At 40.8% G+C, this 144,179-nt stretch overlaps 10 protein-coding genes across 15 annotated transcripts in view; 3 read left to right on the forward strand and 7 right to left on the reverse strand.

Moving 5' to 3' along the window:
• The window catches only part of sucla2 (succinate-CoA ligase ADP-forming subunit beta), a gene marked incomplete at its 5' end in the record, with an annotated part of 17,364 nt that extends 4,409 nt beyond the window's left edge, over nt 1-12,955 (reverse strand). Inside the window, 8 exon segments of the mRNA XM_079231106.1 lie at nt 208-369; nt 1,602-1,740; nt 5,059-5,187; nt 7,700-7,862; nt 8,816-8,915; nt 10,011-10,197; nt 12,839-12,931; nt 12,935-12,955. Coding sequence (XP_079087232.1) covers nt 208-369; nt 1,602-1,740; nt 5,059-5,187; nt 7,700-7,862; nt 8,816-8,915; nt 10,011-10,197; nt 12,839-12,931; nt 12,935-12,955 — 994 coding nt within the window.
• Nucleotides 12,956-13,920: 965 nt separating this feature from the next.
• med4 (mediator complex subunit 4) lies at nt 13,921-17,522 on the reverse strand. Its single transcript, XM_079230547.1, has 7 exons — nt 17,447-17,522; nt 17,199-17,265; nt 16,473-16,643; nt 15,900-15,957; nt 15,720-15,806; nt 15,510-15,641; nt 13,921-15,022 (listed from the first exon to the last, which is right to left on the reverse strand). The coding sequence occupies exons 1-7, from the start codon at nt 17,518-17,520 to the stop codon at nt 14,850-14,852; spliced, it is 762 nt and encodes a 253-aa protein (XP_079086673.1). The 5' UTR covers nt 17,521-17,522; the 3' UTR covers nt 13,921-14,849.
• Nucleotides 17,523-19,269: 1,747 nt separating this feature from the next.
• On the forward strand, nt 19,270-35,508 carry itm2bb (integral membrane protein 2Bb). 2 transcript variants are annotated; one of them, XM_079230494.1, is made up of 7 exons: nt 19,270-19,465; nt 29,871-30,038; nt 31,866-31,934; nt 32,721-32,867; nt 33,480-33,590; nt 33,886-34,036; nt 35,079-35,508. In XM_079230494.1, the coding sequence occupies exons 1-7, from the start codon at nt 19,382-19,384 to the stop codon at nt 35,165-35,167; spliced, it is 819 nt and encodes a 272-aa protein (XP_079086620.1). In that variant the 5' UTR covers nt 19,270-19,381; the 3' UTR covers nt 35,168-35,508. The 2 variants fall into 2 exon arrangements, with proteins under 2 accessions (XP_079086620.1, XP_079086621.1); XM_079230495.1 differs by having other exon boundaries at nt 29,871-30,002.
• Nucleotides 35,509-39,164: 3,656 nt separating this feature from the next.
• Nucleotides 39,165-56,356, forward strand: LOC306747495 (serine/threonine-protein kinase Nek5). Its single transcript, XM_079230552.1, has 24 exons — nt 39,165-39,256; nt 40,280-40,416; nt 40,737-40,833; nt 40,927-41,024; nt 41,120-41,203; nt 42,086-42,156; nt 43,087-43,173; nt 48,056-48,110; nt 48,293-48,406; nt 49,542-49,628; nt 49,925-50,012; nt 51,283-51,395; nt 51,839-51,891; nt 52,027-52,188; nt 52,654-52,732; nt 52,878-52,988; nt 53,618-53,698; nt 53,811-53,897; nt 54,095-54,175; nt 54,578-54,703; nt 54,791-54,965; nt 55,471-55,581; nt 55,763-55,880; nt 55,980-56,356. Exons 2-24 carry the CDS (start codon nt 40,294-40,296, stop codon nt 56,311-56,313), a joined length of 2,535 nt encoding a protein of 844 aa, XP_079086678.1. The 5' UTR covers nt 39,165-39,256; nt 40,280-40,293; the 3' UTR covers nt 56,314-56,356.
• Nucleotides 56,357-57,257: 901 nt separating this feature from the next.
• LOC306747705 (GDP-Man:Man(3)GlcNAc(2)-PP-Dol alpha-1,2-mannosyltransferase-like) lies at nt 57,258-62,081 on the reverse strand (the record flags this gene model as incomplete). The annotated part of the gene is made up of 5 exons (XM_079230790.1): nt 57,258-58,852; nt 59,641-60,459; nt 60,562-60,764; nt 61,668-61,889; nt 62,026-62,081. 5 exons carry the CDS (start codon nt 62,079-62,081, stop codon nt 58,569-58,571), a joined length of 1,584 nt encoding a protein of 527 aa, XP_079086916.1. The 3' UTR covers nt 57,258-58,568.
• A 2,203-nt stretch (nt 62,082-64,284) lies between these two features.
• lcp1 (lymphocyte cytosolic protein 1 (L-plastin)) lies at nt 64,285-77,204 on the forward strand. The gene is made up of 16 exons (XM_079231036.1): nt 64,285-64,368; nt 69,342-69,423; nt 69,944-70,092; nt 70,361-70,484; nt 70,637-70,769; nt 71,270-71,351; nt 71,444-71,609; nt 71,894-72,036; nt 72,431-72,526; nt 73,432-73,627; nt 74,371-74,449; nt 74,597-74,711; nt 75,253-75,386; nt 75,545-75,665; nt 76,327-76,451; nt 76,566-77,204. The coding sequence occupies exons 2-16, from the start codon at nt 69,357-69,359 to the stop codon at nt 76,696-76,698; spliced, it is 1,863 nt and encodes a 620-aa protein (XP_079087162.1). The 5' UTR covers nt 64,285-64,368; nt 69,342-69,356; the 3' UTR covers nt 76,699-77,204.
• A 736-nt stretch (nt 77,205-77,940) lies between these two features.
• cnot11 (CCR4-NOT transcription complex, subunit 11) lies at nt 77,941-83,332 on the reverse strand (the record flags this gene model as incomplete). Its single annotated transcript, XM_079231010.1, has 7 exons — nt 77,941-78,512; nt 78,875-78,971; nt 79,942-80,144; nt 80,562-80,764; nt 81,487-81,639; nt 81,743-81,907; nt 83,014-83,332. 7 exons carry the CDS (start codon nt 83,330-83,332, stop codon nt 78,315-78,317), a joined length of 1,338 nt encoding a protein of 445 aa, XP_079087136.1. The 3' UTR covers nt 77,941-78,314.
• A 6,233-nt stretch (nt 83,333-89,565) lies between these two features.
• On the reverse strand, nt 89,566-109,693 carry LOC306747671 (abl interactor 2-like; the record flags this gene model as incomplete). Of its 5 annotated transcripts, XM_079230740.1 has the most annotated exons (10): nt 89,566-89,741; nt 89,949-90,131; nt 90,341-90,421; nt 90,594-90,767; nt 92,820-92,944; nt 94,626-94,778; nt 97,231-97,334; nt 98,630-98,806; nt 102,194-102,361; nt 109,577-109,693. In XM_079230740.1, the coding sequence occupies 10 exons, from the start codon at nt 109,691-109,693 to the stop codon at nt 89,566-89,568; spliced, it is 1,458 nt and encodes a 485-aa protein (XP_079086866.1). The 5 variants fall into 5 exon arrangements, with proteins under 5 accessions (XP_079086866.1, XP_079086867.1, XP_079086868.1 ...); XM_079230741.1 differs by lacking the exon at nt 90,341-90,421 and having other exon boundaries at nt 90,603-90,767; XM_079230742.1 differs by lacking the exon at nt 94,626-94,778 and having other exon boundaries at nt 97,213-97,334.
• Nucleotides 109,694-110,805: 1,112 nt separating this feature from the next.
• LOC306748146 (transmembrane protein 237A-like) lies at nt 110,806-115,361 on the reverse strand (the record flags this gene model as incomplete). Its single annotated transcript, XM_079231276.1, has 10 exons — nt 110,806-110,873; nt 111,708-111,829; nt 111,953-112,040; nt 112,124-112,197; nt 112,888-113,079; nt 113,170-113,290; nt 113,647-113,801; nt 114,004-114,109; nt 115,085-115,213; nt 115,292-115,361. The coding sequence occupies 10 exons, from the start codon at nt 115,359-115,361 to the stop codon at nt 110,806-110,808; spliced, it is 1,125 nt and encodes a 374-aa protein (XP_079087402.1).
• A 10,236-nt stretch (nt 115,362-125,597) lies between these two features.
• LOC306747496 (MAGUK p55 subfamily member 4-like) lies at nt 125,598-137,356 on the reverse strand (the record flags this gene model as incomplete). Its single annotated transcript, XM_079230553.1, has 19 exons — nt 125,598-125,783; nt 125,896-126,030; nt 126,339-126,447; nt 126,649-126,742; nt 127,455-127,535; nt 127,650-127,817; nt 128,400-128,438; nt 128,527-128,547; nt 129,580-129,597; nt 129,715-129,773; nt 130,653-130,849; nt 131,196-131,267; nt 131,508-131,593; nt 131,711-131,792; nt 135,537-135,668; nt 135,747-135,830; nt 136,262-136,339; nt 136,430-136,551; nt 137,347-137,356. 19 exons carry the CDS (start codon nt 137,354-137,356, stop codon nt 125,598-125,600), a joined length of 1,773 nt encoding a protein of 590 aa, XP_079086679.1.
• Between the last annotated feature and the right edge of the window lie 6,823 nt (nt 137,357-144,179).

The following is a 144,179-nucleotide window of genomic DNA, read 5'->3' on the forward strand; positions in this document are numbered from 1 at the left end:
TGAGCGATCCAGTTCAGACAGTTTGGTAAATCAGATAGCAAAAAGTAAGAGATTTGGGTTATGAGGCAAAATGTTTTTCCCCAAATGTTTTCTATCAACAACATATTTTTCCCACATGGTTGACACCTGCTTTTGAAATGATAGTCCTTGAAACCCCTTATTGGCTGTGTTATTTTGTAGTTTTTGGGTCTCTGGCGGCGCACTGACCCAGGCAGCCGATGGTCCCGTCCAGGCCGATGTAGTTGAGGTCGGCCTTGGCGGCCTGCCGGTCCCGGGGGTCCTCCTGGGTCCAGTCCTGCATGTCGAACACCACCTTCTGCCGGTACTCTGCGTTGGAGTCGAAGTTGATCTTGGCGTCCATGCACATCACTGGTGACAAACAAACAAACACTCCGGCATTAGATGAAGATTCATTTCTACTGATGTCACAGACGACATCTGCAGAGATTTTCATTTCTGTCTTAAAACCAGAAAGGGCGCACACCTCAGTCACATGGCATTTGAATGATTAAACAATCAATCAATAATAATGACCAACAGATAAATACAGTGATGGAGCCATTGGTTGCAGCTTAATTTCATATTCTAAGCATAATTTCAGTACATTAACACACATTTCAGACTATAAAACGGAAGATGTGTTTTTTTTGCTCTAGAAAAACAACAAAGGATTAATTGGTTATCAAAATTGTTGATTAGTTCTCTGTCTATTACTATTATCAATTAATCAACGACTTGATTATAATTGATACATATTTCAATGACATGATGTTAAGGTAACACACGTTGTAATGTTTTATTAGCTGTCATTCAGCACAGAGGTCAGCTCTTCATAGAGTGTGTGTAAAGAGCTCTGACTCGTGCCTGAGGAGCTCATCAATGTGTGTTTACTGAGAGTCCTCAACCCTGACTCACTCACTCACTGAAGAGTCACACCACACACGCAAAGCACCTCAAACTGAAATCAATCCCTCTCTTTGTGAGAGTTTAATTCACAACAATGGGTTAGTGCAAAAAAACGAGATCGACCCGTAGATGTTTAGAGGCTAAACGCCTCCCTAACTTATTGATCCAAGAGAGCCACGGCTTAACTTTCACATTCTCAGTTTTATATAACAATCGCTCGGGGAAACTGAACGATTGTTACGATATAATCGCTCAGATTGGTTTAGATTCGGTTAAATTTGGAGCTTTGTTTTATTTGTCTTTCTTTTCCTAAAATATCACGACAAGACCAAAAACCAACAATGTGTTAGTCGATCTCTCAATACTCTCTGACTTCCTGTCTGAGGCTTTTATCTCCACGTTTGTTTTGTTTGTTTGTTTAATTTAACCCAGGAGGAAATAACGCATTTGTTTTGGACTATTTTCAGAAGCGGATTTAGTATTAACAAGTATTTGGGGCAGCAGGATATAGTACGGGGGATTGAGTCAGAATAAACTACAGTGTACGTGTTCAAGGTGATGAAAGAACATGTTACCCAGTGCAACTGGGTTTTGTTCAAACTATGGAGCTCTGTGGCTCAGAGGAAAAAGATATACCGGGCTTTGATGCACACACAATACTTGTTAGTAGATACATTCAGAGTGTGTGTGTGTACCAATTCCAGAGGCGTCCTCCACCATGGGGTTGATTTCGAGCATGGACGCGTCGTACTTGATGAACACGTTGTACAGTTTCATCATGTTCTCCGCCGCCTCGTTCACCAGCGCCGGCGGGAAGCCCATCTTCTCAGCGACCTGCAGCAGCACAAAACATTGTATTATTATTATTGCTTCTTCACGCTTTCTTAAGATGCAGCAGGTTAGCTTAGCTTAGCATGAAGACTGAAGAAACGGGACAGCGTCTGGGTTTCCAGTCGTCATCGGGGAGCTTATTAAACACGCTTTATCTTGTTTGTTTAATCCGTAAACGAACGGAAGACTAGATGCTGTATATTTAAAATACCATCACATCAAACAAATAATTAAACAGGCCAGCAGATCGTTTGTGTGGGCGTCATTTCTCAGAACATTTCTATGCAATTCAGCTTTCTCAGTTTTGAAAACAGAACAAAATAATACACTAAATGTTCCTGTTAATCTCTTTAAAAAAAAAACAATTAACATCTTAAAATAGTTTTTTAAAATTTCTTCCCATACAGATGAACAAATAAAACCAATGGCGAGAGCTGCCATTCGTTAATGTCTGCATATTTTATGTGTCGCTTTCTGATTGTTATGTGTCACTTTCTATCGATATTTAATACAAAATGAAGGTGCAAAGGTTTTGTGTCCTTTTGGGTTTTGAAAATTGAAGAGAAAGATAAAATTACTCATTTCTGATGAGTGAAAACTTCATGGTCATTTATGTATTCCGCCAGCTAGAAAAAAGTTAGCATGTTTGAGGATTAAAACATTGCGCCGATTCTCTCCAGTAAAACCAGGACTGGAGAACCAGAGTGAGGTCTACAGATGTCGTTTCTATTATTTCAGACCCGTCTGGATCTCCGGCACCAGTGAAGCCTTTCAGTCTCAACCAGTTTGCTTTTTCCTGCCCAGAGACTCTGGAGAGGCTGCTCATGTGTTCCCTGTTCCGTCATTTATAAGAGCAGGTAACGTTCATTTTCCACATATAGAGTGAATGCTGTTCATACGTTAGCGAGTCGACCTGCGGATTTGAGACATTAAGTGATGAAGAGAAAACTCAGGCGCTTTGGTATATTCTAGGAAGAGACACTGACATTACACCATCATTACTAGTATTATAACTTTATTCTTGTTCTCTGCTAAGTATGAAATGATCCAAATAAAATGAACCGTCCTAAACTTTGAACATCTAACGTGCTCATATTCATTGAGTTTTTGTGTTTTCTATATCCAACAAAGTTACATCATATGGGTACGAGCAACAGACTAATTGATTACTAATCAGACACGTACCTGATTAGTTTTTTCCTATTAAATCTCATTTCCTTCAGTACCTATGCATTGTGAGCATCCATGTGCCTTTGGAATAACGTGACAGTATATTCTTTAATGGAAGTATATCATGATTTACCTTTATGTCATTATAATAAGGGTCGTCTAATATTGCATCGATGTGTATATTACACATCTCTAATTTAACCACCGTTTACTCTAATAGTAGTACTAACATTGGAGGTAGATATGATATTCCACTTCTTCTTGCGTCACTGTAAACACAGAAAACCTGCAGATTTCTTATATGGAGATAAAAACGGTCTCAGTGGACAAAAATAAATGAAAGGAGTGAAAGAACATCAATGAACCTCCGTCTACTTGTGAGCCTTGCAATCAGCACCTCTCCCCTTCGTCAAATATATTGAGTCTCTGCTCTCACGATGACAACCAGCATTCAATATCCAGAGCGCAAATCACTAAATGATACGCAAACTGAGAGGAGACAGTGAGACGAGATGGAAACTGGGCTGAGACAAAGACAACGAAGGGAGTGGAGAAATGTGTATATTCACGATCAAATTCAGAGAAAATAGATTTTTTTTAAAGTGTAAAAATAAAACCTTTAAATCAGCTTGTGACGGTGACTTAAACATGTCTGTTCACATTAAAAACTGAGCAAAACAGTAAGATTTCCTGAGAGCTTCACTTCCATAGTTATTGATTCGTTGCCTATGTTTCTACAAATGTTGCATCCATGCATGAGCTGCATGTTTTGTTCATGTGCATTTTACATGACTTATTGTTATGTTGTGACTTTCTGGATGAAAGGAATAATGTCCAGAAGACAGAGACATGAAACAGCAGGACTGCAAAACAAGGTGTGTGATCCCAGACGATGCTGTGAAACTGAGGTTAACTAATAAAAAACTGTTACAGGAGAAAATACTTTTTAGAGAGTTCAGAAAGAATGACTGGCGAACTTTGGAAATTACCTTAAAATAGAGTTGGATGCAGTGGAAACAAGCAAGCAGCACAGCCTTTTAAAAAAGGTGTTTGGATGACATGTTAGAAAACAGTTTCCACATGTAGCCATTACAGAGCAACAAAAGCATTTATGAAGAGTGGTGTTTATGCCCTTCTGAGGAATGAAAGTCCAATATTCACTCTTTTTAGCTCAGCTTTTGGTCTCCCAAAACTTCCTGAGGGAAATATCTAAATGTCGTTTCCCTTTATTTGCTAAATGCTGCATGATGTTCAGCAGCTGGTCTCTAACCGCGTCTGTGTGCTGCTGAGCAGGTAGTGTACCGAGGCTTTTACAGCTTTTACAGCTTTTATTCAGAAAACGACGCAATGAGAGTGCTGAGTAAATGTGCCATGAAGCCACAACTCTGAGCTAAAAGAGGAGGAAACGCTCCTTATGGGTCATAATTCTCTGTGTTCATCACTACAAGCACCGTCTTTCACGTTTTAGAGTCAGTTGACGGTTTATCAATATGAAAACATGCATGAGTGAAGCTTTAAAGACGTCGTTGCTGTTCGCCGTCTTGTTATTTCCGATAGCGGTTAGTTCCACACTTGAGTTCATCCAAAAGGACATTATTTGTTTTGTTAAGAAGAAGAAAAAAAAAAGCTCAACCGTTTAGAAAATCTATAATCTTTGTTAATAAAACAGTAATCATTTTGCTTATAACATCCTTCTAATTCACGGGTATATTTATGACTAATGGATGATTTTAAACATCCGAGTGTTGCGAATAACAATCTATTAAATAATAATTATTTTAAAAGCATCTTCCACAATCATAAAATACAGGTTGTGTTCTATAAAGACCTGGAGATTGATTATATTTTTGTTATTCCGAAAATAACATCTGCGTCCGGGAGGAATGAAGTCCGCGGGGAAGAATGGAAAGATTTTCTCGAACCTGGGGTTTGTTTTGTGAGAAAAGATTGGGCCTGTAACTTGTTTAAAAAAACAAAAAGTTTCCATCTGAGAAATAACATATAGCCTCTTGTGATTTCGTCTCCCACAATGCAGCATGAACACAAACAGCATCCCTTCCTTCTCTTTTTCGATTTCTCCCGCAGCCCGAGCCACACAGTTGGAGCGTCTCCGGTGGTTTTGTGACTTGCTCCATCTCCTATTGATCGTACCTTGACAGCCTGCTCCATCTTAATGCCTTCCACAATGTCGATGGGCTCCTTCACAATGGCGTCTGGGTTTTCGGCCGCAACATCTTCGATGTTCACGCCCCCCTGCGAGCTGCCAATTAACACGGGGCCCTGTGGGAAACAAGAGGTGCTTAACACTGAGTGTCTGCACCATTTCAATTACAACATCTGTGAAGTAAAATTACATTTTGTAAGGAATCCATTTTTACTTGCACAAAGAATAAAAAAAACTATCCGAATGTTGTTTACAAACTACAAGCAGCCTCCAGATCTAACAGGATGTAACTATTGCTGTGACTTCCTGCTAATTCATTGAAGGCTGTTTAAACTGTCCGAATTGATCGCAGCTTTTATGTCGACGCCCACCACCACCGCCGCCGCCGCCTGATCCCGTCTACTATCCAGACGGGGCGCAGTTCATCTGGAACTATTTCCATCCACATACTAATAAAAGTGGTTTAATTACATAAAATGAGAGATGACGTACGTCTAACCAGCACAAAGTGGAGTCTTACATTAACTCAAACTTATTTTTAGGGCTGTAAATACCAATACATGATTGAATGGTAATCAATGATTCTTGTTGTCTTAAATTACGTAAAATCCCTATCAAATGAAACAAAGAAAATACTTATATTTAAGTCGGTGAAAAGCGACTCAAACGATTGGTCGATTATCTAAATAGTTGCCAATTCATTTCTGTCAGTTGATGTATTGATTAAGTCAGCGTTTTAGCTCTTTTTTTATTACAAGACTAGGACAAACCGTTTTTTTTTTTAGAAGTTGTTTTCTGACAATTCTCCAAAGGTTAAAATACCCCCAATCAACAATAATAATAATAATAATAATATCTGCCAACTGTTGCTTGTTGTCCCAAAGTTATGTTCTGTTTTCACAGATCTCACATCATTTCGAGACGGATGAATGCTGCATCCTATTCTGACCCTTGACACTTTTTACACTCGCATTGAGTCTTACTTGTAAAGCAGCGTCTCTCTGAAATGTAGATAAAAGTGAACTAAATGTTGTGGAGATGCTGGATGAGGTGAACACAGTTACTAGAAGTCTCCTTGTCTACAGATCTTGAGAGGAGGCACTTTACTTCAAACACTCCACTATTAAAACAAAGCTTTTGTTCCACAGACTCCCACCTGTGAAAGAGCTTCTTTTGTCTTTTCTCTGCTGTGGGAGTGAAGTTAAGAGCAAAAAGACATCTCTGATGATTATTATCATCATTATTATATATGGCATGTATAATATATGCTGTATGATAATTACGTCATTGTCTCTGTATGCAATACAGAGGTATTACCTTCTCCAAAATGAAGAAGAGAAAGGAAACTATCCCAGGTCCTACAGACATCTTGGGCCACATTTGGTATCTTATCGTACCAATCAGACTCTTCCATAACTATACTATTGATACGTTTCCATTTTTCTGCCCAAGTAATCGATCAATGGCTTTAAATGTCTTTGGACTTGACCTCCAACTTCTCACAGACATAGGAGCTACTTTCAGCACTAAAATGTTTGTGAATTACTCCTACAGTCAAGACAGATTTTCTCCTAATTCCCACACTTACTTCTAGCATTAGGAGCGGTATTCGCTAAACACCCCAAGTTTAAGCTTTTGGGAGATGGACTGTGAGCGGGGCAGCAGGCAAATCCAGTGGAATTAGGCTGAGTGGGAAGATTTTGATTTGTTTAAGAAGTAGATTTTTTTCCCCTCCATAAACGCAATATGAAATGAAATGAAGATTTCTAGAGAAAGATGATGCCGCTTTCTAATCCGTTACATCACATTTAAAGCCTTTCCCTTCAACAAGCCTATTCTGTATTCAGCTGATAGATGACGCTTCAGATTCACTGGTTGTTAAAGGGATCAAACCTCTGACGGTGACAGTCTGAAAGAAATAGCTCATTTAATGCATTAAACCGTGACCAGAGACGGTTGTAGTCTGTGCTGGAAAAAACGTCACCATTATCTCTAGTGCTGTGCTGCCATCTAGTGGTTCAATACAGCAGAACCAGCAAAAAGGGATGACCTGTTTTTTTTATTTATCACTCAGAAATCACTCTTTGTTTTTATTGATTTCCTGCCTTGTATATATTGTTGGCCACTAATAGAGCCATTTGAGCAAGAAACAGAATTTAAATCAGCAGCAACAATTAATGAATTCATCAAGCTACTGAACTATGCAGGAAATATTCATTATGATGGATTTCTAATTATTTTTTGATGCAAGTCTCTGGTTTTTATTTATAGTTGAGAATCAGATGATTCATTTCCCCACATTATCTAAGTTTACACTATTTTATGTACTTTATAATGAAGAGTATTGGTGGGTTGCACAAATACTTAAGGTGGAGTTACATCCAGGTAACATAACCATTTGGCCATTAGTGAATATCACACTATCACATGTGCAATTGCTGTGTTTCCGTTCCCTCATTAATACAGAACAAACAGAGTCAACCTCCGGACCCTTTGTCTTCACTCAACGATCTCCACCATTACCAGAAACTTCAAGCAGACCGTACAGACAGCAAAACCTCTAAACGCAGAGGTTCAAATCCACCTTAAGGCCTCATGGTATCTCAATGTTTGAGTATGTTCCCTCACCTGGAAGTTCCTCTCCATGGTGATGGCAAAGTAGTACTCTCTGCGTGGATACCTGCGCTCGCAGATGAACACCTGGTTGCAGATACGACCCGCCTCCCCGGTCTGCTTAGTGTACAGCTTTCGACCAATCATCTGGGATGAAATGTCTCGGGCCTCCTCCGGCCTGGACAGGAGGAAGAAGATGAGTGTCAGAAGAGACGTCAATGTATACGGCCTTCTTCTCACATCAAATCTAAGAATATCACTTAAAGCTGACGGTGACTTTCGGAGAACTTCTGTTAAGTCGATAATAAAACTAAAACAGTTTGGCCTGCGGTCTTCTGTTCCTTTTATGCAGCCGGAAGATCATTCTCATCTCTCATTTCATGTTCTTGCAGCTTCTCTGCAGGTTGTTCCTGCCACACTGGTGATGTTTGACAAGTGGGAGGCATTTTACAATTTCAGAACGACAGCTTTGCCACTTAAAACTAGTGCAACGCTCTAAAGACGCCTGCAGCACTTCAGCTGTAACGTCATCTCTGTGGTGTGCGTCTTGAGAAGCAGAGGTTTCAAGTTTCTCGACAGGAAGCTCAGACCAAATGTGGATTTTTGTGGATAATGGTTTCATAAAAAGTAAAAGCCTCAAGTTCCCAACGTTGCATCTTGTTTTCCTCGTAAAAAAAAAAGGTTTTGTTTTTGGAGTTGAACCGATCGAAAGACAGAAGGCGTTGTATGATGTTCAGATGAGAAAGCTTTAAAAAAAAGCCAGTAAAGACAAAACAAGAAAAAGAACAAATAGAAAATGGGTTGGGTCGCATAGAACTGTAAATTGTACGTGTTCTTCGTATATCTCAAACTGTTCATCCGATCTTCTTCACACTTGGTGGTCAGACTGTTGGTGAAATATGGACACGTTCAACAGACCGGAGTGGGCCTCGACAGGCCGTGGCTCTCAGACTGCAGTTCCCTTTTCCTGCACAATATATCAACGTTACTACTAAACTCAGCTTCTCCTCCCTGGAGCCGAGCAAGCAGCAGTACCGGGAGCCAAGCAGCTGGCCCGTTTCAAAAGGGAACGCACTCCGAACGCTTGTTGGCACCGGATTCCTGTTCGATGACAGAAGCTGGATTACTTACGAGTAGACGATCTTCACTCCTCCCTTCAGTCCGCCCTCGAATGTCCCCTTTCCTCTGCCACCTGCCAGCACCTGAGCTTTCACCACCAGGTCCTTTGAAGCTGAAACACACACAAACACACACACAGAGTCCTATTAACTATCACGATAGTGGGAAGTAGCTCATCTGTCTTAAATGTTATATCACTGTCAACTTAATGTCCTTGGGGTTTGGACTGTTGGTCGGGGAAGAAAAAAAAACACATTTAAAAGACGTCACAATAGAAAGAAATGAATTAACCTTTCGTTTTGTTTAACCAGCCAAATTAAGTAATCATGATGATTATTTCTAAGGTAGAAAATCTTAATTGTTAAAGACACTGCTTATCTGTTAGGTTGTGAAACCTGAATTATGATGAATGAATGTGTTGTTTCCACATCCAGCAGTTACAGAGTAACATCATCATTCATAGGGAAAAGCGTGTCCAACACTGAACTCTCTTTTAGCTCCGTTTTTGGTCTCCACCAACTCTTGAGGGAAATATCTGTCGCTTTAGATGCTAAACGCTGCACTATGTTCATCTTTTTCTCTGAAAACAATGCCATGACATCAGTAAGAGTGAAGGAGAACATTCAAAGTTGAGGGCCGGACAGATAAACAATGAGCTGGAACTCACTATGAAGCGCCGTAAAGCCGAGCAGAGATATTGGTGCTGCTACTATCCTGCAATTATGTGAGCCGGGTGTCAACTGATACCACTGAAGCAAGAGGTCGCTATGTTTAGACCAAGTGTGTGTCCGTCCCCATAATAGACAGCTATTTAAACCCTCTTCATAAAAAGGTCATGAAATGTCAGAAAAGGCAAACTCTGGGTTTGTTTATAAGAATGAGAGCTGAGTGTCGAACCTCGATTCTCTTGTAGTAGCTTCCAAAACGTGTTTGTACCGGAAGTTATCAAATGTCTGGTCAGATTTGTTATCTTGTTTGATTCTTCTTTGATCAGATAGTTACTGATTTCAAACAAAACGTTGAAAGATTCACCAACTATTTATTCTTGTGCGGCTGCTTGTGAAACTCCTTCCTCAATATTCAATGCATTGAGTTCAGTAAAGACGACACATTCCCAGTCAATCTTTTCTTTGATCATCTGTACAGATAAATATGTGTTTATGTTATTCGATGAGTGGCCTTTTCTTCCAGGCTCCGTGCCGCTTACCGATCTGCTTGGCCACAGAGTAGGCCTCCTCTGAGGAGCTGGCCACCATGCCGTCTGGCACAGCGATGCCGGCCTCCTTCAGCAACCCGATGCTCATGTACTCGTGTAGAGAGAGGTTCCTCTGCTGCTGCTGCTGCTGCAGCTGGGACACATGGCCCCCGAACAGACCCGAAGAACCTCCGAGAACCTGTGCAGGAACAGTGGACTCCGTAACTATCAATGAAAACTTCATGTACTGAATAACTGAATGTACAAACCATATTGTTATCAAAAATAGGAAAAGCAACAATCCAACTTTTTCAGTCCTGATACTGATATGAAGAAGAAGAAAACAAATCATGATATGATGCCTAGGCTTTAGGTATCGGGACGATTGGTTAAAAAAACAAAAAAGTCTTCAAATCAACAGATATTACAATTGTTGTAAATCTTTTTAATTTAAAACAAATTGGTCCAAACATAGTATATCATGTATAAACATATCATTTAATATGTATGCTGTATTGTCCAAGATACCCGATCGTGTTATTTGAATTATTATCAGCCCAATATCAGTATCGGTGCATTCTTATTTAAAAACATTTAATTTGACAAAAATCTAAAGCATTAAAACATGAAAAGACATTTTAACTGACCATAAAAAGACAAACTATTGTTGAAAATATATGTCTGGATTATCTTTATCAGAATTGAAATATCTGTGTGTCACAGGCAGAGAGATGCAGTACAGCATCTGTGGGTTGGGATTGTCCACATTTAAGAAAAACCCATTGACAGCAAAAACAAAAAGCATTCCGAGTTACTTTCTCATAACAGAGGAGAAGTGTTTGCGGTGGAAACCTGATTCAGGATATGAAACCAAGAGAGCATATTAAAATGCTTCTCAACTCAAACTGAGGGAAATACCCAAATCTGGGAAAACAACAGAAGTCAGTAACGCTGGTCTGTGAAGAGACGGTGGTGTTTACACTAAAAATTGCTGATCTGCTACACTGACTTGCACAATGAACGAAAGAGACAGAAAGAGACAGCAAGTATTCCAACATGGCGTCAGATGACACTTGTGGTTCTCATTTTCAGCTCCAGCACACAGCTGGTGGTCAGGACTAAACTGGGTAAAGGGCAGACGGGGGAACTAGGTGCTTCCATTTACTGTTTGGTTTTTCAGTTTCCGGTTGCAATCACCAGCTGATGTCATTCATATACACCGCACGTAACAAGGTATATATATATTTTTTAATACATTATCGAGAGCTAGACCTGAAAAGCCATGTTAACACACTAGCCACAGCTCACAAAGGGAGCTGTAAACTGGAATCACAATACAATATAGAGTACTTCAAAGTAGAATATCACAGATAGCTGACCAAAAAAAAATGTAAGTCAATATTCAAGTGGATGTGATGAAACTGTATTCAACTTGATCAAGCCAATAAGAACAGCAAAGCAGCCTTAAACACCAGAAAAAAACACCAATTTAAGCTATAAAACCTGATAATAATAATAATCAAAATCCCAAATATCTATTCATATTCACAGAACAGTGTATTAAGAAAGTATTCACCAAAAACAGCATTTAAGACATACGTCTATGTCCTGATGAGCGTGTCCTCTCGGTTCTCGTCTTCATGACATGCAAACAAATTATCTATGGCCCGATTTTAGAAACACAATATAATACTAAACCAGACCTCAAAACTTTGTATGTCTTTTGCTCCAACTCTTAAACCAAAGCACAGAATACCAATGCATGACATTTAGAGTTTAAAGGGTATGTAAAGGCATCAGTGTCACGGCCTTGACACCGTGTAAATATAGCCTCATTCTGCCCTTGCAACAAACTAAAACAATCACTACTGTAAAATATAGAGGAATAAGTAGAGTGTTAATCATATTTAACTGACTGAACTCATATTTGTAGATGCAGAATACACATTATTGTATGTATACCTTGTGTAGTAATCTACAAAAGCCTACCAGAAAAATATAGTTGGGGGTCAAAGCATAAAGTTGCATATAAAGTCATAACTAAGTACAGTACTTGACACATGTACCTCATCACACACCAACACTATCTGAAGTTGGAGTGAGGTCAGCCAGGTTACGTTGAAAATGTGTCATTGTGATCATTGAGATGCCTCTATGTTCTTTATTGAGTCCAGCTGTGGTCAATTAAATTGATTGGAGATAATTGGGAGAGTAACACATCTGTCCCACGACTGAAACACAAGCCATGAGGGTTGAAGCTGCAGGCAGAGCTCCAGACACAGAGCTGGAGAACTGGTGTGAACACTTTCTGACTGACTCAGTCAACAAGCTATCATGGCACCGCCTCTGAAAACCACCCAGCAAGGACGCCATGTTTGTTGATCATTGCTGGTGACAGCCTTTATTCTCCGCTGTTGTCGGTGCTCAACGAGGCCGACCAGATTTATCCGGCTCACTTTCCTCCAGAAGACGCAAACCCGTCAAACGCGAAGGCGCAAAGCTCTGCAGCTTCTCCTTTTGGTTGGAGGTCACCGGGCTGCGACTGCCCCGTGTCCACTGCGCACATTCACTGCGCACATCGGGTCGGGTTTAAAAACACACAGATGTGACGGAATACGTGGAGGATTAAACATAAACGTGTGTTTGTGTTAGGTGATGTTTTTACTGGGTCGCGCTAGCTCGCTAAAACAACGGGAGCCCAGTGGTGATGCGCTAGTGTCAGATTTGACCCCGGCAGTTGTTTTGGGGAAAGTGTCGTCTTTAATGACGGTGTTTCGCTTTCACTGATACCTCCTCGGGAAGCCAGGGACCGTGGCTTCAACACGGACTCACACACTCACCTTGGAAGCGGAGCTGATGGTGTTTCTGGCCCCTGAATTTCTCAGGCCAGCCGTCAAACGGCCGCAGATCAGGGACGCCGCCATGTCTCCCTCTCAAGTGGAGTAACTGACGCGCATGCGTGGTGAACTGCAAATACGCCTTCGCCGGTGTCGGCTTCGCGTACAGTCGGAAATTACACAATCGTCTAAAAAATGGATAGTAAACACAACTGGAAAAATATTTATCTTACTGAAGAGGAAGAAATTAAGACTACGAGAAAATTTAATTCACACCAAATAGTTGTTAAAAAATCTTTTTTAAAATTGGCCATTCAATCAGTTAAACTATCTGCTCATCTGGCACATAATGAGCATGTTCTCGTCTTCATTTAGCTACGATTTTAGAAACACAATATTTACTTAACCAGACTACAAAGGTTAGCGAGTCTTTGCTCTAACACTTTAACTAAAACAGAATACCTAGGCATGACATATAGAGTTTACAGAGAGTGCGGGAAGGCAGCAGGTGTCACGGCCTTGACCCCGTGTAAATATAGCCTCATTCTGGCCTTTCACCTAAATTAAATCAATCACTACTGTATAATATATAGGAATGATTAGTGTTAATCATATTTAACTGACTGAACTGATATTTGTAGATGAAGAATAGGCATTAGTTTGTTTTTCTTCAGGTCTGTTCAACATGTAGACATTGTCTTACTCTTTTAATTGTATCCCATAAATAAACATTTCATCCTTCACATTATCACAAACATTCATTGTTTTTGATATGTGATATTGAGTCTAAGGAAGGTCTATCTGGTGAAATAATCTTTCTTTTTTTTGAACAAAACAAAAACAACTCCAGATGTGAAAGCTGTGAAAACTGACAAAAGAACAGATCTCCTGAAAATGTTTTTGTCTTGCTTCTGTACATCTATAATGGATGTTACATAATCTGTACCTGCATGTATTGTATATTAATTTACCTTTTGTAATGTGTTGATGCCTCTGGGGGCTTTCTAAACAAACAGGAGCACAACCTGATAATTACAGACAAACAGTTACTATTCAAAAAGTATTTATTTACAGGGTATGTACAATCTTATTTACACAGAGGTAAATCAACAGCATTAGTCCATATTGTTGTTCAACAACCAACACTACACGTGGAACATTCATACGAAAACGGACAAAAAAATGCAAACGTCAAACACGCGTAACTGCTCACCAAAGAGCAAGAGGGGTTTGGTTTCTCTTCGAGCTCCAGTCTGTGTTTTTACAAGGATATTATAATTAAATCTTTGTGTACAAGTCTAGAATAGAAGTTCAGCTTTCTTTTTTGTGTTTGAACTATATCAAATGAAAGTACATCGGCCAACCGTATAAAAAAAAAGCACACAAACCTTCACTTGACGTCAGTAGAAACTCTGAAAGCTTTCTCTGACTGTTTAAAGCCACAGAGACGGCAAATTAGTTCTTCGAATATGTCCCAGAACATTTCCCCCAGTCATGAACAGTCCAGAGAAGAGGAGTTACAACACAAATATAACCTTCTTTGCCATGCAAGACTACAAAATAAAAAACAGTGAATGCTACTCTGACAAACATCCTACAAAATGTACATAAATGATGGCCCTTATTTACTAACATAGCAGGGAAGTGACTAAACTAAAAGATCTCAGCTGAAAAAATGATAGTGAATAGTCTAATGAGAGTGGAGCATCTACATACAGTTTTTAATCGCTTTCCTTTTTAGGAATTAGCTCCTCCATGACTCCAGAGATGTGCTATACATGCAACGTTTTTACCGTAAGACACTCAAGTAGACTCGGATTTGAAGTAAATGGAACATGTCACGGCAAAGTGACAGAATGGTCTTTTAAATTAACAAGCTTAATTTTTGTCCTTCCCACGAACCAAAAATGTAAATATTTGATCAGGTGTTGCTCAGTGGTGAACACACACACACACACACACACACACACACACACACACACACAACACACAACACACAACACACAACACACTTTCAGTCAGAATCACTGCTGCTGCTGGAGGAATCGGTGGTCATGGCTTCCACGTCGTCCTCGTTCTCCTTGTTGTGACCCGGAGGCTCCAGGCCGAAGTCGTTGCCGTGGTGAGGAGGAAGCATCCCCACTGAGACGTCGGAGGACTGCCAGGGGTAGTGAGGAGTCAAGACGTCTGAGAGGACAAGAAAAGAGACGGAGGTTAATGCGTGGATTCACAAATCTACTACCAACAGGATGTTCTGCGTGTCGGACATTGACAACCCAACATTCAATGCAACGCATCCATTCAACAAAATGATAACTAATACAAATCCAACAGCTTTAATTTTGTTGAAACTTGTTTGTTTCTTTTGAGAGTGCCTGTGTTTGAACAGTAATAATGTCCTCTAAAAGGTTCTGATGAAGAGGGAAAACAAAACAGCCTTTCGGTCAGAAAGCTGACGAAACCTACGACTTAAACCTACGCAATTGGGTTATTAACTGATGTAAAAGGCGTAAAAGCCGACATTTAAACATATTTAAATGTCGGACAGTAAAGAAGTGAAGTAACATCTGCATCATTACATTAGGTGTTCCTGAAATATCTCGTTCACAAACAACGTGCCTCCAGCCACACCCGTTACAGAGGCATACAACTCTAATCCTTTGGAAGGACTTACCTGGCAACCTCCCAGCAGCCAGAGCGTCACCTGGCAGATGGCCATTCACGCCATTGGTCGGCAGGTTGGCCATGTGACCCAGCATTCCGCTGCGCATTTCCAGGTCAGTAGGATAGGGTCTGCGTGGATCACCTGGAACCAACACGTGCGTCAGCAGTGAAGTGAAACACGAGAACAGGAGCAGGAGGAACAGGATTCTGTTGTTCCTACCTGGTACCCAGTTGAGCGGCGCACACACAGCGTTACTGGCACTGATTCTGTGAGCATACTTGATGATTTCCTCTGAAGAGATGCTCCCTGCAAAACAACAAGTCAACAAACCATCAGACACAAAACCAGTCAACAATTGCGGAACTCGTCAGAAAGTGTTGGACGGGTGTGTTAGCTCACCTTTCCTGGCTTTGTCAATGGATTTGAGTTTCTCTTTTGCCTGGTAAACAGCAGTGGCCTTTAAAAAAAGAAGGACTTGATTTAAATCAACAGAAGAAGAACCTATAATAATCTGGGTGAAATGTACTGTGAGGTTTTGGCATCAACATAAACATTTAGAATAAAGTCTATAATTTATCTCTTAAAATACAAACTGATCTGATCAATCCCGTCGGACCAACACGGCACCTGAGTGCATCTTAATAGAACAAAGCTGGATCAGAGACGATTAATTAGGAAGTAAGGTAAGAGACATGGACGGATTATAAGAAAGTATTTTGGAGGACCTCTTGACAGACAAACTGTTAAATGTTATTACTTTGGAGGAAAGAAGTCAGTTGTTTTTATGTTTTCTCGTCTTATTTACGAATGACACCGTGAGGAATGACTGATATATTTTCTGAACTGTTTTTTGGCAGAAATGTTATATATCTTACGGTAGTAAGAAAAAGTAGCATTTCTCAAATCTATCTAAAAGGTATTTGTATACAACAATCTGGATGAAAAAAAAGAAATTAGAATAGCACCACCAACCAGGGTGTGTTCAGCCTCCTTCAGCTGCTTCTGGAGCTGCTGGATGTCACTGTCTCTCTTCTCCACTTCCTTCTCCAGCAGCTGCATCTCCTGGTGAACTTTCCCCTGCTGCTGAGCGACCTCCATCAGCTCCAGATACTCCTTGTCCCTTTGCACCAGCAGCTCCAGGATCTGTTGTAAATGAATAGATTATCACAGTGTCACTGTGGCCTTGTTTAAAAATACTCCCTCCCACTCATTTTAAAGTCTCCTACAAATGCAGCTACGATGGTTGTGATAAAATAACTTAACCTGAAAACAACACTGTCATTCAATTAAATTATGTACTTTTGTGTGTTTTATTAAAAGTGTCACTTATCCCTATTGTTAATAATCAAACAATCAATTAATGGAGAAAATGATCAGCAGGCTATTCCATAATGATTAAAAAAGATAATTAGTTAATGGTTCAAAATTAGATTAATGCTTGAGTAATATTAATCTAATGACATGATTTATAAAGTAATAGGTGAAGTTGTTCTACTCAGCATACTTTAAATACATCTTCCTGATAATATTTACATACTTGTATTGAACTGACATGATTTAATAGAGCTTAATTAAATATTTTCATTGCAGAGTATCTTCACAGTGAGGTATTTGACTGAATACTCCCTCCAACACTTCGTTGTGATGAATGAGACCAATATGAAGTCGGTTTAACCCTTGATCTTTGCTTTGTGTTACCTGGCTGTCCTCTCCGGTCTGGGGCAGCTTCTGACTCCTGGACAGAGCCAGCATCTCGATCAACTCCCTGAAACACAAACACACGAAAAAGGGAAGATTCAAATAATGGCTAACGTTTTGATTAGCTAACCTAAAAGCCCCGCTGATGATTCACGGGCTCTGACGGGCTGAATAAACTCTTTACACGTGAAACAACAACCCAGTAATTAACATTAATAAGTAAAAAACTGCGAGAGGTTTAACTTTACCGGGATAAAACCTCCAAATCATCCAAAACAGACAGCAGCCGTTCTTTGGTTGATTTCTCCACCACAGTCGCCATGTTTGGCTCACGATGCTTCTGCGCAAGACAGGAAGTGACGTCTAGCAAATCTTCTTTGAGTTTTTTTTTTTTTTTTTTAATGGCAGATGGCGTGTTATACTGCCCTCTGTTGAAGGGATTAAGATAACATTAAATTTTTAGATGTACTTTACTTGAGTGGTTCCATTTTATGATGATTTATACTTATATTACTCCACTACATCTTAGGGGCAAATATTGTACTTTTTACTAAAAGGGTTCTATAATTTTCTGACAGCTTTAATATCTGTAATTACTACTTACTTTATAAATTAGATGAGATTCCATTTTATTTGGACCATTTAGTACTGTAGGCAATTTAAGTAAAATGTTGAGGTACTTTACGTGAATATTTCCACTTCATACTTTTATAATATAATATATTAATAATAAATAATAATACAAAAATAAATGATTATATAGTGAAATAAGTAATATAAAATAGTAGATAATAGATCAAATGTATGTTGAACTCTTTGCAGTCAAATGTCCCGCATGTGTTTCTATGCTTTCTATACTACAAAACACTTACTTTCACCCGTGATACTTTCAGTACATTTTATTTGATTAATAATACCGCTGTACTTCCCCTTAAGTAGAATGAATGACTCCGGGGAAATCGGCCGAGACCTGGCAACCTTTCCCGATAAAACGTTGATCTTCGTTAATGTTCTCCCCTAGAGCAGCTGTGGGAACCATGGGTGTGAACCGATCAAGTTACCGGTAGTTAGCCAGACATTTTCCGGAACATGAGTATGTTCAACTTCTAAATAAAAGCGCCAACAATACCCTGAAAATATGTCCCAAATTAGGGAAAGGGGCTTAAAAGAAAATGAAAATATACTTTATATTGTAAACTTGAGTTTGGTGTTTGTGGTCTTGAAATGAAATACAAATTTCATTTTTGGGAAATAGGTTTACTTGCTTTCTATCTGGGAGTTTGATAGATTATTAATTATTGACCCCATGTCAGACTCAGACTATCGTGCCTGTATAGTACATATTAAGTAGCAGGAGACAGCTAGCTAAGCATAACATGTGGAAACAGAAGAAACTGCTGGCCTGGGTCTGTCTAAAGGGGAAAAGCTTATTTACCAAAAATGACAAACTATTTATTTGATCGACACAATAAAAACACGACATGCCTGAAAAAAGATCATGGAGGATTCCCCCCCGCCCCCCCTCTCTAATGTATATCTTATATGCTTTATTCATTTACTCGTTTACAATAAGAAATAAAATAAAAGTCTTTCATTCAAATTCCCAAGTAATAGTTCAAAAGTATTATCAACAAAAGGTATTAGAAGTACCAGCAGCCGGCTTAAAGTACAGCATGATTAGCATTTTTAGTCAATTGTACTTAAAGCATTCATAAAAGTAAGTTGTTGTGCAATAAAACATCTCAAACATAAATACTCAAGTAAATGATAAAAAGATAGTTACTTTTTTAATCTAAAGTATAAAGTAAAGAATTCTCTGAAATACAAAGTAAAATACAAGTACCTCAAAATTGTAGTAAAATACTGTACTCACGTAAATGTACTTAGTTACTAGTATTGCGACCTTTACTAAAGTTGGAGATGAAAAATAAACTTTCACCACAGCTCAAAGAGGAAACGTTGCCAGGTTTTGGAATTATGCTTTTATTTTGAAATCAAACCGGAAGCTTCTTTGTCGGTTTGTTCCTAACGCGACGCCTCCGTTATCACAACAGATCAGACTTGGCCGGGAGAGAGAAGTGCGACTTCTTTACTTCGGAGCAAATTTTCTCCGTTTCGTTTCGTTCTCACGGCTTCTTCGAAGTACTTTCTTCTTCCCGGAGTTCGTCAGCTTTGCTTTCAGGATGGTCAAAGTGTCTTTTAGCTCCGCGTTGGCCCAGAAAGACGTGAAGAAGGACGCAGAAACTCTTATTCCCGAGGAGGACAAAGTGAGTAGAAAATGGCTGAGCTCGCGTTATGCTCGCCTCCAGCTCGGGGGAAGACGGCGCAGTTCATAAACACAATGCTTTAGACGACTTATCTTTTTATATAAATATATTTATACATATGTTTGACTGTTCTTGTAAGTTAGACATTTAAAACAAAGGCAACTGCAATAAATGCAGTACGTTCCTTATCGTGTTACGGTGACGTTATATAAGTTCGTGTTTAAGTAACTTCCTCATGTAGCAGTTAATGCGTTTTATTCTTTAAAAATACATACTCTAATATTTAATGTTGTACAGTTTGTGTTTGACAGCCTGACTTGTCTCCTGATATTTTAAATAATCATATTTATTACTGCAAAAAAAGTCTTCTACTTTTGGCAAAATATTTGAAGCGTATTTTTTTTTATTTTGTGTTCAGATTTGAGAAAACCTCGTTAGTCTGCGATTCAAAAATGTTTAAATTCATCATGGGTACATGGATATTTTTAGTTTTGAGTGGGTATTTTTTTGCAGCCAGGAAATAAAAAAATTGAAAGAGTTTTTTTTTTTCTGTAGCTGAAATCAAAAAGTGCTTTGTTTTATTATTTACTAAATGTACGAATATTACCCTTTCAAAGAGGGTCAAACACCCTTTTAAGTCAGTTTTCTTTCTGTCCTTTCTCATTATCTTTTGATCTTCACTATAAAGAAAAACCAGACCTTTTATCTTGTCTCTCCAAAGTGCGTCACTCTTACAAAATAGAAAGCAGAACAGGTTATGATACGTCCATCAAGCAGAACATGAATATTTTAGCTGCAACAGGTAAGTTTATCTGATCTCCTGCACAAGTTCGTGCATTGGATACAAAGACTTTGCTCTTTAAATTAAAACAGACAGCTTTTCTGTGTGCTGAACTTCAGAGTTTCTCCAGGAATCAGCTTGTTGCACAAAGACAAAGAGAAAGCTTCCTGTCACAAGTTGTCTTTTTCACAGGAGTCCTAAAGGGAAGTTGTGTGAAAATTGTTGTCCGGGATTGAATCGCTTGGGGGGTGGATCTGGAAACCAAACACATTTGCTGAAAACTGTGACAAGGTTTGAGTCCAAACTAGAAAATCAGCTGTGTGATGGTTTGGGTAAAGTAAAGAGTCCATGAGCACATTTTAATTCTGCAGACTAATTGGATGATTAATCCACTTGACTCCAAGTTAAAAACAGCTGACTACTAAGGCTTGTAAATATCTCTCTCTCTCTCTCTCTCTCTCTCTCTGGGTATAAAGTCCAGTTCAAACCTTTCCTGCCACTTCTTCCCTCTCCACCCTGTTGTGAAAGAAGCTGCTTCTGTTTCAGCCGCTCAGAGGAAGTTTCAGCTCTGTTTTGCAGGTCGAAAGGCAATTTATCTTCACAAACGTAGAACGAGAGCTTAACCACAAATGCAGTGGCGGTGTTCCTTCTATATAAAATAGCTGATGTCTTCCTGTGTGGTTATTGTGGTTGCAGACAGACGGTGGGCGTCTGGGTTGGTTTCAGTATGACTGACTCTTATCTTGGTAATGGGGGCTTAACGCTTTCCTTCTGGGAGATTAAAGTGGGTGCAAACGCAGCAGATTCTGTACGTTTTTGTGCTGATTTGGAGGGGTTTTCCTGCTTTTGGGTGGTAGTGGTGGTGGAGGAGGAGTCTTGACACACAGACGATGGACACTATTGTTTCTAGGTCTTTAAAAAGTCTGGAGACATTTGGAAGATATTCTTTACCTCTGATGCATCTTTTATATTGCTGCACATGCACTTGCACAATTAAAACATATGTATGATTGTGCAAAAAGCAGCAGATTTAAATCTATGCACGCTCTTTGCATCGTGACACGATGAATAATCTTTCAGTGCGATATGATCTGGTTATGTGTCATATTGCACACAATAATTCAGAAATGGCCAATATGTCTTAGTTCCAGCTTCTCAATTGATCCAACCGTCCAAAACATTAGAATTACAGTCAACTGTTTTTGTCATTTTTGGCTTGAAAGACTTCAAATTTTTTTTGGGGGGGGGGGGGATTTCATCTCAGCTAATTTTGATTAATCAAATGTAGAGTCTATAAAATATCAGAAAATGGTTTCAAAATGCAGAATCTTCAATTCAGATCTAGTTCTTGTTTATTTCTGACTTCTTTCCAGAGCCACGAGCTGGTTTTCGTCGCCTAACCTGAAATACATTTGAGTTTCTGTTTAGTTTGCCACGCTCACTCACCCTCCATCTTTCTTTATGCTTTTGTTTCTCTTTCTCTTGCTTCGTTTTAGTTTTGAACCACACCGTGTTTCAATTTAGAGCAAACACTTGTTGAATGTGCCGAGTGAGACGGGAAACCAGCTCGTATCATGCGGTGACCATCCTGACCTTTTCACGAAGTGGAAAATATTATTTGCACCACGCATCTCATTTCCATGTTAATGAACTCCATCCGAGTTGCACCAACCAGCTGAAGCTTGTCACTGAGACATTTATAGCGTTTATAGACATTTATAGACATTTATCCCTTTTGAAGATGTCGTGAAGTAGAAGTATAAAGTGGCAGAAGATGGAAACATTAAATTACCATAAAGTTGTACTTAAGTGCAGCGCCTTTTTTCCATATTTAATCACTTGGAGTTTGTCATCAAGTTTCTGAAGTCTTCAAATAATTCACGTGTCCAAAGTGTTTCTTTGGACCGAGTTAATAGTTTTTAACAGGACATGTTCGTGGCTGCTCTTAATTAATCCAGAGCATCATTCCAGTTAATCAGCATCTTATCTGCTTATCTGCAGCAAACCAGGTTGACTTTGTGCAAATTACCAATTGGTTTCCTGCCGTCTCTCTGACGTTGTGCTGATTGTGCTCGTTTATAGATCCAGTCATTACTGAGCTCGGCTCCAATAGAAACAGGATGGACTTGTCAGCTTTTGTTTCAGTTCTACACCCGAAAGCATTTTAAAAACTCTCAGAATCTTCTTTTTTGTCTTTTGCCCAAATTGTAATAACTGAGATTGAGACTACAGGGGGTGGAAAAGCAGCAAATACTCACATTTGAAAAGCTGCTGTTTTTAATTGATGGATCAATTAAGTTGTCGATTGTTACGCGTTCCATTGATGGCTCTTTTAAAGGCCTGATTGTACATTTAAAACAGACGTTTATTACATTCAGTCTGAAGTCACCAGGCCCCGGTTTCTCATGCAGACCTCACCGACAATAACCTCCACTCTGCTGAATGAGGAACACCTGAGATTATCTTCCAGCGCATTAACACGTCACACTCTGCTGTCAACTCTGTGCAGTCAAGATCACATCAGCAGCAGCGTGTGAATCCAGGTTCATCAACTTTCAATGTGCTTAATCAAATGCACGCTTTTGAAGCTGCACTTAGCATTTATTTGGTCATAGATAGATGCATGCTTTATTTATCCCCAAGGGGAAATTAGTTTGTTACAGTAGCAAGCATATTACATAGACACACAAAAAAGATCAGGAATGCAAAATACTCAATATATACAACAAAACAGTCAAGGGTATTAATTTAGGAAATTAAACAACAAAGAAAGTGCACAAATGCTACGTATGTGCAGTGTATATGAAGTGTATTTAAGTATGTACATATGTACAGTGAATAACTAAACCACAAAAGCGGTGCGAAGGCTGTTGATTGATGGAGGATCTGTCCTGAGGTGATTTATTATGAAGTCTAATAGCAGTGGGCAGGAATGTTCTCCTGTATCGGTCTTCTTCCATAACAACTAACCGACTACCACACTTTGAGTTTATTTATTTTCCGTCATGACGCCAGCTGAGTCAACAGGCGTTTTGTTGGAGCGGTCGACTGGTTGCTGATGCAGAGAAAGTCTGTTGAGACGCCTGAAGTATAAATGTGGGTTTTATAGGAGCAGAAATTCTGGAGCCGGATATAGTCAGAGACCGTGTGCTGTGAAGGCAGGAAGGAAGCTTTATTAAGATGTGTTGGCTGCTGCTGACCTCACTGTTACTGTGCTGATAATGTGTTGGAGAGAATTATTTTTATATGTGCGGGTTAAGAGCGCGCATATGCTACTTTATTTTGTGTGTGTGTGTGTGTCAGCTGGTGGAAAAGCTGACGCTAGACGAGCACATGCGTCATCACAAATTACTCTTGGATTTTGTTGTCTTTTACAACAAAAGTTGTGTTTTTTTGTGTGTGTGTTTTTGAAGTATTACATGACATTAGTGTGACAGTTTGTCGTAGCAGAGCTGCCAAACTTTCTCATGATTAGTTGCTTTTCTTTGTCTAAAATCACACAATTGGAAACATGTATTGCTGTTTTCTGATTGTTCTTTGACATTATTGATAATCAGTTAATCAAGAATACTCATTGGTTGCAGCCCTAGTTAGGAGGATTGTTCTCTGTAAATATTAATTATTCCCTCGTGACTAACTCGTATATATTTGTGATTTTCTTGCCATTACCCCCTCATATAGATGTATAAACTCACTGTCGCTTGGGTCCCTTCTTTAGTTGTTAGCTTCAGTTCATGTTGACCGGTCAGTCTGGGCCTTTTTGGACGTTTGTTGGCACGCAACACACAAGCGCACACACACGCACACGCACACTTCCTGTTTTGTGTTGACAGTCGACAGAGCCTTCATTTGGGTGACTGTGCAGATCTCAACCAGGACATACGGTGGGAGTGAATCCTCTTCAGGCCCTGAAGCAACAAATGAGAGTTCTCATGTTTTGGACCAGTCTTCTGTCCCAGAGCGTCCGCTATGAGACGCCATGTTGACTTTACAAACTGGGATGTATTTCCTGTCTTAGGGATGTTAATAATTTCCCATTTAACCAGTAATCTTGACCGATTTTAATGCTCAGTTAACCAGTAAAAAAAAAAAAAAAACTTTCTTAGAAAAAGCTGAACAAATGTCAGCAGAGCAACTTGTCTTTTAAAATGAGAATAGCTGGTCCCCGTTATAGGTCACCTTCAAGGTCACCTTCATTACTGGTTGCTAACGTTTCACTCTAATCAGTAAGTGAAGACGCAACATGGTGGCTGATAACTCACAGGCGGGTGAACCGGGCACTCGGTTGCCTGGTTTGCACAAATGATGGGTTTTCAGGAAAACATATATTTAGAGAAGAAGAAAAATCTGAATTGGCAATTATATTATGTTTAGAAAATAACAGAAATGATGCATGCAATTCCTTTTTACCTATATTTTGTTTCCCTACTACACATGGTTTTTGAGGAGCACCATCAGTACAGGGTTTGATGGTTATTGTGGAACGGTACAAACCCAAAAATTACAACCAAAGTCATCAGTGGCATTCTTAGCATTCATCTATTTGGGGGTTTTCCTCTCTGACTTGAGAAGGAGCAGACATTTGAGGATTAACTAAGGTTTTGCAGTTGCTACTTTCAGATATATTGGGACCTTTCCATTCAAAAGCTTTGAATCAGCTGTTAAATTGGCATTTTTTTTCTTCTTCTTTCGTTCTTTAAGGCTATTTTAACAGACACTGTATCAAACTTCCATTTAGTTGATTTTGTCCCCACAATGTTGCGTGATGGGAGGGTACTGTTGGATTATGAATTTGGTTTCCAGCCCAGAAACGTGTGACTCATCTTCGGTCGCCGTTGAACCGCAACAGAGCAAATAAATATAGAGTTGGTATGTTTTTCTTTGCAGTTTACTTGGTGGTTCGATTGAACAGGATTTACCATGATCCGATTCCAACAGTGCTAACGGGACTAACCTCCTTCTTTCTTTCTTGTGAATTTTGAAGAAAGGGTTTGCTTGATATATTCTGCATCTTTGTGACTCAAAACTGAAACTGGAACCTGTTCCGAAATGCATGCGCACCCATTTGAATGCTTCCAGTTTATTTAGCCAGTGACGGGTGATTTCTTATCATATCGATCTCTTTGTCTCTTTCTGTCCTTTTACAAGATGACATGTATTTGTAAAGAGGCCCTTCTCCAATCCTAAAGCAATGGTTCCAAATGTTCCAACGGTAATGTAGATACATGGCGACGTTACAGGATTACGACACAAATGTCTTCCTGAGCTACTCGCTGCCGTCTCTTGGCTTGTGTGTGTCCTTCGATTGTCGTCTGAGGCATGCAGACTGCTCAAAGGATTACGGTTTAATCAGTCAGATAGAGACTCAGCCGAGAGACTTAGCGGCCTCCTACAGGGGCGCCGACCGCTAAAACTCAAGAAGAGAGCAGATTAACCAACCCGGCAGATCTACGACAAGAGACCCTTCACCCAGTGCTTACCTGGTGCGACGCAGGGAACCAGATTTACAGCAACTACACGATGAACATGTGACGTCTGAAGCGGAGGCTACTTTTATTAATAACATTTGCTGGTTCCAGCTCCTTAAATGTGGGGATTTTCGGCCTTATTTTGTCACATGACAGTTGGGGAAATATATTTGGGTTTTAGACCATTGGCTATTTCCTCAGTTAGCTTTGTTCTGCTTTACTTGAAACTACTCTTGCAGTTTAGTTTTAGTGGTGGCTTACTGCTCTGCTCATTTTACATGTGTTGTGTAACTGGTTTAGTGCCAAAGAAAGAGGAATGGACATGAAATATTTCTAGTTTCACTTTAGTTTTAGTTTCTATTTTATGGTTTTAATGGGCTTTGATAACTGAATGTGTCTGTTTGGTGATTTGCATTGTAACCGGCTGCTGATGTGCAGGTTTTGGCTCATCATCCAGTTCACCAGAACAACCATTCTTTCATTTTTTTTCATGTGTAAAGTTGCATAAAATAATCCCAGGAATGCTTGTGGTTTCTTCATAGCAACAGTTCCATTTCTGTGAAAAAGTATTGTTCCATTTCTCTAAACTACGAAGGTTTTTTTCTGGTTGAGTCGTCGGTGTGTGTCGAGTTCCTCAGCGCCTTCAGAGCAGAGGATGGAGTTTCAGGGAAACTGAAGCCGTGTCCTGGACACTGATACTCACCTGTCGCCACAGAGACAGACACACAAGCTGCTCTCAGGTGAGACGACGCTCAGAGCACTGCAGGCTTATCGGTTTAAGATATTTACCAGAGGACTGAACCATGTATAGGATCAGGGACAGTAGTCGTGTATTTACACAACATGTGTTTTTTAAATGGCATTGGAAAAGCCAGGTGTGTGGACTCTTTCACCACAGTGTTAAAGAAATGACTCCCATAAATCTTTGATTCGATGCCCTTAAACAAAACAGTTCTGATAATCCTGATGCTGGAGAAGTTTCACAAAATATAATTAACTGGAAAATGTTTGTCTGCAGTGGCTGACTTAACGTGGTGTGTGGTTGGTTCATCAAACGCACACACAGACAAAGACGGTCATTGATTGCTGTCGTAGTTCGCCTGTGTGATGTGAATGCAGCCCAGATAAACCAGCTGCCTCCATCCTCACCACAGCACACGGGGGATTTCTGCAGTATTCAAATGGACCGACTAATTTACATAGTTATGAATTGTCAACATTTTTACGTGAGAGTTATTTTACAAGTAGGCTTGAAAAGATGTTGATGGCAAGTAGATGGAAAGAAAACTAAACAATCGTTTAAGCGATTAATGAAAAAAACCTTCTCTGGTTTCAGCTTCTCAAAGGTGAGACTTTTCTGCTTTATATGAATAAAGATTAAATATCTCGATGTGTTGGACAAAACAAGACATTTGAAAAACATTTATTTTGTTTGTTTTTTAATCGGTGATGGAAGTAATCTCTAGCGGCAACCTCATCGACTCCTTTGTGAGCGAGTTTCTAACTGGACATGTTGTCCCTGCTGTGTGAGGTTGGCATACTTCACTGTGTGTGTGTGTGTGTGTGTTGAAGTTATGAAATGGCGGACTAAAGGCCTGTTGGGTCTTGTCGGTGAAGCTTTAGGAGACTGTTGTGAAACAGGAAGTAAACGGCATCATAATCCAGGGCTCACTTGTTCTTTTGAAGTACGAACACAGGGAAACGGTTAAATATTTTAACTGTAATAACATTTATAGTAACAGTAGGAAGTAGTTTGCCTTGAGGTCCAACAGGAGACGCTCTTAAAACTCATCAGCCCGTTGACCTGTGGTGATGCAATACAAGTAGTAAGTCCAGTTTGAGCAACAGACGATTGAGTGTGAAGACTCGAGACACAAACACTGCACGTTGGGTTTATAATACCATGAGACGGGTTTCAACTGAACACGGCTATTTGTTTATCTGTTATCTCACCGGACGCCAAGTAAACGGTAGAAATAAGGGGTCACATGCATGGAATTCACCTCGGAGTTTTTGTGCATAACAATAAACCTAGTAGGAGTAAAAAATGAAACTATTACGATGAAAGTCAGTAAACAAAGTTGTTTGTGGCAACAAATTTGTCTGCAGGAAAATGCAAAATATTCACCAGGGAGCATGCACAATAGTTCATAGTATAAAGGAGGCCAATAAAGAATATATGCAAATATATTGCGTAATCATCTCAGGCTTCATCACAAGAGCAGTTGTGAGGCAGAGAGAGAATTGTTGTGTATTGCTGCTTATTTCACCAACTGCTTTGGTCTGGGTCTAATTATTCTGTGATATCTTTTGGATTGTGGCTCATATTTGAAAATTGACTCGTGTTTGGGGTTTGCAACTTTTGGGAAGCTGCTCTCTGACTTATAGTTCATGTTGTCGTTCCTTTCAGGTCCGTTCTTCTCCGCTTGTTAAATCTCTTGTCGTTCTTTCTGGATTGCCGTCTTTTGTCGGATTACAATCAATACAACTTTCTGATTTAAAAGGGCATAATGTTCAATATCATGGACATAATCAACGTTTTCTTTATTTGCACCTCTTCTACTTTGTACTGCATCTGCTGCACATCAGTTTTCCTCTGGATTAACACCGTTCCAGTTCCTAAACTATGAATAAGTCTTGTTTGCAGTTGGAGGTACACACCTGCCTGACCGTTCCCATTTCAGCGTCAAAGTCTCTAAACTCGACTGTTTGATATTCTTATCTGTCTGCTGAGGACATTCAGTAAATGGCACCACCCTCCTCTGCTTTCTCTGTTATTTTGCCTTCATTTCCTCTTTTCTTTCTCTCTGAGTCAAAGGGAGTGAGAGTGACTCCAACAAACGTTCACTCAGCAGAGATGTCCTGAGCTCCACAGCCTCAGGAAATGTTCCCTTTCAGTGTCTCTTTCTCACACACTACAGCTGACACCGCCGCGTTAGCGGCTCTGCACATCCCTCTTTAAGGGTTTACTTCCTCTCCCCAAACACACTTTCTTTGGTTCCTTCAGAGCGTTCCTCCTCGTCCTTATTTATCGCCTGCCAGAAGAAAGAAAAACGTTACACAACGTTTGGGGAGTCTTTTGCGGTCCATAAATTACGGTGAAGGTCCGACCGAGCTGTCAGTTGGGTCTTCTTAGCTGTCTGCCTGCTGTTTTTGTTGTTTTCAGTGTTTTGAAGATGCTGCCTTATGCCCCAAATGTATCAAAGTTCTAATTTGAATGTTAAATTGAAGCTGGAATGTCAGGAAATATGTTTTATGATAACTAACAGAATATCCACTGAGGGCAGACCGACTGTAGAATAATAGTAGAATAATTATGTACTTTTTATTATATAGGTTGTTTTAAATTCATGACAGTATGAAACTCATTTTTTACGGTGACTGATTTTTAAAAGAGGTAGTTCAGTTTGGAAATCTGAAATGTGCAAAGATTTTACTTTAACAATACTCTAACAACATTTTATTTTGTCTAAAAGTACATTACATTTAATTGTACAATATTTGCAAAACTGTTCCTTCAAGGTTTTTGTGGAGAATTGTCCTTGGTTTCCCACAATGCCACACTTCAAACACATGGAAACAAACATGTCAGAAAAGTTAGAAATGTATCGAGCTTTGAATTTGTTTTGTTTTTTTTAAACGTTTTATAGACTAATCGGTTAATTGAAAGAAAAAAATTGTTGACGTCTCCTAAGGGCGCTTTCACAAACCGACATTACATTAAAAGAGAACTTAAAAAGTGAAACAAGTATCAATTTCTAATTCCGACTAACCAAACAGACTAACGTGGACATGTGGGCTGCAGCTTTCGTGTAACTTGCATTTGAGGAATGAAACGTGTTCGTGAGCCGATCTGAAGTCTTTCTCTTGGGACGGACGGGGTCGTGACGGGGCGTTTGTGTTCTGTTTTGAAATGCAACGGAATGGGTGGATGTAGAAAAAACACTTTGAATCAAAGAAAATACACAAATAGTGGAAACTGAAACTTACCAGCAAGTGATAAAAGATCATAATCAGACATGTTGGTCTCTGAAAGGTGTGTTTTCTGCCCTGGAGGATTTTATACATGAATAATTTAACTTAAGGACATCCTATCTAATCCCCTGGATAAATGAATACGGGGTAAACATTCAAACGTTCTTCTTCTCTCCCGCAGGATGCCGAGGCAGCTCTGCTGGTGCGTCACCAGTCCCGGGCCTGGTGCTGGTGCATGTGCCTGGGTCTCGCCCTGATGCTGTCGGGAGTGGTGGTTGGCGGTGCCTACCTGTTCCGCTACTACTTCGTGGAGGTGAGCTACCAGCCCCAAGAAGGGTGGGAAGAAGAGGTAAATTAAACAATAATCAATTATCACAGGTTCAGTGACGGAGTTTAAAGGCAGAGTAGAACTCGCAGCTTTAAAGTGTGCTCATTATCTGGCAAAGGCCCTCAGGGTTTAGGTAGGCGGCGGCGGAGGAGGAGTTAACCACTTAAAAGTCTGGAGACACGCCGTGAGAGTCTCCACGACAAACAGCCACACAAGCAAATCATGTTTAACATAAATCACAATAAAATAAAACATGAAAGTAATAAAGAATAATCTGATAAAGTCTTTATTAGGGTTAGAGTCCACGATCCAACACAAAAACATCACGAGTGTGGCGCGTTAATCACACATCGCTGGAGAAAATGTGAACCGACAAACTCAACAGGTTGAAGCAAGTAAAGCTGCAGTGAGCTGTTTTTATGACTCCGCCTACTCCAGCTGGTTTTATAACGGTGTGAATGATAAACAGATTTCTGGAGATTAATAACTGCAGCAAAGGGGAATCAATCAAAACAGAAACTGAACAGGAAATGCAGCTGTGAGAGTCTTTATGATAAATGACTCTACACGAGTTTCCTGTCAACACCTTAACCAAAGCAGGACATACGGTAAAGTTGTTTTAGCACCAGGTTATTTTGAGCTCTTGTGGCATACAACGAGATATGCATCTACAACCACACAAGCAGACACAGGAGGCTGTAATTCAAGATATATTTATTGTCATATGCACAGATAACAGACAGATTGGTAGTTGAGACAGCAGCTGCAAGATAGTCAGTTTTATTATTATTATTTAATCATGAATCCAAGAATTTGCCCCACAGCGCTTTACAACATAATGTTTAGGAAACCCTGGATTCAGAGAAGGAAGGACCCTCTAAAATAATGAATCTAATGGGTAAAAAAGAAGAAACAGAATGCTGATAGAAGGTAGAAAAAGATGATGTAACAGGCGACGTCGGGAACTACGACCTCTTCTCTACCACGAGGACTCGAGGACCCCTTTCACTCAGAGGGAGGAGAGACGAGGGTGAGGCCGAAGATCCAGAGACCACATGAACTGCGATTGGTCAGCTTGTTTCCCCGCAACAAGTTTCTACTGCCGGTAGAGTTCATTGAGCGTAAAGACAACATTAAAGAATAAAAAGACTGTTATCTTCCTCTCAGTGAAACACATCTAGTGAAGACATTTCCTCATCCCTCTTGTTTTATGAATTAATCAACATAAACATGGTGATTTCAAGGCAGTAGTGACTCCATGTATAAACATAACTAGACGTGAATGTCTGTTTTAGGCAGATCCAGTCACACAACAAATATGTTGTAAATATAATTTGACACAATTTGAAACATAATCCGATCACTTGAATCTATAACCACAATGTCTTGTATACAACAAGAAATAATCAAGAGTTGGCCACCGTCGCATGAATGGAAAAAATATATACTTTTAATTTGGTGAACAAAAAATCAAACTCAGTTCTAATGTGTGTGATCTGTCCTCCTTTTTTATTGTTCTTTCTTTAATTTAATTGTAATCCTGAAATGTTTGATCATGCTCAAGTACTTTGTTTTAAACGGTTCTGTATAAATAAAGTTTGTATTAGTCTGTCATATTGCCCAACACTAGCAAAGCTGCTGCCTTGAATCAGAACGTCGGGGGTGGAGGTCTCACCAGTTTTTAAAAACGGCATAAGAAATACTCGTGTTGTAAAACCGGCAGTTTTACAGTTTAAAGCCTATATTCAACACATTGACATGCATTCATATCTACTGTAGGGATACACGCTCAAACTAGATGCACAATACTAATATTCTCTCTTTTTCGTCCTCCTCTCGTCCCTGCAGGATGGCCGGGTGTTCGTGTGCGGCGTGAACTATCGCGAGGAAGACTTCATGATCCAGGGGGAAGAGGAGGTACGGACCTGAACTTCCTCAGTGTCTCTTCCTGCTGCTTATCAGATGTTGATGTTCGTCTGTAATTAATCATTACAGGCTGAGTCACTGATCGATTGATGACCTGACTTCAGCCTGCAGTGGACTCACAGTGGAGTCATTTACATCTGTGTTGTACTTTTTGTTGAGATCCACGCACAAAAGACCACGATGTTGTTTTTTTATTACTTCAATAATGTTTACTTGTTTTGGTCGGCCATTTTCAAACCGTTTGCTTTACAGTTGTAGATTTTGCTTTTGTTGTTTTTCATTGTTTCTCCTTCATTTCTACACCATATAAAATTTTAACGGCATGGATTTTTGCCAATTAATCGTTTAGAAAGAGATAGATCAGCAGCTACATGGAAACTATATTAATTAAGTCAGTGACTGTTTACATGCACCAACAAAAACAGTTTGTGCCCCAATTCCAAAAATGACAATGTTCCTACTAAACTGTTTACATGGCAAATGAAAAGGAATATTCCACTAATGTTACCGTTTACATGCAGCCGTTCATACGTCGAGTCACGTAGCCGGTGGTCGATTAGTTTGTCCGTCCAGACGCCGACGCCCCGCGTTCATGCCTTCAACCGCCCTCGTGAAAATGCCGGCGTTGCGATATGCTGGAAAAAAAGAAACGCTGACCATGAATTGAGTTCAGGCACGTCTGTGAAATCTGCTCCTTTTTAGAAAGTGAACAATGGCAATAATCGCCAAATAACCGCCTGTTGGACTGGTTAATTAACTGGCCGACCTGATTCCTAGACCGAGGTGGAGCTGCCAAACCAGTTCCTGCGGCAGCTGGAGGAGAAGATCCGGGTGCTGGAGAGGGAGCAGGTGGAGCTCATCAGAGTCCCCGTCCCCGAGTTCGGCGACGGAGACCCCGCCGACATCGTCCACGACTTCCAGCGGGTGAGACGCTCGCAGCCTTTCATCACAGATCCTCTGCGGCTTCCTGTTGGGCGCAATAATGACTTAAAAGATGATTATCTGTTGGCATAATAATTGATCATCAAATGACCAGATGTTGTGTAAATGATATGGTAATCTCATTAAAAGTAGACCAGAGGCTCATGAGATTACAGTTAAATTCTTAAGGCTTATACTGTAAAGTCACATATTTATAACACAGTATTCAAATGAAGGCAGCTGCCAATGAAAGTGGGCTCTTCCTGTGAATTTTCAGATTAAAAGCACACTTATGACAAGCAGGCTGGAAGACCTTTCCTGTGAACAATCTGATGGAAGTGTCTAGTTGCTCTTCTTTGTATTAAAAATCAAAGGGAAAATACTGGAATTAACTGGTAAATGTGTTGCATGTCAACATGTTGTTATGCTGATGGAATTATTGCAGAAGATGTGTTGTTAAATTAGAAATAATGGCACCTCGCGAATATAACTCTATTCCAAATTAAACCTCATTCTTTCTGCCATTGAGGTAAATACAATCTGTTTATTTTAACGAGGAAAAAAAGAAAACTGCTTTGTAAATCTCTCTGTTTGTAAATGTTTCTCCTGCTTCAGAGGTTGACCGCCTACCTTGATCTGAGTCTGAACAAGTGCTACGTCATCCCGCTCAACACCTCCATCGTCATGCCTCCCAAAGACTTCTTGGAGCTGCTCAACAACGTCAAGGTAACTCAACTTCTCTTGAACCCTCTTTTGATGGAATCAAAGTTGAAGCTTCAAATTTCATTCGCTTTAATTATGTACTGTAGCTCCTGTTTAACACTCAACATTCAACACTTTGGGAAATGAGCTTATTTTCCTTCTTGCATAGAGTTAAATGATCAACACCTATGGACAGAGCCAGGCTTGCTGCCTGTAGCGCCATATTTATTGGGACTGTGTCGAGCAAAAGAATGTGTATTTAAGGGTTGTTAGTGGTTGTTGTGTTCTCATCATTATGATTTGTTCTCCCCCTGCCCAGGCCGGCACCTACCTGCCTCAGTCTTACCTGATCCACGAGGAGATGATTGTGACGGAGCGCCTGGAGCATGTCGAGCAGCTCGGCTACTTCATCTACAACCTCTGCCACGGAAAAGACACCTTCAAGCTGCAGCGCAGAGACAGGATTCTGGGTAAGGGATAAGAAGCCTTTCGGGCATTTTTAATTAAGTATTAAGATGACTTGAAAGATGCTGAAGATGGTTTACACACAGTTAGGAAACGGGAGTCAAATATTATCGATACATCTTTTAACTGCGTGAACTTTAAGTCCCGTTAACGACTGAGTGAACAAGCTCAAGCTGGAATTCTGCTTCTCCAGGCTGAATGTACTCTGGTGTCGTTCAGACATGTGGCCGTGTGTGTGTATGTATGTGTGTGTGTCTGCTACACGTGTACAGATGCGGGGGTCAAACGTACGTATTCACAAGGAATCGGTCCCATAGTTCCTGTAGAAAAAAAGCAGGAAACCCAAATGAGTTTCACCCTGTTGACAGTGTAAACAAATCTAAAAAGAATTTTGAACGATGACAAGATGGTGACGATATATGGAGACTTAAAGAGGAATGTGGTTCACTTTGTGTTGCTTAAAGATCATGTGGCTTCGGATGTAGCGGTACACGGACGTCAAGGTTCAGTTCATACCCCGGTTTAGGAGTCTCAGTTGGATGTGGGTTCAGCGCAGAGAAAACACACAAAGGGGAGGGTTCTCTTTCACTCGCCATTATGAGACTCACTTGTCCACCAGTGTGTTGTACTCTCCTCCGCACATGTTGCTAGCGGCGTCCTGGTATCACATGCATCAGTCTACATGCTTTGTATTTTGCGTGTGGCTGTGTTGCAGCCATCATGGAGGAAGAGTTTGCGGCTGAGTGCATGGTTTCAATTAAATTAAATGGGAATACTTGTATTCATAACATAAGACCTCGTACCCCTTTTATGATGTGTATTTTTTTCCTTATTTAAGTGCGGTAATAAAAGGTAAGATATTTACATATATTCAAATATCCAGAGCGTAACTTCTCTCGGATATATCCGGATGTTTCCCGTGCCTTTGCAACCCTAATCCGTAGCGCCCACTGAACACACCTGGATACTTTAAGCTGAGTTTTGGCTTTGCTTGACGGGGAATCTAACCGGTGACCTTTAATTAAATCCCCTCTTTTTGACCTACAGGAATGCAGAAGCGTGAAGCTTTGAACTGCCACAAGATTCGTCACTTCGAGAACAAGTTTGTGGTGGAAACTCTGATCTGTGAGGCGTAAGAGTCCTCGTCGCCTCGCAGCTGCTCTTATTAAAGTCACTGGTGTGCAGTGAGATCTGTTTTTTTTTTTTTTTTTTTTTAAACTCACCTTTCTTTCATTTTCTGTCCTTTACTTCAGGTAGTTTGACTGGTTGAAATGAGTGAAATGTGAAGTTGTTTGGTAAAGATATCCATTGATTGTGATTTAAAAACAAGGAAAAAAAAAAACAAGAAAAAAAAAAGGCAAAGAGTCATGTATTTTTCCACTTTTCTGTACTGGGATCTTCTTGGAATGTTTTTCATAAATAACTAGTTAAAAGACAGCTCATTATGAAATAGTAAATTATTTTAATCAAAAATAAATGCAATTATTAGCATGAACACAGACGAGGGTGAAATGTAGTTTGCCTTTCTTTCAGTACAAACATAAAGTTTCAAGAGAGGACGACTTTCTTGCCGCTCATCCTGATTGTAGCAGATCAGTCCAGGGAGACTTTTTTTTGTTTTTTGTATTTTGTCTGCTGTAGCTATTAATACACTGCACCTGTTCTTTCTTAACTGGAAAACGATCTTAAAATAAGAGTGTGAACAAGTGCTTCTCTTTTTAAGCTTTAATTATGAGTTTGCATTGACTAGAAATGAGAGAATAAGATTCACAGCAGGGAGTTTAAACACACTCTTATGTTAAAATCTATTTTCTAAAGGGTTGTCTGTCCTTTTTTTTTTTTTTTTATGTGTGTGTAATTTTTTTGGGATAACTCTTCTTCTTGTTGTACTAATTTGTGTATATAATCTCTTTTAAAGATACGACCAGACCAACACAATAAACAAAATAGAAAAACACACCTGGCGCTCTTGTGCGTTTTTGTTCATTTGAGTCCTCGTTAAGTTGACAGTGTCCTCTGCATAATACAAAAAATAACGTTTTGACTTATCAAACTGTTTGGAGTCTGCCACAAAGATATTTTAGTTTCAATTTTACACTGATTTTGATTTGATCAACTCGACTTTTGAATTCCAAATCACATTTTCAAGGTGCAAGTTAGTCGAGAGGTGCAGTTGCAGCATGTATTTTACTATCAGTATTTTGCTTTAATGGTAACTTGTACTTAATATTATCCCTTTTTTATACTATATTTTTCTGAATTCGACACAAAAATATAAAGAATACTTTTTTAAAGATTAAAACAGAAGTTCTTTATCTTTTTTAGTTTGTGTGTGGTTGTGTTTCAGATGTCGGAGTCGTCATCAGTTCCACCAAAGAGTGTCTCGCATGGTTTCATTCATTTCAGTTGCTTTTCAAATGATCAATATTTCACTTTCATATGAGAGAAAAGTCCATGGACTGAAACTAGATGGGGCCTGAGCCCTCGCCTGGGTACCACTGATTAAACTAGTTAACAATGTAAAGTACGTAAAAGTACCTTGAGCAGCGACAGTAAAACGCTAACAAGGAGACATTTTACAGAATTAATATTTTATTATTTCACTGATGCGTACTGAAGCATCATTTTGAATGCAGGTATTTTTACTATGTTGTATTAGTGAATGATCAGAGTACTTATTCCACTAATGCGTACACAGTGTGTTTATAGTGTTATCATAAAGGATGAATATTACTGTGTACGGTTTATTTGTACACAGTGACTGTGCTGTCATCATGTGTGTGTCTGTCGCCGTCACCTCGGAGGACTGACCTCAGATCAGCTGTCGCAGCCGGGCTCTCGGCCTGCGTGTCATTTGATCGCAGTGGAAATGTGTCCTTGATTGAAGCACTAATCAGAGGGACCTCGCCCAGGGGGATCATGGGAAATGAGCCAGGTGGTTAGCGGTGGCGTGTCACCTTGAAGGATCAAAGTGGTCATGTAACGACAGATCATCATCGGCTCTTTAATAAAAACATTTAAATATACTTTTATTGAACTAAACGAAGATGTCAGTACATTTACTCAAGTACTGTACTTAAAAACTATTTTTAGATACTTACACTACTTAAGTATAGAAATGTAATGATGCTTCTACATTTATCTGATAGCTGTATAGCTTCTGTTACCTTTGCTGATTGAAATTTTCATCCAGATGTGATCATTACACAGAATATTAAACATTGCATTTGTAATTTTTTTTACTTTGACTGGTAATTAAATTTAAATTATTTTACACTTATTAATATTCTTGCTGCTAAAATATCTCAACTATTATCCGATTGATCGTCTTTAAAATCCGTTCGGATGTTCATGGTCTCCAGAGGATAAATCCTACTGCCTGGTGATGATTTTCCTGTATCCCCACCAGCATCTTTTAGTATTTTTATGTGTTTTTTTTCAATTTCTTTATGTGGCTCAGGGGCATGATCACAAACATAACATACAAAAATACCAAACAATGGCACAGCGCATGAAGTATAACAAATATTACTTAAACCAATGAAGAACATTCTTCAAAAAGGCACCTTGTTTGCAAATTACTTTTGGCTTATCTGATTGCAATAACATTTATTTAAACATATGGGGGGTTTAAATAATATGATAACTTTGGTCATCATAGGATCCTCTGACTTTTAATTGATAGCACCATGATGTCAACATTTTAATTTGTCCAACATTTTGGTTTATGACCAAATAAGAATAATGACGTTCCCATCTGCCTCAGCTAGGTTACTTTATATTTAGAGCTAATTAAAGAAATGTGAGCGTGCTAACAACTCCAACTTCAAGTAAGAGAAGTCTCAATTCTCCAGATAAAGTGTGTATATTGCATTTTGAATAAATATAAGGTCTAAACCTGGTGTGTTTTTATTTGTTTCTCCCTTTATGTCTGTTCTGCTTTGTGGTTTTGTGTGTCTGTTTCTGCAGCGGGAAGATTAATGAAACTGATCATTGAAAAGATGAGACCTAAAGACAGACAGACTATTCAAAATGTTTGTTAATTCTCTGTCGTCCTCTATCAGGTGAGAGGAATATCAGTTTCACGTCTGTATGTGCAGATATAGGTACATAGATACATGATGTAGTTAGCCTAGCTTAGCACAACTATAAATGTGTTAAGGCAAATAGTATGTAGATGCTTACACTACATTTCCCCCACTCTTTCAGATAGAGTAACATACGGTACACCATGAATAACTTCACACACACACACACACGATGGATTCCTGGCATGTGGTTCTGGGGTGTGATGGCTAAAATGTGACAACGGCAACATGATCTGTAACTGTGAATAAAGCGCCAAACTAAGTATTTAAATCAGGATCTTGACTTTGCAGTCGCAGTGAAGCCTCTGGTTCTGATTACAGATTGGACTGGTGAGAGATGACTGCAGATAGTGACAGAAAAAATAAAAAAGGGTATTAGCGTGCAGAAGGTTTTCTACCACCAAGGCCAGCCGTTATGTCACTGAATCACATCTTCTCAAATGCAAGGGCCCCAGAGAGGGCACTTCATCGTGTGTTCTCCATTTAAGGCCAAAATGGAGAACACACTCCAACTTTATACTGATGAATGTATCTGTGTCATCTCTGCACTTGAGTAGTTGGCTTGTTTTCATCAAAACAACTCAAAGCAGATATTTCACAATGACCTGATAATGTGTCACATTGCAGGAACTGAGTGAGAACAAATGTTACAATTTAGAAAAAGTGCCATCACACTCTTATAAATCTTATTCACGGAGGAAGGGTTAGGCTAGCTTTAATTATCTGTGAATCAACTAGTCATCAATTCACCCGTAAATTCAGATTAATGGGACTACTATTAAAATGATATGTATAACAATTAAAGTGTTTTGAACTGTCAAAGTGGATGTAAACTAGCTGTTGAGTTATTTAGGGTGTCTTGCTTTCATAAACTGACTTTAAGTTCATGTTTATTTCATCAATACGCTGGATAAAAAAGCGTCTTGATGAACTGAGCAAAAACAATTCCTACGACTACAACTCCCAGCATACCCTGCGTTTGCCCCTTTGCGCTTGCCGTACTTGACAAACGGCAGTTTCTTTTTGACAGAATTCAGACCGGAGACACTTCACACTTCGTTTCATTAGTTTTACCTCGTTGCCACCACTTTTTTCATTCACTATGTGACTTCCCAGAACAAGACAACTCTGTAGAGGGTAAGAAGATCTCTTATTATCTGCCACGAAACTGGAAAACCATTTTTTTATTGCCGAAAACTGAACTTGGTATGGAAGCTAAGTTAGTAGCCCGTGTATCCGTCTCCACGGCAACGGACTATTTCCGCCGGAAGTTGTCACAATTTCACAGATAATACTAATTATAAATGTTGTGTTATTTTTTCTTCTACTCTTCTCAGAAGTACATATTGTAAACTACCTTTACTTTGTATGTAAAACGTTTCAATGTTCAAGCTTCACAATTTGAGGATCTGCATATATTTTTAACGATTTTTATTTAAATAGTTTTGATGTATCAGTAATAATGTTGAAGTTTGAACTGTTGGTTGGAAAAAAAAACATTAGAAGGCTTCACCTTTGACTTTGGGTAATTGTGAGATGGCTTTTCTAACCATTTTAACAAGTTTTACCAATCAAACAATCAATTGATTAATAATCAGCAGATTAATCCATAAAGAAAATAATCGTTATGTTTGTTATGTTTCAGTCCAATACTACGTACATATACTCTGGTACAATATTTTGGTGCAATGTTGAGGTACTTTTTATTTCTATTCCGGCGACTTCATACTTCAGCTCTACTATATTTTGAGGGAAACACTGTATCTTTTACTTCACTACATCATGTGGTCGCTGTTATATTTTACACTTTTATTTCACATACAAAATACATCATTAGCGTATTAAATAATGATACTCTACTGTTGCAGATTAAACTAATCAATATTATGCAAAGAAGTTAGCTTCACTTGGAGCTTCAGCATTTAATGCTGCACAGAAAGCACCAATGACTCATTTTTTATTGACGGTAAAAATAACAATATTTTCTCACCTCCATCAATCATGTCGCTGTAGAGCTGCAATAATAAGTACATTAACTGATTAGTCAATCAACAGGAAATTATGCAACTATTCTGCAGCCTTTGCAATTTTTTATAAAAGCAACAAATTTTCTCTTCTCACATTTTCGGTGTAGAACCTTTATGGTGTTTCTTGTTGCAGGTCTTCCAGGTGTTATGAACAACTATGAGGTCATCCGTCAGATTGGAGAGGGTGCGTTTGGTAAAGCCTTCCTGGTTCGAGACAAAGATGGAGGTGGAGACAGACAGTGTGTGGTCAAACAGATCAACCTCCGACAGGTAAAACCACAGTTGATATTTTACTGGCCTTGCTGAGTAAAACTATTTTTAGAATGTATGTTAAAATAACACCGTAGAGAAGGTTGTATGTCTGCAAGTTCACAGTCAATAAGCAGTGATCGCTTCAAACCAACTCAATATTTGTTGAAAAGAAAGTTCCATACAGGAAATTATCCGGTATCCCAAAATATCAAAGAAATCCAAAGTTCCTGAAAAGGGTTTGTTATTTAAAACAGTTGTCAGCCAGCTGTTTGGGGTTAGTGTTAATTCTCACATGTAGCGAGTTAAAGTGTTGGATTAAAAGTGTGTTCGCTGCTCAGATGTCAGCGAGGGAAAAGGAATCGTCCAAGAAGGAAGTGACGCTGCTGTCGAAGATGAAACACCCGAACATTGTGGCCTTCATCAGTTCCTTTCAAGGTGAGTGCGGCTCTATACAGAACATGTAGTCAAGTCTTAATATACGTAATAACGTAATATACTGTAGGTACTGTTTGCTCTATGTGTGCATAGAGAGGGGCAGCCTTCATATAGTGATGGAGTACTGTGACGGAGGAGATCTGATGAAGAAGATAAACATGCAGAGAGGAGTCTTCTTCACTGGGGAGCAGGTGACGAGGCCTCTGGAGGGCTGAGAATGATTCTGTCATTACATATATAATAACTGAACTTAAACACACACTCACATAGTAAAACTGATCCTCAGGTCGTGGACTGGTTTGTTCAGATCTGCCTCGGCCTCAAACACATCCACGACAGGAAGATCCTTCACAGAGACATCAAAGCTCAGGTATCTGACCCGCTCAGTCTCACCTCATTCACTTTCAAAAGCAGCACACTTGTGCTGTTGACACATTATTAACTGACATTGATATGAAACAGACAAAACCAAACCAATCCTCACATTTCAGAAGTTGGAGCCAGAGAACGTTTGTCATCAGGACTTTAAGTTCTTGTGACTTATGACGAAACGGCGATAATGCAATTGATCAAATCTCAACAGGTGACATTTATCTAATTAAAACAAGCCACTTACAAAAAGGTTTGTGCTGTTGGGAAAGTTTGGTTAATCTCACTTGAAACTCTCCCACGGATAAACCTCACAGAGAAAAGTGGGATAAGAATACTAAAATTGTCTTGCATAAGGCTCACTGTTTACTTTTTCACATCTTTTTGTCTGCAATGTCCCGTGTAAATATAGCTGCATATTTATAATAAGAGACATGGATCCACACTGATCACAGCTGCTGCTGAGCCCTGCTGAGCCTTGTATCCCACAGACTCTACATCATGCATCCCTAGTACAACTTGTACATGGTAAACAGCATTAGTGGTGAAACTTTTTAATTAATGAGTATTATCATGACAGAGTTCAGAGGATTGTGAGGCTAAACTGTCCGGAGTTTCATCTTTGTTCGGAAACAAAGGCCTCCCTGTGTGCCAACTCCCAGAATAACTGACCACAGACTATGTCTCTGTTCACAACCATCACTATCTTTCATCAATCATATCTGTTTACACACACACACACACACACACACACACACACACACACACACACACACACACACACACACACACACACACACACACACACACACACACACACGGGATACATGCAAAGTCACTGTTTCTCTGCTGGAACACAGACATGCTTTCTTTCCTGCTCCAGAATATCTTCCTAACCAACAGAGGGATGAAAGCAAAGCTGGGGGACTTTGGAATTGCAAGAATGTTGAATAAGTAAGTCAGTGTCATCTTCACACACACACACACACACACACATACACACACACACACACACACACACACACACACACACACACACACACACACACACACACACACACACACAAACACACACACACAGACAGAGTGCAGCTGTTTATCCCCGAGGGCTCTGTAACACATGGAAGACCTCCAAACGAGTCATTATCATTCCACAAACTGTCGACCGGGACATGTAAACACACATGTTGTGGAAATAATGGTCAGCCTGCGGGACTGAAAACATGGGAACATATTTATATGTATTATTTCAATACTTTTTTTTATAGAGATTATTTCAATGATTCACAACCGTTTTTTGCTTGTAACCTGTCACAAGCAAGCAGTGTCTAATTTGGGCCCCTTGCTATGTTTCAGATGTATCTGAGCTGTTGTGAGTTCCACAAAAGAGACATTTTATCCAAATAATTAATGATTCATATTTCACACAAAAATTAAAAACAAATAAGAGCGAAGTCCAGAAACTGGAAACAGATTTGTGGATCAAAACTTAGCTTCTTCTTCTTTCCTCTTCAACTAATCACCTCACGACCGCTCAGATTTATCTGGTGACCATTTGGAGGGGCCCGCCCCTAGGTTGGGAACCGCTGGCCTAAACTACAGAACAGTATATCAAGTAGTTGAAACTAGCTCCACCCAGCCAGTGAAATGTTGCTCTAACATTGATGCATCAGTGTCAGCAATCTCGGAATGTCACATTGAATCACGAACCCCAGACAACTTCTGATTACCGAACCCTAAAAATAACATGTTTTTAGCTCTGTTAGCATGTTAGGAAGGGGTCAGTTAAAATGTTGAATGAATAGAAGGAGTGATTTTACAATGTTGTGTGACTTTATGCCGTGAACGCTGACTGTGCTGTGTTTGTGACCTGTGGCTGTGCAGCACCATGGAGCTGGCCAGGACTTGTGTTGGGACACCGTACTACCTCTCCCCGGAGATCTGCGAGAACCGACCCTACAACAACAAGACGTACGGATGGAACCAGGTTTTTACTCTGCAATGAGCTATGGTGGTGGTAGTAGTTTATACAATAAAAACAAAAATCAGGGCCGGAAATAGACAGAAAAATCTGTTGATCTGAAGATCTGTACATCACTGTGAGCATAAATAATAAGAGCACTGGGTCCCTTTGTTTGTTTTGGCTTGAGACTTAAATTTGAAGCTTATGTGGCTTAAATGTATGGGTATAATAAGTATAATGATGTCAGTGTGTGTATTAATCAACACTTTGATTGGGACACTTCATACAGAGAAAACTAAATGTTTTCTTAGAAAATTAATACATCATTGTTTTGCTTCCTTGAATGCACCACAAACATAAACTGTAACCAATTCAGCATTTAGAAGCAGTATATACATATTTAATTATGAAATAACACAATATAATGCAGTTATAAGCAGATATGAGGACATTTTAAGTGTGTATTAATGTACAGTAGTCCTACTTCTTTCTCTTTATTAAGTTGACTTATTTGGAATTTGGAACTTCCCGAAGTTGCAGTTTGACTGTTATGAAAAAAAAAGTATTTTAAAGAAGCAACGAGGAGATTCATTTTGACTAATTAACATTCTGATGCTGGTAATGCTGTTGGCTGAAACAAAGCACTCAAAGTTTCACTTGCACTGTGAACGTTTTTTGTGTGTTTTCTGCTGCAGCTGAAGTTGCAGCGGAATGAAGACCTCAACCTTGTGGTTGAGACAGAAACAAATGCTTCTGCAATCACACTGTTATCATCTGGTTGCTTTGTAGCACATTAATTTTTCCATCATGCACACACACACACACACACACACACACACACACACACACACACACACACACACACACACACACACACACACACACACACACACACACACACACACACATTCTCATGAACAGGAAACTCAGAAGTGCAGAATATACACATACACACACGCAAAATGGTTATCTTTCTTTACCCTCTCTCTCTCTGTGTATTTATACACATCATGTTCTTTTCTGCACCCTTGTTTTGATGCAACTGAGGTCAGAGTTACTTCCTGTTTCCCACACACACGGACATATTTGGATTGCTACACTTGTGAGACCCACATAATACACACCTTCACCCAAACTTAATTCTAAACTCAATGGATAAAGAGATCTTAAATCCTGGTACTGGCCTCATTCTCAAGGTCTAAATCTAAAGTTGGACCTCACAAAGATACAAGTACACACACACACACACACACACACACACACACACACACACACACACACACACACACACACACACACACAGAATAAAGTAATTGAAAACATCCATCCATCCATCCATTATCAGCCGCTTATCCGGGGTCGGGTCGCGGTGGCAGCAGGTTCAGCAGGCCGACCCAGGCTTCCCTCTCACCCGCAACACTTTCCAGCTCATTCTGGGGGATCCCGAGGCGTTCCAAGGCCAGCCGGGAGATATAATCCCTCCAGCGTGTCCTCGGTCTTCCCCGGGGTCTCCTACCAGTTGGACGTGCCTGGAAAACCTCTAATGGGAGGCGTCCAGGAGGCATCCTGACTAGATGCCCGAACCACCTCAGCTGACTCCTTTCGACACGAAGGAGCAGCGACTCGACTCCAAGCTCCCTCCTGATGTCCGAGCTCCTTACCCTATCTCTAAGGGTGAGCCCGGCCACCCTGCGGAGGAAGCTCATTTCGGCCGCTTGTATTCGAGATCTCGTTCTTTCGGTCACGACCCAGAGTTCGTGACCATAGGTGAGGGTTGGAACATAGACCGACCAGTAAATAGAGAGCTTCGCCTTCCGGCTCAGCTCCCTCTTCACCAAGACGGACCGGTACAGCACCTGTTTTATTGCTGCAGCCGCACCGATCTGTCTGTCGATCTCCCGCTCCACCTTACCCTCACTCGTGAACAAGACCCCGAGATACTTGAACTCCTTCGCTTGGGGTAGGCAGTTTGTCCCCACCTGGAGGGAGCAATCCACCGGTTTCCGGCAGAGCACCATGGCCTCAGATTTGGAGGCGCTAACTCTCATCCCTGCCGCTTCACACTCGGCTGCAAAACGCCCCAGTGAATGCTGGAGGTCACAATCCGAGGAGGCAAACAGGACCACATCATCCGCGAACAGCAGAGAGGCGATCCCGAGACTCCCGAACCGGATCCTCTCCGCCCCCTGGCTGCGCCTAGATATCCTGTCCATGAAAGTCACGAACAGGACCGGTGATAAAGGGCAGCCCTGGCGGAGGCCAACACCCACCGGGAACGCGTCTGACTTACTACCGAGGATACGAACACAGCTCCTACTGCAGGCGTACAAAGACCGGATAGCCCGTGCCAACGGGTCCGGCACCCCATACTCCCGCAGCACCCCCCACAAAACCCCCCGAGGGACCCGGTCGAAAGCCTTCTCCAAGTCCACAAAGCACATGTAGACTGGTTGGGCAAACTCCCAGGACCCCTCCAGTAGTCTTGCAAGGGTAAAGAGCTGGTCCACTGTTCCACGACCGGGACGGAATCCGCACTGCTCGTCTTGAATCTGAGGTTCGACAAGCGGTCGGAGCCTCCCTTCCAGCACCCTGGCATAAGCTTTTCCCGGGAGGCTGAGCAGTGTGATGCCACGATAGTTTGAGCACACTCTCCGGTCCCCCTTCTTGAAGATGGGAACCACCACCCCGGTCTGCCAGTCCATGGGCACTGTTCCCGACCCCCATGCGACACTGAAAAGGCGTGTCAACCAAGACAGCCCAACAATGTCCAGCGCTTTCAGCATCTCAGGGCGGATCTCATCCACCCCTGGCGCCTTGCCACCAAGGAGCTTTTTGACTACCTTAGCGACCTCTGCCAGGGATATGGGAGAAACCACCCCAAAGTCTTCCGGCGCTGCCCCCTCTCCGGGGGACATGTTAGCCGGGTTTAGGAGTTCCTCAAAGTGCTCTTTCCACCGCCCGACGATGTCCCCAGTCCGGGTCAGCAGTTCCCCCCCCCCTGCTGAGAACAGCCTGGGGTAGGCCCCGCTTTCCCTTCCTGAGCCGTCGGATGGTTTGCCAGAACTTCCTTGAGGCCAACCGAAAGTCCTTCTCCATGGCCTCCCCGAACTCCTCCCATGCCCGAGTTTTAGCATCCGCGACCATCGCAGCTGCAGCCCTTCTGGCCTGCCGGTACCCATCAGCTGCTTCAGGAGACCCCTGGGCCAGCCAGGCCCGAAAGGCCTCCTTCTTCAGTTTGACGGCTTCCCTCACCCCCGGTGTCCACCACCGGGTTCTCGGGTTGCCGCCACGACAGGCACCGATGACCTTCTGGCCACAGCTCCGAGCAGCCGCGTCCACAATAGAGGCTTTGAACATGGTCCACTCGGGTTCCATGTCCCCAGCCTCCCTCGGGATTTGTGAGAAGTTCTTCCGGAGGTGGGAGTTGAAGACCTCCCGGACAGGGTCCTCCGCCAGACGTTCCCAGTTCACCCTCACTACACGTTTGGGCTTGCCAGGTCTTTCTAGCCGACTCCCCCGCCATCTGATCCAACTCACCACCAGGTGGTGATCAGTTGACAGCTCTGCTCCTCTCTTCACCCGAGTGTCCAAGACATACGGCCGCAGATCAGATGATACGACTACAAAGTCGATCATTGATCTCCGGCCTAAGGTGTTCTGGTACCAGGTACACTTATGAGCCACCTTATGCTCGAACATGGTGTTCGTTATGGACAAACTGTGGCTAGCACAGAAGTCCAACAACAAAACACCATTCGGGTTCAGATCGGGCAAGCCGTTCCTCCCAATCACGCCCCGCCAGGTTTCTCTGTCATTGCCCACGTGAGCGTTGAAGTCTCCCAGGAGAACTATGGAGTCGGCAGGCGGCGCCCTTTCCAGGACCCCTCCCACCGACTCCAAGAAGGCCGGATACTCCGAACTGCTGTTCGGTGCATAAGCACAAACAACAGTCAGAGCTCTACTCCCTGCAACCCGTAGGCGCAGGGAGGCGACCCTCTCGTTCTCCGGGGAAAACTCCAACATAGCGGCGCTCAGCCGGGGGCTCGTGAGTATCCCCACTCCCGCCCGGCGCCTCTCACCCTGGGCAACTCCAGAAAAGGACAAAGTCCAACCCTTCTTCAGGAGCTTGGTTCCAGAGCCCATGCTGTGCGTGGAGGTGAGCCCAACTAAATCTAGCTGGTACCGCTCCACCTCCCGCACCAGCTCCGGCTCTTTCCCCGCTAGCGAGGTGACGTTCCACGTCCCTAGAGCTAGTCTATGCTGCCGGCGATCGGCTCGCCCAGGTCTCCTGCCTGGCCCGCCGCCCGGTCTGCATAGCACCCGACCCCGATAATTCTCCCCGCGGGTGGTGGGTCCACGGGGTGACTGCTGCTCCATGTTGTTTCTTCGGGCTGAGCCCGACCGGGCCCCATGGGCGAAAGCCCGGCCACCAGACGCTCGCCGACGAGCTCCCCTCCTGGGTCTGGCTCCGGGAGGGTGCCCCGGTTTCCCTTGTCCGGGCGAGGTAACTTTAGTCCGTGGGCTGCAATTCATCAGGGTTAATTGAAAACATTGACACTAAAAATGTTTCTCTCGGCTTCACTGTTCTGGATTTTTACATTATGCTTTTGTGTCTGGTGTTTATGACTGTAGCTCTGGGGGACGGGTTATAATGTCAGGCCCGGCCCCAGCATCCTGTTTCAACACGAAATATGTCGAGTTACACAAGATGCTCGACTGGTGCATCATGGTTACTTCATAAATACAATCCCTGATTCTGCTGGGAAAACATCTGGGGGCGATAGAACAAAGTAGGGAGTTATGAAATTATTAAAGTTAAATTAATGTCAGACTGCGTTTGTGTGTGTGTGTGTGCGTGTGCGTGTGTGTGTGTGTGTGTCCTCTCTGCAGGGATATCTGGTCTCTGGGCTGCGTCCTGTATGAACTCTGCACCCTGAGGCATCCAGTAAGTTGCACCACACCCAGCACACACACCCACATAAACAGCTAGGCACTTACACAGAGCAAATTGAGCACACAAATATTGCTGCAACTAATTATTATTTTCATTATATATTAGTCAGCGACTAACTTTCTTGATTATTGTATTGCTTCTTCTACTCATTCAATAACTGTCTTCTCCTGCAGTTTGAGGGCAGCAGTCTGCGCCAGCTGGTCGGTAAAATTTGCAGGGGGAGCTACAACCCGGTGCCCAGCCACTACTCCTACGACCTCCGTCTGCTGGTCACCCAACTCTTCAAGGTCAGATACTCTTAATATGTCATTTATCTTTACAGTGTGTGGATACGAGGTACTTCAACCATAATTGGGTATGCATAACAACAGATTAGTACTTGGAAATAAACCTGAACTGATGACACACATTTGAGCAATTCAACTCAATTCAATTGTGACATGAACATCAGTGTCAGTGGTTCCAAATTCTGCACAGCTGTTACCTGAACACTGATGACTCAGACATGCACCCTGATGTCTTGGACTTTCACCCTGAGAACTTGGACTTTCACCCTAATGACTTGGACTTGCAGCCGTATGACTCAGACGTGCACCCTGAGAACTTGGACTTTCACCCTGATGACTCCAACTGGAACTCTGAGAACTGTGACTTGAATCCTGAGGAGGAACCTTGAACTTAAACTCCCTGCATTCCTGTCAGCGAGTGCACAGTGTGGGAGTATGAATTTGTCTACTTTTGTATGATTTGTCCATAGACTTCAGAAACCATGAAGATTGTGTATTTCCATTGAAATGAATACAATACAGAATACGAAATTGCTGCTTTACCTAAAGGGTCGTCTGACAGTTTCACAATTTGCCAGACACATTCTTCCTTCAATCACCGGCTGAGTTCAAAGTGCAAAACAAGTACATTTGAAGAGGAAAGTGCGAATGTCAGAATGTCAGGAAACTGTTTGAGCAGCTGTTCAGGATATCAGTCTGAGTGACACATAAGGATGCGTCCATTGTCTGCTGTAGAGATTCAGGCAGATGAATCATACTGCAGCATGAAGACTGTTGATCATTGCTGCTGCCAGGGGAAATATATCTTTCAGATTTACAGGAGCTTTTGAACAGATCATCTACGAAATAACCATTAGATGGAGGTCACTGCACCTATTTAATGTATAGAAAGTCAATGTCTCATAACTAAGTAAGTCATTTATAGAGTTTCATATTCTACGGAAAGTAAGTGACACTGTTGGAAATCTGTTTCGTCACTTGTGATGAGTTTTGTTATTGGACTGCACAGATAATGATCAATTCATTAAATCATTTAAAAAAAAAAGCATCTTATGCGAATGATGCTGCTCTTCAGTGTTCATCTTCACTTTCATTATTGACATTTACACATAAACACACTCACATTGTTTATCAGGTCAACCCCCGGGACCGACCCTCGGTCAGCTCCGTCCTCCGGCGTCCCTTCCTGGAGAAGCACATCAGCAAACACCTGGATCCACAGGTGAGGAATCCGATCTGCTCACCACTCAGTCCATTAAACGATCAAATCAGTCAAAAGTAAAAAAGAAATAGACACTATATCTCTGATAAACAGTGACATATTTCAGTGGATTTAGTGGTATTTCATTTTCAAATGTATGTATTCAGTCGCTGACAATATTTGAATCTTCATGGTCATTATTTGTTTCCATGAATGAGGGTCCTCTGAAGATGTATACACGTGTGTGTGTGTGTGTGTGTGTGTGTGTGTGTGTGTGTGTGTGTGTGTGTGTGTGTGTGTGTGTCTTGTGCTTGCAGGTGATGGAGGAGGAGTTCAGCCACACGGTGCTGCATCGAAACAGAGCAGCAGCGTCTCAGGCGGTTAAAACAAGAGCAAGAGCTGCAGGTACATTTCTATATGACACAAATGCAACACAGATAACAACAACCGCAACAGCACTCACAGAAACTGAATCTTTAGATCTTTAGATCTGGGGTAAGCAGTATATTTTTGGTATCCTGCTGGAACTTTTCTTTCAGCATATTTCACCTTTAAACATGTTTTGCACGTGCATCTGCATTTGTAGAACAACCAATAGGAACGCCCTCTCTCTTGATCTTAGACCAGCAAATTATAACATGCTGAAAGCAAGGGTATACTGGTAAAGTTGTTTCAGTTCTCATAAGATATGTTGAATCTGGATTCTGGCGCCACCCAGTGGTCGGTCACCGACATCGGTTCAGTCTGATCGCGCATTGTTGCTGCTGGCTCGGCTCCAGCTGCCGTCCTTCAACACGTCTGATGAACTGAAGGGAAACTCGATTCTCTCCTCGGTCGTGTCCCTGCTGAGCTCAGCGATCCTGATTGGACTGATTGTGATCGTGTCACATCTGGGCATGCTTTGTGTTTTGGTAACATCAGATATTAAAGTCTTAAATCACCAAGGGAGCGCCTGTTTATACTTGCTGGTCTGCTTCTCACTGGTTACCTAACTCAAGCGTCTTCATCTTTCATCCCTGAACTGGCAGCTCATAGTGTCTCATTACAATGTAATTACCAATTATATGTCTTGCATGTCTTTTTTGTAAACTTAAAAGTGCTCATTCAAATGTATAGCACATTTTGGGGGCATTTTTAAACACTTTCAGACAAAGGAGCAAGAGCAGGACGAGCAGTACTAAACAGGCAACTCATGCCACCTATGGGTGCACATGTGGAATATCTATGCAGCTGCCAGAGTTGTTGGGTAGTTTAATCTCCATAAATGCATCATATTCTATAAGATCGTGTTGTCCTGTGAGAACCATGATTCTCTAAAAAGTCAACTTTTCATGAGCTCAGGAAAACACCCTTGTTTTCAGCTTTGTGGCGATGTGTTTCACATCTGATCCAAGAGACTTTTTAAATTGTTCATGTAGCTCAAGAGGAAGGAGAGTTTTCTCAAGGAACACCTTCATCAGAAAAAATCTCAATCAACACATCTGGAGATACATGGTTTTCACTGGACAGGACGTAAGTAACTAAAGATAATAGATAAATGGTGCAGTAAAAAGTACAGTACTTAAGTAAATGTACGTCACTGACTGGAGACAACATTCAAAGTTACACCGTTATCTATTGATAAGCAGCTTGTTTACATGCTTTGCTTTTCTAACTTGACTTTCCTGTTCTCTAGAGAACAAACACAAGTCCAGAGCAGCAGAGAAGCCCGGAGCTGCCGTGAAGAGACAGCCTGCTAAACCAGACTGGAAAGTCCCACTCAGAGTCTACACTCCTGCCCACTACAAAGTAACAATAATAATAATAATATTAAAAGGCAAAGAACACTTATTTATATTAAAGATATCCTGGTATTGGAACCCTGTGAATGATGTTTTAGCCACATGTTTAAGTCTGTTATGCTGCTGGTGCTGTTTGCCCTCATGAAATTGACCTGATGACCAAAATGTCATAATAAAATGAGTACAAGCAGTTGACCGTGTGCGGGTGGAACTTAACTACATTAACGCAAGTATTGAACCTAAATACAATTTTGAGTTATTCCATTTGATGCTACTTTAACCTTCAACTCTGCTACATTTCAGAAGGAAAAAACATATATTGTACAAAATGATGCTGTCCAATATGGGGGATTATCGATATATGTTCATTCAACTGTCTCTTGTATTTGGACCCTTCTGTCGTTTTTCTTCTTTCTATTCTTGTAATACTTCATTTGATTATGATTGCAGCCTCTTCATCACCGAGCTGCAGACAGAGAAGCTGCAGGGCGGCAGAACCAAAGGTGAATGAGGTCGACTGTGTCTTACAATGAACCTCTTTCCTCCATTAACGGGAATCTTCCTCATCTGTCAGTCATGTTGTGACTCCTCAATGAGCTTCAGAGGTGACCTTTGACCTAAAAGTATTACTGATGCAGGTTTAATGGACAGAAGCCAGTCGGCCATTACCAGCACCACTACGCCCAGCTGGACGCCTTTCAGAGGAGGAACAGGGAAGACGTCCTTCCTCCTCCTCCTCCTCCTCCTCAGGAGAGAGAGAAGGAGCGATGTGAAGACCACACTGTGGAACCATACCAGCTGTGAGTGTTCAAACAACCAGGGCTGCAACTAACAATACTACTCATTATTTATTAATCTGTGGATTATTTTCTCGGTTGAATTTCCCGTCAATGTCCCAGAACCCAAGGAGATGTATTCAGACTGCTTATTTTGTCTAATCAACAGTCCAAAACTCAAATATATTTAATTAAATATCAAATAAGAGAAGAACAATCATTTGTGAAGCTAATTTCTTTGGGAATTTTTGCTTTAAAAATGACTACAAATAACAAAAAGGAGCACAACAGCTCGACACAATACAAACATAATAGATTATGTGCATTTAGTATGATTTTCATCTTCCCAGCAAGCTAGTGTACAAACATCTTGCTGCTTATCCACATTTATTTAAATAAATAGTTTGACATTTTGGGAAATACACTTGCTGAGTTGTAATCTTAACAATATGAACCATGTCTCTGTTTCCAACCCCTCACTGTTGTCAGTGTGGCTGCAGCTCGTAATGAATACCTGCAGAGGAGACACGAGGCCAACCAGTACAAGCTGAGAGCAGAGAAACAGCTGGTAGGATGAAGCTCGTGAAGAACTCTAGCATTGAAAAAATACATGTAAAGTCACTTTGTGGAGAATATAAAACAAAAAGGTAATATAATAAACCGATGCAAAGTTCCACTGCAGCTCTAACAGATCTTTACTTTCTGACCACCAGGGTCTGCGTCCGTGTACAGCTGAGTGCAACAGGAAGCCCGGTGGTCAGGAGCAGGAAGTGCGACCTGAACAACAACATGAACCTCAGGACAAGAGGCAGGTGGGACAGCAGGTAGGACACACAGGAGACACACAGTCATTAAGGAGAAGGGACATCAAGTAGAACACACAGGAGACACACAGTCATTAAAGTGAAGGGACAGCAGGTAGGACACACAGGAGACACAGTCTTTAAAGTGAAGGGACAGCAGGTAGGACACACAGGAGACACAGTCTTTAAAGTGAAGGGACAGCAGGTAGGACACACAGGAGACACAGTCTTTAAAGTGAAGGGACCACTTTATAGCTCTTGAGTTGGGACTTTTTAAAAATATTTTTAGATGATTTACTGAATGAAGTGTGTTGGAGGAGAGTTGTGCTTTGCAAAAAAAAATGAGCAGACTTAAATGGGCATTTCACATAAATCTGGGAAAGAAACAATATTATATGATAACATAATGTATAAATATATAATGAAAATATACCACTACTGCTGCAGAGTCTTGAACCACATGTTGGCTTTACAGAGATGGAAAGCAGCTACATTTACCTGTGTGTGTGTGTGTGTGTGTGTGTGTGTGTGTGTGTGTGTGTGTGTGTGTGTGTGTGTGTGTGTGTGTGTGTGTGTGTGTGTGTGTGTGTGTGTGCGTGTGTGTGCGTGTGTGTATGTGTGTGTGTGTGTGGGTGCGTGTGTGTGTGCAGGAGTACCTGCATCAGCTGGATCTCATCAGACAGCAGTATCACCAGGAGATGAGACAGATGAGGCTGAGAGCGGAAGTAGAGGTATATACACAAAAACTTAATTTCCACTTCAGGTTCCAGAACAGCGGTCAGAACATGTTTATGTCTGATATAATGTAGACGTAGAGGACATTAATATATTTTCATTTGTCAGCCTCAGCTACAACACAACCATGTGACCTTTGTGGTGGAGAAGCCCAGAGACCCTGAACCTGAGCAGCAGAGAGCTCCACCTGCACAGGTGAATCCTCACAGGAAATCAGTTGCGTCTCCTTCGTTACTTTGAACACTTCTTTCTCGTCTTGCAGTTACTTACTAGAGATATAACATGTTTCAGAATAAACTACACAGGTCATGTTCATGCCATAAGCTCTCAACAGAACACACATGTATTATTCTCTAATAGCATGTCCTTCCTGCGTCTCGCTCGTCCTGCAGGACATGGATGCAGCTCTGAGGCAGATCAGAGAGGAGAACAGAGATCAGAGGAGAGCGCTGGAGAGAAAACACAAAGACAAGGTGACTAAACTAAATATCAGCGCTGAAGTCTTTACGCGAGAGGTAGACCTGTTTTTGAGATTTGGCATTACAGATTCTAATCACGATTGACTACCCAAACTCAAAATATTTGAATATTTTACGTAGAATAGCATACGGTACAGCTCAGTAAAGCAGCTCAGTTTTCAGCCCGCCATCCTCCTAAAATCATCAAAGTTGTTTTTTTAAACTCTTTGTTTGACAGCACACATGACTCCATAGCTCCCTGCCAGATTTACGTGACATGCTGCTGTGGATTTATCAGCACCATGATGATGAAGATGTTATCTTTTTTTAAATTGGTGTCTGAGAGAACAGTACACATTTGCAAAAAAAGATGAGTTTCATTGTTGTTTGCTTGTTTTGTTTATAACTTTCTTGCAGAAAGGAATCATGTTTGAGATCCGGTTAGATGAGGAAGGCATGAAAGAGGACGCGGAGAAGTTGAAAGAGGAGAGAAGTGAGGAAGAAGAGGAGAAATTGGGTGATGGAGGACAAATGAAGGAGGAGGTAAGTCACAACGCTCTCTGTCTCTTCTCCACAGCTCCTCTTCTTCACTTTGACTCTTTCTCATTCTGTCCCTGATTCTTCGATCAGGAAGTGGACCCTTTGAACCAGACGCTGAGCTTCCAGGAGGGCCAGGAGTTGAAGCTCAGCGATTGGTCGGAGGGCAGGAGGGGGTGGAGCCAGAGGACTCCACAGACTTTGCTGGACGCACTCGCAAACATGGACGTGAACTCTGCCTCCAGCATCGTTGCCGAGGCGGAACAAGGTGCAGTACACCTGTTAAACATCTGAGTGAAGAGGCCCGAACAATTATTCAAATCATACATGGTAACCTTTAGTTATCAATTATTAGTTAGTGATAAAATCAGATCGTCTTCTCAAGTTTACAAAAAGTTTCACATATTTAAAGTTTATTTTCTTTAGTTACTTTATTTTATTTTCTGTGCTTTCCTTGTCTTCTTATCTTAGTTTCAAAGAATAGTTTGACATTTTTATAAATATGTTTATTCGCTTTCTCTCTGAGAGTTAAATGTTGAGATTGATAGCACACTGTACGTTAAATATTAATCCACAGCCAGGATGTGGTTAGCTTATCTTAGCATAAAGACTGGAAACCCAAATTCACCTTAGAGGAAGTACAACCAACTTAAATTGAGAACTCTGACCTTCTGTTCAGGTTATTGTGTCCAGTTATCACCTAGAGCTTTAAAATCACCATGACAATGTGGTATGTAGGACCACTTATGTCTCCCGATCCGCCACTCCTTCAGGTGAGGAGGCGGCCGGTCGCAGACAGTGGGTCAACGACCCCCCCAACACCTTGCTGAACGCTCTCGCTCAGGCCGAACTCACATCATCAACTCTGGACTCAGTGAATGCAGGTCAGACTTTATGCTCTCACATCTGACTGATCAACAGTGAACACAGCAGCAGACTGAACCCCAGTCACAAATATTAGTGAATACTATGAGAATGAAGGTGTTCAGTTAAATGATGTATCTTACAACATGGACAGAACACCTGAGGTTTTATCAGAAATCTGACAGACTGAACTGTGCTCAGATTTAGAGCCAGAGAAAGACAGAGCAGAAGAGGAGAGGAAGAAGGAGGAAGAAGAGGAGGACTCTGATGTGGAGATGGATGAAGATCGCCTGGAGCCGAGGTCAGACGATGACGACACGTAAGTAACTCTCCCTTCTGTTCACTGCTCTCTTTACCTCTTAGTTTCGTATGAACGTAATTATAGTATAATAGTATATCATTTCCTTTTTCTCATCAGCAACTTTGAGGAGTCGGAGGACGAGCTGAGGGAAGCTGTGGCAGACTCCATGAGGAACCTGTTTGTGATGGAGGACGGCAGCTCGGACGAGGCGGAGCGCACGGAGGAGAAGGTGGCGGCGGATGATGATGATGATGATGATGGGATGAACGAGACCCAGGTAAAACGAGAAGTGAGCGCTGCAGACTCCCGACAGACCCAGAGGGAAGTTGGAGATTTCTGTGCGGACGTTGTTCCGACTGAGCCCGAAGAATGTGACGGTCAGTCCGAGCCCACGACTTTAACTAAGCAGCAGCTCACAAACATTCAGTCAAAACCAGACGGCTGTCACTAAAACACTAAATTCAGCTCTGCAAATGTTTTATGGGGGAGGAGATGCATTTGTGTGTTAGACAAATAAGGTGCTTTGGTAAGCTTTCCTCTGCAGCGCACCTGTAACCAGCCACTGTCACTGTCCTATTCAGTCAGTTTTTAGGGCCTCCGTTTGCTTAAAACAAACTAGTTTGTATGTTTAACCAGGTTCTCAGTGTTTATAGGTGTTCTGACCAGCCACACCTGAAGGATGGTGAAAGGTTAGAAGTCAATGCATCCACATTTAGTGCAAATTATAACTATATTTCCAGGAAATTGGCTAAAGTAAATGAGTTAATTGGTTGAGGGAGATAAACAGCAAGTGGAGATAATTATCCATTCATTCATATCCATATATGAAAAAGAGGACATCCTGAGATGAGGCCATTAATTAAAAGAGCTTTCGTCAAAGCTGAAATTATGAAAATATGACATTTCTGTTCATGTATTAATGTGATGAAGGTTACGTTCTCCTCATCGTTCCACACAGAGCTGATGTTTTCACCTGCCACACTATTTTGTCTGAAATAACTAGTTTCATGCAGAATACAAAAAGAGAGGTTGAGGAGAAGTTCAGCCGGTCAAACAAGTCTCAATGTCCGTTGTTTTGTATTTTAAAACGGATAAGTCTGGTGTTATTCTGTATCTTTCCTACTTTCAACCAATCCCACGAAAAGACCAAAACTAACAATGTGTTAGTTTGTCTCTCAATACTTTTCTGTCCTGGCTCTCAGCTCCGGGCCAATTGGTTCCTACTGAAGATGTACATCTTTAAACAATTATTTAAATACAAAAATAAAAGCTCAGTAACTTCCCATGACATTTCGTCACTGTAGTTTTTAATCAAAGAAACAGAAGGAAATCATGTTTGATTTATTGCTGCTCTCTGTCTTTTCATAGGATTTATTGTTATTCTTCATTTTGCTGCAGAAGAAAAAAAAATAGATGGAAGTTATTCTCTATTAAAAGTAATGTTTGTACTTTTGCTTCTTGCCACAGGTTGGCAGCACAAACCAGCAGTTTCTATGAAGTGTTTGGCGATTGCGTTTATTGCAGTATTGTTTAAATAGAACTTCTGTTTCTCATCTTCTCTACATGGACATACTTAAATAGTAACAATGCCTCTTTGAAATAAAGATTTTTAATATTTCACACGGTATAATATCTTCGTGAACTCATTACAAACAGGAATGCAGGAAGTGAACATTTAAATCATAGATATTTGGCCAGCATCTTAACCCAAACACTTTTTAAGTGCTTTAAGTGTTGACATGCACAGAAACACCAATAACAAAAGTCTTCATTTCGGGAACTTCGTCAGGAAGAATAACGTCGCAAACCCCTTCATCTATGTTTAAGAATCATTCAGTAACTGGAAAACAGATGAAAACCTCTTCATGAATATATTTTAAATCAAAAGTCACACCAGAAAACATTGACAACCGTCAGTGGTGTCGCATACAAAGCTGTTTGGAATGTAACTCAATTAATCAAACGCCTTGAAGGAACATTTTTGGGAAATATGCTTCCTGGTCAGATGAGAAGACTCATAAGTTTAATGTCTATGCGTCCAGTGATACGGCCAGCATGTATTTGGCTTAGCTTAGCACAAAGACTGGAAGCGGGGGGGAACTGCTAGCTTAGCATCAAAGCTAGCAGTTCAAAAGAGGAAAACTTCAAAAGAGGAAAACCACCAGCTGGCTAGCTAACGAGATAACATGTGTTCGTAAGGCAATCTAAGAACAGATGGAAGACAAACATTTTCTTATTTGTATGCAGGCTAGCAGCTTGCCATCAGGTCCAGGACTAAATATCACCGTGATATGACATTGATGATAATTATCTCATTTAACGCCCGCTAAAGAGAATAAACACTCCCAAAATAGATTCCCTCTCGTAAATCTAACTTCTCACTTAGAGTAATGTGAATAAAAGCTTCCTGAAGCTTGAGTTTTTTTCTCAGCCCTCACATCAACATTAATCGTTTAATGGGGAACACGATGCGACTTTTAAGTTTGCACATGCAAAGTCACTGGGAAAGTGTATTTTGTGTGTTTTTTGCTTCATTGCAGCAGATAAGAAAGACAAGTTTATCTGTGGGTGTCCACCGGGAACTTAACAATGTCGGCTCCGTTTTCTATTATTTTAAATGAGGAACGAGACACTATGTCACACACAGCGTTGGAAGCTTAGCTTGTTTTAAACATGGATCTGACGCTCTGGTCCCTGGCGGCCTCTTCATAGCTCCAGCTGACGCATCAGAGACTCCATGGCAGCGAGGAAACAAGCCTCAAACTCTTGGTCAGAGAATCGCTCCACAGAGCTCCGGGCGTTATGTCGGATCTCCAGTCTGGCCGACGGAGACAACGCCAAGATGGTTTCCATGGCAGCGGCATAGCTGTCCTCGCTGTCGGCCAGGAAGCCTGTCTGTCCGCCTTCGTACGGCACCACGATGTCCAGCTTCGGACCTCCAGACTTATGAGCAAGGACGATGGTGCCTGCAGCCATACACTCCACCACACCTGGAGACAGAGAGAGAGACAGAGAGACAGAGAGAGAGACAGAGAGACAGAGAGAGACATGGTCAGAAATAGGGAATAGGTCCAGTAGATATTTTGGTGAAAGACAAACGTAAGTAAAAGAAAACAACGGTCAAGTTAGTAAACATCCGTAACCTTTCAAAAATGAACACTTGACACCAATTTGTCCTGTATTATAATATTTTATATACATATTTTATAATTATAATAACAGTAGCATGTAACATTTTTAAATGTACTATGTTAACATGCAACGATTTTTAGGGTGTACTGTTTAGTGTGCTAAACAGCATTAATGTGGATACATCATGTACAGTCATAGAGACACATTAATGACACACGTTCATATAATATATATATATATATGAAATATCTTTGAAATATACATTTTATTAAAACCATTTAATCCAATTTATAACTTCATCAAAAATAATTTTTTCTAAAGTCTGTTTTTACTTCACGACACCATTTTCCCAGTTTTCATAATTCCAATTTTTCTAAACATCAATGGATTATTTCATGACACACGTGTGATGTGGAAACCTGAAGCCGTCTTGTGTCCAACTGTTAAACGTATGCATCGTCATACATTCTGGACTTTTCAATGACGGAGACGAAGGAGATCATCATGTAAATCTTAATTTTTGTATCTCTTAAAAACATGTCTGGGGAGATGTCTAATGAGTAATAAAGTACAATAAAGAGTAGTTTTCGTAAATACTATGTTTGGTGAAATTGTGTGTGGGTTGTGAGTGTGGCATTGTCCTCACCGATACCGAAGTGTTCGTTCCACATGGTGTGCAGACCGATGGTGGCGTCCACCAGCTCTCTCTTCAGCTCCTCGAAGGGCACGTTGAGCTTGAAGTCGACGCGGTCGGTCACATCCAGCTCCTGGCAGAGGCCCCGCAGCATCAGCACCCGCTCCTCGTCCTCCTGGTTCCTGCATCCGCCAATCAGCACGAGCCGCAGAGATTCTCGCCCCCCAGGCCCTTCCCTTTTCCCATCCAGCAGTTTGTGAAACGCCCGAATCTGCAGCCGGTGGTCCTTTTCTGGTCGGAACTGACCCACCGACACGATGGTGTGGCACTTCCTCTCCCGACCTCCTTCCTCTTCACTTACCAGCTCCGGTCCGAGCTCCTCCCAGCCCTCCTCCCCTTCATCTTTATCCTCCTTCGCTGCCTCCTCCTCCTCCAGCGGGTGGTCCAGGAAGCCCCTGACATCGCAGGGAGGGTAGACGATGCTGGTGCGGTTCGGGCAGCGCCACAGAGACAGTATGTGTCCCAGCGTCCAGGTGGAGTTCACCATGATGACGTCGCTGCAGGAGCCAACCAGGCCGTACAGCAGGGCAAAGTAGCAGTAGTAAACCACCTTGACTGCGCTCAGCACGGGGTTTCCGGAGATGAAGTCAGCGTTGTTGAACCTGGGGTTCCTCTCCCTGATCACAGACAGCATGTCGGTGCTGACGGTGGGATAGTGAACGTAGCTCGCCACCTTGCAGCCTCCCAGGTAACGAAAGAAAGGCAGGGTGAAGGCGTAGCCCATCGAGTCTACGTACAGGTCGGGGACGAAGGCCGCCAGCGCCTCCCAGCCTGCAACCATCACACAGTGTTAGTGTACTTACACTCACAATCCCCGTCTACCTCCATTTAAAACTAATGCACTACAAGTCACGTGTTGTGGCGCGGCCTTACCGAGTAACATGGAGCCGACGCTCTGACCCAGCAGGGTGAAGTGTGGGTAAAAACTGGCCTCCACCAGGGAGCGGTTTTGCAGGAAAATGAAGGTGGGCGGTCGAGGCAGCGTGATGTTGAAACGCTGTCGGGCTCCTTCCAGAATCTGCGGGCCGGTCACTCCCTGGTCTCCAGTGTAGACCACGAAGGAGATGCTGGGGTACCTGGGGAGGTGAGGGGAAAACATGAAATCAGTTCCTGGTTTTAGTCTTTCCACCACATGTTGAACCTGCTGCCGTGGTTTGATCCTCTTAAGACACAAGAGCATTAGTGAGATCCAACAGTGGTGTTGGTCGATCAGGTCTGGCTCATGTTGGGTTCTTCGACACCAAACCGGGAAAAACATATCTTTATGGAGCTCGAACTGAAACTATTAGTGAATTAAGTATAAGCGACACCAAATTACAGATTTTAGCCTCATTTGATTGTCATATTTAATAGTAAAAAATTCAATTAAAAAATCTCAGCATTTTTCACTATCTTTAAACTATTTTCTGGCAAAAGAAAAACGTTGTGAAGCTGCTGCCACAATAACACTAGATATGGATAACAAGTTAACAACTATTGTATGCTGCAGAATTAAGATCTCATTTAATTGGAATTGAGGTTTCTCGACCAAACAACAATAAACACACACAGATTTAGTACACTGTGAACAAGGCACTGCTGGAAGAAGTACTCAGTACTTTCAGACAAGGAACCCCTAACCAGCACAAAGCATTTTTGGTTGTGCCATTAATGTCTGATTTTATATAGAATATATACAATTTAGTTTAAAAACTTAAACTTATGTTTGTTGAATATTTTTTAAATAACAATTTTTAAAGGATTTTTGAATTTATGCTCATTTTAAATATATATTTTTAAATCTCAAGTACCCCCTGGGGTGCCTTCACGTACCCCATTTGAGAACAACTGATCTGTATAATGTGAGATCATAATTTGTGTGTGGACTATATTTGATGTTAATCTGAATCGGTTCAGTAACTAAAGCTGGAGAGTAAAGTAGCAGAAACCACATGCTATCGTCCCCTCGGCGTAAACAGGTAGACGGATGAAGCCTGTACCGGGTCATGAGGGTCCTCAGGGCGCACCACAGGACCCGCTCCCCGCCGCCTCCGGCGTTGCAGTACGGGTGGAAGAAAGCCACCGCGGGGCCGCCGTTCTGAGCCCGACGGGCCTCACGGCGGCCCGCGAGCCACATCCGGGCCCCCAGCAGGAGCAGCAGCAGGACGAGGGTCAGGACCAGGCTGAGGTAGACGCAGGGCACGACCAGGGTCCACAACAACCTGAGGAGGGAGGAGGGGAAGGGGGTAGACGCGACACCACCGAAAACCGTCAACCACCGAACTTTACCGGAAACACGTATTACTTTGAGACGAGCCCCTTATGAGTGAAGCGGGAAGCGCGTGAGAAGAAGCTTACCTCATTAAATCGCAGAAACACAGAGAGAAGTGATGGTGGTGTTCGTGTCCTTCCATTTTGACAATACAAAACACTTGACGTTACAATCCCGGAAGCGTCGGTCAGCTGACCGCGCTGCCTCTCTCCGATTGGCTCAGCGTTTATTGTTTACTTACGCGTCATCGACACGTGACATTTATCTATTTATTTATTCATTTACAACACGCGTTTAAAATAAAAGTAACGCCAAACAAATACACGTACAAAATGAGAAAATAACATCATATAAACATTTTAACATCGTCACCCAGGACATCCGGGTTTAAAGACAATTACCTCTGTTTGCCATTTGGAGGCGCAATGTTCAATGCTTCTGGTGTAGTGTTCAGTGGAACAACACGCGTCACAAAGCACAGTTACTCCACTCCTGGACTTCAATTGTAGGCTTGTGACACAAAGTTAGCCAACTTTAACATCTGAAAAACCACAATCTTTGGGAAATCTTCATTCAACTCTCTAAAATCAACTGAATTTGTAGTAGACTCAGTTTCCAAACACAAATCACAGGTCACAACATCTCCTGAAATAGTTTTTAATAAGCCAAACTCTATAACCAGAGGAAGAGCAGCAGCTCTCAGCTGTGTGAGAAAGGAGATGTAGTCGGCCCGGTTTGATTTGCACCAATGTCCTTCATTTTGGCTTCGTCAAGCCATTTCAAACCTTTTTCTTAGAACTCATGCAAAAGCTTAATTTGAATAAAGTTGTTACAGCACAAGTTATTCTTGTCGATATTCAGAATGTCCAGCTCCTCTAAATGTCATGTCATGGCCGCAGACCCTCAGCCAGTTGACTGGTTGGTGTCAGACTGGTCAGAGACTAAGAGGGCAGCAAGTCACTGAGGGGGGTGCTGGGGCGACGACCCTCGAATCTGCCAAAATACAAGTTAGAGTTATTATTAACGTATTACATTCAGTTTGACCTGACTTAAGGAGTGTCATTAGGGTTCTCGGGGCGGGGGCGTGGTTGTCTACACGGGAACCCATTAGTGATTGTGTCCATCAGAGGGATGGAGGTGTCAGGAAGCAGAGGGGTGGGTCGGGCTGCTCTGAGGAGTTTGCTTCCTGTCTGCCACATCTCCTCACACCTGCCTCACCCTGATCCAGGAGCAGCAAATGCATCGCTGCACCTGCTGAGGTAAAGAGTGGAGGTAATATACTTCACTTTAAAGCTCCTATCGGTACAATCTGAGAATGCAGACTGTGATAGAAGAGGAGCGGGTTCATCCCACTAAGTCCTGAAGAGTTGGAACAACGGCTGTAACTCCTCTTCATCTGTTCCACACTGCCAACAGACATTTTATTAAAAGGATCACTTTTCATCATTTTTGATACAAAAGCCTGCTGCTGATGTGACATCCTCATGTGAGCGTATTGCAGTGGACAGATTTTTAGTTCCTTGTTTGACCGAATGGAAACATCCACACATACTGGGTTCTGCATATTTTACATAGATTTACCTGAAGTTCTGAAAGCAGGATTGTTTTTGACGATAGGCAGGAACTGCTTTGAAGTCAGAGAGACATGAAGACGTGATATGAAGATGATATCAACTACATTTGGGTCATTTTGTGTTTCTGAGCAGCGTACTGCCTCCTGCCTCTCTTAATAGCCGTCTGACTGTCTTGCTTACTTATCTTTTTACCATATTTCCTCACTACCGCCTGTCTGACTCTTATTTACCTCCTTGTCTAATTACCTCCCTTACCTTTGACTGTTATTTTAAACTACATGCATGTGTCTTTGCCTGCTCTCTCTCTGTATCTACCCGTCTACCTTTCCATTGACATTTAAAACCACCCGTCTGTCGTCCTGGCTACAGCCTCTTTGTCCAACTGTCGTCTCTCTAAACACCTGTCTGTCTGGCTGCTTAATTTAAAGGCCACATGAATGACCGGTTTCCTCACTGACAGCTTGTCTTCAGATTTATAGTAAAGAAACTGCGTCTATTAAAATAATTGACACATCCAGTTGATTAGAATTAGGGATGTGGGCTCTATTGCCACCTTAATCTGCATTTTAAACTGTAAAACACGTCTCTATCATCCATTCAAACCCGGCAGAGAGGTCACTAGCAGCCGGCGTGCATTGCCATATAAAGACAAAACCGCTTTCATTCCTGTTTCTGAAGGTTTGCATGTCACTTCCTTCCTCGTAGGTTTGAATAGATGCGTCGTCGCCCTCCTCTCGGTGGCGACTGCCTGTCAAGCAGTGAGCCGCACAGCAGCCAGACGAACCAACTGAGGAAGAGAGAGATTTACAACCATCCACGCCCAGAGATCACCAGCCTCCTCGCCTCACCTCTCAGGTAACTAAACATGAGAGTAACAGGCTTCTGGTCCACACAGGTGTTTCCTGAAGGCATCACTGTGAGATGAGACGCCTGAGAGTTTTTTTTTCTTATTAGAACAAGAGGGGTTGTAATCTTGTTTTGTTTGTATTTTATCTACATTTTCATAATCCAAGCCCCTGACTGTTCTTTCACTGCAGAACAGGTTTGTGCTCACAAGTTGTCCCACTTCATAAACGAACACAAAACAACAACTAAAAACTTAAAACCTGGATAGTTTTACAACTTAAACTCATGTCAAACTTCAGCACAGCTGAAATGATTAGAGCAGCAGAGTGGGGCCTTCGGGAGGAGGAAGGAGAAGTTAAACCACAGCAGCGAGCTGAAAGGAAGTTTGCGGTTAGCTTCACTTCAACTGCTACAAAATCCTTCCAGAGGCAACGACATCAGCTCAAGACTGTGTTTCTTTCATCTTTTATACTTTGATGTTGTGAATAAAGTTTGTGTATTGCGCGTGTTGATGAGGATAGGCTCACAGATAGAAGACCCGCTGCTCAGAGACTGGTTTATTGTCTGGAAATTGGTTCTTCAAGTCTGAAGTTCCTCACTTCTGTGATCCGTCCGTCATATTCAGTGCTTTGTCAGGTTCAGTGTTCGTACATTTAATAGAGTACCGCAGTGGAGATGTTTAAACTGTGGTATTGCAGAGTCACATTAATTAAATTAAAGCATTGTATTGCTCCGATTGACACATTACTGCAATCCCAGTTGAATAACCACGCTACCTGTATATCTGTTCCCCAGTAATTCAATGTGGGAAAGAGTTAGTTGATTCCCAGTAAAACCGAGGTGGCTCTCTCTAACAGTAGTTTTCCTTTTTTCAATCAATTGCCATGGAACTAATCGGCCATTGAGCACAGCCGTGTTCAGCACGCTGCAGCTGGCAGCAACCAGAGTGGCACCTGAATGGACGCTGGGGCGGGAAAGAGATACAGAGCACAGAGAAAAACACATAACAATCAATCACTAAGTGTTAAAAATGCCCGACAATTTCAAAAAACATGTTCATCAAAATGTCCCAGAGCCCAAGTCAACCTCTTCAAATGTTGCGTTGTGTCTTAAACCCAAATATATTCAGATAAAAAACTAAACAAGAAAAAACAACGAATCCTCACATTTGAGAAGCTGGATTTTTGCTTAATTTATGAAACAATTATCAAAACTGTTGGTGGGTAATGAAGTCAGTTGACTAATCGGTTCTAACGGTTCAGTTGTTTTAGGACTAGGCGGCTCCACTGGGATTCAAAACTAAACTAAAGTAGTCAATTAAAACAATAGAAACAATGATGATAGTAAAGATAATGAAATGGCTGCAAAGAAGGTGAAGCCAGACGTGCAGATTATATCTCTAATTTTGCACCTTTTTTAAATGTCATTTCACTTCAACCGGCACAAACAAAGCTGATGAGAAGTGACCGTTTTAACTGCTGAGTTTCATTTCTGCTTCTTCAGGGCAGTATGGAGCTGCCGTCTCCACACTTATACTTCAGAAAAGGAACAAATGTTCCAGAAAACAACATTTTAAAAATAGACTTAATGTCCTCTCTTACTTTAAGGCTTAAACAGAGCTTTTAAATGTCCTAATAATGAATGCAAGACCAGAAGTATAACATTCAGGGTGAAAATAAACTTGTTTTACCACTAAACAATTCTCAATTCATGTTAATCAACATTATTATATGAAAGGTTGCAGGGTGTTTTTACTTTACTTGGACTTTATGACTTGAAATGAGTTTATTTGAAATGAGATGATTAAAGATGTTATGTCACAAAGTTTGCAGGTAATCAATCTTGTTATTTAATATTTTTTCTTACAGCAAAGATACTTTCAATCAATCTGACAGAAACCAATCAGGATGAAGCAGCAGGAGGGAAGCTGCATTTTGATATCCATGTTTATTTCACATTAATATAACATGATAAATAGTAGATGCTTTATTCAGACTGATTTCAGTGAGATTTTGAAGGAAGTAGTTTCAAAACAGAACAGTTCTCAACTGTCATTTGACATTTTTTAATGTAAAAAGTCTGAAATCGAGTATATTTTATTAAGAGCTGAAAAAAACAACAGGAAACGAGTGACTTCCGATGAAACAACTCCGCCAGAACTCTGATGAAAGAGTTCACACTTTCCTGCCTCACGAGATGCAACATGAACGTGTTAGATTTACATCTGGAGGCAGCAGGCAACCAAACCTGTTGAGGTCGGCTCACCTCGGCAACTCTGCTCCAGTTGTTGAATTAAATTCAGTTACATTTAGGGCTGCAACGATTTGGCATCTACTTTGATAATATATTGATTGTTTAAGTCATTTTTCAAGCAAAAATACCCCCAAATGATCTGTTTTTAGATTCTCAGTTGTGATGATTTGTCGTCTATCCTTTGTGATAATAAACTGAACATCTCTGGGTTTTGGAACAAAAATCTTTATACAATTGTAATGTGCATTTCAGTATCATCTCACATTTAATAGACTAAACAAATAATCAATTAATTGATAAAATAACCTAAGTTTAACTGATAATACAAATAATCTTTAGTTGCAGCCTTAATTCAAGTCAATTCAGTTTAATTTAAAATTAATTCAATCAACTTGTATGATCCCCAACAGTGGGGCAATTAAAAAGTATGTAGCAGAGCATCTCAATGAATCAGCTCTGACAAAACAACCCAAAGAATCTATTAAAAATGTAAGGATAACAGTACCAGCAATGATCCCTTTTTCTTTTCTGCTTTTTAAATTCTTTACTTATTCTGAATAAAATGTTAGATTTTTTTCTTGGATTATTTTTTTAATTAGTTCATGTCCCCTCCCCTTTGATACAGTCCTACAGTTTACTGATCCGATATATGATCTTACCGTAGCTGTAGCTGCATATATGTTGGCCAGCAAAAAGACTCCAGCATGGAAACGTCAAAGATATGTTTGATTGTTTTCCACAAATTGTTAATGTTAAAGTGTTAGATAGCAAGCGTCTTTATAACAGACTGAAGATGAAGTTTTATGTTGGCATCGGCACCTGGACATTTCTCTCTTTGTGTGTCTTTATTAGTTTTTTTTTATTTCAGTCACAAGTGATTTAAGATTCTGGGACAAAAGGAGTTTAAAAACCAGTAAAAGCCGCAGCCTGTCTGCTTTTATACTTTTGTGGCCGAAAAGGAAGTGAGACATGGGGACTCCGCTCGCTTCTCATTGGCTCACAGACCTTGAGGTCTCAGGTCATGAGGTCCGGACCCTCTTTAAACTGTGAAATGCAGGAAAAATGATGTGGACTGCTGTTATTTTCCACTTTGGCTGCTTGATGCGGTTTGAGTCTGATCGGGTCGATTACGTTTTGATCCGGGTTTGATTATCTTTAAGTCTACTTTGGAAGGCGATAGATCAGGTAAAGACTCTTTATATGACATCTCTTAGAAATTATGAATATATAATGATAATTTGTTTTACAAATACATTTTGCAAGAAATAGTTTTTGTAGGATTATGCAACAAAAGCACTTGAGTTAAGGTCAACCTTAGGGAAAGATTGTAGTTTTGTTTAAATATTTATATTTTATTGATTAAAAAAGAGACGGGGTTTCCTCACATGGAATATTTTGCTCTCATTTCAACCATCTACACAGATCTCTGTGTACCATGATCTATGATCACTATACTTTATTTGGCCTCAGTCTTCACACAGGTCGGATTCATACCGTCCTCTTTCCTCTTGTCATATGTCACCATCAGGTTTTTTTCTTTTCTTTTCTCGAGCAGAGCAGGAAATTGAATCACTCGCTTCAAAGGTTGAAGTCAGTCTTCTTTGTGGTTTAAAGCGTTCTCTATATGACACTCTTTTAACGTCCTCCTTAGTCACATTTATCTTCGCCAAAAAAGGATCTATAGAGACACACACACACACACACACACACACACACACACTGAAATGAATCACCACAGGCTAAAATAAAATGCCCCGTATGCCATGTGATTACCTACTTCTCAGAATTGCTTCATTCTTCCTCATACGCAGTTTTTTCCTTTCTTGAGACACACAAAGTTGATGTTAACAGTAACAGAACTATTGCTGCAGTTAATTTAAAACACATAATCCTGTGGAGAGCTTGTTTTACGAAAGAGACAGAGACACACACAGTGTTCCTCTTTGGTTTCCCCTTCAGTAGCTTTAAAGGAAGAGATGCTTTGCTTTCTCGTGGAGATGAAAAGATTGATACCATACAGATGACCCTACAGCCGGTTAGCTTAGCTTAGCATAAAGACTGTAAACGGAGGGAAACAGCTAGCATGGCTCTGTCTAAAGGTAACTAAATTCACCAACCAGCACCTCCAAAGCCCAATGATTAGCATTTTACATATATTGTTTGTTTGAGGGATAGTTGCATTGTGGGTAAGGAAGAAGAAGACCATATAAACCAATGCCAAAAAGTACGCAAGCTTTTCTGGCTATTTTGACCCACAATCCAGCGGATATGTGAGCAAGAGTGTCAAGGTGCAGAGTTATGAGGAAATAGTAGTATGTCCCAATTAATGCATAAAGTACGTACTAAAAGTAAAACAAAAAAGTATGCGATTTGGAAAGCAGTGGATTTTTCTGGTTCTCATGGCATCACTTTTCATTTCCATCGTGGGTCTGACGGTGTTGCACAAAAGGAGTGTGACACTGAGAGTACAGGTTACCTGTGGGACCAAAAGATCTTATTACAAACAGCAGAAGCAAACAAAGAAACACTTCTCTGTCAGGCAGAAAGTGCAGCCAAAGTAGGAAGTTGGAGGCTGGCAGAAGTGAGAACTATGAGCAGTTTTCATCACAACGTGAGGAGACATCAAGTTCCTCCTTTTTCTGCACAGCTTCACGCGTATGCCGAGCCGCCCAATCCTGTGAGGCTCTGACTTTTAATTTGAGGATGTTGTTTTTTTTGTTCTGTGTCAGTTTCAGGTTCCCAACATGACCACCCCAACGCCGATCTCTCCGGAGGAACTGGAGGACCTTAAGGAAGCTTTCGCCAAGATTGGTAAGTGGTTACTCTCACCTCCTCTTTTGATTCAACCAGCAAAGGATGGGTGCATTAGAAATATGCAAATCATGCTAAACTTTGGGTATTGTGGGTTTGATTTAATCCCATCTTCAACCGTTGAAATTGACCTTTTTAAAGATGTGACATTTTCTCCTTTTAGGGTATAGGAATCCAAACCAGTCTCATTGTAGTTCCGAGTAATAAAGTTTAAATTTACAAGAAATATTCAGAAACTATCTAAAAAAAAATTACGAGAAGGGAAACATTACAGAAATCCATTGGGGCGATGCAGCAGAGCTCATTGAGACTGAAGGAAATGTGTATTTTTAATTTTTCCGGAAATTCAAACCTGAGAGTAAAAGGATCTTGCTGGCATTAAACAAATCGTAACCAGGTTTAAAAGCGTGCTCAATGCGCATTTAGCAAAGTTCAACATACGCAGGTGTCCTGTATGAAAACGGTATGAAAGTGTGTCTGTTTCCTGTGTTTGACCTCTGACCTTTCCCTTCTTCTCCAGATGTGGACAGCAATGGATTCATCAGCAAGGCTGAGCTCACCGAGCTCTTCAGGGCCGCTAACCTGGCGCTGCCGGGCTACAAGATCCGAGAGATCGTCCAGGAGCTGACCAAGACCTCCGACCAGCTCACCTTTGATGAATTTACTCAGGTGAGTCCAAACATACAGTGTTCTTGTTTGCTGGCGGGGTGAAGGTCTGAAGGTGGTTTCCTCCAAATTAGTTTTATTATTACAAACGTTCGGAAAGAAATGCTCAAAGATGATCTGACCCTGTCAATAAAATGTCTGCTGTAGAGATGACACCAGATTATTACTATTTTGCACCTTTTGTGCCCTCTGCTGTTGAAGCCTTGAACCTCTTCCCTTTTCTAAACTCTCTTCGGTGTGAATTCATTATGACTCTTTGTGCTTGTGTCAGATTGTCCACGGGCTGAAGAGCACGGCGGTGGCAAAGACCTTCAGGAAGGCGATCAATAAAAAGGAGGGAATCTGTAACGTGGCAGGAACCTCAGAGCAGTCCGGCACTCAGCACTCGTATTCAGGTCTGTGATCAGTGACACACACACACGCACAGAAATTTGTATTGACGTTCAACATTTTCCGTATTTCCACCTGTATCAAGGTTTTGTAAGAGCACCTAGTTTTATTTTGGCTGCTCCCTGTGACCCGCTGTGGGATTCTTCTCTCTCTGCAGAGGAGGAGAAAGTGGCCTTTGTAAACTGGATCAATAAAGCTCTGGAGAAGGATGCCGACTGTAAACATGTTCTGCCGATGGATCCCAACAGCGACGACCTGTTCACCGGTATGGGAGACGGGATCGTTCTCTGGTACGTTCTGGTTATAAAGATCAGATTTATTTGAGGGATTTCTCAACATTCCGTAAGTTTGCTTTTTTTCGTTCAGATTGGATACAACTGTAATGTCTATAAATTGCATATTGACGCTGGAGCCAGCAGCCGCTTAGCATAGCATAGCATAGCTTAGCACAAATACTGGCAAAATGGGGGAAACCGCTAGCCAGGCTTTGTCAAAATGTTACAAAATCCCCCTACCAAGCTCACTAATTGATATGTTATATCTTGTTGTTTTTAATCTAGTATACAAATGTAAAAACAACAAATGAGGTGCTGGCAGGTTCATTTCAATACCTTTGTACAGAGCTATGCTAGTTATTCCCCCCGGTATGAATCTAAACATCTAACTCTCACTAAACTAGCAAAGTGTGTTAGTCCCAAAATGTCAAACTGTTCGTTTTAAAGCGTGTTTCAGGGATGTACTTTATTCTATGAATGTGTCGTTAAGATGTTTCAATGTTCCCTCTTGTTAGTAAGATGATCAACCTGTCGGTGCCCGACACCATCGACGAGAGGACCATCAACAAGAAGAAGCTCACGCCGTTCACCATCCAGGTGAGACATGAAATATCCGATCCAGTTTGTTCACCGTTTGTTTCCCGCTCTGCTCTCTGAGTGTGTTCACGTCGTGTTGGTCGGCCCAACAGGAGAACCTGAACTTGGCTCTGAACTCGTCGTCGGCCATCGGCTGCCACGTGGTCAACATCGGAGCTGAGGACCTGAAGGAGGGCAGGCAGCACCTGGTCCTGGGTCTGCTGTGGCAGGTCATCAAGATCGGGCTGTTCGCCGACATCGAGCTCAGCAGGAATGAAGGTGTGTGTGGGTGTGTGCGTGTGTGTGTGCGTGTGTGTGCGTGTGTGTGTGCGTGTGTGTGTGTGTGTGTGTGTGTGTGCGTGTTCATCTTAATTCCACTTTAAACAGCAACACTAAATACAACCTAAAAACTGACCACTGAATTTAAAGGAATAGTTCGACATATCACTCTCATGTCGATGACGTTAGCTTAGCTTAGCACAACGACTGGAAACTGGGGGAGACTGCTAGCCTGGCTCTGTTAACCCCAGCTCACTGATGGACACGTCGTATGTTGTGTGCAGCTCTGATCGCTCTGCTGCGTGATGGAGAGAGTCTGGAGGATCTGATGAAACTTTCCCCTGAGGAGCTGCTGCTGCGTTGGGCCAACTATCACCTGGAGGAGGCTGGCTGTGGCAAGATCAATAACTTCAGCTCCGACATCAAGGTTATCATCGCACACACACACAGAGGAGTCTTAGACTGATCAATCAGTGGATTTTTTTTCTGAATTAACTGAATAAATCTGTATAAAATATAAATAAAATACTAAAATGTCTGCTTCAGTGGAGGGTTATCTCTGAAAAACAGCTGCTTCAGAAACTTTTTTCTGATCAATCTACTAAAACTTAATGAAAACATGCTGACTACCAAACACACGAAAAGAAAAAAAATTATTCACCACAATAAAATACTAAATGTATGAATATTGTAGATTTTTCTATCTGCTCTCAAAGAACAAAGACAAACCAGATTAAATATGTGAATTTAAATTCTGTTAAAAGCAAAATCCCTTCAGTCGGCAGTAGTTTTCACTCCCAAACTGTTTGTGTATGTTTCAGGACTCCAAGGCGTACTACAACCTCCTGAACCAGGTGGCACCCAAGGGAGACGAGGAGGGAATCCCCCCCATCGCCATCGACATGTCAGGACTCAGGGTGAGAGACTGCGGCATCGTGTGGAGGAATCATACAACATCTGTTTAATAGCTATAATTTGCCAGTTTTAACTTTAAAGCAATAGTTTGGTCATTTTGGGAAAAGAGGTTGTTGAACTTTTCCTTTGACCTCTTGAGTCTAATTAATGATGTCATCAGTTCAGTTGTGAAACCTACGGGTATTGTTACTCTACGTTTCACCTGGAAATGTAATTTGCAATTTAATTCACAATTTAGTCGAGGCTCTGAGGACAGTGGGGGATTTGGGGTTATCTAAAACTGACTTGACTTGTCTCATAGGTCCTATATGTAGAGACTAACTCTTAGTGTATGAATATCAATTCATGTTGAAACTGTCAACTATTTACATCATTAATTAATCTCCAGACTATTTTCTATCATTACTTTCAGTTCTCTGGTATAAATGTCAGAAAATAGTAGAAGAAATCTGTTTTTTTTACACTTAAAGCTCAAGGTGATGCCTTCAAATCACTTGTTTTAATAGCCAGCAGTCTAATAATGAGAATGTAGCACCGCGACACTTTACATATACAGCAATATAATATAGTAATAATCAACTTTATTTACATAGCACTTATCAAAACATATGTTACAAAGTTACAAACCGAAAGATCTTAATTTTACTTTCACAAAAAAACAAAGAGAAGCAACAACATGCTCACATTTGAGAAGCAGGAAAACTGACTGAAACTATTTATTTACAGATTAGTTAATTAAGTATTGACTGACCAAAGGATAATGCAAAAATGAAATGGAATCAAATACCCCAACACAAATATACACAATAATAATAATAATAAAACAAAAAGGAAATAAAGCGGTGCAACCTTTCTAAAAGGCTTTGAGAAGAGATTTAAGAGGTAAACACGGTCGTCGTCTCTGCAGGAGAAAGAGGACCTGCAGCGGGCCGAGTGCTTGCTGGATCAGGCCGACCGGCTCGGATGCAGACAGTTCGTCATGCCGACAGACGTCGTCCGCGGCAACCCCAAATTGAACTTGGCCTTTGTCGCCAATCTGTTCAACAAGTACCCGGCTCTGAAGAAACCAGAGAACCAGGACATCGACTGGAGCTCCATCGAAGGTGAGTTTATGCCCAGAGCCGGAATAAGAGACGCTGGTCTTCTCTCGCTCTCCTCTGACCTTTGTTCCTGCAAACATCTTTATTCATGGAAGGCAACACATTTTTAATTTCCAGCTATTTAAATACAATTCAAGCCATCTGCAAGAACGACAGCACTGTAGTCTTGTCAAAGCATCCTCTGTCACAAAGTCAAGTCTGAAAAATCTACCGAGAAGTAAGAAAATGTGAGTCTAGAAAAGTATGGCATTTTAAAGTACTTAAAGTCTTTGTACATTGTTGTCAAACGCAAAGTTCATATGTTGCATATTTAAAACCTGATATTTTTGCAGGGATATTTATAATTAAATTATGCAGAACGATTTATTAACAGTTTTGTGATATCATTAACTCTCCATTTAGGTCTCTTCCCATTTTATACACAACTACATTTTTAAAGAAAAGTCATGAAATGTGACCTAATATTTTACTCTTATTTTACACCTGGCATTAACAGTTACACAGCTTTTTTGTCGACACAGTTTAGGCTTTATTTGTTCTTAATCACTACCTAACACATAGTATTTGATTAATTTAGGTTCATGGTTGAAAATCATGTAATAAATGTTATTTTGTTGGCAGCTAAACTGTGACCTTGACTAAATTTAAATATTTTTGTGACACAGAGAAATGGATATCAGCTCCACGTTACACTGAACTTTAGTAATTCCTGTTTTTTTAATCAGAGCACTGATATATTCCTTCAGGTGAAACCAGGGAGGAGCGAACCTTCAGGAACTGGATGAACTCCCTGGGGGTCAACCCGCGTGTCAACCACCTCTACATGTGAGAACCCTCTTCTTCTCTGGCCACTAAAATGGTTTCACACTTCCTGCCTAAACACCTGATGCAGATTGAGTCAAACAGAGAGTAATACACTTATAATTATATGACGCTGGCCCTCCAGTAAAACAAATGTAATGTCTGTTACAGAGACATCGATGACGCCCTGGTGATCTTCCAGTTGTACGAGAAGATCAAGGTGCCAGTGGACTGGGACAAAGTCAACAAGCCTCCCTACTCTAAACTGGGCAGCAACATGAAGAAGGTACGGCAGCTCAGTGCATGCTTCACTGTAGAGAGTTTAAAAGCTCCGCACAGACACGCTGACATGCTGGAGCAAGCAGGTCTAGAGGTTCATCATCTTGTCGCGTGTTTGCAAACGTTAGTGATCAGCAATAAAAAGTACAAATGAGATGGATGGGAATGTCATTAGATTTTAAGGTATTTAGCAAGAAACCAAAGTAATGGACAAATTAACACTTTGACCTGATGATGGCGCTAAATGAAAAGTTATTACAATTCATCCTGATGGAAACATGACAAGCCTTAAAACAGTTGATGAGTTAAGCTGAATAGACGATAACTTAACAAATAGTCCCAACATGCTGCTTAAGTTAGCTTAGCACAAAGATTGATTGTTTATCCCACATCTAGACTAATCACAGAAAGCCGTTTTAGCTGTAAGTATGTATATATATATATATATATATATATATATATATATATATATATATATATATATATACTTATAGAAAATACAACTGACTTTAACTAAAATGAAAGTGTAATTCCTCCGTCTGTTCCAGCTGGAGAACTGTAACTACGCAGTGGAGTTGGGGAAGAAGGAGGCCAAATTCTCTCTGGTGGGAATCGCAGGTCAGGACCTGAACGCCGGGAATCGAACCCTCACCCTCGCTCTGCTCTGGCAGCTCATGAGGAGGTAATATCTTTACGTCTTACACAGCCTTTGAACACATTTCGTTCAGTTTCCTCATCTATGAAAGAAGACTTTAGCAGGTTATGAAATATGTTTCTATTAACCAGGGCAGGTGAAGCTTTTATTTTGAAACCAGCGGTTGCTGTGGTCTGTTCCCTCAGGTACACCCTGAACATCCTGGAGGACCTGGGCGACGGGCAGAAGGTGACGGATGACACCATCGTGACCTGGGTCAACGACATGCTCACGCAGGCGGGGAAACCCAAGATCTCCAGCTTCAAGGTAACTGGAACACAAAGATACACATCCGCTCACAACAACACGTAGTTTTACTTTGAAAACAAAACCTGAATTGAAAAAAGAAACATTGGCATTTAAACACACTTTTTCCTTTTTGATTGCAGTCTTTGACCTTTTTTTCCCCTTCATATTTCTTTGACATATTTTACTGTGACATTTTGTATGACTTACTATACTAAGACATATTTAATTATGTTTTTAATGGCATATGACATTCTATAATATGTCATTTCACATGTTATACCACTAGTCCTCAACCTTTTTTCAGTGATGTAAACCCTGTGGAATTCTTTTTCAGCCCAAAATATTTTTTGGTAGAAAAAAAGATGTAATACACAGTTCTGTGCCATCAGCGTCTGATTTAATATACAATATTCAGTATATTACCATACTTATATTTGATTGAATATTCATTAAATGACAATTTTAAAGGATTTTTGAATGGATACTAATTTTAAATGGATTTTTTTTTTATCTCACGTACCATCATTTGAGAACCACTGTGTTGTACTATGACTTTAATTATATATGTATGGCATCCTTTCCGATGACAATTCTATTTATAGTTGTACTGGCAGCTGTGCAGTTTGGGTTTTATTGTTAGAGATTAATTGTGTGTGTGTGTGTGTGTGTGTGTGTGTAGGATGGTTCTATCGGCAGCAGTATGCCGGTTCTGGACTTGATCGACGCCATCCAGCCCGGATCCATCAGATACGACCTGCTGAAGTCAGAAGATCTAACCGAAGAGGAGAAGCTCAACAATGCAAAGTATTGACACTTTTTTTTTTTATACTAATTATTTCACATAATTTCCCTCTCCTGTGTGATTTTTAAGACGGAAACATATCTCCTCCTCATCGCTCTCTGTCCTTGTGCCGACAGGTACGCCATCTCCATGGCCAGGAAGATCGGCGCCCGGGTGTACGCGCTGCCCGAGGACCTGGTGGAGGTCAACCCCAAGATGGTGATGACGGTGTTCGCCTGCCTCATGGCGCGCGGCATGAAGAGAGCCTAACGACAGATAAAGAAACAGTGATGTCTGAAGGCAAAGGGACGTTGGAAAGTTTATTTTTGGTACAACCACTGCACTCGATTCCTTTTACACATACTTAAAAAAAAGTCCAGGATTTAAACTCAAACCCAACTTCAATCAGTTTGATTCTAGAAAAATGAAATAATCCGATTGTTTCACTCTTTTAAAAACGCGAGTAATCTGCAGCAGTGAATCAGAGGATGTTTTGAATGCAGAGCAGCAACGTTCCCCTACAGAGGTTTCCTGTTGCTTTGTGCGGTACGCAACGAGTCTTACCTGCTCAGGTTGTCACTTGATTATAGATTCCAATTCACAAACTTTACGCCAAATGTACGCAACAAATAAACAGATTTTTGTACTAAGACATGTGTTGTTTTTGTATGAGAGAGAGATTGTCCCGCAACAACTAATGACATGCTTTACGCTTAAAGAGTCCCTCGACGCTCTCTGAAAATCTCGTCTTTGCTGACCTCCAGTGGTTCGACTTCTGCGACTGCAGTGACGTCACAGGTGTACTCCAGCACTCTGTGACATCACTACTGGGTGTGATGTCACAGGTGTACTCCAGCACCCTGTGACATCACTGCTGGGTGTAGTTACAGGTGTACTCCAGCACCCTGTGACATCACTGCTGGGTGTGATGTCACAGGTGTATTCCAGCACCCTGTGACATCACTGCTGGGTGTGATGTCACAGGTGTATTCCAGCACCCTGTGACATCACTGCTGGGTGTGGTTACAGGTGCAACAGGGAACATTTCTGACCACAACTGTCTGTGATGCTGGTCAGTGGTGAAACAGCATGAAACCTTCAACCAGCGAAACAAGTTACTTTTTAAAGAAAGAAAAAAGTTCAATCCTCTGTATGTTTGGTACATGTCGAGAAATTGTCAATAAAGCAGACTTTAAAATATCCTGAGACACAGAAGAGTCAATGAAAGTCATAGTATGTCAAAAAAGTTATAAACATAAAAAGTTAATCAAAAAAGGCCATGTCACAGAAAATGTCAGTATGTCAAAAAAGTAATTATAGTATGTCATGAAAATGTTATAAAACGTCATTATTCATAAAAAAAAGAAGTAAATGTCATAGCATAGTATGTCATGACTTGGGAACGTGTTCCCTGCTTTCTGCCTGACTGACGCTTAGCTGCGTTCAGGATGAGGAGCATTGATTTGATTCATGTCATCAATATTTACCTGAAAGAACAAAAATACCACAAGATTGAATTAAACACTTCGTTTAATTTGAGGAAAAAAAATAAATCGCAAGATTTCCAAAGGAAAGAGAGCCCTGGTAAAAAAAAAAAAATGAAATGGTGAACCAAGTGGATCCGTGTCATTTTTTTTTTTTTTTTTTTTCAAACTTCTGGAGAAGAGAAAGGGGAAAATGGTGACAGAGTTCAGAGGCAGAACTGGATTTTAAAGTCTGAAGAAAACGTCACTACATATTTACAATTTTAACTCATTTGAGCCGGCTGCGTTAGTTTCTGCTCCGTGACGTACGAAGACATGAAGAATGTCCCTTTTGATATACGTGGCACTATTCTAGTAATTCGGGCCACTTCTACTGTCTGTGCAGTGTCTCTGTGAGGGTGGTTATTTGGCAGGTTTGGCCTCGGCGGGGTTGTCTCCGGTGTCGAGGGTCTTGAGGAGGCGGAACAGGCCGGCGGCCTCTCGGATGCGGCTGAACTCGATGCAAAAGGCCTGAACCTCGATGAAGAGGTCCTGGACGTTGATGATCTTGTTTCGGATCAGCGACTGGAGGAAGACGCAGACCAGGCGGACCAGGCGGTTCTGGAAGACGACGTCATTTAAGTCAGTGAAAACAACTCTGAATAACAACCATTAAAAACAGCAGCACGGACTAAGGCCCCCAAACTAAAACTCACCATTATAACCTTCAGGGAGGAGGAATTATTATTTAGTCGAAGCTAGGAGAACCAAATACTTCACCAAACAGTTTGTTTTAATTGTATTAAATAATTGTTATGAATGAATAAACAATAGATTATTTTTGGATTTTGGCACCTTGATAACTTCTTTCAACTAATTTTCTGTTTTTGTGAGATTGAAGATCTAATAAAACACAGCATCTTAACTATTATTATTATTATTATTATTATTATTATTATTATGAGTAAAGCGTGGCTCTTTACCTGCATGTACTTGTCTTTGATTTGCTCACAGGTGGAGATGCAGTTGGAGATGTAGAGGTGGATGAACTCTGGAGGCAAGTCCACGGCTGTGGTCAACCTGAGGAAGCACGAGCAACGATTTAGGGAAAAATAAAAATACATCAACATTTAAGGAAGCAATGGCACCTTTAAAAGAGAAACTTCAGTTAGAGTTTGCTAGGCGAACTGGGAAAGCGGCTGCATGCGTCCACGACATTACACGCAACCTCGTGGCTTCTAACTCTGCTGGTGTTGAGATTTAGAGATAAATGATGGATTCAACCTGTTTGTGCATCAGTTGTTGCAGCAATTATGCACCAACCTCGTCGTTTAGGTAGAGAATTCTGAATCAGCATCTCTGAAACCAATATTGTACTTTTGTTACTTTTCAGATGGCACTTTTTCATCCCCTTTCTGCAAAGTGATTCACACCCGTCTCCAGATGTGTAAATATTTTATGTTTGTGATGAACAGAACGATAAAGAGTTTCTTTGTGTGTTGATGAAATTCTCCCGCTAAATAAAAAAAGTCGCTAAATAAAAAAAGTCCTCGAGGATAAACTGCAAAATGCAACGCCACAAAGCGGAAAAAAGGGCTGTTTGCGTGAACAGTTGATCTCCGAGAATGTGATTCATTGCTTTAGGTTAAATTACCCAACAGCATATAAAGGATTTAAAATTAGGACCAACACAGGATATTTTACTGCACAATGACTACTTTTACCTTTCAAACAATGCAAATAATGCTGACGGTACACTTGTTTGTAGTACCGTTATCTGTGCACTTTATTTTATATTCTATTGTAAATGCAATATGTTTCTATTGCACTGTGTTGATTGTTGTTGTTTGTCTAATGTATGCACCACCCACCAAGACAAATTCCTCCCATGTGTTACATACCTGGCAAATAAATGGTTCCGATTCTGATAATATTTGCTCACTTTGCCTGAAGTAAGATTTTGAATGCAGGACTTTTGTTTTTCATGGATTGACATTAGTAACTTTACTTATGAAAACTTGGCACACAGTACAGGCGGCGGCGGCCTCACCTGTTGACGACCTCCATGGAGTGCAGCGACATGTCCATGTTCACCAGCACGGAGAAATACTCTGTGATCTGGCTGCTCTGCATCAGCTTCAGCAGCATCTCGATGGCCACCAGCGGGTTGTTCTCCACCAGGTCGGGGAGCTTCGCCGGGGACAGGCCGATGTGATAAACCAACTTTAGATCCTTCTCCAACTCGGCCAGCAGCTGGAGAGAGAGTGATGAAGAAAACCAGTATTGAATGCATCTACTAACAGATATTACACGTGTATTAAACCCGGATCTATCTTCTTCTTCTGGGTCGTAGCGCTCCACCAGTGAGCTACTACTCTGTTGCCTCCTTCATTTCCATGAACACACACACACACACACAGTAGTTTATTTTGACACAATCCCTTCACACACACCGTCCTGCTGCCCCAAACACTCACTAGAGCGCCATGTGTGAATTAATCCGCCACTGAAAATAGTTCCCAATAAAAGCACTTTCCTCCCGTTTGACCAACTCTTTAAAAAAAAATGACAAGTGAAACTATACATTTGTGTTTTTAAAGATGTTCCTCTTCAACCAATTGGCCTTTAATTAAACAATCATGTGACCGACGCAGCGTGACGCGAGCTCACCTGTGACTGCTGCTGGGCCGACAGCGGGCTCTTGAAGGCCTTGGACATGATGCGTTTGATCTCCACGCCGGTGCTGTTCTTCACACACATGGAGCGATCCCATTGGACGCTGTGGTCCGGCTCGGTGGGGTTCAGCCACGCCAGCTCGTCCTCGCACACGTGCAAAGGAGGCGGCGGCCGGATGAACTCGGGCCGAAAGTGACCTGAGAACAGAGACGGGCGCTTTAGGAGAACAGATGATGCATTCAATGACCACAAGGTACCAGCAACCAGATCCTGCTGAGTCACAAGGTTTATTTTGGTTGCAGATGGAAATTTTTTTTTTTTTATATATTACTTGCCAGTTTTGTAACCATGGCAACATTTGCACCAGATATGAAGGCGTCCTCATATTCACAGAGTCAGCACCATGAGTCAGGATGTGAACAGCAAAGAATTATAATCATCAGACACCACGACGGAAAAAGGGAAGATCTTTTAAGAACACTTCCAACATTGAACTTTTGGTTGTTTATTCATTTCCCTGCTGAGAAATTTAGAAATGTGCCACAACTAAGAACAATTATAATTAGAAGTTGACAGAAGGGATGAGGGCTCTGGGATCTAGAGCAGCTTCTGTTTTGTGGTTTCTCACTTGTTATGTAAACGGAGCACTCGCACCTGAAAACACTTTACCTGAGCAATGTGTTTTTGTGTTGTGGAGTTTAATATGAACTCCAAATTACCAGAAAATAAAAACTAGCTGCTCTGTTAGCACAAAGTACAGAAGTGTGAATACAAACCAGGGCATTTACATTCACTTTCTGACACATGGAACTAAGTTTAGTCCCTGGTTCCTTCTGTCGAAAAACAAAGTTTTGTTCCGTTTTCTACACAACGACCAATTCTCGAACTTTAAAGCAACATGAGCATCAAAACCACTTACTCTCCAGTGGAGGACGGGGCCCTGTGACCAGGGACTCGATGATCTGATTGGCCACGGAGCTGTCGAATCCTGAGTTAGATGAGTCTGGGTCGGGGTCGTTCAGGATGCTGGGGAAGCTGGCTTTACTCTGAGTGGGCAGCTCTGACTGACGCTCTGCACAACAACAAAAGACACAAAACACTTCAAGTTCCGCCCTTGCAACACGAGCGCCGTCGGCTTCTTCAGTAGATGAACATTTATGTCGCCGCGCACTGACCTGCCAACGCTAGCTGCAGCCCACTGATGTCTATGGACTGGGGCATGTTGCCGACGTCCATGCAGGACACTTGTCTCGGCGTCTTTTTGAACAGATCTCTGGGCGGCGCCAACATCAGCTGAGACAGGAAGAACTTCTCTGGCTGGGTGATGGGAGGCAGGAAGCCTGGAGAGATCACGGGACAGACGTTTGAATTATTCAATTAGTTGTTTGGTTGATGAAATGTTACAAAACGGTGAAAACATTCCCATCAGAATTCTCTACGGCTAAAGACGGACGTCTTAAAAAACTGCCCAAAAGCAAAAGAAACTCAGTTTACAATAATGTTCAACTGAGAAAAGCAGAAAAGCCTCACATTCTTTAGTATTATTGGCTAAAAAAAAAAAAATCTTCTGAGATTGATGCGCAATCAAAGTAGTTTGTTAGTTACGGTTTCTGTCAATTGACTGATCAATAACTCGACTAATTGTTTCAGTTTCAAAACATGGACTTTCATTTGAGAATAATATAGATTCTACATTTGAATTATTGATTCATTAATGAGGTCATCGCTTCAATGTTGCAGACAGCAACTTTTGAGATTATTTGAATTATTCTCTATAGTCATTTATCTGGTAGCTTGTGAATTTCTTACACTGCGATAAATAGTTATTATCTTCACAAAAAGTAATAATGTATTTTGTTTGATTGTATCATGCATCTACAAAGTAACTTAAGTTATCAAGAAAGAGCAAAATGTACAATATTTGATATTTTGTACTTTTTACTCTATTACGTGTCTTGATAACTCAAGTTACTTTGTGTGTGTGTGTGTGTGTATATATATATATATATATATATATACACACACACACACACACACACATAAGTAGATGCACAAAGTAGCAAAACATGAAAGTCCTAAAATGTCTTACAAGTACCTCAAAATTGTACATAAATAAATGTTACATTCCACTACTGCATTAGTGTGCAGGCCCACCGACTCCTTTATATTATACTTTCCTTCAGTGCCCTTGTACGTCTTTTATTAAAATACAATTGCCACTTTGACTTTATATGACATTATTTTGACTTATTTTAAAGTAGTTATATCTATGTTTATTGTTATGCACCTGTCCCCTCCTGCAACGAACTCTGCAATAAACGATGCTGATCATTAATCTCCTGTCCTCTTGAATGCAATCCATCTTTGGCACACAGGACAACACAGTTTTGAGTAATACAAGTGTTGTGCATCACACACACGCACATACACAGACACGCAGACCTACCGGAGAGCACCTTCTCCTGCTCCTCCCCGACAGGTGAGGGGTTCAGCAGGTGTGCAAACACGGCGGCGAACGGGTTGGCGGCCAGCGGCTCGGTGCGGTACATCTCCCACAGCAGGTAGAGCGCCGTGAGCCGCTGCGGGGAGCTGGGCAGCAGGTCCGGCTGCTGGAGGAGCATGACCAGCACCGAGCCCACCCGGAAGTGCTCCGCCTTGCCGAAGTAGTGGTGGAAGTGGGTCGAGAGGCTCTCGAAGGTGTTGGTGCATGCCTCCTCCGATATGATGCTCAGCAGGTTGGACAGCTCCTTCGGGGCGAGGGTCATGGTCTCCTCGCCTCGGTGACGTCAGCAAAGCTGGTCGGCAGATCGGCGTCGTATAAACTTCTGTATATCGCTGGTCAATACGGTCGCTCTGTCATCACCTGCGAGGAGTCACTCCATGTTTGTGGGCGGAAAAAACAAAACGCACCGAAAGTCATCGCACGCTGAGCAACGAGTTAGCTTAGCATAGCGACGCTAATGCTTAGCATAGCGACGCTAACTGGCGAAAACCGGTAGAGTCATGGTACAAAACTGAAGAGTCCGTCCGTTAAAAAAAAACAACCCCAGCACCGATCAGGTCGGTGGCTACATACCAGTACACACAACACTGGGAAACACTGACCGAGGGGGGAGTATTCCGGTCTGCTGAGGTGTGGGGAGAACTGCTAAACACGGCTCTGCTGCTTAGCCGTTTAAATTCTGATTTGACCCTCCGGGAGCGTTGCATTGTGGGTAGCGTCGTTCTGTGATCCAGGGTATCACTTCCCGCACAAATCGGACCGCTGTTCTCGAAAGAAAACCCCACGCCGACACTTTAAGGTAGCACGTGGCATTACGTCATGTTTTATTGTGACATATATGAATCTATAACCTCCAAACTAACGCGTTTAAAGACACAACTGACCAGAAATGAACACTAAACATGACCGGCTCACGACCCTCTACCCATAAGCCCTTGCGATATACTTCCGGGGTTTGCGCCGCCGCCGGAGTAACAGTCAAAGTTGTAACTCCTTAAAATAGTTCTCAGTCCATTTTCTGCTTGAGCCATTAAAATCATCAGTGATAGGAAATGACTACGTTAATTTATTTATTTATACAATTTTTAGATACTTGTACTTTACTTGAGTATTTACATTTTTTACTTTCTACTTATACACCACTACACCTCACAGGAAAATATTTTAGGCCCAATTTTACAGCTTATTCATCTGATAACTTATCGAATACAATTACTGTTAAGTTTCATTAAGGATGAGGAAAATAAAGGTTTTGAGTTTGTTTATTTAGAGATATGAATGATCTGTTTTGTATGTAATTATTAAAGCAATTAAGTTAATTTATTTTAGTTGATAAACCAAATAAAACCCTAAAAATACATGTTCTAAACACAACTTACAGCCTGTTATCAATCATGATTCTTGCATTATGTTGATATAAATTACAAAGTTTCCACACATAGATGTCTAGAGCCGACAATTCATCTAATTCATCTTCAATTTTGATATTACTTTTAATTAGTTTTACAACAGGTGTGAAGATGATGCAACTCAAGCCATTTAAATTAACTTGTTTTAGAACATTTACTGAAACGTCAGCTTTTTTAACATGACCAATAACGTGACTGCTACTGTGCAGATAGATTTACAATATTTTAAATAAACTCACATAAAACATTTGTCTCAGACGCTCAGACTTTCTCCTGATGTTTTACTGAACCTTAAAGGTTCTCTGTGGAGCTTTTCACCTCGGAGACCTTTTTTTTTAATGAATGAGTGGATTCCTGTTTTGTGGATCTCCTGCATGACGGTGACCCGATAAACATCCCTGCTGTAGTTTCACACTATTCCACTGATATGCAGGTTGCGTTGTCAGGACATGCAGCATTGTTGTTCCCTGAAAAGAACTTCCTGTGAGGCATCTGTGTGTGAAATGAACTGAAACAGTAACACAGACCAGGCTGTTGAAACATTTACTTTGTAATATCTCCCCCCACCCCCTTTCTTACAAAAGAACAATGTGCTATCAGTCGAGGATCAGTTTGGAAAGCAGAAAGTTTCTCTAGACGTTCTACCAGGAACATATGCAGACGCAGGATTCAATCAATATGAAGAGAGATCAATCAGCTCATCAATGAGCTCTCAGCTTAAAGTGGATGAGAACGGTCCAGGGGAAAGCTTCACACTCAAGATCAACTCTTTGTAAACTTTGCTGATAAGAAACAGAGCAGATAAAAGGTTTTCTGTTTGTTAGACTTTAATGAATGTGTGCACAAACTTCTCAAATTGGAATCAGACTCAGAACAGAGCTCATATAATGAAGTTAAGGTTAAACGTCTGCAGGGCGACACATGAAGCAGATTCCTGGTAAAAAAATCCGCCTGAGAGAAGCCGTCTGTCTGATCATCTCATTTCACAGTCCACGCTGTTTTAAAGGGCAACTGCAGGCAAAACAAAAAAATCAGAGCACGCCAACATGTTCAGGGTCACAAGGTTGATCCAGAGCTCATGAATCGATGTCCGAATGTTACGGGAGTCAGATCTGAAGGGACAAACAACCAAGGTCGTCTTTCTGGAAAAAACAGCTCCTAAATGTACATATTTCTCTGATCGACATGACAAATGTTAACTGCTCCCAGAATCCTTTGCGACTCAAATTTAGTCTAAATGACAAAAAAATCTTCTTTTTTAAATTTTGTTTCCCAAACAGAAAACGTGATGATGAGACTGAACGGTAACACGAAAACAATTACAGTTCAGTCTGATTATCAGTCGTCTGTTGAATTTGAATCATGAACTCTGCCTTTTGCCTTCTGCATCTCATTCAGCTTTAAAAACATGAACCACAGAAGCATTTCTTGAATAAAATGTGTGCATTGACGATGAACGGCATTGTTTTTGACTTTATAATCACAAGAATACTGACTGAATGTATAAATCCATATACTTTAATGCACTATGCAAATATATCTAAATAACCATGTCCCCATTATGACCTGAACTTGATCAGTGTGCAATAAAGAGCATTGTGGAATTTGTATTGCCTTTTGTACTGAACATGTTTTGCTGTGATATGAATACAATATCTGTCAAGGGTTAATCAAATATAACATTTATCAATTTGAAAAGTCACAGCAGTCACCTACAAAGAAATGTGCATCATTTGAGATATAGTTCGTCTTTGTAGCATCAAAACTGAAAGATATTGAGCTATAAGTTTTTCAGGAAACTATGCATCTTCTTCCTGTATTTCTCAGAACACTAAAAGGTTAAATGTTGAAAAATGCACTCATGGCTGCTTAGAGTTTCTGCTTTATGTCACATGGTCTGTTGGATTCACACTGGGACTGTTTTGGGTTTCTTCTGTGACTCGAGATCAACTCCGTCCCCAGCATCAGGAGGTAACACGTACAACACATTTTCAGACTGAACGCACACCGACGCCATCTTCAGGAAAATAAGACGCAGCTGAGAAGATTTGTCTTCCTCTCAGGGATCGGCACTCTGGTTCTTTGTGCCTCTTAAATAACACCGAACAACAAGGAGACGCCGTTTCAGGTCCAGTCACTTTAGTCCACAAGGGAAGGTTTGGTTCATACTGCACACACACACACACACACACACACACACACACACACACACACACACACACACACACACACACACACACACACACACACACACACACGCACGCACACACTGATACCTGGATATATGGCACAAAAATATCCACCTTCATTCAATCTGAGAGTCAGTCTGGAGTCCAAACACACGGGACGTCTTTTTAAAGGGCTATTACAACCAAACATTACTGAACAAAAACATCACAACCTCCAGCTGATCAAACTGAGAGCATAAAGCAAGTAGGTGAGAAAAAAAAATATACAAAGAAAATGAATATGAGAACCTTTTTTTGAATAAAAATGTCAGTTATGTATATATTTATATATATATATATATATATATATATATATATATATATATATATATATATCAGGCATGCAGGCTAACACACTGTAAACGTCAACACTGGCAACAGGTCCACAATCTCCACCAGGCGGTTTGTTCAGGTCCACTTCACCACTCGGCCAAAGGCTGAGGCAGCAAAACCACGAGGAATGAAAAGGCTCAGAAGTCAGACTTCACATACGTGTGAATCCATTTGAAATATGTTCTGGTGTTGTTCGGCGTGAACCGATCAGCGCTTCAGTGGAAGCCGAGAGGAAGACACCAACCTCGTCTGATCAAGTAATTCACATCGAAATGAATGAAAGTAATAATAGGTTATCTTTTGTTCACCTACATGTAAATGATTCCTACATTAAAGTTGAATGAATCTATCTTATCGAAATACCAGTATTTTAGGGATATTAGTGTAGAGTTTAAATAACCCAAAACGCCACTGGCTCCCTTTAATATGTTTTATGCTTATGTTTTATAAGTAAAGGTTTAGATTGTGAAGTTTGAGTTATGTTCTTATACATTATAGTGAAAACTACAACAGTAAGAACCAGGTTGGGAAAAAAACTTGAATTGTGTTTTACTACTAAATCTTCACAATAAAAAAATGAAATGTCTCCCTCTACACTGACCACCAGATGAACTTAAAGTTGTTTCTTTATTGGTGGTAAAATGCTTCATCACCTCTAAACTAAACACATAGAGGCTCAAGTTACAGACTTCACTTCAGAGACGGATGTGTGACGTTAAGGAGTCTGATGATGATGATGAAGATTTATGGCACAAATCTTACTGAAAACTCACTGAGCGTTATTGTTCTTTCTGACGTTTCATTAGTGTTACGCTTTTGTGACACTCAGTGCTTTCATTTCTAATTCCCTTCCCAGAGTTCTCCATATCCTTTTTTTGTTTGTTACTTCAATGACAGATAAGATGGAGTTAAGGCTCTTGAGAGAGTAAAATGTTGAGATATCTGTTAAGGCAAAAGTCAAAGGGAAGTAAAATATAAATAAATATTTCTTATGCACTGGAGGGAAACTGAGAAGATAACATTTGTTTACTTCTAAAGTTAAAAGTAGAATAAATGATGCGTCACTTTGATGATTTTCTGGCAAGTTTGGAATGATTTCCTGCTCCGAGATGTTTGATAAATCCAGACCCTGAAATCAGTTCTGTCCATGAATAACCAAAACATTCTGGCAGGTTCTAGATTTTTTCTAAATTTGATCTGATGATATTAGCTTCACTGTTCACTCTCTTGCAATCATATTACATTTGGATTAAGTTACTGCGAACATGACATTTCCTGCTGCTGCTTCACACTGAAAGAGTGACTTTCACTGTGAAGCAGTCGCAGGAAACACAATGTATTCGTCACTAAACCAGACGGTCTGTAAAAGTGCTTCAGAGGAAGGAAGACGGGGAAGAAAATATAAAGAAATGAGAAAGATAATGAATTTAGTTTGCAGCGCTAAAGTGTTGTGTGTTTTTTTTGCATAGCTTCCTTTCATTCTCAGGAATCAGATCCAACATATGTAATATATTTCTCCTTGTTTCCACAAGGTAATATTAAAAATAATCTAAATGTTTCACTTCAGGGGAAAGACTGTGAATGTCCTCTGTTGGGGGTCGGGGTGAGGGCAAAATCCACGGGAGTCATAATGTAGTGCACACAGCATTACTTTAAACACATTGTTTTGTTTTGATCACAAAAAATAATAATCATGGCCTGAAAAATAACAAGATTTGTTTTCCTGTAAACATGAAATTATCATTTCATGATTGAAAAAAAGTGATTTCAGGAGAAGTAATGTTTTCACAGCTTCTTCCATCAAGATGCAAGAAGACTTGTTTAAATTCTATTTGAACACAATTTATAGAGTTACTAATACTACTGCTATATTTTGGTATTTTCAGAATTGGACCCTACAGGACCCTTCTGTCTGTCGCACCTTCAAATGTTGTCACGAAGGATTAAGATAATTATTTAGTGATTTCAAGAAATCAAAACTTGTTCTGTGGACATTTAAAAACACATTTCTTGTGATCAAAAGAAACTTCTCTAACCTTCTGTAAAGGAAAAGGAATGTTGGATCCTTCACACCAAACACATCTGGAGTGAAACTCACACCAAATAACAACATTAAGATGCCTGAAATGCGTCCCAGCTCTCCAACAAGAGACCTTATTAATACTTAGTAATACATCAACTGAACCAGCATAAAGAAACCCCTTTATACAAGGCCTATTGGGTCGAGAGAGACAGAAGTAGCTCAGAAAGCAGAACAAAACAAAGTCTTAACTGATGCTCATACTCACTTACCGCTTCTGAGTCTGTCCAAGAAACTAAAGTCACAATAAAATATTAGTGAAACTAAAATTTTTGCTCCATGCTCTGATTTGCTTGCGATTGATTGGTGTGAGCATCAAGGAAAAACCAAACAAAAAAGAGCCGAGCCAACTTTTCCCTTCTAGTTCAGATCCAAGAAGCTGAACTGGAGTGAGACAACATGTTCTGAGACTGAACAAGGAAACCCAAAACACTCCTCCTTGTTCTCAGTCGGCGTAGTGCATGATGGACTCCACGTAGTTTCCGGGGAAGAGGCCGGTGGTCGCGTTCATCACGCCTTCATACCACCCGTCCTCGTTCTTCTTGATGACGTAGATGATCGCTCCTTCCTGGAACGACAGCTCGTCCTCCTTGTCGGCTGCGTAGTCGTAGATGGCCACCACTAGAGGGCGACAAACACGCCATAATGTTGGTAATGAGTAATGAGTTGAACCAGGGGAAAGAAATATACTACATGGTCCCAGGAAAAAGCTTTCTATTGAACGGCGTTAATGAGAGTGGAGAGCCAGAGTAAGGTTATTGATGATTATGTCTATCCCACAATGCAACACTCAACTAAATGTACGCTGGTAGTGTACAGTGTACGTACCTTTCTCATGGTAGCTTCCGGGGGCCCATGATGGGTCTTCCTCAGCGTACGGGTCGCAGTACTCCACTACCGCTGAGTCCTCCTCTTCGGGTCCGTCCTCCAATGGCTGAGGAGAAAGGAGGGGATCCTCGGGCCCCGATTGGCTCTCAGCAGCTGGGTGAGGGGGAGGAGGGACGTCTGAGACTGAGAGGTGAGGAAGCACATTGACAGCATTAACACAAAACTTCCTAAACAATAGATGTAATCGACTAAGGCACAAACATACTGGAAGGTTAAGAGGACTTTTTGACACAAATATCAATAAAGCCAGACATAACTGTAAGTTATTCACCAGAAGAGTAATGTAAGCACACATCTCTATGATGCACGATTGAAGGAACCAGACTACTTACTGGACTCCTGAACTCTAGCAACGAAACCCATCAGAGGAAGCTGAGGACTGAACTGGAGGAGGGAGGGGGGCGGGGGCGAGGCTGCCAACACAAACATATCAAAGATCATTTACACGTTGAGCTTTTTAATACACAAGTAATCGGCTTATTCTGAAATATATCTCTCTCTCTGAGTCCCAAACTATTTAAGGACCAGTTCACCTGCCTGTCTGAACAAAACCAGTATGAGCTTCCCCAGACTGGTGTGTGTCACAGGACATACCTGGGCTCTGGTTGTAGTAAGGACCACCGTTGACCTGGTTCTCTGTCACGATTGGCTGACCCGTCACAGAGGGCGGGCGGCGGTACGGCAGCGACCCCCCCATCTGTTGAGCCGGCTGTCGGGGCTGAGGCCGGTTCATACTGAAGAACTGAGGGACTATGGGACCTGAGACCCAACAGGGACGAGGTTAGACAGAGTACAGAGGTGTGGTGTAAATCCAGGTAGCCCTTTAAGCCCTCACCCTAAACCCTAATCCCATTTATTGTGTTTAGAGGTTGTACATGGGGATATACTATTGTAGCTCTGATTTTTATGTTTAATTTGATATCTAACATGTTTTTTTAATTTGATTTATACCATGTTTTTTTCTTGATTTGTACCTTGTGACCTGATATATAAGGGTCCCCATTTTAGGGGACCATAGGGCTCAACAGGTTTTAAGGACTGGTAACTAATATATTTAAAAATAAAATATTCAACCGCTCTTTTGGGCTGTTTGAAAACTCAACAATTTGAAGAATTGTGGCCGGTGCTCACAACTCAACTGCTAACACTTGAAATAAAACACCTGCACAACTTTAATCTTTTACTGTAATTGCCTGAATGGTTAAAAACAGAACTAATTTGTTTTTATTCTGGACCGATATCAGGCCTCAAGGAGATACAAAACAACCAAATATAAAAAGGACACGTTCCACAAAAACTGTATTATTTAAGCTGTGTTACTGCAATGCTACAGTGTTAAAGCAGTCTATATTTGACAGCGAACCAAAAACCACCCACACATGAAAGATGAACAAGAAGCCGAATTAATCAAGTGGTGACAGAATGAGTTTTAAGAAACAACTGCGTGTTGTGTATTCAGTTAATAACCTGCAAAGGAGATGAGCAGCAGAGGATATGAAATGTTGATCCGACACACTGAAATAACACCGACTCGGTACAATTTGTTCTTAGTTGCTCTCAGAACTGGATGTCAGAATTATGAAGTTGATCTTCTTAAACAATTTATCTCATATGAATTAAAGCTTTTACTCGGAGAATGTGAATCCTGAAATTGTCATGACGTGATCTAAGATAGATCGAGCAGCGACAAAATATTTGATTAGAAAAGATTTTGTTAGCTTTAGAGATTTGCCGACCTAGAACTGGAAACAAAAAATAATGTGATAGGCTTGATAAATTCTGCAACTATTTGAAAATCAATTATCATATCAGTCATTTATTAAAGCAAATATGCCAAATATTCTCTAATGGGACATTTTTTATTTCCTTAAAATGTAATATCTTCGGGTTTTGGACTTTTGAAGACATCACCTTAGGCTCAGCTTTCTCCCTCTTTAAAAAAAATGCTTAATTAAAAAAAATAATTGATTAATAGAGAACATAATCCGCAGAGTAATCAGTTATTAAAAATAAAACACAAGTTTCAGCCCTAATAGGAACTCAATCCTAAAAATCAGCCACACTCATGTAAATACACACACATTACAACTTTCACCTTTCATCTCTACAATGTAATGAAAACACAGCAGAGAAAACATGTGATTCGTGTTGGAGAACGGAGGAAGGCAGAAAGCAGGTTGATGGAGGTGGTGGTGTCGTTGGAGAAACTCACCTTCAGTAGGTGAGGAGGAGGAAGAGGAGGAGAGTGGAGGAGGAGGGGCAGGAGGAAGGAGAGGAGACAACTCTCCAGGAAAAACAACGGATTGGACATCGGACGTGCTGGGGGCGGGGTTAGAGGCCGGAGAAGTGTTGTCGGGTGCGTTTGATTGTGGGCTTGGTTGAGGAGGCGAGTCGGTGTGTGAGTTGGGTAATAAGGGTGCGTTGGGTTGTGTTAAGGTTGCGGTGGAGGAAGAGGACGAGAAGGAGGAAGGAGTCGGGGAAGGGGAGGGAGAGGAGTTAGGAGCAGTGGAGGAAGAGCTAGCAGGTCCAGTAGTCGGAGAAACTTCAAAGAAGAAGGGAGGAAGGAAGGAAGGAAAAGAGGGAGGAGATAAGCAAGAAGGGAGTGAGAACCACAGCTTAACTGGAAATATCTCAAGTAGCGGTTTCTACAAGAAGATATTCAGACATCAGGTCCCAAACACAAGTTAAAATTAATATTGATTTCAATTTCAAACAGACAATCCAGCTAAAAGACAGAAAAAAAAGAGGGAAAGAGGTCTACGAAATGAAAGGTAAGAAAGCTAAGATGTTGGGTGTAGATGTGTGTGTTACCTGGGAAGGTGGAGGGCGGGGAAGGCGTCGGCACGGCGATGGGAATGCCCACGCTGCCGCTGCCACTGTTCTCCCTGCTGCTGCTCCGACTGCTGCTGCTGGGATGGCTGCCTCCACTGCTACCACTGCACACACACACACACACACACACACACACACACACACACACACACACACACACACACACACACACAGTACATTTTGAAGAATTATCTCTTAAATTGACAAACGTCACACTGTATGTGAAATTCATGGCACAAACGGGATTAAAATGAGTAATTTGCTTTTGCATATCATACAGGTTTTCCCTGAAATAAGGTCCCATACATTTATACATTTTAATTTGACTTTCATGACAAGTTGACTCATTCAAAAAAGACACACAAGCAGAGAAAAAAAGATTAAGAAAAGAAGCAAAGAGGATGTTAGAAGCAGAAAGACAAACTGATAATGAGAATAACAAAAGACAATACAGAAGAACAGACAGACAGGAAGTCCGCTGCCTGTAGAGAAACGTCAGGACCAAAGCAGAGCGGCGGCAGTGAGTGAAGTCAACGTCAGCACAGAAGCAATGAAACGACGAGAAGCTGCGAGCACTTTACTCTGATTGGACAGATCAGGACAGACAAAGGTGGAGATTGGGTGGAAAAGATTCTAGAACTGTCCGTCCCTTTTCTCTCCATCCAGAGCACCAACAAGCCCACACAGTTACATAAACGGAAGAGCAACTGAGAAAATGGAAATGAAAATGAATCCATGAATGAGAAGAAAATCAATTAGTTGAAGCTGTGAGGATGAAAGCAGAAAGTTACTCCTCTGTGTTCACCCAGCAGTGATGCTGCAACAGTGACCGTCACTGCTGAAGGTATTAATACATTGTTGTAAGTAAATGTTGTTGTTGTTGCTTAAAGTAATACTAATACCATCAATTCCTTTTTCTTCCTAAGTTAAAGATGTTCAACTAGCCGGGGTTCACTGCAGTAACCTCCCTGAGCATCACTGCTGAATAAAACCACAGAGGAAACACTGGACAGCAGCAGAGTTTGCGATGAAGTTTAGCAACAAAGTCAGAAGAAAGGTGAGAACTCGTCAGCAAAGAGTTTTGAAAAACACAACAAATCGCTCTGATTATTAGTTTTCTGCAATGTCACTTAAAATGTTCTGTCTGGTCCAAACTTCTTACCACTCTTACGTCTGTATGCTGAATATGCAGCGACAGATGGCATCTGGTTAGCTTAGCTTAGCATAAAGACTACCAGTTTCTACCTGCTTACAGTCTTTATGCTTCATAGTTAAATGCAGAGATGTGAGAGCGGTATCGAACACTCCTTTAATAGTAAAGTATTACAATTTATTCACCCGTCTCTCCTGGTGTCAACCAAATCCTACACTTTAGTCTTAGGAGCCGTTATCTTCTTGGGACATTTCATGTATTGTGACATAAATGAGCCTCAAACTAATCAAAAATATTTGCTCATGTTCAGTTATCTTGTTAAATGTGATTACATCAGCCAAGAACTAAAGCACGCCGAGAAAGGAGAATGCGCTGAGAGGATGCTTTTTTGTTTCATTATTATTACACATCTGTCGGTCTAGACTGGAATGAAGCATGTTTGTGCAACTTCAACAAGACCTCATATTGCCTTGAAGAGTCTGGAATCCCAAACTAGACGTACAGTTGTGTTGAGCATCTGCCTTTTTGTGAATTAACTATATATAGAGCGGAAAATAGAAAAAGCATTAGAGTAAAGGGGAGAGCTCTGAAATCCCATTCTGGCAGCCGTGTTTACACGCCGACCCGGCTACCTGTATGTTCGGGGTCGATGGTTGAGGGTGGCGGTGCGGCCCGGACTGGGAAGCTGTCCGACGGCCACATTGTTTCTGGTGGGACTGGAGACATAATCGTTGGGCACCACTGGGGGGCGCACTGGCTCCAGTGTCCTGTAGGGGGAGTTCTTCCTGTACATGTCAGGGGTGAGGGTGGAGACAGGGTTAATGGGGGAGATACTTCTAATGACCACGTCCAGCACCATTGTTGCGTAACACTTGAGAGCCTGGAACAAAACAATTACATTTCATGTTAAACCAAAATGTGAGCTGAGTTTTAATCAACTTTCCCAAATGTATTTTCGTCAAATTAATGGGACATTAAAATCAGTCTCCACCTTTACCAACTGCGACATTAAAACATCCCTTTTTTTAAATTCTTACTTTAATAAGATTTAATCCAACATGTTAAATCATCCTATTAAATTATGTAAATGTGGGTAAGGAGCCACAGAGGGGCGCTGTAGCGCTAACACGCTGTGGCACCAGTACCAAACAGTAGACAGCGTATTAACTGATAATAATTAAATAAAACATGACATTAAAAAGCTAAGGATTTCAAGGTAACAGGGTACATTAACACAACATCATGATTCATGTGTAATAGAAAATTATCTCTACATTAAGTATGGGCTGGGATTTTGCCTCCTTGCTGTCAGAGAAGTGGAGAAATTGGTTAAGGTCATGTTTAAAAGGTCAGGATGTATTTTTAGAGAATTATGACTCCTCCAGCATCACAAACTGTAGAGAATAAGGACAACTGAGCATCATCACAGAATCAAAACTAGACCGAAGTAAGTAAGTTTGATTTGAATTTCTCCCAAAATAAAACACAAATAATGTCAGTTACTGCACTAGGAAGAAGCATCTTTACTAGAGGAAATCAAACATTTGTGTGGCATAATGTGCATACAGCTGATAATAAATAATACAAAACTTTGTTGTGTTAAATTATAAAACAAGTGCACAATACAAACAAAAAGAATTATTAAGAACGGAACAGTTATAGAATGTCAAAACGACGTGTGAGTGTGTTTCTGGGGTGTATGTGTGTGAAGACAGAAGGACTTGAGCTGTTGGTGGCAGCGGGATGCCGGCTCACTGCTGTGTGTTTGAGGGACTTGGCTTCTTAAGGACAGCTTCAGTTCCAAATAACTGGGGAGCTGCTTCTGTTTACTTTTTCCAACATACTCAAACACTTTCTCTTCTTACTCTATAGCACTTTTTCATTCCTGTGTTTCTTTCTCGTAAAATACTTTGACAGTTTCAGCGGCATAACGCTCCTGCCACCTAATTAAGGTTTATTGTAGAGAAACAGCCGTCTGATCAGCAGGTTACGTTCAAGGAACAGGAAGGAACATACCAACAGGAGGGATTAGGAGGGCCTAGACCAGCTGGCTACCTGGCTTCACACTCAAAGGCACATGCACACACACACACACACACGCAGGAATTATTAGTTTATTTATAGCTTGTCTTTGTATATTTTAGCAGTATTCAATTTTAGGTTTAGCTTTCTGAAAAATGTCACACAAATATGAGATGTAGAATTATTTAAAGCAATAACTCGACACTTTGAGAAATACCCTGTCTCTGGAACAAGTCTCTGCTGGTTGCCTGGCAATCACACGATGGTGGCAAGACTTCAGGAACTCACTGCGCCTGGCAAAATTGTGCGTTAAGTATATAAAATATAGGTGTTGATTTTGTTACCTTTGGACATTTTTTTCCAGCCTTCATGCTAAGCTAAGGCTCTGAGACTCTGAAACTGATCTTCCACCCTCCACTATATATATTGCTTATGAGTTTTACAAACTCTGGGTTCACAATCCTGTGTTGTACATTGTCAATAAATTAATCTCGTAACCTCGGCTAATGGGCCACTGGGTCAGAGAAGAGAGAGCGAAGAACTGAGTGAAGAAGACTGAGACAGGTTAGAAAGGAGGAGAAAAGTGAGGTGAAGGAGAAGATTGAGAGAGAAGATGAGACTGATTAAACAGAAAGTGAAAAGACTGAGAGAGGAAGCAAAATGGAGATAAAGATAAGAGAGAAGGAGGAAGAGAAACAGCTGGTTGACCTAGATGTTTGAGAACACAACAAGCTTTCACAACGCATGACGTTACTCCTCTTCCTTAGAGCACCACGTTTCAGAGTGTGTGTGTGTGTGTGTGTGTGTGTGTGTGAGAGAGTGTGATGTCATCCCCCTCTGCCGGGTCTAATCTGTAATAAACTCGCCGCAGGAACCCCTGTCCTCAAACAAGACAAACACACACAAACTGCAGCACACCACTTGTTTCGAACGTCAGCTCAAAGAACATCTGTGGTTCTGTGAAGGAGGATTTGTGTCTGCGTAATCTTTTGAAATAAAAACATTGAATACAAAATACCACATTATTCAGACATCTTTCACACATTCAGGACAAATATTAACACTCCAGAGAATCGCAATCACTTAGAAATATAACCATGAACACAGAAGAACACGTGACTAAAGGTGAGTAAATGTCAGAGAAAGAGCGAGTGTGTGACAATGTGTGTGAATGGCGACGTGTGTGTGAGTGTGTACGTTAGGCTGGGTACATACCCTAAGATGCTCATGCCTGCCCTCGGAGGGCTGGGCGGTTTCTGGGTGGGGGGGTTGGACCGGGACAGGCTCCCTCCTAGCTTCATGTTCTGCTGGCCATTCACCTGCAGAAAATACATTTTTTGAACATGATCATATTGTCTTGAAATGATAGAACCTGACCAATACTTTTGCATGGTCAATATCTAAACACAAAAATACACCAAATAGCCTGTTCAACCAAAAGGTTCCAAGAATTAAAGAACCAGGGAGAACGAAACTAAAAGAATCGGGAAGAGCAAGCAGATTGACCCTTCGCTTCTGTGCTAGCTTGTGTAGCATATAAGTGCTAACGCTAGATAAGGATGTGCTAAAGTATTCTGCTGATGTTAGCTCCACCCATTTTATCGAAGAAACTTAACGCTTTAGAAACATATATCTCCTTCCAACCTCTCGGGGTTAAGAATATCACTATTACTTAACGTTCCACCATGACAAGCTCGAAATCCACAAAAGCAGCCTGAAAATGAAGAAAATCTGAAACGATTGCATGAGAGTCTATGGAGCCGAGTTAGTTGTTGGACTTAACTGATGGCCGAAGCTGTGCTATGATTGGCTAGTCTGCGTTCCGTGGCATCAATTAAACCAAGTACAGATTAAAAAAATAACTGTGATAATTGAGGCACTATTTTAACTCATGAGGAAACACAAATTCTGTTGGTTTTTGTATATAACTCTCTTTGAGTTGGTATGTTACGAAATAATGAAAAGGACACATGCAGAGAAGAAAAAGATGAGTGTTTGATGGTTACTTTCTGTTCTCACACAAAAACATTACAAGCCCGCAGTATCTTGTACCTTTTACCTTTTACCTAGCAACCAACTGGATCAATCATTCCCTTTGTTCATTACTGTCATTTCTTTATGTATCTTGGCTTCTTTTCCTCCCTCAGTTACACACAAGATCTATTGTCCTGTTATTATGTACAGATGTGTTGTGCATCCTTACCTTGAACCTCAACAACCACTAATGCATCAATGAAAGCATTGAGAACAGGAGGAAGAAGAGGGGAGAAACGTTGTCTCGAGGTTAGTGTCAGGGCAACAGCATCATGCAAACATTAAAACTCCAGGCAGAAAGAACATCCCAGAAAGAGATTAAGATGAAGCACAAGCAGACAGAAAGAGATAACGGCTACATTTCTGTCGTTTTCTGTCTCGTTGCTCTATGTGGCACACCTGTTAAACGTGCCACGCCTACTGAAAATATCTTTTCTTGTGATGTTTAAAAGATCAACAATCACCTCTAATGTGTAGACTTGACTGCCTGTATCTAAACTCTATATGAAACTATTAACAAAACACTAAAAACATCTATAATTATTATTTTTAATAACATTATTTTTGTTATTATTCCCACCTTGACTCCATGTCCAATGTCGTCGAGCACGTTGTAGTCGATGGGCTTCCTGATGTAGCGCACTGGTCTCTCTGGATTGCCCGGAGCAACTATTTTATGTGAGCGGGTCGTGTTCTTATTGGTGGTCAAGATGCCGATCTCCCGCCTCGCCACCTTCTCCTTGTGAATGTCAACGGTCTGAAAAAGAAAGGATGGCTAAGTTAGGTGGCTTTAATAAAATACACAGAGAAAATTATAATATGTGATTTATCAAACGTGAAATAAAATTAGTGTTTCAATCCTGTTACGGTAACAACAATAATCTACAGCCAAGCTAGCAGCTCTGAGAGGCTTTACTTTGAGCTGAATACTGACTGACTGCTAACATGCTAGTGTGTAACAGCTATGTTTACCAAGTTGGTTTAGCATGCTTACACTAGCTAATTAGCAGTAAATGCAAAGTACCGCTCAGGCTGATGGGAAACATCATTATGTTTGCAGGTACTTGGTTATAAATCAAAGTACTGAGGGCAAATTAAAATGTCGACCTGATGACGGCACTAGAAAAAAATCAGAGGACCACTGACATTATTACAATTTATCCTAACGGGAACACGGATGTCTGATCATTGTTTCCTCACAATCCATGCATTAGCTGTTGGGACATTTCAGAAACAAAAATGTCTACCACATGGCGCCACCAGAGGAAAAGCCAGTGGACCATCAAATTCAGTGGGGTTTATCCTCTGAAGAACAAGAATGGCTGCACAAAATGTTATAGCAATGCATCCAATAGGTGGACAGACTCACTGTCATTGCTATATATCGAGTCAGAAATTAGGTTTAATATAACAATGATAATCTTAAGTATTATAACTTTAACATAAACATGGTTTTATTTCCATAAGACGATCTTTAAGACGCTCAAACTGCATCCAAACCGTACATTTCATTGAGCTTGAGAACATTTTTAAACAGTAACATTTGCAGGCAAGAATTTACGGACACATAAATGATGACATTTTGGTAGCAATGCTTTCTGAATGCTTTCTGATTTTTTTCTGTGTGTGGATGTGTTTTATAACGGCTCCTGTTGTCTATAAAAAAGTCTGTGAAATTTCAGGAGCCTAAACCTTTCCTGTAATGAGAGAGAGAGAGAGAGAGAGAGAGAGAGAGAGAGAGAGAGAGAGAGAGAGAGTCCTTACATTTCACACGGGTTCTGTGCTCTCACACTGCAGATATTTCTGGTGTTGTGTATTTTCATATGTAAGAAAACCTGTTTTGTGTCAGAACAAGTGTTAATTGCATTTTCAGTAGTGCATTATAAGGACATTGACTGAAAGATTAGATGAAAGATTCTATATTCTTCTTTTCTAAAATGTTGGATCTGTTCACAACTTTCAAAAAACTATTTAATCTCTTCGCTACTCATGGACAGTAATTCTACACACTCGGTCAATACATATTCTAAATTCAAATCTATATGTAAATTGATAAAAACAACATTGAAAAAGAAAATGTATATTAGAATGTGAAAGAGAGCATTAGTTACATCGTATTCTTATTGTTTGTATACCTTTAACTTGTTACTCTAACAATTGATAAATATGAAAAGCTTTTTAGTAAAAAAGAGTGTATTTGTGCAGGTTTAGCCTGAATAAATGCTCCTTTTGCCTGTGTGTGTTTACATGATATAACTTTTCTTTGTTATCTTCAAATATAAAACCTCCATAATCATGCCATAATTTGCCTCTCCACATTTGTTAGCACACAGCAGACTGGACTGAATCCTGAAATGATCACACAGTTCTACTGAATTGAGAATGGATTTCAAATCTGGGATCGTTTTGAATTGACAATCAACTTTGAATCGAACCCTCTTCACCCCAACAATACAATGAGATACTGAAAGATTCACACCTCTATTTAAGATACATGCATGCAAACTCAATCGTTCATAAGTAAGAAATTAATTCAAAGACATCCCACAGACACATGCGTTTGTCTGTGTACCCTTCATCTTACTGATTTCTACAGCATGAAAAGCAAAATGGATTATATAAGCTCATCTCACTGTTAGTCTTCAAGAGAGGGAGCTTCATGGAACGAAACATTCGCCTACATAACAGATGTGACTGTCTCACTGCACTGAAAGCAGTAATTATGACGTGTAATCACAGTCCTGGCTTAACATAACAGAGAGAAGCATCTCATTATTTCTGCATGCAGAGTATATTCTCACTATACTGAGTGTTCAGAGGTCTGAGGAGGAGAATGGGTCCTCTGTACCACTGAAAACTACAGTTTTATTCCTTTAAATACTTGCTACTCTGTATAGGGACTGCTGTGCATTTCAATGTTTAATTTATAAAAAATCTTCTTTTTCTACAGTTGGTGTTAAATAATGAATCTCAACACAGAGTGCACTGACCAACGTGTGCTCGTATGGATGATGCGTGAGTTTGTCTGGGAAAACGAATGCAGTGTTTTTGAAGTATACCAACGACAAAAGCTTTGAGAGAGAGAGAAAGCGCAAAAATAAATCGTTTGTCGTCAATATACAGTGTGGTGAGCTGTGTGGGTGCAGAGTGTTGTGTAAGCCTGATCAGACAACCAGCCTTGCTTCACACCTACAGATGGTTTTATTTGTCTGACCAGCTGACAAACATGAAGAAGAGTCTTGTTTTTCCTTTGTCTTCCTATAGTATCTGTGCAGCAATCTGATACTTTAGATGTCCATCTAAAATGTACTCAATTAGCTGTGTGTTAACATGCAAACTAGTGTCCTGGTTTGGAGTCTTATCCTCGTTTTAATTATCTTCGTTTCCATAGAACATTGAGAAGCCTACTTATTCATCCGTCTGTCGACATGATTATAATAGTCTCCGAGTGTTAAAACAGTCTGTCAAAACAAAAGTGTTTTTGACTCCCACATTCATAAGGCATTATATATGTGATTTTAAGTTTAACTTACACAATTCACTGCTCCTGAAATTAAGCTAGTGACTGTTGAACTCAAAAGCTATAAAGTCCCCAGAAAATGTATACAGGTATAGTTCATTGGCACAAATACACTAAAAATAATTAGTTCATAACCCCAATAAAAAACATACATACATCAAACTCTCATGTGGGCAGAATGCAGAGTGGGAAAACTATAAATACATATTTCTGCACTCTCGCCACTTTTCGATGTTTTTCTGCAGTTTATTACTGTTGCATTGCTTTGGGATTTTGTAAGAGCAATATCCTCCTGAGAATGAATTCTGTGCTACATTTGGCACGACGCAGTGAAGAGAGCAGCATCCACAGAGCAGAGAACATAAGCGAGACCGCATGCATACACGACTACATATTGTGTGTGCTTTCGCCCATGAGTTCTCTCGCCAACAGACCTACACTGCGTCCATGCTAATGATTCATGCATGCCGACAAAGCTAGTCATCAATAACACAATATATTTGTAGAATTTCTCTGACTTTCAAAAAAAAAAGCCGAGGGCTTTGGAGAGGTCGCTGTGCAGTAATGCCCAAATAAATATGAACCAAACTGAGGGCACGGGGTCATCTTGTGTTCCCACCAGACCTGTGAAATGTGGTTGATGGAGCTTTCCATGCGGCGGAGCTGCGAGGCCTGGATGTCCAGCATCTGCAGCACGTTGTTGGCCAGCGTGTTGATGAGGTAGGCGACGCTGGCCAGAGACTGGGTGGTGTAGCTCTTTGTCTCCTCCAGCGCTCGCTCCTTGTCTGCCGACTGCAGGAAGTAGAGGGGAGGACAGATTTAGGATAGGAGTCGCACCGGTGCCACCATTTTCATTCTCATAGACGCAAAAGAAAACAGCAGTGGCAGATAATCAATACAAGGGATGAAGGACACACATGAGCAAAATCAAGACCCAACATTCTACTTGTATTCTTCTGAAGCTTATTGTCTTGTCTTTTTTATTTTTCATCACAACATTGGATATCGGAGGTTACCCATGATCCCCCGGGAACAGCTCAACTTGACGCCTGAGACGTTATATTTTGTCCAGCAAAATGACAGGTGTCATTTTATATCAAATTACACATCAGGCGCCTCTAGAGTACCATGGACTAAATGTCACAAAGTTATCGGTTAATACAACACCTGCAATAAATTAAAAGATAAGAATTTCTAGGGGAAATAGATTAATTTGGCTGCTGCTTTTGAATCAGAACACATTTATTTTTATTTTATCTTTATTTTGTACAGCATTTCTTTATTTCCTTCTTGTTCTCGTCTATTTCCTTTTTTATTTTCTTTCTTTTTCTGTCTGTCTTTCTTAATCACTTCTCTTCTATTCATATAGAAAGTAAAAGGAAATATATGGAATTAAGGCAGCTTGGTCTATAAAATAATACCTCCATTAGTGCGGCCTTATAGTTTGCCTTTCAGTAAAACCAACTACAAAAAAATAATATATATACATATAAAAATTTAAAAAAACGAGACAAATGCACATTCACTCACTAACACTAATTAATCCACTTTAATGTCCTTGTCAAAATGACAGCATGATAACCATGTGGCTAAAGGAAACACGACCTAGAGATCTGAAAATGAGCATCAGTATGTGTGTGTAACCGAATGTGGGAGTTGTTCATTTGTGTGTGTGTGTGCAACATGTATACTGTACGAGTACATAATACAGCAGGGACAGTATAAAAAGACACACTGATATATGTGTGTGCACTGAAGCATGATGTAGGTCAGGTCTAACTCATTCATGCCCGAGGTTGACAAGAAACACACTGACACCAATGTGTGTCTGTCTCTAATCCACACACTCTTACACTCACACTCACACTCACACTCAAACTCACATTCACACATACTCACAGTCAGACCTCAAACTCCAATTACTCAATCAAAGATATGTCATTATATAATAGGCCAGAAGATGTTTGTTATTTTCTGAAATAGGGTTCATAACACTAAAATCAAATCGGCACTTGTCACAGTCAGTGTAATGTGATGTATTTCTGAGTGAATCTGAACAAGTAGAGTACAGTCACAAGACACATTTGATCACTTAAGAGTATATTCAATTACATTTTCCAATGCAATGTTAAGTGTATAGCCCAAGATCACAAATTTCTGTCAGAGGACTTTACAATCTGCACAACATGAGACATCCTATGCCCTTGGACATCCTTGCATCAGATAAAGAAAAACTAGAACAAGTACACAGTAAGTGTATCTACAAAGTTGTGATGTCGAGGACTGTTGGCATCCACCCACAGCTCCCTTACCCACGTTGTTGGAAAAGGAGGAGGACGAGGGAGAAATGACTAAATTAGGCTAGAGCTCAAACACTCTCTTGAAAATATAAACAAAGATCTAAACAGTCTGACGGTGTAACGGTTCAGAAACAAAGAACGAGACCGCAACACAAACGTCCACGGTCTCGTGTCCCAATTCCATCTTCTCTTGATATTTTTACAATGTGGTATTACTACTAAATATCTGATTATTATACCACTGCCCTTCTTTAAACTGGAGTTGTTGTTTTTTTAAAAGAGGCCCGCGTCAGATATTGTGTGACTCTTTATGTAGCGACAGGGCACACACACACACACACACACACACACACACACACACACACACACACACACACACACACACACACACACACTACCTGAACTAACCATAACTCTTTTCAGTCCAGTCTTCTCTCCCTGTTTAATATATCTTTCCCTTCCACTACTCCCTCTCTTTATCACATCATCCTCATTACATCTCTTATTTTCTCTCTCCCTTTCCCCATCAGCCATCTGATGTCCTATTAGCGGTGACCTAGTTGGAGGGCTGCCTCTCTGGCCCGAGGACAGTGCAGAGCATCAAACACACACAGACACAAATTTAATGTTTTTTTTTTTTTCCTCCATTCCAGCTAAATGTATGAGGTTCATGTACATGACTAAGATCAGATTTACATAGAATCGTATTCACGCTCTGATTCCTCTGACCTCTTTTTTTGGCCTAACGGTCACATTCCTGCTGTTAATTTGTTCTGAATAAGGCTCCGGTGGTAAAACAGTATTACGCTACATGTGGATATTTAGAATGATTAGAATGATTTTCAATACCGTCATAAACAGAGATGCTGTGCTTCCTGTATTGATTGATTGATGTATTTATTGTAGTGCACAGCAGACCCCACCAGAGGTTGGTCTCTTTTCGGTGTAACAGGCAGTTGAGTTTTTTTGGGGTTATACTTCCTCATGCTACAAAAGCGTATAGTTTATAGTCACATGATTATTCAACTGACAATCTAGCATTACCGTCAGCTCTCTTCAGCCTACTGATGTGTAGGTACCACTCACTGGTACCCACTCTGTGTGTGTGGCTTAACATTAGCAAGCGCATGGTTGAGAGAGAGAGAGACAGAGATAATATGAAATTATCAACAGTATTATAGCTGTGAGTGTAGCTATTTGTTTGGTAAATAAATGCAACAACTCCTGATTAAAGTGAAGAGAGTTAGTTAGCCGCAGCTTCTGTACAAGATCTTAAATTGGGCTCACTTTTAAGGTGGACTAGCCATTTCCAATTTAGTGAAGAGCCACTTCTCTGAGTTTTGAAATTATCAAACAACATCAACATGGAAAGAGCTTAAAACTGGCTATAGGTGTGGAGGCAAAATATACTGTCATATGTTAAGCAATTATCATATTTTCACAAATAATCTGAAGGAACAACTAACAGGTTCCTCTTCTAAAAAAAACTGTAACAATGACTTTCTTTAGCATTTTAGTTTAGCTAAATAATAGTCATATTTCATTTGTAAATACACATTTTAGCTGTTTAGACTAATATTTGGTCAACATTGTAATTACCAATACAGAGAAATGTAAGTTGTATTTATTTGGAGAGAAGTCATATTTTAGTTACGTTATTTTATTTGATCTTTTTTTAAGTTCTGTCAAATTATCTACTCCGATGCTGTAAAACAACACAAACATTTCTGGCAAATCAATTCTAAAACATGTTTAGCGGAGGTCAGCTAGCGGACAGGTGATACAGGCAGAAGCACTCCGGTTAAAGTGCTTCTTACCTGCTGGTGAGAAGCTCTGACATCTGAGAGTCAGAGTTTCTTTCATGGACCACAGAACGCTGTTGATGGACACAAACATGGATGTAAATTCAAGGTTCACTTACTCAGATATTCCCACAGCAGCGACATACGGCTGAAAGCTTTAGGATTACCCAAGTAGGTGAACCTTTAGTTTAGATCCTCAAAGCGCAAAACAAACATTGACATTTTGATATGTATGTATTTGAATGTAAAACTGACAATAAAAAAACTGAGGCGTGCAAATGAATATTGGTGGATGAAGTACATCCAGACCTGTGTATGTGTTATCTAAATCGGCAAATTACAGCCATTACTGTCAGACAGCCTCTACTTACTGACCATGCTTGGCAGTGTGTGACAGAGGGGAATATGTGTCATAGTAAGATACACCTCATTACTCTTTGAAAGAGACTCTTTGTCTCTGAACCAGATCCATCCAATGCCAGATCCACCCAATGCTGCAGCACTCATCTAACACACACACACACACACACACTCACACACATACACACACACACACTTTTTACCTTACAAGGACCCTTATGCGCTACAGAAGGTATTTCAACTTCTAATCCAGATGAAACAATCTACATTTTATCACATAATTACTATGTAATATAACAGCTAACTCTCTAATTGAAATGAAATGCTTAAGTAGAGACTGAGCTGTACATCTTACATGTGTCTGACACAAGAAGAGGAAACACGGAGACCAGTTTCAACACCATAGGGCTGAGGAAGACGCCTTGAATTTGCCGTAAACCAACATGATAAGTGTCTCATTAACTTGATGGAAGTTATGTTTGTGTTTGGTTAATTCATTCATAGCTGTCATCTGAAGCCTTTAATGCACCCAAGAAAATCATGACTCTAAACGAATGGATTTAACTCATAATTAAATTGCCTCAGACAAGCTGTCAACTAGTCAAGTACATTTTTATTTATATAGCTCAGTATCAAAAACCTGCCTCAAATCGCTTTAAAATCTGTACGGCATACGACACCCTCTGTTCTTAGAACATTTAAAATAAGGAAAAACTACCCCCCAAAAAACTCAACAGGGAAAGAGTAGAAGAAACCCCTAAAGAGCAAACATAAAACAAAGTAAGAACATAAAAGAATAGTTTATCTCTCGCTGTGATGAAATGTGAAACCATCATGTGATCTGCTCAGGTCTAAAACTGCCAAGCTTCTGAGAACAAACCCGTCTTTCCACACGCCCCCGCAGGAGCTGTTCCTGGCACCGACCAAGGTGGAGGCTGATGCTCCTTCAACTCGAAAAACAATCGCCATGGTTTCCAAGCAAAAACATGCACACACACACACACACACACACACACACACACACACACACACACACACACACACACACACACACACACACACACACACACACACACACACACACACACACACACACACACACACAAACACACGCACACACACACAATGTCCAGCCTCCTGCAGTGGTACCATGTGTTTTCAATGAGCAGCAGCAGGTCAAGTTACATTATGACTACCTCTGCTGACAGCTAACTAGTACCAGCTGTGGAGGACCCAGAAAAAAGAGGACGGGGGACGTTTTTTGAAGAAAAAAAAGATGATTAGGCTGATGGCTCATATATATATATATGTATATATATATATACAAAACATTTCTGTCACAGCTTAAAAACCTACGAGCTGTGTTTTGCAATAAGGTAATAACATGTTTTCCTTCTGGACAATGTCAGGTAGGTTTGGCACTTTTTTCATCAAAAACTCAAATTTTTGTTTTCATGTGGGTAAAATGTCAATAATAATAATTTCAACAACTTGATTTTCACAATGTAAACATCCGATGCCTTCTTACTATTGTGTTATTATTGATATGAACAATATCATTAATAGTATAACGAGGAGCAGCTGCCCAGCATTAAAAACAAATCTAGACATATTTAATCCTGATAGTGTCTAACAGCCCAAGAGAGGACCACACAGTGCTTAACAGGGGTTAACACTGAATCCAAATATTTAGCCCATGAAACAAGATCAAAAGCTCAACTGCTGGATTATGTAATAGCTCACATCATCTGCTGGCAGTGAGAATGTAGGCCATCCAGTGGGCACCGAGTTAGCCCTGTTAGGCCCCATTTGGGCATGTAGTATGAACAGGCTAATGAACTAGAAAATAGTATTTTTATTCAGAAAGATGTGCTGTGATGCTGGGAGGAGAATGCTATTACTCACAGAGAGAAATGAGTGTTTGGAGTTATTTCAGAGAAAGAAAAGGAAGGAAACATGAAAGAGCAGAAGGAAGGAACAGTTAAAGAGGGCAAGGAAGGAAGAAACTTCAACGAGGAAAATTTGACATTTGGGGAGACGGGAAGAAGAAGAAATATGGTAAAGAAAACAAAAACAGACAGGGTGCAATGAGGAAAGAGAAAAGGAAAGACAAAAATGGGGAGAACGCCTTCCCTAATGATCACGTATTCATTTGAGCCTTTTGAAAAGGCAGACTGTTAATGCAGCTTGTCTTCTTGATTGACTGCTGCAGGAATGTGATGAAGATGAAATCTGGCAATGAACAGGTGTTAACTTAAAGCCAACTGAGGGGGAACAGTTGTCCATAACAGTCTTTGCTGCCCACGCACGCACACACACACACACACACACACACACACACACACACACACACACACACACACACACACACACACACACACACACACCGCATTTAGTCTCCACGAGCAGACTACAGAGATGGATGTCAGCCCAGTACACACACACACATACAGCTGAAACGATAGTCGATGCAACTATTTCAATAATTAATAAAGTCCTTTCTCAAGCAAAATTGCAAAAAAATATTACTTAGCTTGCTGCTTTTTCTCTGTCCAACAAGATAATAAACTGAATATCTTTGAGTTTTGAACTGTTAGCTGGAGAAAATAAGCAACTTGAAAACGTCACTATGTTCTGAACAATAAATTGATAAATCCAGAAAACGAGCTGCAACTTGGTTGCTGTGGAACTTGTGGCTGGTATTTACAAATCTGGTGACCACTTGAAGGCAATGTCCAGGTGATGAAAATAGACAATGTGGACTTTACATGTTTGTTTATTTGAGTATTTATTTGGATCTCCATTAGCTTTTACCTGGAAGAAAAACAACTCCTCAAATGGCATAGATCAACAACGTTATGCTAATATCATGGAACAACATAGATCACAATAATTATGTCCAGCAAAATCTCCAGAACTGGTAAAAGAAGATAATATTATCACTGAAATCCAGTATTTAAGTAATAATTACAACAATAGCATGCTAATTGGTCTGAGAGTGTGTTTCAGTTTGAACTGGGCCATCCTTTCCCACCATGCCAGACTCCCTTTGAAACATCTCCGTATGATGAATCCCTGCTTGTCTGCATTTGTCCTACACTTCGTAGAAGATGTATCAAGATATGTAGAAATAAACACAAATCGCTCTTTCATTCGGCATGCATGGAATAAACCAATTACAAATAAAATCACGTAAAACATCTACTTTGACAACTGCATAACCTAATTACGTATCAAGTTCCAACACTCGTTGGCACGAGTGGGAAAAAAAGTTGAATTTCCATAAAAGCAGATGTGTTTGTCGGAATATTTCAAAGCCGAATTGACTTTGCGGTTCAAGCTGTTCAGCCCTACAAGAGGTCATTATTTAAATTGAATCCGGCGTGACTTTTATCTTTTATATAAAACCTCACGGTCACATAACGGAGCCTGGTACTGTCATTCCATCACTCCACTCACCAAACCGCCCACTCCCTGCGAACATTACCCCGATTTGTCATTTTTAACTTGCCGTATACACCTTCTGTTTAAACACTAGCATGTACCTGAACATAGTTGCTTTCGCAGTACTCCGCTACTCTTTCCAGGTTGGTATAACTGTCCAGTAAAGCTTTCCGTCCCGCAGGAATTTCCTCCTCCAGCAGCATTTGTAGCTCCGCCATCTTTGCATGGTTTTACTACTAACGGCTGCGGCGCGCGCTGACTGGATGTATCTCGCTGCCTTCAAGGAATGTGGGCGATATCACAACTACATTACGACATAACGAAAAAAACGGGAATTTTAGAATTTTCTCTTACATGTTAATAGAAGAGGAGCATGCAGATCAACACATTTCATCAATATTGGCAGTATATAAGAGAGCCTTGTTCAATTCCTTATGAAAACAGCTAATTATGTCTCCAAGTCTCTAATTATTACGCATCTACAACTCCATCAGTTTCATGGAGCGTTCATGTGAACTTCGTAAAAAGAAAACTGCAGGATGTAAATGAGATAGGACTACTCCATTGACAAGCTTGACAATTACCAGTGGTGGAAGTAGTATTTCAATCTTTTTCATAACTAAATGGTCGGCTAAATGGACTGCATTTAGGTAGAGGCTGCCATGCAAGATGTCAACCCCCTCATCAGGAGTGGTTAAGGGTTCAGTGTCTTGCTCAAGGATACTTTGACACTCACTGGAGAAGCCGGGGATGAAAACATTGTCCCAGTTTAAGTTGATGTCAAACTATGTGTAAATGTAGTGTAGAAAAAAGTAAAATGTAAAACATATAGTAGCATAAGATGGAAATACTACATTTAAGTAAGAACCTCAAAATTAGGTTCAGGTATTTCTCTCATTGCCTTATTGCAGACCTTTCTGGGTTTAGCAGGGGTGATTACTGCCTTCAACAAGCCACCACTCTTCATTGCAGATTTGACAAACCGTGGGGTATCATTAAATCCCCTTCATTCTACAATTTAACTTCCTTTAGGCTCATGATGTTGACTGACTGCTGCAGACATGTGATTAAATTAAATATTAAAATAATTCTCCTCACTTGTTTTTTTTAGAGCAGCAGCACCATCCTGTGGTCAAACACTGTCACAACAAAAACAATTAACAGGTGATACTGTACATATACTGTATTTATTTATTTACAAAAAAACACTCAGCAAAACATAGTGCTAGATAACATTTTGTACAAAAACATACATTAAATGAACAAGATAACTGATTACGAGTCAGACAGACAGACAGACAGACAGACAGACAGACAGTTTTGCAGACGTTCAGACAGGGATGTCCAGATTCTCGTCTCCTCTCGGGAATCCCTCCACTTCCATTGTCATCAAAAACTCTGCAAAGAAAAACAAAACCATTACATCATAACATTACTTGAAAAAAAAAAACCCACACACACACTTGTACAGTATATTACTTGAATATTTATAGTTCATAATATACATTTATTAATTGTATACCTCATTGACTTGACCCCAAGTTATACATTAAAGTCACTGTGTGTAGGATTTGATAACATGTATTACTTTGGCACTATCATTAAGAATGAAACATACAGCAATGCACACGTTCTATCTCGAAAACAAAACATACAATGTGCAGCTATGTTTCCACTTAAAACCAGGTGAAAACACAACATAAACAAAAAATACACATACATAAATATAATACACATAATGTGTATTAGTATTATTCACTATTATTATTATTATATAAATGGGCATACATATGCAAGAAGTCTGGGTGTTATAACATAAATATTCTTTAAATATTACAACAACAAAAAACTGATGTTAGTAAAGATCCAATCGATTCACCAACAATACAGTATGAGCACTGATCTTCATCCTGACCCTGATGAAGCCTTGGTCTAACAAAAAAGTTGCTCTTTAAACTTTTAAGTGTTGCTTCTGCCTTAATGGACATGACTTAATCTATCACAATAATGTGAGAGATGCTATAATCGCACAACTATTCACCCATTAATTCTGCAAAATGAACCAGAGCTGGGTTTCCTGCTCTCATATTACTATCTGTCTTTTAAACTCCTTTAGTTTACATGCGTGTCAGCCATCACCCATATCTTGAGTTTGCTTCGAGTCTGTCCATTACATGTCTGTCTCCAGAGATTAAACCTGACAGTAATGTGCAGCACAATATCTGAACCTACCTTCTGTGTAGTCGACGTCGGGCCGGGTGGAGACGACAGCCCAGGCCAGGCCCACCAACAGCGCCACCACCAGGTTGACCACAATCCACGGCCGCAGGATCTGCTGCTCTGAACCTGGAGGCCTGGAGGAGGTGAGAGTAAATACAATATAGTACATTAAAATACAATATACTATAGTACAATATGGTGCAGTACAACGCAATACCGCTCAGTACAATAGAGTGGAACACAATACAAGTTCTCACCACAGAGTCTCGTTGGCTGTGGGATAGAGGTTGATGCGATCGCTGGTCATTTGCTGACTGAGGGACAGGATCAGGGCTATGAAATATACTGAACACAAAGACAGGAGATGTAACACATCCTCATCATCATCTTCTTCATCCACATCTTCTTCTTTGTCTTGTCTCACTTACAGAAAGAAGCCAGGGCAGCGGGGTCCAGAGTGAGGAAGCCTCTCAGTGCCATGGTGGCTTTGGCCAGGTTCACCCTGCAGGTGAGACCAAACATTAAGCTGTTAGTCTTTACTTCACTTGAGTGTTTAATTTTATGCAACTTTATACTTATGCTACTTATGCTTACACTATGGCACTTCTTCTCAAAGGCAAATATTGAATGTTTTTGCACCATATTTGTCAAGCAGCTTTAGTTCTCCAAACACAGTTTTTCATCATGTAGCTCCAGGTGTGTTGATTTTAAACTATAAAGTGTTCCTTCATATGTTGAAAAAATGTTCCTTCTTCTTCGGCTAAATAAACAATATTAAATGCTTCATCACAAAGCTGAAAAAAAGAGCTATTTTTCTGATGCAAACATATGATGATTATATAGATAAAGCAATATATAAAGGAGTATAAATCAGCAAAACTTGAAAAATGTACAGCAGTGAAATGAAACACACATTATTGCGGCAGTAATATTAGTCCAAGGCATCATATATAAAAGTAAAACACTGACAGGGAACATTTTACTGCACAATGATTTTACTTTTCAGAGTTAAATGTTGCTATAGCACTTACATATTTTTACTGAAGTGAGTGCAAAATGTTTACTTGAAGAGGATTATTTACAGTAGCGTATCAGAGACTTGGTGTCATACTGTTGTATTGTGAAAAAAAAAACTGGCATAATAATAGACACACACACACACACACACACGCACACTCAGAGATCCACAGACCTGTCGAATGCCGACACAGTGCTGATGGCCAGCAGCAGGTACAGCAGAGACTGAGCTGGGTAGGCCAGTGGGTGATACTGCTGCAGCAGGTTGGGCAGCATAGTCATCTGCTCCCCCGCCAGCACATACACAACTATGATGTTCCACACCGCGTAACCGGCCAGGAAACCGTGAGAGAACAGACCAACCACCCTGCAGAGGGAGAACACACACAAAAGAAAAACATGTGTGAGAGGAGTGATCTAATAGTACATATGTATGTGTTTGTGAGCGAGTGCAGACCTGAAGCCACTGTGGACCCTCATAGCGACATCTCTGGTGGTCCAGATCTGTCTGGGGTCCATGTAGTCATCCATCGTCTCTGCGTGTCGGAGCTGCTCAACTCGCTCTGCTTGGAAACGCCCTGCACACACACGCACAAATAAATAATGTCAATAAATGTCCAAATGTGGATACATGCGTGTGTCCATGACTGAGTGAGTGTGCACCTCTGTGTCCGTCCGCGGCTAATCTCGCATTCTGCTGCAGAAGCGACGCAATAGTTTGGCCTTGCCAGTTATGGCCGCATGCTCAAGGACCTCTGGGGGTTGCGGTGAGTCACACTTTCCCCAAACACTTTATTGTTCATTGTCGTCTCGACAGGAGGTGATCAAATAGATGGTTGTATTCGATGAATCACACAATACACCAGGTTGTTGCAGACACACCTGACGGAGATCGGCACTCTAATGAGTGTTTGTTTTCATCTTTCACACTCACTGTTTCTCTCCACAAAGACTTTGCCGACCGGCTGGCTGTGTCCGTGTGGGGCGGAGAACAGGGAATGCTGGGGGATCGGGGACTGGCCGCCTGTGATGATGTCGTCGTCCTCGGCTCCCAGATCACTGCCGTAGAGCTCCGGCGCCTTCGCCTTCCTGCCACGTGATGTAGGAAAGAGGGGTTTTGTTCAAAGCAAGTGGGTGGAGAAGGAAATACCTCAACAACCATTGGATTGATCGCAATGAAATGTTGTTCAGGAGTTCCTCTCAGAATGACTTGTAATAACTTTGGTGATCCTTTGACTTTTCATCTAGTGACATCATCCGTTCAACATTCTCATTAATGCATTAAACTCACTTCTTCCTTTTCGTCTTTCTGGTGACAGGAACAGTCAATTCCTCTTCGTCCATGTCGGGCTCGGCCATGTTACCGTTTGGCACGTCGACATTCTCTGCTTCCTGATCTGAAGAAAACAAAACGTGACATAAAACATGAGGTTTAGTTTCAATACAGAGAAATCCTTAGATATCCTTGTATCTTGTTAAAAGTCAGCGCTACATGTAATAGCTTTTTGAAGAAAATCCTTTATTTACTATGACATGTTCATAAGGAAGAACAGAAAAACCCTGCAGTTCAGTGTTGTCTCCATAGTGTGTTTAAAGTAAATTTTAATGGTCAAAATCTGGTTTATCCACAAAATATAACTGAAATAGTGAAAACTACTGAATAGATGAAATGTGGGGATGATGTAATAACCTTGTTGATCCTCTGACTTTTCATCTAACACCATCTTTAGGTACACATTTGATTTAAAACACTTCAACATTAACAATTGTCAAATACTTTGGTTTATGACTAAAATACCTGAAACAAACTAATGTCATTCCCATCAGATTCAGCTGTACTTCTTACTGCTAATTCACAAACGGCAGCATGCCAACAAGACAAACTTAGCTGGTGAACGTGAGAAACATGAGCATATTAAAGTCAAACGTCAGAAACACTTGTATAAAGAACAATTATAGCCTATACTACAAGTCTTGCTGGAGTTTTGATATCTTCTAATTTTTCCCATCTCCATTGACCCTTTAAAGTCGGTGAAGAAATCCCTTTTCTGCTTCTACAAACATGCAGATGCATAAAGTGAGCCTCTAAGTACAGCGCCACAAAGTTGCCAGCATGTTTTGTAGACTCTCAATGCATTTCGGGCTGACTGCACCTTTAGTCTTGTTGCATATCCTTTCTCATGTTATCACCCCTGTGGGCTTCACAGCAGCCAAGAATGCCAGCTTAGTTTGATGGAACGGACAACAAAGGTGGCGGTGCTGCTGTGGGAATGAAACTTAGCCCCTCCCCCTGCTGTTCTTACACAAACACATGTTAATCGCAGGTTCTTAAAATAAGGTGTCGTGAAGAACAGTTGGTGCATTGTTTCTACCAATAGTAGGCATCCTCTTCTTTTTCTTCTTCTTCTGTGGTGCTAGATCCTGCGGCTCTGGAGTCAACAGGTCTCTGCTGAAAGAGTGGCTCCTATTGGTCACTTCCTCCGTCTCCCCCTCCAGACCAACTGTAGTGGAACAACGTATAGTGAAATAGAAGAGAAGAGAATAATATGTGGTGTGGAGCTGCAGGTGTCACCTCTCACCTTCTCCCTGCTCCTCTCCATTGAGGACTTCCTTCTTCAGCTTCTTCTTCTTGCTCCTGCCGGTCGGCATGGCTTCTCTGTGATAGGATCAAAAGTTCAAAATGTCATGAATAAAATCAATTACCCAGACCTTTCAGCATGTAACATTCCGTTTGAGAGTTTCTTTATTTAGTTTTTTGTGTGTATTTAGGTCAGTTAATTATTGTTTAACGAGGATCTTGAGGTGGCTGGATGGTGACGCCTGTTTGAGTTAATTGGATTAGCATGAGCTTTGAGGACAGCTGGTAGAACGAGGCTTCAGGAAACACGCTACACGCTACACACTGCAGCATGTCAGCGTCTACATGTTTATATGATGATTTCCACCTTCCTGTATGGCTTCGCATATATAGACATAGCCCGTGTTAGGCATGTTGATCCGATCACTGTGTGAACACTGAAACCAAAGTAACCGGCATTTTGGTTCTGCAGTTTTCTTAGTTCTTGTTCACATTCACCTGAAACATTACAATACTAAAGCTTACTTAACCCCAAATTTGGTTAATTGAGGAAAACAAACCTACGATTAACAAACCAAAGATACAGACTCACATTCAATACATACCGTATGTGATTTATTTGTGCAGGTGAGCGTGAACGTTTTTTCTATTTTGTATTGTGACTCTCAGTAAAAGAGCCAATAAGCTCATTTCTGAAAAGTACAGTAAGACATGTCAGTCTATGTGGTTGTTGTTCACAGGACGTAGCCGGTTCATCAGCTGCCCTTACAAAGTACTACACAGTCATAACATGGCACCTTGAACTTTGACCCTCTTGCTCTAATAACTGCTGCCTAAAGCGTTCTGGGGCCTAATAATCAGAAAAACATTCTGGCTTGTGTTCTGCAAAATGGGACCGGATGCAGTTGGACATTCTGGTATTTTGGGAAAACTGTATTTCGCATACTGGGACAAATAAATACTGGGATAAATACATATTGGGACAAATAAAATCTATTTCTGGCATACTAAGTTGTTTGGGAGTTGGAGTATTGGAATGCACAAAGTAGTAGCTGTAGTGGATGGACTATTATTAAACATCTTTTTCCAGTTTTACACTCCATGAACACTTTTTATCCTTAAAAACAGAATAATAATCACCACAATCATTGATTATCTTAATGTTAAGCTCGCCAAAATACATACAACATGAATGGTAAGATGCTGCACAATAAAAGACTGAATATGTTGCCCTAGATAAATGAATAAAACATCATCAAATTTGCTAGATTATAACTTCACTATAGTCCGATGCTTTTGGATAATGAACTTAAAGTCTTTGTTTCTATCAAAGAGAGGAACAATCTCCATACCAAGCACAATTTCTAAATGGGTATTTAACGGTGTATTTCAGTGAATCAGTATCGGCGCTCACCTGTGCAGCTGACTTGGTCTGCGGCTCTGAAGAAACAGACAACCACCGCCTCCCCCTTCTGTGTCCGATCTTATCAAGCCGAGCGAAAATGTCCTATGGTGAACCTCAGTGCTAAATCTGACCCGCCTTCCCTTTATTTCTCCGTCTCCTGCTCTTGTCAAATCCAAAAAGGTGGATTAAAGATGGCTGGTTCACTGTAACAATCTTTTAAACTTGGATGGATGAATCCAAAGCGGGGAGATAAAGTGAAGCAGAAAGGAAAGCGACCTGTAAGACTCGTCCTGGTTTAGAGTGGCAGGTGGATCGTGTGCTGAGCCGCGGCAGCCTCTGGGAGCTTTGTGGTTCATCAGCCGTGGTGATGTCACCTGCTGGTGGTGCTCCAAAGTAGCCACGGATGCTAATAATCCCTCACTCTGCTCTCCTGACAATCTTTTCTTCAACAGATCCAATCTTTTACTCACAAATGGGCCAAATTATGAGGCAGATCTTTTTCTTTTCATTGATCATGTTTTAGATGTTTCCCTGCAAATGAATACCAGGGTTGCAATGTGAGGAACAAGCCATGATTGTATTTACTCATATTTGTCGAAAGGTTTATGGTCGTGGCAAAGAAACGGTAAAGCTACTAAGTGAGAATGTATTATCATTATTTTCCTTTATTTAGACAACAAAAATACAGCTTCTAGCAAACACAAAAAGCATATAAATAATCACCAACATCTGCAAAAAGGTAAATAAAGAACACGCATCCATATTTCTCTCCAGTGAGTGTTGCTTACCTGCATGCTTTTGGTCCTCAGACTTGGGACCGAATCTTGGTTCTGTTCGCAGAGGCCAATTTACAGATTAAGAACTTGGAGTCCTGGTCTAGAGGGTTCAAAAGAAATGTATATAATTAGCATTTGACCAGTGTACGAAAACAATTTAAGATTAAAAAAAATACATGACCATGCTCAAAAAAGATCATACTCAACAGCAATCATTAAAATGGACAGGATTTCTGCATGGACTCAGACATCAGAAGGGGTTCTGGTCCATTCTATACAATAGAATATAAGACATTTTGAAGAAATAATATGTGTATGATAACAGAAAAAAATAAACGCTTACTTACAGTATTTTCTCAAATAATGGCCAGGGCCTTTAGTCATTTCTGGTGCAGAGGGTACCAAGCTTTTATTTCTAATATATTCCATTTGAAGAATATATTTGGTCATATTTTAGAATGAAGCTTCCTTTTTATCTGATATGCTCCCCTTCATATTCTTATTTCAGCATTATGGCTTCAAGAAATACTCAATACAAAATACCAATATATTTGTTTCAAAATGAAAGCCCTTAAATGTTTCAGTGGACAGAATCGCTTCATTTCTTTAGGTGTTGTGAACAATTCAGTGACTTGCACAGTCCTCATGGTACTTAAGATGTAGCTACGGCAATAAAAATCCATAAGACATTAACACAAAAAGGGACAATAATTCATAAAATGAGTAATCCAAAACGTGAGTGTTGAAAACAGCCCAATTAAATTGTAGAATTTATTAAATTAAAGTGACAGAAATGTTAATTGTGGTTATTAGACATCAGACACCAGGAGTTTATTCACATTTGTTCTTTCATCCTGGCTAAATACGAGCACCATTTGTTTGTGGCGACTGCATGCACATCAACTACGAAACGTTTGAATCAGAGATTAAATCTTACTTTTCAAAAGTTAATTCAACAAGGTGAAAAGTATTTAAATATATATCAAATACGTCAGTGTTGCAAATTGCTACAACCGGAAGAGAAAGACTAACACTGCAATGACTTATTGAAACAACCTTTACTGATGAAAAAGTCATTTTACTGATTGGTTATGTTTAAATGGTAAAATCAATATGAACACTAATCCAGACGAGCAGGATTACCATCATCTAACCGAAGGTCGATCTCCCAGGAGCTTCCTCTGTTCTAGAGATCTGGTAGAAGCTTGTAGAGCCTGTAGAAGGAGTGCACATCATGCAGTAAAATTATTTTATTTCAATAACTAACCATGAATACAATAGACAATACGCATGTGTGGCTAAGGGCAAGTCTAATATACACATGCATACAATACCAGTCGATTGATCACATGTAATACTGCTATGTACACAACATGTATCATCTATAAAACAGTACCTATTGCTTAAAGACTCACACAGATACTTTTGATCTGCCAGCACTAATCCAGAAAAGAAAAACACTATAAAGTAAGTTTTCAAAACAATAAATGTGTTATTACACAGGATGGGTAATATTAAATAGGATACTGTAATAACAAAAGCTCACAGACTGGAATTCTATCCAGAAATTAGCAAACCTAATCCTCATAAATCAGAAGCACTCACGATGTGGCAAAAAGGTAACAAACGTAGATAGACACGGGAAACGGAAGTATAATAAAGAAAGTGATTTTAATAAAGGAATGCCCAAAACAAAAACTTGCATGCCATAGGAGTACAAAAGTAGTAACTGAAAATCCAAGAAACCAGAACAGGCAAAACACAAAACAGGATCAGGTAGATCAGACATGTACACGACCCAAAAGAGACAGGGGAACACAGAGTTTAAATACACCGGGGAGGTGCAGGTGATGAGACGCAGGAGGAGTCAATCAGGGGCGGGGCAGATCATTACAAAGGTGGGAAGTCAAGAAGTGAGGTGACCACGGAACGTCAAAATAAAAACAGGAAACAAACTAAATCAAAACCAAGAACGTGACAGAACCCTTCTCAAGGGACAGATTGCAGACATCCCAACAGTCAAGAGGGAGGGGGGGCAGGAAACCCCAAACATCCCAACAGTCAAGAGGGAGGGGGGGCAGGAAACCCCAAACATCCCAACAGTCAAGAGGGAGGGGGGGCAGAAAACCCCAGACTCACGGAACCAGGGGGTTGCTGCGGCCTGGAGGCTGCTGCCTGGAACCGGGCTTTGCTGTGCTGGCAGCTGCTGCTACTGGAACCAGGACGTTGCTGCGGCCCGGCACGGCCCAACGGCTGCTGGAACCTGAGCTTTGCTGCTGCTGCTGCAGGGACCAGGGCTTTGCTGCGGCATGGCCCAGCCCAGCGGCTACTGCTACTGGAACCTGGGCTTTGCTGCGGCAAGGCCCGGCCCAGCGGCTGCTGCTACTGGAACCAGGGCTTTGCTGCTCCTGGAACCTGGGCTTTGCTGCGGCATGGCTGCTGGAACCAGGCGACTGGGGAACAGCGGACTGGAGGCTAGTCATCCGAGTTGCAGACTGGGAGCTAGGAAGACGGTAGATGACTGCAGGACTGGAGGCGAGCTGGCTGAGAGGCATTCTGGTAATCAGGGGTGTTTAGAAGTTCTTTAGCCGGTTAGATGGCAGGTAAAGAACTCACCAGCCATGATATTGAGGATGCCTCTCTATGTGCCAACCTCAGAGGAGCCTCTTCAATTTCCCTTCTTGGAGCTCTCTTCCACTGCCCATACCTACAGAGGAGGAAATAACACAGTATGCAAATCTCCTAATATAAACCATCTGCTGGGTCCATATTTAAGTCGGGGCAAAAAGGTAACAGGGGGTGGACCCAAATGCAAATAGACAAGGGGGAAAAAGAAGGATAATAAACAGTGATCAGGGACAGAATTAAAAAAGGCGGAAAAACATACGATGACAGGAAGTGAAGTGAACACAGGACACAAGAGGAACAGCAGAAAACTTCACAATAAAAACAAGCAACAAACTAAATCCAAACCAAGATTGCAACAGAAGCACCAACAACAGTATTAGTTTGATTCTAAGGAAATACAAAAACTGCACATTCTGACATTTAGGGCAACTATACACAATCAATAATCTTTCACCAACTCAATTAACAAACCTGTTTCCTCCATGGCCAGTCAGTTCCGCCATAGTCATACGTAATCTCTTCTCCGGCATTAATGTCCTTCAGAGCAAAGAGAATGAGGTGTGGCTTTCCATCTGTTATGACCTTCTTCATCTTGCAGTTTGGATGGTACTGGTCATCATTGACAAGTCTTCCAAGACTGGCATCTTCTTGAGCTGCATCAACACTTCAAAATGATAATAAATCACAGATAAAGCTTCATATAAGCAAAGAATTGATTGCATCTGTCAACAGTTGGTTTTGTATACATAAATCTCAGAACAATCTCAGAACAACAAGTGCAACACAGGCTACATTACTAATGGTTGTAGTTACTCAGTTGCTGTTTTCACTGACGTAATATCAAACATTAGTTTGGGATATGAAAACAGTGTAATGGTAAATCTCCTTACCACCATGCTCTTTCTCGCAAGTAGAAATCAAACATGAAGACAGTACATCTGGCGTGATATATCGACCTCCTCCTCTGAGATTCTTCAGCACTTATTAACTCTCCTCGATACTCCACCACAAAGTCTCCTTTTTGGAACGGAGCCTTGGCAAACACACCTCGACCTAATACACACAAACACAGACACAACGAACATGATGATGTGTAAGAACACAATGCACCACTTTATTCTGTGCAATTTTACATTTGTTTTCTTTACCGAGCCCCTGAGTACTAACTAATACATTAACAACACGTACCTTTAAAAGAGTTGATGTATTTTACTTCCAGCTCTGCAGTCTTGTCGATGGCCTTGACAGCATGTTCTATCGCATCCCATAGAGGAGGTTCTCTGGTTCTCCTTGCAGCCATTGATAACCCTATAATCAAACACAATGCAGTTTCAATGTAACCAGATATCCTTTTATATCTTTAGAAAAACGATTTTAAAACAGCCACATTTAGACCACTGTGGATCCACAACATGCTGCTAGTGGTTTAATGCAAGTTGAGTGCATCTGAGCATTAATAAGTGGTCAATCTAGCAAAAAGGTATAATCCATTTACTGACTGGCAACTAACGTTAATTCACACACAAACAGCAGATAAGAAATGATGGGCTCGCTCTCGCGCGTGCTCATTTCAATTTAAATGTCCACTTTCCACCATTAACTTTATGCACAAAACTCACACAACAACCACATAAATCCTCCCTTGAATCATGTTCTTCACAGTTTTTTTGCGTTTTACAGAGTTCGCGTTAAGAAACTATTTAAATTTTTTAACCGCGAACGTAGTGCGCTAACGAGACCTAGCACAACACAGCGCTCCCTTGAGAGCACAATAAGCAAACCTGTTGCTTTATAACTTAAAAAAAAAGAAGACATAATTAATTTACAACGTGCAAAAGCATTGTGAAAATGCACGTGTATTTTACCTGGCTGGTGTTCTGGTAGCTGGCGTTTCCGTTATCTCGTCCTTGTGTTGCGTAAAGGAGCGCTTGTTTTGCAGGCTGGGCGCGTCCCTGTATGTGTTTTTATACGGTTTTACCTGGAGGACTTCTAAGTCCGCCCACCAGGCTCGTCACTGTGTTTGTCTCCTGGCATCCGTCCGTTTCGTACAACCATGCATTGTTATTTACAAATAGAGACACGTATCAATTAATTTTCTTTTATATCGATTACCAAGATTTCCCTGAAGATATGTACTTTATCATTATTATTTTATATCTGCAGTTTGTTTTCAGTAAAGATACTAATCAGTTTGTCTTCTCTTAGCCGAGCTAGCTAGCTAGCAACTAGCTAGCTACACAGATTAGCAGCTAGCTAGCTAGCAGCTAATCTGTGTAGATGTGTAGATACAATAAGCATGTATCTAGATCTAGCATTTCCGGCGTACATACATTGATAGACACAACTAAGTAATACATTTGGGTCTACAATCTATATTTCATGTGGGATTATCCTTATTATGGATGTTGTTACTATACTTGCAACAAAACAAGGTTTACTCTTGCTTTGAAAGACAATGGGACAGTCCCCAGACTACCAGGACCCCCTCCCCCAGCTCAGCAGGGGCCCATGCATCCTAATCACCCATCCCAGAGTCCCTCACCTCCCCCACCACCACAATGATGGCAATGATGAAATTAACATGCTGTTTAAAAGTCGGAAAGCAGCCGGCCTAGACTCTGTCTCTCCCTCCACCCTGAAGCATTGTGCTGATCAGCAGTTTCTGGTGTTCCCAGACATTTTCAACACCTCCCTGGAGACATGCGATGTACTCCAGGCCTGCATCATCATTCCCGTCAAAAAAAAACAAGGATCACAGGAATAAACTACTACAGACCCGTCACCCTGACCTGTGTGGTCAAGGAGTCTTTTGAGCGCCTTTTCCTGTCCCACCTCATAACCCTTATCAACCCACTCCTCGGCCCCCTGCAGTTAGCCTACAGAGCCAACAGGTCAACCTCTGCCAGCATATCTTCAATTAAAAACCCTTTGTCAGCCATGACTCCATATCCAGGCAACAGAAGCTGTGTTAGACTGGATCTTCGGGTTACTTCTTGTGATGATGGTTCGGATAGCTGTCGATACACTGACGTTAAATACTGATGCCAGTATACCTTTTCTTTAAGTCCAGCTGCAATTCTGCAGAGGAACAATGAAGCACTCGTCAATGAGAGGCAGTTTGGTGTTCCAAAGGCCATTCTCTGTGCCTTTGAAGTAGACGAGCCTGAAAGCAGACGGAGGAAAGACCTCCTGTGATGGGAATGTTGTGTAGAAGCGGAGGTCTTCGGCACAAAAGTGTTTAATTTGAGGCTGTTGAACCTGTTTGAGCTCAGAGTGTACTCCTTGCAATTTCAATTGTAGTTCAGTGATTCTCTCAGCCTAAAACAAAATCAGGAACATGATCTATCATGACCTATTCATCAAATACAGATTAACATGAGCGCAATATATCAGAGATCAGTGGTGGGCAATAACGACTTACATTTACCCAAGCACTGCACCTAAGAACAATTTTGAGCTACTTGAGTAGCTCAAAACTACTGAGTATTTCCATTACCAGAATGAACCTCACTGCCTTTGTCTATGAAAAGGGCCTATTCCTTTATGCTGTGTATTGATTTATTACCTTAATAATAGCTTTTAGCGTTAGCAGCTAATCAAGGCCTTAAACTCAATCAAAATTGGCTGCTGCACATGAGCGCCAAGTGGGAGCACTTCAGGTGAAAAGTGTGTGTTGAGGCTGTACCATCCTCCACCGCTAGAGGTCGGTACTGCGTTTCCTTTAAGCACAAACCTCTGGCGTCTGCTTATTGTGAGGAAACCTCTAAAAACTCCATAGGGCATTTCTTTGAAAGAAAAACAACAACATTGTCCACACACTAATTTCCGATTTCTGGAGTACAACAAGGACATTTGTTTGAGACTGTAATCGATTGAATTCCAATTCAGTTCAATACAACTGTATCAATCCCTCCAAGAACAACTGTGCAGCAGCCTGCCACCCACATCAGCAAACACAGACACAATAAATAGTATAAAAAACACAAAGGTAAAATATCAGTGGTGGAGAGTAAGTACATTTACTAAAGTACAAATTTTGAGGTACTTGAGTATTTGTATTATTTTGATCTTCTACTCCACTACACTTAAGAGGGAAATATTATACTTTTTACAGCACTGCCTTCTAAACTGTGGTATTACTGCTTTTACTTAAGTATATCTGCGTTCTTATATATGCACTTTTCCCTTTATATTTTTTGATTGTTGTTATTTCACCTTATAAAGATCATGTAGTCACACTATTTCCTGTCTTATCCGGTCACCATGGCTTGTTATCTGTTATGTTGTGTTGCATTGCCCAACACTTGCTGCAGGTTGTATAGATGACAGTAAAGCTGAATGATGCAGTGAGAAGCCACTAATCCTCCGCTTAAATCGACTGAGCTACAGCTGTCCTGCAGAGGATTAACCTGACGAGAGAGAGAGAGAGAGGTGGGGGGGAGAGAAAAAGACAAACTTACCCACATGATTATATCTTGATCTTTAATTATAGCACATACTACCTGCATGTACATGTCCACTTTTATTCTAAATAAAACAAACATTTCATGCTTTTGGTAAAGCTGCCAGTTTGTGACGATTGAGTCTTTTCAGAGAGTTCAGACTGAAAAGTTGCCAGCATTGAGTTTCAGAGAAAGAAACGTCAATACTGGTTGAGTTAAAGTGTGAAGTGCTTCCTCTCCTTTTAATGGGAGCGTTATAGTGAGTCTCCGCTCATCAGCAAACGGCAGACAGACACAGTAAGAGACGAGTATTGAGCAGTTATAAGAGAAATATATTTCCCTCAGGAGCTGGTGGAGACCAAAAACAGAGGGAATGGATAGTGATGCCATTCATCAGGCGGACACAAACACCACTCAGAAGGATTGATCGTGCTGCTCCGTGAGTGTTGGATGTGCAAATAAAAATCTGTTTGCTTACAAGTTCAAAAACAGTAAAGATTAAAGAAATGTCGAAAAAAAAAACATATTAAAAACTTATTAATTCATTGTCTCACAACCCCTCATGTAACATGTGCTCTACATGACTTTAAAGTGCAGCTTTTAACAGAAGACATGAGGTAACGTGAGGACGACTCGTACCTTTATTCTTTGAGCCTGAGTATTATTCAAGCTAGCTAGTAGGTACTGACAGAGCCTGCTATCCTGCCAACATTGAGAATGAATACAAAGAGAATGTAGAGGTGGCTATTCAGTTAGCGAGTGCACGGAAAAACATGCTTCACATCGTAATTCCTTGCAATTATAGATACTATTTGAGAGTTTTGGTGCAAATTCCACAAATATGAATAAAAATTCCCTTCACGCAACCTCCTCTCCATCATGTTATAACATATTTCTTCTTCTCATTCGTCTCCATATCCAGGTCTTTTCTCTCCTCCCAATTCTTCATATTTCCATCAGCATTGTCCCCTTTAATCCAACACGTCTCCACTTTATTTTCTTTTCTTATTCTCGCTCCTAGTTTTGGTGTCCCATAATCTTCCAACATCTCCTCCTTTACTCCTTCGTGCGGCTCCAGCTGACAGGTATCCACTGTGGTTCGTCCTGTGCCTCCTGGATGATGGAGCAGAGCTGCATGCAGGCGTGCTGCAGGTCGTCGTTCACCAGCGTGCTGTCGAAAAACTGTTTGTACTTGGCCTCCGTCAGCCGGGACGCCTCCTCCAGCTCCGCAAAGTCATCCTCCTGCAGGTGGGGAAACACAAGGGCTACATGTTTAGCATTTTCACTGCTTTCTTTCTGCACTTTTACGTGTAATATTTGTGTTTCCGTGCTTTAATGTCGTCTGAGATCTCACTGTGAACGCTCTGTTGACAGAGTAGTTGGTGAGGATTTGGGCGTCTCGCCGCGTTTGTCTCAGTCTGTCTGGACTGGGAGCTTTGATGAAGATCACGTAAGGCTTCAGTTTCCCCGTCCTCAGCGGCTGGATGCTCTGACGACAAAATCAACATATCTGGGATTACCGTGTTTTAATCCACCGCTAAAAATAGTCCCCAACAAATGCACTATTTCCTCCTGTTTGCTAAAAACTGCAGTGACCAGCTGCTTTAGGGAATTACTGAGATTTATTTTTAAACATAGAGTTATAGATTTGTGTTTTAAAAATTGATTTCTTCAATATGATGGACAGTGTTTTCACGTTTCTGCCACCTTGGATTGAGTCCAATAATCAAGCTATCAATTCATAAACAAAATAAGTGGATCCATGCTATCAACGACGCTCTTCTTAATTACACTCACATGTGGTTCAACATCGAGGATGCACATCCGTCCTCGTGTGAGCACCTCATCAATAGCATCAGTGCTGGTCCCATACAGGTTTCCCTTCTGCTCCCCATACTCCACAAACCTGAACACACACATGACAGAGGTACGCATATAGATCAGATAACAGTACAGTTAGAAAAGCTAGAAGTTAGTAATAATGAGCAATGAATTTTACTCAATTGACCTTGTAGTAAAATAATCACAGTATATCCTAATAATAATTCAGAAACATCAAATGTGTGCAGTCAAATACAGAAATCATGTTAAAAGAAAAGAAGCCCACCTGTGGTTACAGACCATGTACTCAAACAGCTCTTTGGTGACAAAATGGTACTCTCTTCCTGTTTGCTCTCCTGCTCTGATTGGACGAGTGGTGTCTGGAGGAACAGGACGACAGCCAATCAGAACCAGTGCGTTACGATTTACTCAAGATTATAACTCCTAAATCCTAATCGAACCTCATGAGAAACATTGACCTTGTGACCCCTCTTTTGGTTTGTTACATTTCCTGTTTTCTCTCTCTGCTTCTGGTTGCTATTGCTGAGTTGAGTAAATAAAAGTCAAAAGTCTTGGTTCTGATTGGCTAAAACAACCTACAATCCTCAAAGAGGTGAGTTGTCAGTTCAACTAACAGATGCGACTTTGTGTTTTGGATGAAGAAATATTGTATCAACAAACATTTTGAATGTTCACTCAGGCGGCTTCTGTTATGATGTCATTTTGTGATAAGAATATAATAAAACATATTGTGATCAGTGAACATGATTTTAATTCACTTAGCTGCTAACATGACTGAAGACTTAGTTTTGTTGTTATCATTTATGTGTAAACTAAAACATAATTTGTCCTAAAAAAATTCTAGAAATGTGTATGATTAGTAATTTTGATCTTCTTTTCTTTAATTCCATTTTTTTTTCCATCGCGAATTATTCCATGTGAACAATATGAAAACACATTATTAGTCTTTTTGTATGTCTTTTCTATCATTGTAGGTTGCCACCATGTCACACACAATGTAACACACTTGTAGCACACTTATATCTGTGGAGACACTTTATATGAATATATTGGATTTGTGGAGCCACATACGAGGTACGGGTCCCTGGAAGGTTGAAGGGTTCAGTTTGATGAGTCTTTTCCTCAGTTCATTCACTCCAACTCTTGTAGCACCTGGACATGGAGACATGTATTGTAAATATAGCCGAGACATTGAAAATGAAAGGGGAACATACTGTGAGAGAAAACAGTCAGACCAAAATGATAGTTTAAAGATTCCTGTCTCACCGATGAGGATGATGAGGCGGTAGTTCTCCTGCGGGGGGCGCTGGTACAAAGCCACCTCCTCGTAGGGGGTGGACAGGGCGCTGCAGTTGGGTGTGCAGGAGGTGCAGGACTGTCGTCTCCTCCTGAAGGACGTTCTCCTCCACAGACGGAAACTCTGCCGGAAACCAGCTGGTGAACACAATTCATTCATTCACTTATTGTATCTGTGACAGAGTTACTGTTAGTATTTTGTATGTATTAAACTGCTGACAAACTCTCCCAGAGGTTAAGTGGAGGGCTTTATACAGCTATAATATATATATATATATATATATATATATATATATATATATATATATATATATATATTATATATATATATATATATATATATATATATCTGTGAAGTTCTTCCCCTAACCTTACCAGGAGCTGTGAACCATTAAGAAGTTCAATCAAGTTTTAGTTGCTACGAGTGGATGTTATAGGAAATTAATAAAATAAGTTATCAGCGAACATTTTGGTTCAATATTAACATTTTGCGACCTGTCAGATATATTCATTAAAAATGTTTCAGTCACAACAAATGTGTTCCGAACTGTTCATTTATACATTTTCGTTAAATTAATTGTTTTATTTGGCCATCAACATACTAAGCAGTGCAAAAAGCATAATCATGCATTCAGTCCCTTTGGTACTCCTTTGTGCTTATTAGTGTATATACACTGACAAACAAACAAACACAATAATTAATAATTAATTGTGTCTTACCCATGTAGATTCCATCAGCGATATCAGAGTCAGCCTTCTCTGAAGGAAGAAATCACAAAAACTCTTCACTCACTTCAACTGTTAACACAGACAACCATTCTACTGTAATGCCTAAACAAACACCTACCAAAGTATATTTTCTCCAGCTCTGTGGGGATAAAACAGAAAATGTTGATTAATTTCAGTCATTATACAACGTCAAGTATCATGTATTCATCATCGTGTTTTACCTGTTATGGTGCGCTTGTCATCAGAATGTATTTGATCATTCTCTGGAACATATAAAAGAAAAGTACTTTTTTTAAAGTCAAAACTTGTTTCCACAAAGTCACGGTAACTCTATCCCTGTGTGATAAAAGGTTTGGTGTAATAGCCAGGAATAATGTGAAGAGTTAACGTTCCTCCACCGTGAGGATGTGACAACAGGATGTTTTTACCTCTTAGACACAAGATGTCTGAAGAAAAAATGTCCCGTCACTGTTTCTCAGTTGAGGTTAAATCACCAAAAATGTGCTTACTTCCACTTGAGCTGCTTCTTTATTGTTGCTACACATGAATATGTCTCCTCACCTGAGACAGTACGGCATGTTTTAGTGTAAGAAAAGCTTTTTGGTAATGTGTGTATGTGTGCTTGTGTAGCGTGCATCGTATCGTATGTGGCGCTGAAACAAAACCTAAAGGATATACTACTTAATAATAATAATTAGAATACTAATAAAACATATTTCATATTTATTTAGTTATTAAATTAACTTGTCAGCCTTGTCAGTGATGAAAATATATTAAAGCAAAGAAAAGTTCAACCACAATTACCATAAACTATAACAAACTACATGTCACATAATTTCTATGCATGGCATGAACATACGTTGTGGTGTGTGTGATGTGTACACATGATAATGATTAACCCCCCACATATTAAAGTTACAAATGAACTAAGTACAGCTCGGACCAATTCAAAAAAATAAAGAATTTCCCCTAAACCAAGCTTCATCACTTGCAGAGTCACAGATACAGCTCTTTGCCTCACCATCCACACCACATGACAGTAGTTTAACACACACATCATCAATATCATCACAAACCTACTGAAGTGACACGAACAGATACTAAACTATATCAAGTGTTTGAATGAAAAAGAAACGGACACAATGAGTGAACAATAAGCTGTCTCACCCACCGGTATCGTCCTGAGTCACTGAGGACAGACAGAAGAGAAACTTGTCAAAAGTGTTTATTGTTGTTTTTAAGTCACATTCACAACATGATAATCATAATAATATTAATGATAGTAGTAATAATGATGAGTGCTTACAGGGTCTGATGCAGGTATGGACCTGTAATGGCTGACACCACCACTGTTCCCTTTGTTTACTGCAGAGAGAGATGATCAATGATACATTTAGAGTTGCAGCTACAAACAACTTGTTTTTCATAACAGAAAACAATATTCAGCTGCTTCATATTGGCTCTAACTAAAGCTGCAACGATTCATCGATCCATCGATTAGTCCATTGAAGTTCCTTCAACGACATACAAAAAGGAGAAAACATCTACATCTGACCATGTTAGTTTGTTTTAGGAATGGCACATACATATATATATATATATATATATATATATATATATATATATATATATATATATATATATATATATATACATACATATTTAACACTTTAATTAAAACGCTAATAATCATTTCTGTATACATTTGTTAATGATTTTATAATGATGATTTTACAAAATTTCCCCTTGGGGATTAATAAAGTATATATTCATTCATTCATTCATCATAATGTTAAAATTTTCTGGACAGACACAAAAAACTTAAATATGAAAGTAAAGAAGAAGTACATGAAAATTGTACTAAAGTATATTACTTTTCCTGCTGTTATTATACATATTTTGTGTTTTTCGTATCTTCCTTGTAAATTCTAATTTAGTTTTCCTTTTCATTTCTTCCTTTAGTATTACATTTATATACGTAGATATCTTTTATTGTTTTATTCAACTCAAATTTAGAATATTCAAATATCGGTTCACATATTTTCTGAGTTACAACTGCATTTAATTTCATGTTAATGACGTCAAAGCTGAACCTTGAAAAGCATATTCCAGAAATCGTTTGTATCGTATGGTATTTCTAATAAATCTGTTAAAAGATGCTAAAACATTAGAATGGCCCTTTACAATTAGTTGGGAATGATGAAACTCATGTACGGTTCGTATTCACGGAGTGTGAGGTGTCACCTCTTCAGCATGCTGGCCGAGGGAATCAAACCGGCGCAGGACGTAGAGCAGGGCAGCTTCCTGGCCTGCCACCAGCGTCCGTCCGACTGGTCCACCACCTCCAGCAGGTCTCCCCGGCTGAACGCCATCCCTGCATCCGGACAGGGGATGGAGGAGTCCTGCAAGGGGGAGTAGTCCACCAACGCCCTCATGTACACCTGGCGGATAACAGAGAGACGGATTATGGGAAATCTTCCAGATTTAAACATCCTCTCACTTGTCAGTTGAGATATGAGTTGTTAGCGGTTCCATCAAAGAGACATCACCCCTCCAAGCTTCTCCCATGGTTTCATTGTAAATGTAAAGTAAATGTAACATAGAATCAGATAACCGTCACAGGAGATGTAATACTGCACAAGCAGTACTTGTACTGCATGAAGCTGATACTCTTTATATTCTCTTACTCAAGTAGAATCTTTACATGTACTTTTAGTAAAGGTGAGTATTTCTTCCACCACAGGCCGAGAGACAACCCTGTGAGGATGTTTGCTGGATGTTTCTTACCGACTTCTGTCTGCTGCTGCTCTGAGCTTGATCAGGAATGACCTTGAACAGGATTGTTCCCTGGGAATTGATCTGCAAATACAATAAATACTAGTAAATGACTGATCAATTGTTTTATTAATCAGATGATCACAAGTATGAGCACCTGCAGTCCCAAAACCAAACAGGAGCTATTCCTTATTCTTTTTTCTAATTGATTGACTAGTTTAAGATTGCCACTAAAATTATAAATGAACAATATCTTTAAATATGTAATCTATGGCCTTTATTTTGTTATATTTATGTATTTTATTTCCCCCTCAGGTGTCCTACCAGTATATGGATGACCTGTTCTGGCTCCATACCCACCACAGGGTTTCCGTTTACCTCCACTAACAAATCACCAGGATGGAGGAGTCCTGGGAAACATACACATTAAACAAAGATATTTCACATTCTGACCATGTGTAATACATTAATATGTCTCTGGTATTGTATGTTATATTTAATTCATATTTAATACAGTTTCATCTCACCGCTGCGGTCGGCCAGGCCTCCATGAATCACCCTGGCGATGTAGATCTCTCCCGTTTCCTCGTCCCTCCTAATCGTGGCCCCCTGAAATACAGACAGTTATTCCAAATTGAGCAACCATTAGTACTACAGAAGCAGTAACTAAGAGCTTTTCGTACAGCTCTGTGTAAACAGAGAGGAGCACATTGGGGAAGGATACAAATGGAGGAGGGGATGAAAGCAACTGATGACTGAACCTCTTAAAGCTGATGGAAGGAAATGAGTTGGTTGAATACAGTATTTGGTTTATGGCAATTCAATTGCAACTACCGTCCCGCTAATTTGCGCATTAAACCTCATTAAATATTTTTATGAGCCTGGACTTCCTTCAAATAATTAAAGCTAAATTAAGATGAGAAAGCCGAAGACTAACATATGGTCTGACAAGAACAACTGCAATGGATACAAGAGCGACGATGATGTCATAGTTTTAACAATAGCTGGATGGAATAGGAGATGTAATTCTTTTGTACCTTCACATATTTAGCTTTTCCCCCCTTCCAGTGATACATCCAGAGATGAAAAAAGTTTGTTCGACTCAGTCTGCGTCTGGTATATGGTCTAACTTTGTTCCTTAACTAATTGTTGGGATCCAAATTCGGATGAAGATTTACATTGAAAAGAAGAAGTAGAGATATATATTGAGTTCCAGAGTCTATTTTCAACACCACAGCAAAGGAGAGGAGACGGCTTGTTTTCGGCCCTACTTCTTCTTCTTCTTCTTCTTCTTCTTGGTTGTCAAGCACCCTGTGCTGTGACAGTCTTGTTGCTCCTCCAGAGCAGCGTCATTGCTGAGCCTCGCCTGTCCGTTACTACCACTACCACCTGCCCTGTGGGTGACACCGAAGGTCACCACCGTCCTCTTGGAGCCTCCGTTCATTCGCTTCGGACACCTCGATGTTGTGAAGCCGTCTGCACAGGAAGTGACCGACGTGGATGAAGACGAGGAAGTGCAAGAAGAAGAAGAGGAGGACGAGAGGTGTCGTGGGTAAGGTGTGGGAGGTTTGCGGACCTCTTTGGGAGACATTGAGGAGACCCTTAGAGGAGGTGGCGGAGGAGTTTTCCGTTTGGGCCTGCACGGGGCCAACACCTCTGTGTGTTTGCTGGCCACAATGAGCCCTTGGAGCTTGTCGACCACCTCAGCCAGCAGGTTGAGCGCCTGGGCATTCTCTTCCACACTGTCAGTGATCATCTCTGTGGCCGCCACCATCTTCTGCCCAAGATGGCGGACGTCTTTGGTGCCGTGCTCAATGCTCGTGGCCACCGTCTGGACGGTGGACCGGAGTTCCTCCATGCTGCACTGTTTGGTGAGCTCACGTTGTTGACGGCGTTTCGGTTGCTCCTGCTCGTTTCGTGTCTGCTGTGGTTGCCTCTGGCGTCCATTGTGATGAGAAGCAAGAGAGTAGTGGGTCATTGAGGGACGACGCAGAGGCTCTTCTTGGAGTTTGTTATGAGATCCAGTTTGACATAAATGTTGCCGGCCAGGGGTCGGGAGAGTGCTAACCCCATGCTGCCGAGTGGAGCGATGAGGTGCAGGACTAGAAGGTGCTGTGTGGGCTCTGAGTGGGTTCATCCCAGTGCAAGAGGGGCTCCTCCCGGGTGTAGGGATGTTCCTCGAGTGTCCCCCGGTTGCCCCCTTTTTGTAAAAGATGGGGGAGTTAGGAAAGCTCAGACTGTAAACTGGGACTGGAGGAGGAGGGTATGCGTAGTCATCACTGCTCCCTCCGGTAGAGGCACCTTCTCCCTCCTTGTGATTGGGTTTCTCTAAAAATGGACCTCCATGTTGGGAGGTGGATGAAGACAAGAAAGAAAGCGACAAAATAAATGTGAAATATACATCATTGAAAGAGAACCGCAGTGCGGGAACAAGTTAAAAAGGAGCCAAAGGATGGTAAGATAGAAAAAACTGATGATGACTCAATGATGATTGACGAACGGTGAGGATCATAAGTATGTTTGTGAGTTGAGAGGTGCATAATGGATGAACTAATAGATGAACTGATTTTTCTGGATGAACCGTCTCTTCCTGTTTGTGTTGCCCCCTTTTTATTTTTTTATTTTAATCACTCAATAACTGGACCATCGACTTTTTTTCCCAACATAGCTTCATCGTTGCAATAGGAGAGACATTCGTGGCTTAAAAGGAAATGAGTTGGTTAAATACAGTATTTGGTTTATGGCAATTCAATTGCAACTACCGTATCATCACACGGTGAACCGAGTGATGGTATTAGTGAAAATATTGGGCCCGTTTTTATCAAGCATCATGAGAGGAAATCCTTATCGGGTGATATTTACGATTCCTAACCTGTTGGGAGCTGCCAGGAGAGCTTATGAGCCTACTAAAAGATGCTGTTTCATCAAAAATGTAACAATGTTTGGATGAGCCTTGTGCAGGATGCAAAAGAGAGAATGCTCTCCACAAACACTCTCACAACCACACAGGCATCAAATGCTTGCATATAAAACCTAAATAGCTTGGTCACCTATAGTATTTTCCTATGCACAATAGCCGATATATACTAAGTAAGTATTGTACATAAGTTTCTTGTCCTCTTTTAACTGATACATTTCTAATAAATGATTTCTGATACATACGCCCCAGACTGGATGATCTGTCTACTAACTGTTCCTAATGGTGATCGGTCATCTTGAAGACGTATCGAAAAAAAAGACTAAATGAACGAAAAAATGGACGGATGCTTGATGATTGCATTGATTGACAGTCTTCATCCTCTTACCGGTGCAGGAGGCGGGGCTAAAGACAGTAGGAGCTGATTGGTGGAGCCCTTTCTTCCAAAGCTCTGCGGTTTGTGGACGCAAACAGCAGCTTCCCGTTGACTCGTAACGGGGGAGAAAAGGACGTGACTGTCCTCCCCTAGGGAGGGGCAAAGGCCTGGCTTCACTTTCAGTGGCTCTAAGCTCCTCCCCCGACCACGCCCTTCTTGCAGGGACGAGACGGTCCAACGTGAGGCGACGGAGGCTGCTCCAACGACTACGAATCCCTCGTACTCCGTCTCCTACACTTGCTCTGCGCTCTTCTCCGTTCTTGGTGAACAAAAGATAATGAAAGATCTTTTCCCATAGCTTGAAGTTGAACTAATTACCTGTGAGGCCGTTACAGATCAATAACTCTATCAACCTTCAGACACATTACTGTAAAAACTGATGGCGGCGTAGATTCTTGAATCAGAATGTGGTCGGCGTGATGAGCTATTCAAGAAGTTATGTAGGGGTGTCACGATTCTGATTTAAAATTTAAAAATCAATCGAAATTATTTTTGCTTTTCTGTTTAACAATTTGTTTCCAATTGGAAATAAGTTATTGTTATTACATTCACATCAATTATTTAAACTTTATTGTTATGATAATACTTTTGTACTTTTACTTAAGTAAGCGTTTCAATGCAGGACTTGTATTTGTAACTGGTTTTAATAAATATTATTAATAATATTATTTTAGAGAGAATAAGGGTCTTCACTGACAACCATATGTATTTATTTAAATGAAATGTGTTTTCAGGTTGGACCTGTTTCAGCATTTTATAACTTCTACTGGTGGAAATTATAAATAGTGGACACATTTTGTCTTAGACTTTGTGTTAACTGCACCAGTTACACCAGGATCTCACTTAAACAAAAGCTCATTTATACCATTAGAGCAACTTACCACTACTACATTACTATAATCTGATTTCTCATAGAGTCTTTATTTGTTTTACAAGCAGATCCTTATTAAACTAGAGTAAAAAACTACAATTGGAAATAGAAAAAAAGCGTATGTCTCACCAGCGGCTGGTTGTTCTTCACCAGACACACGATCCTCATGGCCTCCTCGCCCTCGGGCATCTCATCAGGCAGAGGCGGTAAAACGGGCCCATAGTCTGACTGGGCTACACTGTCGTGAGATGATAGGAGGGCCTGAGAGACAGGTGGCGTGTGTTATAACAGAGCACCGAGTACACGTTCTGCATGAGCTGGTACATGAGTGATACACACCTGGATGTGTGGTGAGCTGAGGAGGCTGTAGAGCTCTCTGCCTTCAGCTGAGGGACGGTGGACATTCTGTATTGTAGCCATGATCTGATGGACAGAGACAGATAGATAGTCAGACCGGAATACAGATGCTGACACTCCAGAAGACATCATATCAGATGTAATCTGGAAGGCCTCTATTTCTTTTCCTGAAATGAATACGATTAAGAAGATGAGCTCAAACTTTGGATGGATGGATGGTGTTAGGTATGAACAAGGGCATGTTCCAGCTGATGTCAAAGCAGTGCAGGGCTTTCTTTTCTTTTTTTGGTAATTATACAGTAGTGTTGTTATTATCATCATTAATATACATGCATCATTTCTGAAGACACATTTGCTGAATTGCCCTTCTTTCTGTTAAAACATGAACATGCTAATCCTAGTGTGTACAAGATACATACTGATACTTAGGTGTGTGTGTGTGTTTGTGCGTGTGTGTGTGTGTGTGTGTGTGTGTGTGTGTGTGTGTGTGCATAAACCTCATGTGAGAGTCCTGAGGCATAAGGCAGAAGGGGTGTGGGTGTGGACCTCTCAAACTGCATTAGGCACTCGTAAATCTAAAGCAATGCAAACAGGAAATGAGGTCATTGTTTGACATGTTCATGGTGTGTCTTCTTTAATGCAGCGTTCGTTGAGTCATGTCGTACCTTCAGCAGTGAGTGCAGCCATGGTGCACTCAGCAGTTCATGCAGAACTTCGGCACCAAAAATGTTTCTGCTGACCGCGACGCTGATGTCCTCCACCACACTGGACAGCATTTCACTGACACCTGCACACACACACACACACACACACACACACACACACACACACACACACACACACACACACACACACAAAGAGTAATATGACATACATTGTAAGTGCTGTATTAAGTATTGTAATGATTTAGTGTAATCAAAATAGTCAAATACTGACAAGGAGCTACTGCACAATTAATACTGTTACTTTTCATGCTTTAAGTACCTTTTTCTGATATTACTTACATACCTTAACTTGGTTATGGTGTTGAATACTTCTATTTGAGTGTTTTCAAAGTGTGGTAAGAGTACTGAGACTTAAGTAAAGGATCTGAATACTTCTTCCATCACTGGTTATGCATAATTCCAGATGAACAGTGTGGCACTACTCAGTTTAGGGGAGAATTTCATGTATTTAAATGTATGAATATCAAATATGATAATCGCTGCCACCAAAAAGTGAAAGAACAAAGACACTGAAGCCTCAACAAGATGCATTACGCCAGTCGACAACGGACAAAATTGTATTTCTGTAATACATTCTGTAATATCGTGGCAGATGCTCTTGGCTGAAAGTTTCTCCTGAGTAAAGGGTGAAAAACAGACGTGTTTGGGCCAGACAGGATTAACTGATACTGAGGAGCCCTGACCCTGCGGAGAGGCACTAATACCATCGGAATTAGGTTTTACATTGGAATCAAATTGAAGCTAAACCCATCCCTGGATTTAAACTCAAGTTCAGGATTAAGACTGAATTCAGACAATAAACAATGAACACAATCAATGAAGGTCTGATAAACAGTGTGTGTGTGTGTGTTTCTCACCGTCCTCCATTGCTTGTCCAGACTCACCGCAAAGGAAAAAACTGGAAAAAAAAGAGGAAAAACAACAACTTTGAATAATAAATCATACTCTGATCTAATGCAACGGGGTCATTACTTCATTCTTATCAATACAAACAAATGACAGAAGCGGCCATTAGCTTGCCAACAGGACAGGCTCACGTGCACTAGCATGCACTGTCAGCCACATGTACGCGTGTCAACAAAGCACAGAGGAATGCTTGAGGTAACAGAAGTGAGCACCTCTGAAATAATCCTTTTAATAAAAACTTGGTACGTTGACATGCGGTAAAATCTTGCTTTTCCATTACACCATTTTCATTTCTGTGTTTTGCTTCACAAACAGGTTTATTAATCTATTAGGCTTATTGGACAAAATGTGCTAAGAGTAACAAAAAGACCAACTTTTTTTCTGACTATCAGGTGTGACATTTTTTTTCACCAGCTGGTCTCTAACTGTCTGTCTGCTGTTTGCTGCTGAGCAGGTGGAGTATGTTGAGTTTATCAAAGCTTTTTAAAGGAAACATTGAGACAGAACAAAACAGCACTCGTGCCACATAACTAGGAGCAAAAAGAGGCTAAAAACCCCACATGACATGTCATCATTTGATCCATTGTCAACATGAAATTGAAAAGAATCTTGATACATTTTTGTCATAATTTATTTTACTACTTTATAATTACAGCTTTTGTTTGCTATGACTGAATTTATAGCCCTCTAAAGTTACTCAGAAAAAGTGTTAATTTGTTTAAATGCTGTCACATTCTCCAAAAACAGCAACTAAATGACCTAAATGTTTTATTCTACAGCTTGTGTTATTTTTGTACTTCCTCTGACAGCAGCAAGTTTCTAAATGTGAACTAATTTGATGTTACGTCTCCTCTTTAGCTTCTTAATTGGCTCAGCTTCCGTTTCCACTTACGCTGCAAAAGCTTTCATTAACTAGATCCCAAAGTCATCAAAAGTCAACTGAGCACATCACGCAGCCTCACAGAGCCTCTTGAGACATCGTTATGTAAAGGCCAGGACCATTCACACTGGTTTTAAACACTACAAACTCAAACCCAGTTCATTACAGGAGTGGAATTTAACAATGAAGTTGTCTGCGGCGTCTGACTTTTGCCGAAAATAGGAGGGCGGAGTTTAATGAAAATTGTTTTAATTGTCCATATTTAACAAATTACTTTGATAAAAAGCCATTTAGGAAGCACTGACAATTAACCTATTTCAAAACTCCAGCAATACTTAATATATAGTAATAATATATAGAAATAACTTTATTGTTTTAGACCTGGCTTGTGGTCTTCAACCAGCCTTTTGCACAGGTTTTTATTCATTTGTTGGCTGTTTAAGGACAACTAACTAGGGCTGGTGACTTAATGTCAAAGTTTACTTTTACTTAAGCACACTAGTAAGTTATTTCATGACCATAGAAATGTTTCTCCAATTACAGTTCACATTTCCCCCTCTCACGTTACCTTGTCAAATGAGACTAAATGCTTACTCATAAATATTTGTTGCTACAGAGGCACTTTGTTAAATCAGCACTGTGAAATTCAACAGAATGCCACAGCTACTGAACTGAGTGACAAATTCAATCTTGAATTCCTGCAAACTACTGAAGTTCTCCATTTTGTTTCAGTTAGCAGTAATTTCCTCCTGCCAACAGTTAAAGAAAAGACGTTTTAAAGGTGTAAAAGAACATTTTACAGGTGAAACAATTGGATATAAAGTAAACAGAACAACTCTGGATATGATCTTAAATGGATTGAAAATTATGTTCTGTCCTTGAAGGTACAGACATTTAATGAAGTTGAACTCTTTAAATGTGTGTTTTTGGGTACCAGTAATAGTATTACGTTTTATCCTTTTTCTTAATATAAAGATATTATATATAATAATATTGTTTATGGATTATAATTGTACCCAGAGGAGGATTTCAATGTGTCCAATACTTCCAAAATGACCAAATAACTACATTAATGGCATTCTAATAAGCCTTTAGCTATAATTTGTGTTTACTGCTGATGAACAAATTTGAGCGTAATAAACTAAGATGGTAAACATGGAAAGCATTGCATCTGCTAAACATGTTCATGTTAGCATGTTAATGCTCTCATTTAGCCTCACAGAGCTGCTAGCACGACGATAGCGTCTAGCAGGAAGTAGAACTCCTGGTCAGAGAGCTCAGTCCTCGACTCTCAAACACATCCAGTCAAAGCTGTGAAATAAGACCAACTCACCACCTCTTCGTCCTCCTCTTCCTCTGGTCCGGTGATGTTTCAGGGTGTGAACTATGAGCTGAACTGAATCAGCAGTGTGAGCTGTCAGCAGCGGCCAGTGGGGACTGACATGGATGCGATTTTACTACCAAACCAAAACAGACATTAATCCTTTCTAACCCGACTTAATCCACCAACCTCTGTCTCTCTCTCTCTCTCTCTCCTTCTCTTTGCTTCCTCCTGTTATTTTTAAAATCTTATTCTTTCCCGGCCTCTCCTCCTGTCACTCACTCAATCTGTTTCTTTGGTGTGCTCTTCACTCTTTCATTGTGTAACTCCCTCTTTCTATCATTAACTCGTTCTTACCCTCACTTTAAGTAGTTCTACAACAGATCACAAAGCTCCTTAACTCTTTGCTGCTTTTAGCACACACACACACACACACACACACACACACACGCGCGTGCGCGCACACGCACATACACATACACACACAGCAGGTCAGACATGCTTAGCAGCAGCAGGCAACACAGTGTTAAGAGGGCAATAATAATAGTTGTGATGCATTAAACCCTACTGCAACATCTGGGTCTTCAAGAGGCCACCCGTTATCAACTGTGTGTGTGTGTGTGTGTGTGTGTGTGTGTGTGTGTGTGTGTGTGTGTGTGTTAGGGGTTATCACAGAGTATTGGTCACTGGGTCACCTCCTCAGGGATTAACACTGATCCTGTGAGAGACGCCACAGAAACAGGCAGACGTAAGAAAACATGTTCTCTTTTCCCCCAAAATATCAAACCTCTGCAGGAACATTTCCTCCCAAAGTGTACAAATACCTTCTCAGATAGAGCAGATACATGCGTTGTTATACTATATATACAATATTATAGTTGCAAGATGAAGTGAACGCTTCATCTTGCAACTATAATATTGTATATATATATTTATTATAAAAGGGAGATTTTTTTTTCAGTATTGCTAAATGACAACGTTGCTCTGATCTTAGAAAAATAAATATTACTGAGTTTTCATACTTTCCTAGACTTCTTTTTTTTTCAAAGGCAAGGAGTTGTGGATTTGTTAGGACAATAGGGTCTGGTATTCATATCAAGGTCATATGAGCTGCAGAACACATAGGGCCTATAAGGTTATTCCAATTTATTATAATATTTTATTTTGTGCAGGTTTGACCATAATCTCTATTATTTATTAAAACATCTTAATTGCTATACAATTGATATTCCTAAATCAAAGTGAGCAGGAATTTTACAGGTGGACTTCAGGTGAACAGAAATATAATACAAAAAAAAAAACTGGAACAAAAACTACAAATAACGCAAATCTAAAAAATGTAGAACAAATATTTCATTATACTGTTGGGCAGATTTTTTTGTGTATAGGTTTATTTGGCATACGTAGTATTTTAAGATGCCCAATTATTTAAATTTCATAAAGGTCTGAATTCTGATTGATTGCAAATGATCTGAGGCTCAATATCAGCAAGACCAAAGAACAGGTGACTACCGGAGGAACTGGGGGCTCCTTATCATCCAGAGAGAGGAAGTGGAAAGAATGATCACAAACACTGACACGCTCTTCAGGAAGGGACAACGCAGCGTGTTCGTCCTGAGGAGACTCAGATCCTTCAGTGTGTGCAATAAACTGCTGATGGTCTTTTACCAGTCATTCTTCACTCTCTCCTGTGGCCTGGGGTTAAACACGCTGGTAAGGAAGGCCGACTCTGTGTTGGGCTGGAATTGGACAGTCTGGAGTCAGCCGGCAGAGAGGAGGATAAAGAACAAGATCAACGCCATCCTGCAGTTAACCCCTCTCGCCCTCGCCACGATGACCTGTGGCAGATGGGCAGCTCACTCAGCCACCGGATCAACCCACCCAGATGTGAAACTGAGCCTTTGCCCCCTGCCGACAGACTGAACGACAACAGCGGAGACTGCAGGTCAGGGTAATCAAGTATAGTGTTGTGGCCAAAGAATTATATATTTTTTTCCTTTTTGTTTTTTTACCGTAAAACCGATTTAACTTTAGCACCCTGACCACCAAAGACTGACCAGCCAGATTCAGATACCTGATATACAGGTGTTCAGATGTCACTGAATAGTGACTAGGCAAGGCGCTGCCTGACGCTAACTGCAGCAATGTCTCTTCAGTGCTTAACTTTTTTTAGAACACCTGCATACATCTGCGCCTAACTTAAAACTTTGAAAACCTCTACTCTAAATAAAACAACACAACATGTTTGTAGTTGTGCTCCAGAACAACACACATGTTTTCTGATCTGGCACCGCTATGGGCAGGAGAAACTGCTGTGCTTAAGTCAGGTAAAGCGCCGTCTGCTTATCGTGTCACAACAAAATAGCATAATTAATTTTATCTCCCAACCTCAGTAAAAAAACGATGTCAGCAAAGAGTACAGAAGCTACAGAGGAATACAAACTAATGCAAACAGATAAAACCAGGTTGATAAGATAGCGGTGCGATCATCCGGGATAAAACAGGCCTTTAGTGCAGGTAAGAAGGTGAACAAGGAAGCAAACGTAAAGATAATTATTTTTAGGTATTTGTCGGGGGAAAACTGAAAGAAACAGTGGTACTATCTAAGATTTGGTTTGGTTTAGCCACAAACACAATTTGGGGAGGGAAACATTGGGGTTGGGGTAAAAATATTACTTTTTGGCAAAATATCAACTAAATAAAAAGCTGATACCAAAAGCACTGACCTCACCATTGTGTTGTTTTGGATCGCAGAGGTCTCCTGAGGCCTGCACACTGGGACTACTGGGTCATAATTAGCTGTTTACAGACTGGCTGTAGTCAGGCCGCTCCCATGAGGCCTGACCTGTTGTTCACCACTAATGACCTCCAATACAGTATCCTTACATCAGCTGTGTGTTTGTGAGATTGCATCATACTAATTGGAGGAGGCACGCGCACACAAACAAAAACACACACTACATACATAACTGTTTTTAAAAGTTACTTTGTTACCATAGCAGACATAATCTTCTGAGAATAGATAATGCAAAACTTTTGAATCAGCTGTCAATGTTTATTGTAATGGGTATTTTAACAAAGATTAATAACAAACGGAATAATTCAGACACCAAAATGTAATATTTATATTTCAAATAGGTCTGACCCAAAAGAAGAAGAAAAAAGGGTGACACTTTATAATAACTACACACTATTTAAGCATTAGTTAAGCATGAGTAAACACTTAATTCATCATTTATAAACCATTGTTCCAACATGAACACTCATTAGTAACTCATTAGTATGCAATTCATAAATACAGTTATACACGTCTCATTCTTGATTAATAAGCTTGACTATTATGCGTTTCATGATTGGGTTTTCATATTTTATAAATGACGGATTCCCCATTTGTAAATGAAGTGTTATATAATGCAAACCAATTATTAAGGACTTATAGATGATGCACTAATGGTTAACATGTGCTTTATAAACGTGTTTTAATACTGCAATTCATGATTAGTTCAGGTAGTTACTAGGCGTTAGTATTAGTTAAGTATTTCATGTACCGTAGGTAGGTTTAGGTCCACTGAAAGACAAAATGCCCTAACTTTTTTCCAGGACCTTGGACGCTTCTGGTTGCACAAAAGAGGGGCTCTGCTCAAGGAGATGCACCTAAACACACCAAGCAAGCCGTGTGGAATATCGTTTCATCCATAAGTAAGTCATATTTCAGTTTTTTGGCTGGAAAAAAATGCAATGTGGTTGATATCTTGCTGAGGCTTTGTCTGACAAGGGATTTGGCAGTATTGGCGGATTCTGTAGGTCGAAAGCTTTTCAGAAAGGTGTGCTAATCATGTGTGGCATGAAGCGAGGGATATGAAAATTGATATTTCCATTACTTGGGGAGCTCTCTCAAGTCACTTTCAAGTCATATTTATGTTTTATGTTAATATTTATGGTTGAATTGTGTTATACATATGTACAATTGACTTATATGCTCTTGTAAGGCCAGGCTGTGCAGTTTTTTTTTGCTATGTCACATCAGTGGCTCTGGTATTGATTCATGGGAGTACAAGGAGATGGAGAGTGAGGAAGAGCTCCTGAGGAAGAATTCAGCCTCCACTACTGGGGCTCATAAGGTTTAATATGATGGTGATGTGAGGTGATGCCCGTCAGTGGCACGAGTGTTGAGTGTGTTTTATAGTTTGCTGGCACATACATATTATTGATTATGAGTATCTAGCTATCACCTGGATTGGTATACTTACTTACAACTGAGGAGGCGCGTCCGGTGCCTGTCTCAGGACCTCTAGTTAGTGATGAGCTTGCTAGCTGGCTAGTTAGCAAACAAGTCACAGCTAGATAAAACAATTCATAATTAAAAGATTAAAACTTCCATCAGGTCGATGTCCATACAATGGAGAGTACTGTTGAAACTTAGATTTTGCATGACTTTATTGTTTTTTCCGTTAAGAAATTTGTGATTAGTACCCTATAATTTCCGTGATTCCTAAAACGTGGACGGAATTCTTGGGTTGTGCCTTCCAGCAAAAGGCCTATAAGAACAACAAGTTGCTATTGGGCTATTCCCTGGCTCTCAT

Source organism: Taurulus bubalis (genome assembly GCF_910589615.1).
Source record: "Taurulus bubalis genome assembly, chromosome: 15".
Classification (NCBI taxonomy): Eukaryota; Metazoa; Chordata; class Actinopteri; order Perciformes; family Cottidae; genus Taurulus; species Taurulus bubalis.

Excerpts from the sequence above, each read along its gene's own strand:
- med4 (XM_079230547.1), bottom strand. The coding sequence starts at position 17,520 with ATGGCGACTGTGGTGGAGAAATCAACCAAAGAACGGCTGCTGTCTGTT. Across the intron at positions 16,644-17,198 it reads AGACCGGAGAGGACAGCCAG|ATCCTGGAGCTGCTGGTGCA; the intron begins GTAACACAAAGC and ends CATTTACAACAG. Across the intron at positions 15,642-15,719 it reads GCCGCTCAACTGGGTACCAG|GTGATCCACGCAGACCCTAT; the intron begins GTAGGAACAACA and ends TGTTGGTTCCAG.
- itm2bb (XM_079230494.1), top strand. The coding sequence starts at position 19,382 with ATGGTCAAAGTGTCTTTTAGCTCCGCGTTGGCCCAGAAAGACGTGAAG. Across the intron at positions 32,868-33,479 it reads TCGTCCACGACTTCCAGCGG|AGGTTGACCGCCTACCTTGA; the intron begins GTGAGACGCTCG and ends CTCCTGCTTCAG. Across the intron at positions 34,037-35,078 it reads GCGCAGAGACAGGATTCTGG|GAATGCAGAAGCGTGAAGCT; the intron begins GTAAGGGATAAG and ends TTTGACCTACAG.
- LOC306747495 (XM_079230552.1), top strand. The coding sequence starts at position 40,294 with ATGAACAACTATGAGGTCATCCGTCAGATTGGAGAGGGTGCGTTTGGT. Across the intron at positions 40,417-40,736 it reads AACAGATCAACCTCCGACAG|ATGTCAGCGAGGGAAAAGGA; the intron begins GTAAAACCACAG and ends TTCGCTGCTCAG. Across the intron at positions 53,699-53,810 it reads GGCTGAGAGCGGAAGTAGAG|CCTCAGCTACAACACAACCA; the intron begins GTATATACACAA and ends TTCATTTGTCAG.
- lcp1 (XM_079231036.1), top strand. The coding sequence starts at position 69,357 with ATGACCACCCCAACGCCGATCTCTCCGGAGGAACTGGAGGACCTTAAG. Across the intron at positions 74,450-74,596 it reads CGTGTCAACCACCTCTACAT|AGACATCGATGACGCCCTGG; the intron begins GTGAGAACCCTC and ends TGTCTGTTACAG. Across the intron at positions 75,666-76,326 it reads CCAAGATCTCCAGCTTCAAG|GATGGTTCTATCGGCAGCAG; the intron begins GTAACTGGAACA and ends GTGTGTGTGTAG.